The sequence below is a fragment of the Somniosus microcephalus genome, chromosome 7, assembly GCF_052327205.1.
Source record: "Somniosus microcephalus isolate GS21.2 chromosome 7, FLI_Smic_1.0, whole genome shotgun sequence".
NCBI lineage: Eukaryota > Metazoa > Chordata > Chondrichthyes > Squaliformes > Somniosidae > Somniosus > Somniosus microcephalus.
This window is the reverse complement of record NC_140993.1, coordinates 136,297,444-136,429,135: the sequence shown is the minus strand read 5'-3', so window position 1 is coordinate 136,429,135 and position 131,692 is coordinate 136,297,444. Positions and strand designations below refer to the sequence as shown.

The window sequence follows — 131,692 nt, the reverse complement described above, 5'->3', positions numbered from 1 at the left end:
GGGGGAGGGAGAGGGGGGAGGGAGAGGGGTATCCCAAAAACCTTCAACATTCCGCTCATTAGCATCTCATTATCCGCTCATTAGCGACAGAGTGACTTCGAGGTCGACCAATCGTACGGCGGCTTGCTGCCGCGTGCGGCCGGGCCCTCCTACGGTCGAGTGACGGGACGATTGACCAATCCTACGCTTTGGTGACCTCAGCGTGTGTGGACGGGCCTTATCGTTCTGAACCGAGGTGAGTAGCCGCCATCTTGCTTCCATTCTTTTTCCTGCTTTCTGCATCTTTCTTTTCAAATATACATTTCCAGCAAAATAAAATTCAATTTATTAAATGCTTTTAAAATAAATCACTCATTTGTAAATATTTTATCTAACCTGAACATTCTTTTTCCTACCTTTGCCCGTTTTTTTTCTTAGGCCTGAAAGCCTGGGCCTTTCTTGCCCAGCCAGGCCCGAGCTAGGTAACTGGGCTGCTGCTAAGCTCCTCACCGCCGCCCCCCCCGTGTGTCACGTTACCCGGGGCAACGGCGTCAGCCACGAGGGTCAGGGTGCGTGCGCAGCAGGAGCAGGTGAGACTCTGTTCCGCGCTCGGCTCGGGGGGGGGGGGCGGGGCTCTCGAGAGTGGGGAATGGGTTACCCCGGCAACGGGATGTGCGGGCCGGCTGGGGGCTTGGAGAGCGCGGCTCTCGGCCGGGGGGGGCGGGGCTTGGAGAGCGCCGCTCTCGGCCGGGGGGGGGCGGGGCTTGGAGAGCGCGGCTCTCGGCCGGGGGGGGCGGGGGCTTGGAGAGCACGGCTCTCGGCCGGGGGGGGGCGGGCCTTGCAGAGCGCGGCTCTCGGCCGCGGGGGCGGGCCTTGCAGAGCGCGGCTCTCGGCCGGGGGGGGCGGGGCTTGGAGAGCGCGGCTCTCGGCCGGGGGGGGCGGGGCTTGGAGAGCGCGGGCTCTCGGCCGGGGGGGGCGGGGGCTTGGAGAGCGCGGCTCTCGGCCGGGGTGGCGGGGCTTGGAGAGCGCGGCTCTCGGGCCGGGGGGGGCGGGCCTTGCAGAGCGCGGCTCTCGGCCGCGGGGGCGGGCCTTGCAGAGCGCGGCTCTCGGCCGGGGGGGGCGGGGCTTGGAGAGCGCGGCTCTCGGCCGGGGGGGGCGGGGCTTGGAGAGCGCGGCTCTCGGACGGGGGGGGCGGGGCTCGGAGAGCGTGGCTCTCGGCCTGGGGGGCGGGGCTCGGAGAGCGTGGCTCTCGGCCGGGGGGGCGGGGCTCGGAGAGCTGGGCTCTCGGCAGTGCGGGGCGGCGCGGCAGGGTTACCCCCGGCAACCGGGCGTGGCCGTGCCTGTCTCTCAGCCTCAAGCCCTCCCTTCCTCCCTCCCCCCCCTCCGCCCTCCCTCCCCCCCTCCCTTCCCTCCCTTCCCCGCCCCCCCCTTCTCTCCCCCCGCCCCCCCTGCCCCCCCCTTCCCCGCCCCCCCCTTCCCCGCCCCCCCTTCTCCCCCCCGCCCCTTCCCCTTCTTCCCTCCCTTCCCCCCCCGCCCTCCCTTCCCCCCACCCGCGCTCTCTCTACCCCCAGTCACTCTCTCTCTGCCCCCCAGTCGCTCTCTCTCTTCCCCCCCCCAGTCGCGCTCTCTCTCTCTCCCCCCCCAGTCGCTCTCTCTCTTCCCCCCCAGTCGCGCTCTCTCTCTCTCTCCCCCTCCCCCAGTCGCTCTCTCTCTCTCTCTTCCAACAACAACATGCCCTCGAAAAAGCCTCGGCACCGCCGGGCGCTTCAGCTAGTCTATATCTATATCTATATATAATTCACAATTCACAATTCAAATCGCTTTATTGGCATGATAAGTTACATCTTATGTTGCCAAAGCATCAAAATACATTTATGGTTTAGCACATAAACGCAGTTCTATTCATACAGTGTATAAACAGGTATATCCCTGAGTGTATAAATATACATTCGCATTTTTTATATATATTCTTTTCTTAGTTTACTGGTTGTCCCTCTGTTCATGGCAAGCTGTAACATAGTGTGCCGCCAGTGTTATACAGCTTCTCTCCTCTCCCAGTAGGAATGGGAGTTTTTGGTTGTCATTCAGATTTCTGAAATCAGGGCATATTTGTGAGAACTTTTGGTAGAAATTCTCCCTGATGCCCTGATATTTCCACAAGCTGTGAGGAAGTGCATCTCTGTCTCCACCACTCCCTGACTGCAGTGAGAGCATATCCTGTCCTCTCTTGGCAGCCTGGTCTGCCTGTGTCTGCCTTTTTCGATCGCTAGGCTATGTTCGCTAAGTCTGTACCTTGTCAAGGTTCTTCTCAGTTTGTTATCCTTTACCATGGTCAGGTAATCAGCTATGTTGTATTGTCTGTTTAGGGCCAAGTAGCAATTGAGTTTGCTTTGGGTTTTTGTTGTTTCTGCCCAATATGTCAGATATTTTTCTTTTGCTTAGCGACGATTGTGTTGGGTCGAATTCTTTGTGTTACCCTGTATATATATATATATATATATATAAATCGGTACATCTGTCTCTCATTCTGTCATTCTGTCTGTCATCGCCTGTGCTTCTGTCGGGCTATGCGCTCGAACGTTACAGGGCGTACCTACGCGCGCGTTACCTCCAAAGAAATCTTACGCTTCCAAGACGGTTTTAAGCGTATTTACGTTTCGGCCGGGCTAAAATCGCGCCCGCGGTATCCCAAAAACCTTCAACGTTCCGCTCATTAGCATCTCATTATCCGCTCATTAGCTACAGAGTGAACTCGAGCTCGACCAATCATACGCCGGGTTGCTGGCGTGTGCCGCCGGGCCAATCGGTGCTTGTGTGGCCGGGCCTTATCGTTCTGAACCGAGGTGAGTCGCCGCCATCTTGATTCCAAACTTTTCCTTTCTTTTTCCCGCTTTCTGCATCTTTAAAAAAAAACATTGCTTTTAAAAACACATATTGTTTTTAAAAAAAATGATTTAGAAAGTAATCAACTTATCTAATCTCATTAATTTTCCTACCTTTCCCCGTTTTTCCAGGTAGGCCTAGAAGCCTCGGCATCTCCTCCGCCACCCACGCCCGAGCTAGGCACCTCCCAGCCCCACTCGAAGGCTGGAGGGCCGAGCCTCAGCCCAGCGCCGCTAGGGTGCGCGCGCAGCAGGAGCTGAGACGCGGCGTCTCTCTCTCTGGCTCAGTCGGGGGGCGGGGCTTGCTGAGCGTCGACGGTTACCCTGGCAACCGGCCCCCGCCGGCCGTCTCGCACAGCCGCAATCGGCGGTTCTTCACCTCGGGGGGGGGGCCGCGACCCTCGGGGGGGGGGGGGGGCGCGCGCGCAGCAGGAGCAGCTGAGACGCGGCGTCTCTCTCTCTGGCTCGGCCGGGGGGGGCGGGGCTTGGTCAGCGTCACGGTTACCCTGGCAACCGGGCCCCGCCGTCCGAGCCAGAGACGCCGCGTCTCAGCTCCTGCTGCAGGCGCAATCGGCGGTCTTCACCTCGGGGGGGGGGGCGCGACCCTGGGGGGGGGGCGCGACCCTCGGGGGGGGGGGGGCGCGTCCCGGGGGGGGGGGGCGCGACCCTCGGGGGGGGCGCGACCCTCGGGGGGGGCGCGACCCTCGCGGGGGGGGGCGCGACCCTCGGGGGGGGCGCGACCCTGGGGGGGGCGCGACCCCTCGGGGGGCCGCGACCCTCGGGGGGGGGCCCCCTCGCCCCCATGCTTTTCCCCCCCTCTTTTCCCCCCCCAACGCCCCTCCCTTCACCCCCCTTTTTTGCCCCCCCCGCCCCTCCCTTCCCCCCCGCCCTACCACCTCCCCCCCCCGCCCTCCCCCCTCCCCCTCCCCTCCCTTGCCCGCCTCCCCCTCCCACCTCCCTCCCCCCCCCACCTCCCCCCCCTCCCCTCCCCCTCTTCCCCCCAGTTGCCCTCTCTCTTCCCCCCAGTCGCTCTCTCTCTCTCTTCCAACAACATTCCCTCGAAAAAGCCTCGGCACCGCCGGGCACTTCAGCTAGTCTATCTATATATATAAACGGATACTTCTTTCTGTCTGTCTGTGCTTCTGTCTGTCTGTCCTTCTGTCTGTCTGTCCTCACGTGTGCGTCTGTCCGGCTATGCGCTCGAAAGTTATAGAGCGTACCTACGCGTACGTTACGTCGAAAGAAAGCTTACCATTCCAAAACGCTGGTAAGCGTATTTACGTTTCGGCCGGACAGAAATTGCGCCCGCGGGAGCCGAAAAACCTTCAACATTCCGCTCATTAGCTTCTCATTATCCGCTCATTAGCGACAGAGTGACCTCAAGGTCGACCAATCGTACGCCGGGTTGCTGGCGCGTGCGGCCGGGCCCTCCTACGGTCGAGTGACGGGACGATTGACCAATCCTACGCTTCGGTCACCTGACAGTCGACCAATCAGTGCGTGTGTGGGCGCGCCTTATCTTTCTGAACCGAGGTGAGTCGCCGCCATCTTGATTCCAAACTTTTCCTTTCTTTTTCCCACTTTCTGCATCTTTAAAAAAAACGTTGCTTTTAAAACACATATTGTTTTTAATAAAAGTTAATTACTTTCTAAATCTTTTATCTAATCTCATTAATTTTCCTACCTTTCCCCATTTTTTCCAGGTAGGCCTCGAAGCCTCGGCCTCTCCTCCGCACCCACGCCCGAGCTAGGCACCTCCCGGCCCCAGTCAACAAGCGGCCCCCGATCGCCGCCATCTTAGTAAAGGCTGGAGGGGCGGTGGTGGCACGGAGCTCTGCGGAGCAGGAGCGCGGCGGCGTCTAACTCTTTCCCCCCCCCCCCAGTCTGTCTCTCTCTCTCTCTTCCCCGCGCCTCCTGAATGCGCGGGGGAAGAGGCCCGGGGCACCGTGGCCGCTTTCGGACACTTCAACTCCAACAACTCCATGACAGGTGAGGAGGGTCTTTGTTAACGCAATCGGCCGCTCAGGCCCAGAGATCGGGAGGCGGAGGAGGGTTACCAAGGCAGCCGGGGCTCGGGCGGGGGGCAGAGTCTCTCTGCTCTTGAAGCCGGCTCGGGCGGGGGGCGGGGCTCCAGAGATCAGGCCTCCGGAGATCACGGGGGGGAGGGGGCGGGGGGGGGGTGAGCCTCGGGAGATCACCGGGTGGGGGGGTGGCGAGCCTCGGGAGATCGGGGGGGGGGGCGAGCCTCGGGAGATCGGGGGGGGCGAGCCTCGGGGTGGGTGGGGGGCGAGCCTCGGGAAATCGGGGGGGTGGGGGGGCGAGCCTCGGAGATCGGGGGGTGGGGCGGGGCTTGGGAGATCGGGGCGGGCGGGGCTCGGGCAATCGGGGGGGCGGGGCTCGGGAGATGGAGGGGCGGGGCTCAGGAGATCGGGGCTCGGGAGATCGGGGGGGGGCGTGGCTCGGGAGATGGGGGGGCGTGGCTCGGAGATGGGGGGGCGTGGCTCGGGAGATCGGGGCAGGCGGGGGGAGCCTCGGGAGATCGGGGGGGGGGGGGAAGGAGCCTCGGGAGATCGGGGGGGGGAGCCTCGGGAGATCGGGGGGGGGCGGGGCTCGGGGACTCCCCCCCCCCCTCCCCACACCCCTCCCCTCCCCCTTCCTCCCCTCCCCCCACACCCCCTCCCCCTCCCCCTTCCCCTCCCCTTTCCCCCCTCCCCTCCCCCCCCCCGCTCCCTCTCCCCTCCCCTCCCCCCATCCCCCCTCCCCCATCCCCTCCCCTCCTCTTCCCCTCCCCTCCCCTCCCCTTCCCCTCCCCCCCTTGTCACTCTCTCTCTTCCACCGTCGCTCTCTCTCTTCCCCCCAGTCGCTCTCTCTTCCCCCAGTCGCTCTCTCTCTCTTCCCCCCAGTCGCTCTCTCTCTCTTCCCCCCAGTCGCTCTCTCTCTTCCCCCCAGTCGCTCTCTTTCCCCCCAGTCGCTCTCTCTCTTCCCCCCAGTCGCGTTCTCTCTTCCCCCCAGTCGTTCTCTCTCTTCCCCCCAGTCGCTCTCTCTTCCCCCAGTCGCTCTCTCTTCCCCCAGTCGCTCTCTCTCTTCCCCCCAGTCGCTCTCTCTCTTCCCCCCAGTCGCTCTCTCTCTTCCCCCCAGTCACTCTCTCTTCCCCCCAGTCGCTCTGTCTCTTCCCCCTAGTCGCTCTGTCTCTGTCTTCCAACAACATGCCCTCGAAAAAGCCTCAGCACCGCCGGGCACTCCAGCTAGTCTATCTATCTATATATATAAAGCGGTACTTCTGTCATTCTGTCTGTCATCGCCTGTGCGTCTGTCGGGCTATGCGCTCGAAAGTTACAGGGCGTACCTACGCGCGCGTTAACTCCAAAGAAAGCTTACGCTTCCAGTATGGTTTTAAGCGTATTTACTTTTCGGTTGGACGAAAATTGTTCGCGCCTTATGCAAAAAACCTTCAAAATTAAACTCATTATCTGCTGGCATTGATTGACTGACATCAAGGTTCCACCAATCCTGTTCCGTCACGATTGACCAATCCTACAGTACGGTCCCCTGATGGTTGGCCAATCGGTGTGTGTGTGGGCGGGACTATTCGTTTTCATCTCGGGGATGTGCCAGCCATTGTTTCACTACCAGCTCTGACTTCAGCTTCCAGCTAAAACTACTTTGAAAGTTAGTATATCTTTTAAAAATAACATAAGATTTACCAAAAACGTTTTATAAGTACTTTCACTTTCATTTTTCAAGCTTTTAAAAGGTAGGCAGACAGGGACACAGACAGGGCCCTAAAGCCTGCCACTCGATTTAAAATGTTGCCCAGCGCCAGATTCACAAAGGGACACAGACAGGGCCCCAAAGCCTGGCACTCGATTTAAACCGCCTGCCCCAAAACAGCCCTGGCAACGCCGGGCTCTCCAGCTAGTCTATATATATAAAAAAAGGATACATCTGTCTGTCTGTCCTTCAGTGTGTGTCTGTCCGGCTATACACTCGAAAGTTATAGAGCCTACCTACACGTGCGTTACATCAAAAGAAAGCTTACGATTCCAAAACGGTTGTAAGCGTATTTACGTTTCGGCCGGACAAAAATTGCGCCCGCGGAATCCAAAAAAACTTTCAAATTCCGCTCATTAGCATCTCATTATCCGCTCAGTAGCAATTGAGTGACATCGAGGTCGACCAATCGTACGGCGGGTTCCTGGCGCGTGCGGGCGGGCCCTCCTACAGTCGACTGACGGGACGATTGACCAATCCTATGCTTCGGTGACCTGACGGTCCACCAATCGGTGCGTGTGTGGGCGGGCCTTATCGTTCTGAACCGAGGTGAGTCGCCGCCATCTTGATTCCAAACTTTTCATTTCTTTTTCCCGCTTTCTGCGTCTTTAAAAAAAAAGTTGCTTTTAAAACACATATTGTTTTAAAAAAAAGTTAATTACTTTCTAAATCTTTTATCTAATCTCATTAATTTTCCTACCTTTCCCCGTTTTTGCAGGTAGGCATCGAAGCCTGGGCGTTTGTTGCCAGCCATGCTGGACCCTAGGCAATTGTTTTGTGGCAAGCTCCTCCCACCCCTCACCCCCCACTGGGCCCGATTCCGAACCAGCTGCCAGCCATCTTGGTAAAGGCTGGCTGGGCTCACTGCAAGTTACTCGCGCTTCATTCGGGGGGGGGGGGCTCAGGAGGGGAGGGGGAGCGGAGAGGGTTACCCTGGCAACCGGGCTCGCCAGCCGCAATCGGCCGTCTCAAGCCGCTCAGGCCCAGGCCCGGAGATCGGGAGGCGAAGAGGGGAGGAGGGTTACCAAGGCAACCGGGCCCAGCCAGCCGCAATCGGCCGTCTCAAGCCGCCTCAGGCCTGGCCTCGGGAGGGCAGGGCTCGGGCTGACCAGGGCGCTGCGCTCGGCATGTCAGTGCATGGGGCGGCACGGAGCTCAGCGGAGCCATCGCCGGCAGAGGGGAGAGGGTCTGCTGGCTCCCCCCTCCCTTTCTCCCCCCCTCCTTCCCCCACCCCTCCCCTCCTCTCCCCCTCCCCTCACTCCCACTCCCCCCTCCCACTCCCCCCCTCCCATTTCCCCCCCTCCCCTCCCCTCCTCCCCCCTCCCTTTCCCCCCCTCCCCTTCCTCCCCCCCTCCCCTCCCTTTCCCTCTCCCCTTCCCCCCTCCCCTCCTCCCCCTCCCCTTCCTCCCCCCCTCCCCTCCCTTTCCCTCTCCCCTTCCCCCCTCCCCTCCTCCCCCTCCCTTTCCCCTCCTCCCCCCTCCCTTTCGCCCGTCCCCTCCTCCCCCCTCCCCTCCCTTTCCCCCCTCCTCCCCCCTCCCTTTCCCCCTCCCATTTCCCCCCCTCCTCCCCCCTCCCTTTCCCCCCTCCCATTTCCCCCCCTCCCATTTCCCCCCTCCTCCCCCCTCCCTTTCACCCCTCCCATTTCCCCCCTTTCCCCCCTCCCATTTCCCCCCTCCCCTCCTCCCCCTCTCCTTCCTGCCCCCTCCCCTCCCCTTTCCCCCCCTCCCTTTCCCCCCTCCCATTTCCCCCCCTTCCAATTCAATTCGCTTTATTGGCATGATGACGTTACATCTTATGTTGCCAAAGCATCGAAAAACATTCATGTTTGTACACAAAAATACAGATCTATCCATACAGTGTATAAACAGATATATCCCTGAGTGTATAAATATACTTTCATGTAATTTATATATACTCTTTTCTTATATTTAGTGGTTGTCCCTCTGTTTATGGCAAGCTGTAACATAGTGTGCCGCTAGTGTTACACAATTTCTCTCTTCCCCTAGTAGGTATGGGAGTTTTTGGTCATCATTCAAATTTCTGAATTCCGGGCATATTTTTGTGAATTTTGGGTAGAAATTCTCCCTTATGCCCTGACATTTTCTACAAGCTGTGAGGAAGTGCATCTCTGTCTCCACCACTCCCTGACTGCAGTGAGAGCATATCCTGTCCTCTCTTGGTAGCCGGGTCTACCTGTGTCTACCTTTTTCGATCGCCAGGCTATGTTCACTAAGTCTGTACATTGTCAAGGTTTTTCTCAGTCCTTTACCATGGTCAGGTAATCAGCCATGTTGTATTGTCTGTTTAGGGCCAAGTAGCAATTGAGTTTGCTTTGGGTTTTTGTTGTTTCTGCCCAATATGACAGATATTTTTCCTTTTGCTTAGCGACGATTGTGTTGGGTCGAATTCTTTGTGTTACGCTGTCACTGTCCTGGGGCTGGTTATTGTTTGTAGTTACTTCACTGAGTCCCAAGACTAGTTGACTGAGGGTATTCTTCTTTATGGTCCTCTCTTGGCATTTCAGGGCTTCGTAATGATAGCATTGGGGGTTGCTCATTTCTAGGTGTTTCCAAAACTTGGTGGCTCTTTTTTGGATAGTGATTATTAATGGATATTGGCCTAGTTCTGCCCTGCATGCTTTGTTTATGGTTTTCTTTTGAGTCCGGAGGATACTTTTACAGAATTCTGCATGTAGGATCTCAATTGGGTGTTTGTCCCATTTTGCAAATTCTTGTTGTGTTAGCGGTCCCCACACCTCACTGCCATAGAGTGCAATTGGTTCAATTACTGATTTGAAAATTTTGAGCCAAATGCTAATTGGGATTTCTATTTGGATTGATTTTTTAATGGCATAGAAAGCCCTTCTTGCTTTCTCTTTCAGTTCATTCACAGCCAGGTTGAAATTTCCCGTAGAACTGATTTTTAATCCCAAGTATGTGTAGTTAGTGGTTTGTTCAATTTTGGTTGTTCCTAGTGTGAAATTTGTTTTGGGTCCCTGATGTCTGGATCTTTGCTGGAACACAAGGACTTTGGTTTTTTGGGGATTTATTGTCAGGGCCCAAGTCTGGCAGTACGACTCCAGCAGATCCAGGTTCTGCTGTAGACCCTCCTTAGTTGGTGACAGCAGAACCTTCCCCCCTCCCCTTTCCCCCCCTTCCCCTTTCCCTCCTCCCCCCTTTCCCCCCTCCCTCCCCCCGTTTTCCCCCTCCCTCCCCCCGTTTTCCCCCCTCCCTCCCCCCTTCCCCCCAGTCGCTATCTCTCTTCCCCCGGTCGCTCTCTCTCTTCCCCCGTCGCTCTCTTCCCCCCAGTCGCTCTCTCTTCCCCCAGTCGCTCTCTCTCTTCCCCCGTCGCTCTCTTCCCCCCGTCGCTCTCTCTTCCCCCGTCGCTCTCTCTTCCCCCCAGTCGCTCTCTCTCTTCCCCCCAGTCGCTCTCTCTTCCCCCCCGTCGCTCTCTCTCTTCCCCCCAGTCGCTCTCTCTTCCCCCCAGTCACTCTCTCTTCCCCCCAGTCGCTCTCTCTCTTCCCCCCGTCGCTCTCTCTTCCCCCCGTCGCTCTCTCTCTTCCTCCCAGTCGCTCTCTCTCTTCCCCCCAGTCGCTCTCTCTTCCCCCCAGTCGCTCTCTCTCTTCCCCCCAGTCGCTCTCTCTTCCCCCCAATCGCTCTCTCTCTTCCCCCCGTCGCTCTCTCTTCCCCCCAGTCGCTCTCTCTCTTCTCCCGTCGCTCTCTCTCTTCCCCCCAGTCGCTCTCTCTCTTCCCCCCCAGTCGCTCTCTCTCTTCCCCCCAGTCGCTCTCTCTTCCCCCCAGTCGCTCTCTCTCTTCCCCCCAGTCGCTCTCTCTTCCCCCCAGTCGCTCTCTCTCTTCCCCCCAGTCGCTCTCTCTCTTCCCCCCCAGTCGCTCTCTCTCTTCCCCCCAGTCGCTCTCTCTCTTCCCCCCAGTCGCTCTCTCTCTTCCCCCCAGTCGCTCTCTCTCTTCCCCCCAGTCGCTCTCTCTTCCCCCCAGTCGCTCTCTCTTCCCCCCAGTCGCTCTCTCTCTTCCCCCCAGTCGCGCTCTCTTCCCCCCCGTCGCTCTCTCTCTTCCCCCCCCGTCGCTCTCTCTCTTCCCCCCCCCGTCGCTCTCTCTCTTCCCTCCCAGTCACTCTCTCTCTTCCCTCCCAGTCACTCTCTCTCTTCCCTCCCAGTCACTCTCTCTCTTCCCTCCCAGTCACTCTCTCTCTTTCTTCCAACAACATTCCCTCAAAAATCCCCTCGGCACCGCCGGGCACTTCAGCTGGTCTTATCTATATATATATAAACGGATACTTCTTTCTGTCTGTCCTTCTGTCTGTCTGTGCTTCTGTCTGTCTGTCCTTCTGTGTCTGTCCTCACGTGTGCGTCTGTCCGGCTATGCGCTCGAAAGTTATAGAGCGTACCTACGCGTGCGTTACGTCGAAAGAAAGCTTACCTTTCCGAAATGCTGGTAAGCGTATTTACGTTTCGGCCGGACAAAAATTGCGCCCGCGGTATCCGAAAAACCTTCAACATTCCGCTCATTAGCATCTCATTATCCGCTCATTAGTGACAGTGTGACCTCGAGGTCGACCAATCGTACGCCGGGTTGCTGGCGCGTGCGGCCGGGCCCTCCTACGGTCGAGTGACGGGACGATTGACCAATCCTACGCTTCGGTCACCTGACGGTCGACGAATCGGTGCGTGTGTGGGCGGGCCTTATCGTTTTGAACCGAGGTGAGTCGCCGCCATCTTGATTCCAAACTTTTCCTTTCTTTTTCCCGCTTTCTGCATCTTTAAAAAAAAGTTGCTTTTAAAACACATATTGTTTTGAAAAAAAGTTAATTACTTTCTAAATCTTTTATCTAATCTCGTTAATTTTCCTACCTTTCCCCATTTTTCCAGGTAGGCCTCGAAGCCTCGGCCTCTCCTCCGCACCCACGCCCGAGCTAGGCACCTCCCGGCCCCAGTCAACAAGCGGCCCCCGATCGCCGCCATCTTAGTAAAGGCTGGAGGGGCGGTGGCGGCACGGAGCTCCGCGGAGCAGGAGCGCGGCGGCGTCTAACTCTTTCCCCCCCCAGTCTGTCTCTCTCTCTCTTCCCCGCGCCTCCTGAATGCGCGGGGGAAGAGGCCCGGGGCACCGTGGCCGCTTTCGGACACTTCAACTCCGTGACAGGTGAGGAGGGTCTTTGTTAACGCAATCGGCCGCTCAGGCCCAGAGATCGGGAGGCGGAGGAGGGTTACCAAGGCAACCGGGGCTCGGGCGGGGTCTCTCTGCTCTTGAAGCCGGCTCGGGCGGGGCTCCAGAGATCGGGCCTCCGGAGATCGTGGGGGGGAGGGGGCGGGGGGGCGAGCCTCTGGAGATCGGGGGGGGGGCGAGCCTCGGGAGATCGGGGGGGGGGGGCGAGCCTCGGGGTGGGTGGGGGGCGAGCCTCTGGAGATGGGGGGGGCGGGGCTCGGGACGGGCGGGGCTTGATAGATCGTGGGGCGGGGCTCGGGAGATGGGGGGTCGTGGGGCGGGGGAGAGCCTTGGGAGATCGGGGGGGCGGGGCTCGGGGACTCCCCCCCCCCCTCCATTCCCCCCACCCCCCCTCCCCCCGTTCCCTCTCACCTCCCCCTCCCCTCCCCCCGCCTCCTCTCACCCTCCCCCCCTCCTCTCCCCTCCCCCCTCCCCCTCCCCCTCTTCCCCCCAGTCGCTCTCTCATCCCCCCAGTCGTTCTCTCTTCCCCCGTCGCTCTCTCTTCCCCCCAGTCGCTCTCTCTTCCCCCCAGTCGCTCTCTCTCTCTTCCCCCAGTCGCTCTCTCTCTCTTCCCCCAGTCGCTCTCTCTCTCTTCCCCCAGTCGCTCTCTCTCTTCCCCCAGTCGCTCTCTCTCTCTTCCCCCAGTCGCTCTCTCTCTCTTCCCCCAGTCGCTCTCTCTCTCTTCCCACAGTCGCTCTCTCTCTCTTCCCCCAGTTGCTCTCTCTCTCTTCCCCCAGTCGCGCTCTCTTCCCTGCAGTCGCTCTCTCTTCCCCCCAGTCGCTCTCTCTCTCTTCCCCCCAGTCGCTCTCTCTCTCTCTTCCAACAACAACATGCCCTCGAAAAAGCCTCGGCACCGACGGGCACTCCTGCTAGTATATATAAAAGGATTGATCTGTCTGTCTGTCTTTTGGTGTGTCTGTCCGGCTATACACTCTAAAGTTATAGAGTGTACCTACACGTGCGTTACATCAAAAGAAAGCTTACGATTCCGTAACGGTCATAAGCGTATTTATGTTTCGGCCGGACAAAAATTGCGCCCGCGGTATCCAATAAACGTTCAAAATTCCACTCATTATCTGCTCATTAGCATTGAGTGGCGTCGATGTCGACCAATCGTACGGTCGAGCGACCGGATGGTCGACCAATCGCTGTGTGGCGGGGGCGGGTTCCTGGCGAGTGCGGGCGGGCCCTCCTAGAGTCGAGTGACGGGACGATTGACCAATCCTACGCTTCGGTGACCTAACGGTCGACCAATCGGTGCATGTGTGGGCGGGCCTTATCGTTCTGAACCGAGGTGAGTCGCCGCCATCTTGCTTCCATTCTTTTTCCCGCATTCTGCGTCTTTAAAAAAGAAAGTTGCTTTTAAAACACTTACTGTTTTTAAAAAAAGTTAATTACTTTCTCAATCTTTTATCTAATCTCATTAATTTTCCTACCTTTCCCCGTTTTTGCAGATAGGCCTCGAAGCCTGGGCATCTGTTGCCAGCCATGCTGGACCCTAGGCAATAGTTTTGTGGCAAGCTCCTCCCACCCCTCACCCCCCACCGCTGGGCCCGATTCCGAACCAGCTGCACGGCGCACGCGCACCTCCATACAGAGCGCGGCCAGAGGAAAGCGAGCAGGTTAGCGGGGGGAGGGAGGGGAGGGGAGGGGGAGCAAGAGCGGAGAGGGTTACCCCGGCAACCGTGCTCGCCAGCCGCAATTGGCCGTCTCAAGCTGCTCCGGCCCAGGCCCGGTCCCGGAGATCGGTAGGCGGAGAGGGGAGGAGGGTTACCAAGGCAACCGGGCCGGGCCAGCCGCAATCGGCCGTCTCAAGCCCGGCCTCAGGAGGGCGGGGCTCGGGCTGACCGGGGCGCTGCGCTCGGCATGTCAGTGCGTGGGGCAGCACGGAGCTCAGCGGAGCCATCGCCGGCGGAGGGGAGAGGGTCTGCTGGCTCCCCCCTCCCTTTCTCCCCCCCTCCCGCTCCTTCCCCCACCTCCCCCCTCCCGCTCCTTCCCCCCACCTCCCCCCTCCCTCCCTTCCCCTCTCCCCCCCCTTTCCCTCCCTCCCCTCCTTCCCTCCCCCCCCTTCCCCCTCCTCCCCCCTCCCTTCTCTCCCCCCCCTTCCCCCCTCCCCTCCCCCTTCCCCCCACTCCCCCTCCCCCTTCCCTCCCCTCCCCCTTCCCCTCCTCTTCCCCCTTCCCCCCCACCCTCTTCCCCACCCCCTCCCTCTTCCCCCCTCCACATCCCTCCCTCTTCCCCCTCCCTCCCACACCCCCCCTTCTCCCTCTTCCCCTTCCCCATCCCCTCCTCTTCCCCCCTTCCCCCCATCCCCTCCCTCTTCCCCCTTCCCCATCCCCTCCCTCTTCCCCCTCTTCCCATCCCCTCCCCTTCCCCTCCCTCTTCCCCCCCCTTCCCCATCCCCTCCCTCTTCCCCCCTCCCCATCCCCATCCCCTCCTCTTCCCCCCTTCCCCATCCCCTCCCTCTTCCCCCCTTCCCCATCCCCTCCCTCTTCCCCTTCCCCATCCCCTCCCTCTTCCCCCCTTCCCCATCCCCAACCTCTTCCCCCCTTCCCCCCTCCCCATCCCCTCCCTCTTCCCCCCTTCCCCTCCCCTCCCTCTTCCCCCTCCCCATCCCCTCCCCTTCCCCTCCCCTCCCCCCTTCCCCATCCCCTCCCCTTCCCCCCTTCCCCATCCCTCTTCCCCCCTTCCCCCTCTTCCCCTCCCTCTTCCCCCCCTTCCCCCCTTCCCCTTCCCTCCCTCTTCCCCCCCCTTCCCCATCCCCTCCCTCTTCCCCCCCTCTCCCCCCCTTCCCCATCCCCCTCCCCTTCCCCCCCTTCCCCAACCCCTCCCTCTTCCCCCCCTTCCCCATCCCCTCCCTCTTCCCCCCCTTCCCCATCCCCTCCCTCTTCCCCCCCTTCCCCATCCCTCCCTCTTCCCCCTCCCATCCCCCCCTTCCCCCCTCCCCTCTTCCCCCCCCTTCCCCATCCCCTCCCTCTTCCCCCCCTTCCCCATCCCCTCCCTCTTCCCCCCCTTCCCCATCCCCTCCCTCTTCCCCCCCTTCCCCATCCCCTCCCTCTTCCCCCCCCTTCCCCATCCCCTCCCTCTTCCCCCCCCTTCCCCATCCCCTCCCTCTTCCCCCCCTTCCCCATCCCCTCCCTCTTCCCCCCCTTCCCCATCGCCTCCCTCTTCCCCCCCTTCCCCATCCCCTCCCTCTTCCCCCCCCTTCCCCATCCCCTCCCTCTTCCCCCCCTTCCCCATCCCCTCCCTCTTCCCCTTCCTCTTCCCCCCCCTTCCCCTTCCTCTTCCCCACTCCCCATCCCCTCCCTCTTCCCCCTTCCCCTCCCTCTTCCCCCCCTTCCCCATCCCCTCCCCCTTCCCCATCCCCTCCCTCTTCCCCCCCTTCCCCATCCCCTCCCTCTTCCCCCCCTTCCCCATCCCCTCCCTCTTCCCCCTTCCCCATCCCCTCCCTCTTCCCCCCCTTCCCCATCCCCTCCCTCTTCCCCCCCTTCCCCATCCCCTCCCTCTTCCCCCCCCTTCCCCCTCCCTTCCCCATCCCCTCCCTCTTCCCCCCCTTCCCCATCCCCTCCCTCTTCCCCCCCTTCCCCATCCCCCCTTCCCCATCCCCTCCCTCTTCCCCATCCCCTCCCTCTTCCCCCCCTTCCCCACCCCCCCCCTTCCCCATCCCCTCCCTCTTCCCCCCCCTTCCCCACCCCCCCCCCTTCCCCATCCCCTCCCTCTTCCCCCCCTTCCCCATCCCCTCCCTCTTCCCCCCCTTCCCCATCCCCTCCCTCTTCCCCCCCTTCCCCATCCCCTCCCTCTTCCCCTCCCTCTTCCCCCCCTTCCCTCTTCCCCTCCCTCTTCCCCCCCCTCCCTCTTCCCCCCTTCCCCTCCCTCTGCCCCCCTTCCCCATCCCCATCCCCTCCCTCTGCCCCCCTTCCCCATCCCCTCCCTCTTCCCCCCTTCCCCATCCCCTCCCTCTTCCCCCCCTTCCCCATCCCCTCCCTCTTCCCCCCTTCCCCATCCCCTCCCTCTTCCCCCCTTCCCTCCCTCTTCCCCCCTTCCCTCCCTCTTCCCCCCCCTTCCCCATCCCCTCTTCCCCCCCTTCCCCATCCCCTCCCTCTTCCCCCCTTCCCTCCCTCTTCCCCCCTTCCCTCCCTCTTCCCCCCCCTTCCCCATCCCCTCTTCCCCCCCCTTCCCCATCCCCTCTTCCCCCCCTTCCCCATCCCCTCCCTCTTCCCCCCTTCCCCATCCCCTCCCTCTTCCCCCCTTCCCCATCCCCTCCCCCATCCCTCTTCCCCTCTTCCCCATCCCCTCCCTCTTCCCCTCCCTTCCCCCCCTTCCCCTCCCCATCCCCCTCCCCCCCCTTCCCCCTCCCCTCCCTCTTCCCCCCCTTCCCCATCCCCCCCCTTCCCCATCCCCCATCCCCTCTCTCTTCCCCCCCCTTCCCCATCCCCCCCCCTTCCCCTCCCCCATCCCCTCCCTCTTCCCCCCCCCTTCCCCATCCCCCCCCCTTCCCCTCCCCCATCCCCTCCCTCTTCCCCCCCCCCTTCCCCATCCCCCCCCCTTCCCCATCCCCTTCCCCATCCCCCCCCCCTTCCCCATCCCCCCCCCCTTCCCCATCCCCCCCCCTTCCCCAATGGGCCGTATGTTCCGATGCCTACCCGTGGGTACGGGCTGTGTACACACCCGTAAGGACATCGGAAATGCCGGTTTCAGGCATGCACTGCGCATGTGCTGAAAACCGGTATTTCCGATCTGTCAAGAATGCTCTTGACAGATCGGACGCCTGCCCTGAAGAAGGGCCTCTGCGGGCGGATAGTTCCGCTTTCTGGAGAACCTCTGCCCGCAGAAAACACTTAGAAATCCTACGCCTGGTAAAAGCAGGCCTGCTTTCACCAGCATAAGAGTTGAAATTTTTTTTTTCCCCACTGATTTATAATTTTTAAAAAAAGTTTAAAAAAGGTAAGTTTATTTTTAGCCCCGTAAAAAACTTTAATTCTTTTTTCAAAAAATTAATTTGTTTAAAATATTTAATTTATTGTAATTTCAACTCATTTTAAAAATGTAATTTAAAATAATTATTTAATGTTTTACTATGTTTTTGGGGTGATCTCCATTCATATATTTGACAGGTCTATCTGTCAAGTGTATGAAGGGAGATTCCCTTCTCCTATTGGCTCCCCATGGCCCACGTGATCCCAGGGATGCTTGCGAACTCATGCGTCTCTGGGATACGTGGGCCCTGCGCACTTCGAGTCTGGAGAGGCCCAGGAACGGAAGTGTCCGGACCTCGGGAGTCCTCAGTTAAGTCCGTAGATTTTTTCCAGATCAGAGGCCTCCGCACGCAGGAAGCCTCCGATTGGAAAATACGGCCCTATGAGTTGAACTTGGATTGCGCAGTCTGAGGATGTGCACTGTGATTTCCTAGGATGCATCAGTACCATTCAGTCAGCTCTAAAGATTACATATTTTTCTTTAGCTTCTAGCAGTTTCAGCTCAAAAGTTATTTTTAAATTATTTGAATGAAAAGCTGGAGGACACATTTTAGAAGTGTTAGAGGTAAAAGTCAGTGTTTTTATTAAAGGGCAGGGGTGTGCAAGAGAGAGCGAGAGAGGAGAGGAGAGGAATGGTTGTTCGGATTGCACTATAGACACAAATATATTAAAAGAAATGTTTTTGTCTGCTCTAGCCTAAGCCCTGCCTGCAGCTTCCCTGGTCTCAGATGCCTCACCTCCTGCGTACCTGTCACTTTGTTGATAACAATCTTATCTTCCAACACACTGTAAGCGACGCCATGGGAGATTAAATAGTTTAAGTAAACTTTGCTGTTACCAACTAGAAGAAGGCTTCAATATATGGGCCCAGATTTTGCAGTAAAAATAATGACGAGGCTATCAACGCTCACCATTATTAAAGAGCAAATCAGACAGTAACTTCTGACAACCACACATGTGCAGTTAAACATGGAAATCAGGAAGTTACTGTCCAGGTTGCCCTGCTGCTCCAGAAGCTTCGCTATAACAGTATCTCACTGGGAGACTCAGTATTCAAATACACGGAACGGCCTGAAGTTGGGGTACTTATGTGATAGATACCCACTAAACATGCAAGAAAATGGTAGGGCTTGTCCATTCAAGAGTAAGAGAATTTTTACTGGCGTGATAAGTCTTAATTACTGCCACTGAAAATTAACTTTTACAAGTGTGGAGTCTCATTCCTTCAGATTTTCATTATTGTCAAGAGATTTTTAAAAATGTAAATAATTTTTAACTTTTTCTGTCTTTTTTATCTATCTCTTAATCCCATCTTTCTTTCCCTCTCTTTATTTTGCTTTCTGTACATGATTTAGCATTGAATTAACTATTCTAACTTATACTTCCTGTTTCAGAATCTGCAAAGGATTCTTCAATCTGATTGGTTAAGGAAATACAGTTGCTTGACACAGATATTCTGTAGAGGAAGCTGCACAGAAATGGATTTCTAATCACAAGTTCCAGTGCAAAAGCCCATAGAAAGTCCTTTATTTATTCATGGGATGTTATTGCCCAATCCTAATTGTGTTTGAGAAGATGGTGTGAGCCACCTTCTTGAACCGCTGACATCTGTGTGGGTAAGGTATTCCCACAGTGCTGTTAGGTAGGGAGTTCCAAGATTTTGACCCAGCAACAATGAAGGAACGGCGATATATCTCCTAGTCAGGATGGTCTGAGCCTCGGAGGGAAACTTGGAGGTGGTAGTGTTCCCATGCGCCTATGTGTTGTCTTTCCAGGTAGTAGAGATCGCGGGTTTGGGAGGTGTTGTTGATGAAGCATTGGTGAGTTGCTGCAGTGCATCATGTAGATGGTACATACTGTAGCCATATTGTGCCGGTGGTGGAGGGAGTGAATGCTTAAGGTGGTGGATAGGGTGCCGAACATGCGGGCTGCTTTGTCCTGAATGTTATCGAGCTTCTTGAGTGTTATTGGAGCTGCACTCATCCAGGCAAGTGGAGAGTATTCCATCACACTCCTTACTTGTGCCTTGTAGGTGGTGGAAAGGCTTCAGGGAGTCAGGAGGTGAGACACTCGCCGCAGAATACTCAGTCTCTGACCTGCCCCTTGTAGCCACACTATTTATGTGGCTGGTCCAGTTATGTTTCTGGTCAATGGTGAGCCCAGGATGTTGATGGTGGGAAATTCAATGATGGCAATGACATTCAAGGGACGGTGGTTACTTGGAGATGGTCATTGCCTGGCGCAAATGTTATTTGCCATTTATTAGCCCAAGCCTGGATGTGGTCCCGGTCTTGTTACATTGGGTCACGGACTGCTTCATTATCTGTTCAATCATTAGCAAACATCCCCACTTCTGACCTTATGGTGGAGGGAAGGTCATTGATGAAGCAGCTGAAGGAGGTTGGGCATAGGACACTGTCCTGAGGAACTCCTGCAGCAGTGTCCTGAGGCGGAGATGATTGGCCTCCAACAACCACAACCATCTTCTTTCGTTCTAGGTATGACTCCAGCCAGTGGAGAGTTTTACCTGATTCCCATTGACTTCAATTTTACTAGGGCTCCTTGATACCACAGAGTCAAATACTGCCTTGATGGCAAGGGCAGTCACTCTCACCTCACCTCTGGAATTCAGTTCTTTTGTCCATGTTTGGACCAAGGCTGTAATAAAATCAGGAAGACTGGTGAGGAATGATTAAAAACTGCTACCTAGTCATTGTGAAAATTAAAACGTATAAAAAACATCTTAAAAACTATGTACATCAGCTCAAATGTAGTTATTTCATTCAAGTGAGGGAGATGCCAGGCCATGAGGTTACAGATTGTGGTGGAATACAGCACCTCATGGATAACCAGTTTTGAGCTGCTAGATCTGTTCTGAATCTATTCCATATAGCACGAGCAAGTGTAAGTGTAATGAATGACTCGTGCCGTTTGTTCGCCGCTGACCGTAAAATCTGGGCCAATCAGATTTGACATTTTCAATTTTCCACATACACAAACCACTGCATTTATCTTTTGTCAATTTTAATTCCTTTTTAGTTTGAATATTTTTTTACATTTAATCTGACATGTTTGATTTTAAATAAATGCTGATGATTTAAATAAAAGTGAGTTTCTGATTTACAGGATGAATGGAGATATGAAAGTGATTGAACAGTACATCACTGTGGCACGTGTGTTTTTAATGGGAATATGGCTGGTACCACATCTGGCACTTGTTGGTTTGTCTGTTTAGTGTGTTTCTGCTGAGATTATATGTTGCAAAACAAAAACATTAACATGAGTTGCTGTAATAAAAGTTATACATTTTATTTTCATACTGTTTACTCGCTGTCGTAACAAATGGAACTTTAATTCTCTGTTGATTTAAAGAAAAACGCCTTTATTTTAAACAGTGTATATATAGACGAGAGGCTTTAAACGAGTGCAGTTCTCGCTTTCCCCATACAAGATCCAGTAGTAAAAAAATTATATCTCGGATAAATACTTCCAAACCCCAGCTGAAATAATGCGGGCAAAAGTATGTATGTAAATCCAAACGCCTTTCATTACCGTAAAAAATAATTTATACTTTAGCACAAAAATGCCTTACTTACAAATAAATTCGCTCCATTTATTTATTGCAAAAAATACCACCTACCCGCATTGCCCGTAAGTAACCAGCTCCGTGCACAACAAACATAGGCCTAACTAACTACAAACTAAAAATTCAGACCAAAATCCCATTTAAACACCTTAGCGGGCGGATTACTTTCCACAGTTGTGAATTACATCTTACATTCCCAAGTAAAGCGAGTTTTCGACTAACCCAGAAACAGTTAGGTTACCTTTACCCTGTGACCTACCGAGGACGTGGACGCGAACCGCGGCTGCAATGTGCCGCAGCAGCAGAGTTGATGATTGACAGCTGGGATGTAACCACTCTGGGAACGTGTGAACAATCGGAGCCGGAATCCGCAGGGCCTCGCGCTCCAGGACCAGAATCGGTCCCAGTCGCTGCAGCGAGCCACGTCACTCAGCAGCAGCCACTAGCGCGCGGGCCGCTCGGTTTGCACGGCAGCAGCTGCGAGGCGACCATGGCTCCAATGGGCATACGACTGTCCCCGCTCGGCGTAGCCGTGTTTGTCTTGCTTGCTGTTGGAGTCCTCTACCATTTCTATTCGGGCTTTCTGGCCGGCAGGATCGCCATCTTCAGAAAACTGCCCGGGTCGGACAGGATCGACCTCCGAGAACTGCTGGCGTTATCGGTCGAAGCCGCCGTACGGGGAGGGGAGGAGGTGAAGCGAGTGATGGAAGGGGGAGAGCTCAACGGGAAAAGCAAGGGGAAAACTAAGGAAGGAGCAGATGAGATGCTCACCACTGGAGACTTGCTGTCACATCAGAAGATGTATCATTTAATTAAAAATACATTCCCAACCATACAGGTGAGCTCAGTAGCATAAAAAACAATGCAGCAGAAACAACGAAATCCGGGGGAAGGGGGTCGAATCAGCGTTTCATTTGGATGTATGGGCTTTTTGAGATCTTGCGGTGCATTGAGGCTTTCCTCTGTTTTGATGTTAGCAGTGAGAGCATCCTACTTCCTTGAGATGAGTAATTATAGTGGGAGCAACTTAAAACATTTAAGGTGCTGCCACTAGTAATGGTAACAACTAATCACTGATGTGTTTTGAAAAGTTTTTTTAAAACGTTTTATAACCCAGTGATTTTAAACAACGTAGCTTTCTGGTTTCAAATGGGCGTCACCCTGAACAAGTTAAATAGTTCTGAAGAGGTGGTTTGTTCTCTCGAGTGCTCTAAAATTAACAGTGAAGATATTTGCTGTTGGCCATTTTTATTTGGTGCTCCATAGTTTGATTTTTGGCTTGTGTACAGTACATCCCAGATTACATACATCATTGGTTATGTCCCTGTATCTCCCACTTCATTGTCAGAGGTGCAGTGTTTTGGATAAGATGCTAAACCAAAATAATGCCTGTTCAAATGAATGTAATTGGTGCCATGGCACAATTCGAAGAGAAAGAAGTTTTCTTGGTATCCTGGTCAACATTCATTTCTCACTCAATGCCACTTAAAAACAGAGTAACTGATCATTCATCTCATTGACTAAATTTGAGACTTTTCTGTGTGCACATTGCTTATATCACAGTGACTACAATCAATGAATTACTTTTGAAGTATAAAGTGTTTAGAGAGATCCAGAAGACATAAGGTGCTATTAGGAGGCAAGTTCTCCTTTTCATTAAAGGTGTAAATAGTTCTCTTCACACAGGTGGTAAAGCTTGCTACTGTAAATCAAAGTTGGGGTCCAAACTGATTACAGAGCGAAGAGGTGTAGATTTCCCCCCCCCCTAGTAATTGCTCCTGCCAATGTTGAGCATGAATGTATCCTTACATTACCAGGTTAGTGCAAAATAAATCTTAATTCACATGCACAAAATTCCTTCAGTTTTTATTAACTACTAGACTGAATTCTAATCCTTTACCATTTGGGGATCTTTTATAAATCCAAGGTTTCGAAAGCAGAAATGAAAACTATATTTTATTCAATATTTAGCTTCTAATTTAAAAACAGTAGTTAGAAAGAGCGTGCATTTTATATAGCACCTTTTACAACAGTGTCTCAAAGTGCTTTACAGCCAATTAAATACTTTTGAAGTGTAGTCACTGTTGTAATGTAGGAAAAAGCGGTAGCCAATTTTCACATAGGTACCTTAAACAGCAATGAAATCATGACCAGATTGTCTGTTTTAGGGATGTTGATTGAGGGATAAATATTGGCCAGAACACCAGGACAGCTCACCTGCTCTTCTTTGAATAATGCCATGGGATCTTTTATGTCCACCTGAGAAGGTAGATAGGACCTCGGTTTAACATCTCATCTGAAAGACGGCACCTCTGACAATGCAGCGCTCCCTCAGTGCTGCACTGAAGTGTCAGTCTGGATTATGTGCTTAATATCTGAACCTACAACCTTCTGAGTCGGAGGTGAGAGTGCTACCACTGAGTTCTTTCAGTTTTTTAAAAAACTTTCATTTTTGAAACCACTAATGACATATAGGGGCTGTTTACTATATTTCCAGTTTTAAAAGTTCTCTGTGTTCTGTTAGGGCTTTTCCAATTCTCTTTTGTCATTTAAACAGTTTGACAACAGTTTCTGAACAGAAATGGGGAGGCTATTACTTTCTGCTGCACTGAGTTCCAGTCGTCCAGGTGTAAGAATTAACATTCATCATGATTAATATCAAATTGCAGATTGGTGCTTTTTGTTTTTTACTGTAAATACTTTTCTTGGATTCATCATCTCAGCCTACTCTTCTAAACGTTTCTTCGTTCCATATGGCTCAAAAACCTGCTAAATTGGTAGTCTGTAACAAGCTCAGGCATCAAACAGAAAATCCTTGTTGGTGTATTTCAGTTTATTAGCTATATCATGTGTCCTCAGAGGGCAGTAGCATAAACTCTGCACTAGCCTGTAGCTTAGGCTATAAACTGAAAACAGTAAATGGACAATTGAACAGAAGCAATCACACATGGTAGATTTACAGTAGCTATCCCTCCTCATTGCGCTAAACTGCAATGTGAACTGGACCAGGATCAAGGTTATGAATATTAACTTTTGTCTGGTGGCTCATTGTAATCTGTCCAGTCTTTGTGCCATCTATTAACTTTCTCTGATTGCTTTAGATATAGATGGAGTATCCATTTTGAACAAGGTACATAAGATAAGAATTAGGAGCAGGAGTAGGCCATACGGCCCCTCGAGCCTGCTCCGCCATTCGATAAGATCATGGCTGATCTTCGACCTCAACCCCACTTTCCCACCCGATCTCCATATCCCTTGATTTCCCTAGAGTCCAAAAATCTATCTATCTCGGCCTTGAATATACTCAAAGACTCAGCATCCAACGTTCTCGGGTAGAGAATTCCAAAGATTCACAACCCTCTGAGTGAAGAAATTTCTCCTCATCTGAGACCTAATTGGCCGACCCCTTATCCTGAGACTATGCCCCCTAGTTCTAGATTCTCCAGCCAGGGGAAACAACCTCTCAGCATCTACCCTGTCAATCCCCCTTAGAATCTTGTATGTTTCAATGAGATCACCTCTCATTCTTCTAAACTCCAGAGAGTATAGGAGCAATCTGCTCAATCTCTCCTCATAGGACAACCCTCTCATCCCAGGAATCAATCTAGTGAACCTTTGTTGCACCGTCTCTAAGGCAAGTATATCCTTCCTCCAGTAAGGAGACCAAAACTGTGCACAGTACCCCAGGTGTGGTCTCGCCAAAGCCCTGTAGAATTGTAGGAAGGCCTACTTACTCTTGTATTCCAACCCCCTTGCAATAAAGCCAACATGCCATTTGCCTTCCTAATTGCTTGCTGTACCTGCATGCTAACTCTCTGTGTTTCCTGTACGAGGACACCTAAATCTCTGCGCACCAACATTTAATAGTTTCTCACCATTTAAAAAATATTCTGTTTTTCTATTCTTCCTACCAAAGTGAATAACTTCACATTTCCCCACAATGTATTCCATCTGCCACCTTATTGCCGACTCATTTAACCTGTCTATATTCCTTTGCAGGTTCTTTGTGTCCTCCTCACAGCTTACTTTCTCACCTAGCTTTATATCGTCAGCAAACTTGGATACATTACACTCGATCCCTTTTAAGTCATTAATATAGATTAATAGCTGAGGCCCAAGCACTGATCCTTGTGGCACCCCACTAGTCACGCCTGCCAACCGGAAAATGACCGTTTATCCCTACTCTCTTTTCTGTCCGTTAACCAATCCTCTATCTAATCCTTTTCCATGACTGAAAACAAATGAATGCATCTGAGTTTCTTGGAATGAAACAGTATTTTATATGAATCAGATGAACCTCTTGTTCCTTGGTAGATAGTCTTGAGGTTTATTTTTTGGGGGATGAGTCCCAAACACCCATGGAGTTCTAAGCATCTGTTTGGCCTCTGTGCCAGAACTGCAGACCACTGAATTTTTTTTATGTCTATACTGTTTAAGTCCCTTGAGGGTTGTGTTGTCAATCAGTCATAATCAAAGGAACAATTACTTAGAATCTGCAGCATCAAATCATCTATCTATCTATCTATAAATCGGTCGGTGTGTCTGTCTGTCATTCTGTCTGTCATCGCGTGTGCGTCTTGCGGGTATGCGCTCAAAAGTTACAGGGCGTACCTACGCGCGCGTTACCTCCAAAGAAAGCTTACGCTTCCGAGACGGTTTTAAGCGTATTTACGTTTCGGCCGGGCTAAAATCCCGCCCGCGGTATCCCAAAAACCTTCAACGTTCCGCTCATTAGCATCTCATTATCCGCTCATTAGCGACAGAGTGACCTCGAGCTCGACCAATCGTACGCCGGGCTGCTGGCGTGTGCCGCCGGGCCAATCGGTGCGCGTGTGGCCGGGCCTTATCCTTCTGAACCGAGGTGAGTCGCCGCCATCTTGATTCCAAACTTTTCCTTTTTCCTGCTTTCTGCGTCTTAAAAAAAAACGTTGCTTTTAAAACACATATTGTTTTTTAAAAAAATGATTTAGAAAGTAATTAACTTATCTAATCTCATTAATTTTCCTACCTTTCCCCGTTTTTCCAGGTAGGCCTAGAAGCCTCGGCGTCTCCTCCGCACCCACGCCCGAGCTAGGCACCTCCCGGCCCCACTCGAAGGCTGGAGGGCCGAGCCTTAGCCCAGCGCCGCTAGGGTGTGTGCGCAGCAGGAGCTGAGACGCTGCATCTCTCTCTGGCTCGGCCGGGGGGCGGGGTTTGCTGAGCGTCAAGCGTTACCCTGGCAACCCCGGCCGGCCGTCTCGCACAGCCGCAATCGGCGGTCTTCACCTCGGGGGGGGGGGGGGCCGCGACCCTCCCTCCCCCCCGCCCTCCCTTTTCCCCCCCCCCTCCCCTCCCCTCCCCTCCCCGCCCTCGCCCTCGCCCTCGCCCTCGCCCCTCCCCGCCCTCCCTTCCCCCCAGTCGCGCCCTCCCTTCCCCCCAGTCGCGCCCTCCCTTCCCCCCAGTCGCGCCCTCCCTTCCCCCCAGTCGCGCCCTCCCTTCCCCCCAGTCGCGCCCTCCCTTCCCCCCAGTCGCGCCCTCCCTTCCCCCCAGTCGCGCCCTCTCTTCCCCCCAGTCGCGCCCTCTCTTCCCCCCAGTCGCGCCCTCTCTTCCCCCCAGTCGCGCCCTCTCTTCCCCCCAGTCGCGCCCTCTCTTCCCCCCAGTCGCGCCCTCTCTCTCTTCCAACAACAACATGCCCTCGAAAAAGCCTCGGCCCCGCCGGGCACTTCAGCTAGTAGTAACATGTATAGACTCCCACAGAAAGCTAATGAGAAGTTAATAAAATACTGTCTAGGATCTAAATACCCAACGCCTCCCATAACTTCTATTGTATAAATTCAATTCATGCTTAGATCCAAGCACCTTTACGTGAATTAATTCCAGGTCAAAAGGAATCAGCCCTTATACCCTGACTTTTGAAACCAAGTTAGTTTTGGATTTTATATTAATTGAGAATACAAGCAAAAACCGGGCTGAATATAGAAAGTTCAGAGGGGAAGTGAAAAAGGAAATAAGAGGGGCAAAGAGAGAGTATGAAAGTAGACTGGTAGCTAACTTAAAAGGGAATCCAAATGTCTTCTATAGGCATATACATAATAAACAGGTAGTAAGAGGAGGGGTGGGGCCAATTAGGGACTAAAAAGGAGACCTACGCACAGAGGCAGAGGGCATGGCTGGGGTACTAAATGAGTGCTTTGCATCTGTCTTTACCGAGGAAGAAGATGCTGCCAAAGTCATAGTGAAAGAGCAGTTAGTTGAGATACTAGATGGGTGAAAAAATTGATAGAGAAGATACTAGAAAGGCTGGCTGTATTTAAAGTAGATTAGTCACCAGGACCGGATGGGAAGCATCCTAGGATGCTGAGTGAAATAAAGGTGGAAATTGCGGAGGTACTGGCCATAATCTTCCAATCCTCCTTGGATACAGGGGTGGTGCCAGAGGACTGGAGAATTGCAAATGTTACACCCTTGTTCAAAAATGGGCCAAAGGATAAACCCAGCAACTACAGGCCAGTCAGCTTAACCTCGGTGGTGGGGAAACTTTTAGAAATGATAATCTGGGACAAAATTAAAAGTCATTTGGACAAGTGTGGATTAATCAAGGGAAGCCAGTATGGATTTGTTAAAGGCAAATCATGTTTAACTAACTTGATTGTATCTTTTGATGAGGGCAATGTGGTGTACATAGACTTCCAAAAGGCGTTTGAGGAAAGTGCCACATAATAGGTTTGCCAGCAAAGTTGAAGCCCGTAGAATAAAAGGGACAGTGGCAGCATGGATACGAAATTGGCTAAGTGACAGGAAACAGAGAGGAGTGGTGAATGGTTGGTTGTTTTTTGGACTGGAGTGGTGTTCCCCAGGGGTCAGTTCTAGGACCACTGCTTTTCTTGAGATATATATTAATGACTTGGCCTTGGGTGTACAGGGCACTATTTCAAAACTTGCAGATGACACAAAACTTGGAAGTATAGTGAACAGTGAGGAGGATCATTTTTCAATACTCTCTGGCTTCAGGTGTGGTGCCGGAGGACTGCTAATATGGTACCCTTGTTTAAAAAGGGAGAAAAGGATAGACCGAGTCATTACAGGCCAGTCAGCCTAACCTCGGTGGTGGGAAAATTATTGGAAAGAATTCTGAAGGACAGGATAAACCTTCATTTAGAAAGACACGGATTAATCAAGGGTAGTCAGCACGGATTTGTTAAGGGAAGGTCGTGTCTGACAAACTTGATTGAATTTTTTGAGGCGGTAATGAGGGTAGATGAGGGTAGTGCGTTTGATGTAGTGTATATGGACTTTAGCAAGGCATTTGATAAGGTTCCATATGGCAGATTGGTCACGAAGTTAAAAGCCCATGGGATCCAGGGCAAAGTGTCAAGTTGGATTCAAAACTGGCTCAGAGGCAGGAAGCAGAGGGTAATGGTTGATGGGTGTTTTTGTGACTGGAAGGCTGTTTCCAGTGGGGTTCCGCAGGGCTCAGTACTAGGTCCCTTGCTTTTTGTGGTATATATCAACGATCTTGACTTGAATATAGGGGGTATGATTAAGAAGTTTGCAGATGACACTAAAATCGGCTGTGTGGTTGATACTGAAGAAGGAAGCTGTAGACTGCAGGAAGATATCAATAAATTGGTCGGGTGGGCAGAACAGTGGCAAATGGAATTCAATCCAGAGAAGTGTGAGGTAATGCATTTGGGGAGGGCTAACAAGGAAAGGGAATACACATTAAATGGTAGGACACTAAGTAGTGTAGAGGAACAAAGGGACCTTGGAGTGCATGTCCACAGATCCCTGAAGGTAGCAGGCCAAGTAGATAAGGTGGTTAAGAAGGCATACGGAATGCTTGCCTTTATTAGCCGTGGCATAGAATACAAGAGCAGGGGGGTTATGCTTGAACTGTATAAAACACTAGTTAGGCCTCAGCTAGAGTACTGCGTGCAGTTCTGGTCACCACATTACAGGAAAGATGTGATTGCACTAGAGAAGGTACAGAGGAGATTTACAAGGATGTTGCCGGGAGTAGAGAATCTTAGCTATGAGGAAAGACTGGATAGGCTGGGTCTGTTTTCCTTGGAACAGAGGAGGCTGAGGGGAGATCTTATTGAGGTGTATAAAATTATGAGGGGCATAGAGAAAGTGGATAGAAAGGACCTGCTTTCCTTTAGAGGGGTCAAAAACCAGGGGGCACAGATTTAAAGTAATTGGTGGAAGGACTTGAGGGGAAATTTCTTCACCCAGAGGGTTGTGGGGGTCTGGAACTCGCTGCCTAAAAGAGTGGTAGAGGCAGGAACCCTAACCACATTTAAAAAGTACTTGGACGTGCACTTGGGATGCTCTAACCTGCAGGGCTACGGACCAAGAGCTGGGAAGTGGGGTTAGGCTGGATAGCTCTTTGTTGGCCGGCGCAGACACGATAGGCAGAAATGGCCTCCTTCCGTGCTGTAACTTTCTATGATAGGGATAGACTTCAAGAGCACATACAGGCTGGTGGAATGGGTGGGCACATGGCAGATGAAATTTAATGCAGAAAAGTGTGAAGTGATACATTTTGGTAGGAAGAACGTGGAGGCAATATAACCTAAAGGGTACAATTCTAAAGGGGTGCAGGAACAGGGAGACCCCGAGGCTATATGTGCACAAACCGTTGAAGGTGGCAGGGCAGGTGGAGAAAGCAGTTAAAAAAGCATACGGGATCCTGGACATTATAAATAGAGACATAGGGCTCGAATTTCGTCGGGTCGTTGAGGCGGGATTGGAGGTGTGTGGGGAGGTTAAAATCGCGAAATCGGGGGGCACGAATCCATCCCGCCTCCATGCCCGTTTCCCAGGAGGCTGGTACCCGAACTATGCTGGGAGCTGCCTCCCCGAGGCGGGTAGGGGATCAGTTCCAATTAACTGCCTGTTAACAGGTAGTTAACAGGCAGTTTTTAGCTGAATCCCTATTTTTATCCCTGAAGTGTGGGCTGCCCGACGGCTCCAAACCACGCCAAGTTAGCGAGACAAACCATCGGGCTGAAGGGTTCCAGATGTCCAGTGTTCAGGTGAGTGATGGGTGCATGAGTGCAGAGGTAAGTGTGTTTGGTGTGTGTAACGTGTTTAAATAAGTTTTACTTACCTTTACTCACTAATGCAGGCTTCCTTCCTTCAGGTCTTGGGAGTCCCTCATCTCACCGGCACAGAAAGCAGAATGGCCGCGAGCTGTCAAAAGCTGCAGCCTCTGCTTTCTGTTCGGGAGAGATCTCTAAATCAGCCTGAGAGGAAGGAATTAACTTAGAGTACTGATTGTCAGTGTTTGACAGCTTCAAAGAGATGACAAACGCTGATATTTCATCTGTCAAAAGCTCTTGACAGATGAAATGTCTGTCTGTGACGTCACCTGTTGCCGGGTGGCCCTTAATTGGCCTGCTGAGCACGCTGGGCGGGCTCAACAAGGTCAATCAAGGGAAAATCGAGTGGGTTGGCCACAACGCGATGGAGGCGGGACTACAACCCCAAAAGTGGGAGTCTCGACTCCTACTCGCCTCCATTGATAAAATCCAGCCCATAGAGTACAAAAGCAAGGAAGTTATGATGAACCTTTTATAAAACACTGGTTCGGCCACAACTAGAATATTGTGTCCATGATTTGGATGAGGGGACCAAATGTAATATATCCAAGTTTGCTGATGATACAAAGCTGGGTGGGAATGTAAGTTGTGAGGAGGAAGCAAAGAGGCTTCAAGGGGATATGGACAGGCTAAGTGAGTGGGCAAGAACATGGCAAATGGAATATAATGTGGAGAAATGTGAAGTTATCCACTTTGGTAGGAAAAATAGAAAAGCAGAATATTTTTTAAATGGTGAGAGATTGGGAAATGGGTGGCCTTGTACATGAATCACTGAAAGTTAACATGCAGGTACAGCAAGCAATTAGGAAAGCAAATGGTATTTGTGTATAAGAGTAAAGAAGCCTTACTGCAATTATATAGGGCCCTGGTGAGACCACACCTGGAGTATTGTGTACAGTTTTGGTCTCCTTACCTAAGGAAGGATATACTTGCCATAGAGGGAGTGCAATGAAGGTTCACCAGACTGGTTCCTGGGATGGGGGGATTGTCCTATGAGGACAGATTGAGTAGACTAGGCCTATATTCTCTAGCGTTTAGAAGAATGAAAGGTGATCTAATTGAAACGTACAAAATTCTTACAGGGCTTGACAGGGTAGATGCAGGGAGGATGTTCCCCCTGGCTGGGGAGTCTAGAACCAGGAGTCACAGTCTCAGAATAAGGGGCCGGCCATTTAGGACTGAGATGAGGAAAAATTTCTTCACTCAGAGGGTGGTGAGTCTTTGGAATTCTGTACCCCAGAGGACTGTGGAGACTCAGTAGTTGAGTATATTCAAGACAGAGATCGATAGATTTTTGAATATTAAAAGAATCAAGGGATATGGGGATAGTTCAGGAAAGTGGAGTTGAGGTAGAAGATCAGCCATTATCTTACTGAATGGTGGAGCAGGTTCAAATGGCCTAATCCTGCTCCTATTTCTTACGTTTATATGTAATTCTGGGCACCGCACTTTAGGAAGGATGTGAAGGCTTTAGAAAGGGTACAGAAAAGATTTACAAGAATAGTTCCAGGGATGAGGGACTTAAGTTACGTGGATAGACTGGAGAAGCTGGGGTTGTTCTCTTTAGAGCAGAGAAGATTTAGAGCAAATTTGATAGAGGCATTCAAAATCATGAGGGGTCTAGACATTGTAGATAAAGATAAACTGTTCCCATTGGCGGAAATGTCGCAAACCAGAGGACACAGATTTAAGGTGATTGGCAGAAGATCCAAAGGCAACATGAGGAAAAACATTTTTACACAGTGTGTGGTTATGATCTGGAATGCACTGCCTGAAAGGGTGATGGAGGCAGATTCAATCGTGGCTTTCAAAAGGGAATTGGATAAGTACCTGAAGGAAAAAAAAATGCAAGGCTACGGGGAAAGAGCGGGGGAGTGGGACTACTTGAAGTGCTGTTGCAGAGAGCTGGCATGGGCTTGAAGGGCCGAATGGCCTCCTGCTGTGCTGTAGCGATTCTATGATTCTACTTGTGTCTACTGTATGTTGACAAAAGTGTCCTGTGCCCTTACAGTGCTGATTGCAAGGTACTGTAGTTACCAAACATAAATTGACTCATTAATTAATTTATATTTGAAATGAATATTCTGTTATGTGAAACAATAGTTCTAAGTTTAATCTGCCCCCAGAACTACCTTCGGAATGTGAAAAATAGCATTTGCATGAAGGCAAAAACATTTGGAAGACGTGTATAATTTTAAGTTTGGTACTACTTGCAGCAAGATGAATGCTCCAACTATGGTGCAATCCAAATTGCCTTCCACTACAAGCATAGGCTAAAAACCTGTTCGATCTATATGGGCTAGAGCGGGAAAAGCACAGAATGTGTGAGCCCCTTCCAGCAGGTTCACTCCATCCTACTGTCCTGCCCTTCCTCTACCCTTCCATCCCAGGAAGGTTAAAAGTCAGAGGAAAATACTTTTAAGGTAAGGTGTTATATGGGAAAAATATTTACTAGTATAGAAACTAATATTGAATCAGGGACAGGGGTTCAACAAAATTATCGTAAGCAAAATAACAGTAATAAAGAAAATAATGGCACTAAAATTCCCAGGACCAGATGGTTTCTATCCCAGGGTCTTAAAGGATGTAGGTGAGCACATTGCAGATGCCCTAACTATAATCTTCCAAAGTTCCCTCGAGTCAGGAACTGTTCCTTTAGATTGGAAAATTGCGTATGTCATTCCACTATTTAAGAATGATGAGAGAGGGAAACCAGGGAATTATAGACTAGGTAGCCTAACATCTGTTGTCAGAAAATTACTGGAGTCTATAATTAAGGACAGGGTGACTGAACACCTTGAAAATGTTCAGCTGATCAGAGAGAGCCAGCGTGGATTTGTAAAAGGTAGGTCATGCCTGATGAACCTGATTGAATTTTTTGAAGAGATTACTAAAGTAGTAGACGGGAATGTCTATGGATGTTATTTATACGGACTTCCCGAAGGCATTTGAAAAAGTCCCCCATAAGAGACTGTTAACTAAGGTTGAAGCCCATGGAATCGAAGGCAAAATATTGACCTGGTTAGGAAATTGGCTGAACGGCAAGAGACAGAGTAGGGATAATGGGCAGATACTCAAATTGGCAGGATGTGTCTAGTGGTGTCCTGCAGGGATCAGTGTTGGGGCCTCAACTATTCACAGTATTTATTAATGACTTTGACGATGGCATAGAAAGCCACGTTTCCAAATTTGCTGATGACACAAAGATAGGTGGCATTGCAGGTAGTGTAGATGAAAGCATAAAATTACAGAGATATTGATAGGGTTGGGGTTGGGGGGTTGGAGTTCAGGGGGAGGGGGGTGGGGATTGGAGTTGTGGGGGGTTGGGGTGTAATTTTTATCTATAGGTTCTGAAGCCTGGGAAACCCAGCCGGTTTGGGCTAAACCTACAAAGCAGGTTAACTCTGAGGCTGCCAACCTCATTAAAATATTTAAATTGCCAACCAGCCTCCTGGGAGTGGGTTGGCTGTTGACGCTAGGCCTGCCTCCGTTATACCTGGAAGTAAGCGGGTTGGGGTCACGTTTGAGACTTTTAAAGTTTTAACATCTCACCTGATCCAAACCCACCCATTTTTGGGGGTTAAGATTCAGCCCATTGTGTCTGCTGGCTCTTTCCTAAAGCCTTCCAATACTAATTGTATTGCCAAGCTTTCTCACCATTGCCCTGTATTTTTCTCTGCTGAAATATTTATCTAATTTCTCTTTAAATATATGCAGTGGTTTCTGCCTCAACCATTCCCTGTGGCAAAACATTACATGCTCCAGCAACCCTCTGTAAATTAATAGCTCCTAACTCCTCTCCTCACTCTTAGTGAGCCAGGAAGGGAGCGGGCCTTCGGGACTGTAGGAAAAAAAAGCCGGGAAGAGGTGCGCTCTTGGTGGGGTGGGGGGGGGGGTGGTGTGGGGGGGGGGGGTGGGTGGGGGGTGGTGGTTGGGGGGGGTGGGGGGGGGTTGGGGGGTGGGGGGGGGTGTGGTGGTGGGGGGGGTGGTGGGTGGGGGGGTGGGGGGGGGTGGGGGTGGTTGGTGTGGGTGGGTGGGGGGGGTGTGGGTGGGTGGGGGGGGTGAAAACACTACACAAAAAACAACACGACGATTTGGCCATTCAAAATGGGGACACATGGGTAGACCACTTTGAAAAATTATACCAGAAAAACACACTAAGACCAGAGCAACACCAAATATGCAAAAAACTGGAAAAGCTAGAAATGGCCATAAAAGATAACCAAAACCCGCTGGACGCCATAATAACAGAAAAAGAACTTCTTGAAAAACTCAAGGACCTGCGACCAGGAAAAGCCTGCGGGACAGACGGCATACTAAACGAGATGATTAAACACACAGACGATAAAATGAAACTGGCTATCCTAAAACTCTTCAACTTGGTTCTGAGTGTCGGTTATTTCCCTGATATCTGGAACAAAGGACTCATAACGCCCATATACAAAAGTGGGGACAAAATCGACCCAAACAACTATCGAGGCATCTGTGTAAACAGTAACCTGGGGAAGGTATTCTGTAGCATCATAAACAAAAGACTTATAAACTTCCTTGAGGAGCACAATGTCTTGAGTAAAAGCCAAATTGGATTCCTGCCAAACTATAGAACATCCGATCATATCTTCACCCTACAGACCCTAATTGACAAACACGTTCACCATAACAAAAGCAAAATCTACGCATGCTTTGTAGATTTCCAGAAGGCTTTCGACTCCATCTGGCATGACGGTTTATTCCTGAAACTTATCGAAAGTGGGGTAGGAGGGAAAACATATGATGTAATTAAATCAATGTATACAAACAACAAATGTGCAGTTAAAATTGGAGACAAACAAACAAAATACTTCCCACAGGGGCGGGGGGTGACGCAGGGCTCGCCAATCTCACCGACACTCTTTAATATTTACATAAATGGATTGGCAAAACTACTTGAACAATCTACAGCACCCGGCCTCACCCTATATGAATCCAAGGTTAAATTCCTCCTCTATGCAGACGACCTGGTTCTGCTGTCACCTACTAAAGAGGGGCTACAGCAAAACCTGGACCTGCTGGAGTCGTACTGCCAGACTTGGGCCCTGACAATAAATCCCCAAAAAACCAAAGTCCTTGTGTTCCAGCAAAGATCCAAACATCAGGGACCCAAAATAAATTTCACAGTAGGAACAACCAAAATTGAACAAACCACTAACTACACATACTTGGGCTTAAAAATCAGTTCTACAGGAAACTTCAAACTGGCTGTGAATGAACTGAAAGAGAAAGCAAGAAGGGCTTTCTATGCCATCAAAAAATCAATCCAAATAGAAATCCCAATTAGCATTTGGCTCAAAATTTTCAAATCAGTAATTGAACCAATTGCACTCTATGGCAGTGAGGTATGGGGGCCGCTAACTCAACAAGAATTTGCAAAATGGGACAAACACCCAATTGAGATCCTACATGCAGAATTCTGTAAAAGTATCCTCCGGACTCAAAGGAAAACAGTAAACAATGCATGCAGGGCGGAACTAGGCCAATATCCATTAATAATCACTATCCAAAAAAGAGCCACCAAATTTTGGAATCACCTACAAATGAGCAATCCCCAATGCTATCACTACGACGCCCTGAAATGCCAAGAGCTGACCATAAAGAAGAATACCCTCAGTCAACTAGTCCTGGGACTCAGTGAAGTAACTACTAACAATACTAACAATAACCAGCCCCAGGACAGTGACAGGGCAACACAAAGAATTCGACCCAACACAATCGTCGCTAAGCAAAAGGAAAAATATCTGACATATTGGGCAGAAACAACAAAAACCCAAAGCAAACTCAATTGCTACTTGGCCCTAAACAGACAATACAACATAGCTGATTACCTGACCATGGTAAAGGATAACAAACTGAGAAAAACCTTGACAAGGTACAGACTTAGCGAACATAGCCTAGCGATCGAAAAAGGCAGACACAGGCAGACCAGGCTGCCAAGAGAGGACAGGATATGCTCTCACTGCAGTCGGGGAGTGGTGGAGACAGAGATGCACTTCCTCACAGCTTGTGGAAAATATCAGGGCATCAGGGAGAATTTCTACCAAAAATTTTCACAAATATGCCCTGATTTCAGAAATCTGAATGACAACCAAAAACTCCCATTCCTACTGGGAGAGGAGAGAAGCTGTATAACACTGGCGGCACACTATGTTACAGCTTGCCATGAACAGAGGGACAACCAGTAAACTAAGAAAAGAATATATATAAACAATGCGAATGTATATTTATACACTCAGGGATATACCTGTTTATACACTGTATGAATAGAACTGCGTTTATGTGCTAAACCATAAATGTATTTTGATGCTTTGGCAACATAAGATGTAACTTATCATGCCAATAAAGCGATGTGAATTGTGAATTGGGTGGGTGGGGGGGTGGGGGGTGTGGGGTGGGGGGGGTGTGGGGAATTCGGGAAGAGAGCGAGCTCTGTGGGGGGGGAAATCACCAGGAAGGGAGTGGGCTCTGTGGGGGGGATTAAAAAAACCCGGGAAGGGAGCAGGCTCTGTTGGGGGGGGGGGGTGGAGAAGAAGCAGAAACATTGGCCCAGTAATTCCGTTCCAAACGCGTGAGTACGGTCGGGGTACTCTCGCGTCTGGCCGGAGGAAATGCCGGTTTTCAGCATGCACAGCGCATGCGGAGAAAACCGGCATTTCCTGTCCTCTGAACGAAGGGGTTCAGAGGCACAGCACGTGCGCAGTGAACTTCGTCGATTTCATTCATGGATTCAGTGAGGTTAAGTCCTTACAACTTACACATGAAAAAAGCATGTGTAAAGTTACTCCAGAGGCTGCGGAGGAAGATATATTTTATCGTGGAGCTTCTGAAAGGCAATATTTTTGTTTGGGAAAGGGAGGAAAGTTATTTTAAGAAATGATGAGGTAAGTTTTAAAGTTTAATTTTTTTCTTAAAAACGGGTTTTCAGTACTGTAGGTAGAAGGAGCAATTGTGGCTGTGTGAATTGAATTTGCTGTGTTTATTAAATGTGAAAATGACTGTTCTAAAATGAGTAATGTAACATTTCCAACATTTTTAAGAAAGAAACTTTTCATCAGTAATATATTCTTTTAAGTAATTATGTATGTATGTCCGTATATATTCCTTTACGTATATGTATATATTCCTTTACTTATGTGTATGAATGTATGTATTTAATTATGATTTTCCAATAATTTACTTTCTCAAAGTCATAATTAAATACATACATTCATACACATAAGTAAAGGAATATATACATACATATATGCAAAGGAATATATACAGACATACATACATAATTACTTAAAAGAATATATTACTGATGAAAAGTTTCTTTCTTAAAAATGTTGGAGTCATTTTCACATTTAATAAACACAGCAAATTCAATTCACATAGCCACAATTGCTCCTTCTACCTACAGTACTGAAAACCCGTTTTAAAAAAACAAAAATAAACTTTAAAACTTACCTCAGCATTTCTTAAAATAACTCTCCTCCCTTTCCCAAACAAAAATATTGCCTTTCAGAAGCTCCACGATAAGAAATATCTTCCTCCGCAGCCTCTGGAGCAACTGTACTCATGCTTTTTTCATGTGTAAGTTGTAAGGACTTAACCTCACTGAAAGCATGAATGAAACCGGCGAATTTTACTGCGCACGCACTGCCTGTGCAGTCGCACGCGTTCTGCCTCTGAACCCCTTCGTTCAGAGGACAGGAAATGCTGGTTTTCCCCGCATGCGCTGTGCATGCTGAAAACCGGCATTTCCTCTGGCCAGACGCGTGAGTACCCCGACCGTACTCATGCGTTTGGAACGGAATTACTGGGCCAACATTTTACATGTCAATAAAATGAAAAATTTAACAATTGCACGATTTGCCCCTTCGCATCTGCGGCTGAGGGTCCAAGGAGGTGCATTGCGCAAGAGGTCATCGTCGTACGTATCCTCACACTGTTCCCTTTCGGGAACTGTATGAAGTGGTGGAAGGATTTCTGGCCACGTTAACGCTCCTTCCGTGACCATAACCATCTTCATACCGGCCATTAGGGTGGTTAGTCCTATGGCGTGAGGGTTTTACGGGCTCCCACAACCCATCTGAGTGGGGGGGGGCCACCCACACCCGCGGACGCAAGTATCCCGCTGGATGTCCACCCAGAATTTATAGTTGGAGCTCCGACTCCACTTGCCGGGACTGTCTGGAGCGGGGTTCGAAACCCTACTCCTTCTGGCCCAGCGGCGGGGATGCGTACCGCTACGCAAAAGGCCCACTCCGCGCAAAAGGTGGCACCCATACGTTTCCTGCGCCTTTTCCCTCCCCGTGACTGGAGCCCTATGCTGCCACTTGAAAGACCAAGCTATCATCTGTCCTTTTTGCGGCGCCTTTGACTTCTCATTACCAATGATGAGCAGGCGCTGCGCCTCCACCTCGTTGAGGAGATTGCTGAGGTCATCATCAGTTCAATTGTGAGTTCTTTTAATGCCGTGAATTGTGCTCATTCCAGCCATTTCACGTTGCTAATCGGAGTGGGCCTTGGCGTAGCGGTAGGATCCCCGCCGCTGGGCCAGACGGGGTAGGGTTTCGAACCCCGCTCCAGACAGTCCCGGCAAGTGAAGTCGGAGCTCCGGCTCTAAATTCTGGGTTGACATCCAGTGGGATATTTGCGTCCGTGGGTGTGGGTGGCCCCCCCCTCCCCCTCCCCCCCCTCATATAGCTTGTGGGAGCCCGTAAAACCCTCCCGCCATAGGACTAACCACCCTAATGGCTGGTTCAAAGATGGTTATGGTCACGGAATGAGCGTTAATCACGGCCATAAATCCTTCCACCACTTCATACAGTTCCCCAAAGGGAACAGTGTGAAGACACGTATGACGACAACATTGCTGAATAAATAAATGGAAAGAAAAAAATTCTTTCAGGGCTTTTAAAAGTCTTTAAATTGCTTTAATTCTGTTTAAAACTACTTCAGATTCTTCAAAATAATGTAAACGTTTTTAAAAGTTTATAAAAGTTACCAAAAGCTTCATAAAAATACCAAAAACCTATTTGAAATGCTGCTCTGCATGTAAAAATGCTTTTCAGCTTGTGAGAAACATTGGGGGCGTGTCCTATTAAACTGAGACCTCAAGGGGCGTGTCTCAGTTGCACAGCGCGCTACAGGCTTCGCGCTGGCTGCACTCCTGGGCGGTGTGACGTCAGACGCTGCCCGGGATACTTCTGTTTCAAAAAGGAATTCCAGGCGTCCCTGGAGGTGAACGGCAGGCGCGTCAGGTAAGTGCAGATCGGGGGCTTGCACGCGCGGCAAGCCCCCAACCCGAATTTCTGCCCCATTATCAATATCCGCTTCCAGCTTCTGCACAGCTTCCGGTCGTAGGCAGCAGTCAGTCCGTTAACTTTATTCCAGTCTATTTTGGGATAATCAAAATCACCCAGTATTATTGCCCAGTTGTTCTTGCATATCTCCTTGAATTGTCTGCAGATCTCCTTCACTATCTTCTTTCCACCGTTTGATGACTTATAATGAGAAATCCTATTTCTTAGCTTTTTTAAAATGTATTCTCAGGGTGAGAAAGCTGTCATTTATTGGCCATCCTTAGTTACCTTGAGAAGGTGGTGGTGAGCTGCCTTCAATTGCTGGTAGCAGTTTGATACAATTGAGTGGCTTGCAAGGGCACTTCAGAGGGCACTCTGCAACAAGACCTGGACAATGTTCAAGCTTGGGCTGATAAGTGGCAGGTAACATTCATGCCACAGAAGTGCCAGGCAATGACTATCTTCAAAGAGCGAGGGTCTAACCACTGCCACTTGACATTCAATGGCAATACCATCGCCGAATCCCTCACCATCAACATCCTGGGGGTTAACCATTGACCAGAAACTTAACTGGACCAGCTACATAAATACTGTGGCAACAAGACATTAACACTGTGGCAGCAAGAGCAGGCCAGAGGCTAGGTATTCTGTGGTGAGTGTCTCACCTCCGGACTCCCCAAAGCCTTTCCACCATCTACAATACACAATTAAGGAGTGTGATGGAATACTCTCCACTTGCCTGGATGAGTACAGCTCCAACAACACTCAAGAAGCTCGACACCATAAGGACAAAGCAGCCCGCTTGATTGGCACTCCATTCACTCCCTCCACCATCGGTGTACCGTGGCTGCAGTGTGTACCATCTACAAGATGCACTGCAGCAACCCGCCAAAGCTTCTTCAGCAGCACCTCCCAAACCCGCGACCTCTTCCACGTAGAGGGACAAGGGCAGTAGGTGCATGGGAACACCACCGCCTCCAAGTCACACACCATCCTGACTTGGAAGTATATCGTCGATCCTTCGTCGTCGCTGGGTCAAAATCCTGGAACTCCCTACCCAACAGCACTGTGGGAGTACCTTCACCACACGGAGTGCAGCAGATCAAGAAGGCAGCTCGCCACCACCTTCTTGAGGGCAATTAGGGATGGGCAATAAATGCCGGCCTTGCCAGCGACGGCCACATCCCATAAACGAATAAAAAAAACTTAAGTCAACCACATTGGTGTGGGACTGGAGTCGCATATGACCAGGTAAGGAAGGAAGGTTTTCTTGCCTAAAGGGCGCTAGTTGGGTTTTTACAGAAATCAAACAGCTTTATGATAACTTTTACTGATACCAGCTATTTATTTCCAGATTTTTAAAACTGAATTCAAATTCTCTAACTGCCATGGTGGAATCTCTGGATTACTAGTCCAGTAACATAACCACTACACTACTGTGCCTCCTCTACAACTAACACAACCCTTTAGGACATCCTTATGTTCTGGTGTTGTGATAGAATATTTACTAACACTGCCACCACCGCCGCGTCTCCACCCCCCCCCCCCCCCCCCCAACCTCTTCTTTCCCCCTTGCTATGTTTCCTGGAAGTGTTATAACCAGGAATATTAAATTCCCAATCCTGTCCAAACTTAATCCACATCTTCGTTATAACTACTACAGTATATCACATTGCTCTATAATTATCAGTACTTCTAACTTTCCAATTTTGTTTTGGTACTTTGGGCATACCCACTCAATCCTGACTCAAAACTTTTGAAACATTAACCCATTCTTTGTCTTGGTTTTCTCATTTATATTTTAGATATCTCTTACTTATTCTACAGCAGTGTTATTATCTCTCGCTATTTCATAGCCTCTTTCCCTGTCATATCTCATAGTATTTTCTCACTACTTCAGCTAAGCCTTCTACTTCTATTCCAATAGCTTTATTAATCCTGAGCTTATCTCACTCAGTGTAGTAATGAAGAGCACTACAATTAGTCTCAGTACTTCTGGGCTGGTTGAGGTGGGCTAGAGAAATCAGCCAGACTTTCCTCTCCTGATCACTATCCAGTGATCCCTGCTGGAAGTATGCAATCTTGAACTAGGAGATGCTCCTGGAGTGAGGGGCCAAAAGAATTTAGACTTTAGCCTCAGCAGGAGTTTAGCATTAAGGTGATGGAGGGAGTGAATGTTTAAGGTGGTGGATGGGGTGCCAATCAAACGGGCTGCTTTGTCCTTGATGGTGTCGAGCTTCTTGAGTGTTGTAGCAGCTGCACTCATCCAGGCAAGTGCAGAGTATTCCATCACACTCCTTACTTGTGCCTTGTAGATGGTGGAAAGGCTTTGGGGAGTCAGGAGGTGAGACACTTACTGCAGAATACCCAGCCTCTGACCTGCTCTTGTTGCCACAGTATTTATGTGGCTGGTCCAGTTAAGTTTCTGGTCAATGGTGACCCCCAGGATGATGATGGTGGGGGATTCGGCAATGGTAATGCCGTTGAATGTCAAGGGGAGGTGGTTAGACTCTTGCTTGTTGGAGATAGTCATTGCCTGGCACTTGTGTGGCGCGAATGTTACCTGCCACTTATCAGCCCAAGCCTGAACGTCGTCCAGGCCTTGTTGCATGCGGGCATGGACTGCTTCATTATCTGAGGGGTTGTGAATGGCGCTGAACACTGTGCAGTCATCAGCGAACATCCCCATTTCTGACTTTTTATATTGGAGGGAAGGTCATTGATGAAGCAGCTGAAGATGTTTGGGCCTAGGACACTGCCCTGAGGAACTCCTGCAGCGATGTCCTGGGGCTGTGATGATTGACCTTCAATCACCACAACCATCTGGATGTCCTCGTGCAAGAAACACAGAAAGCTAGCATGCAGGTACAGCAAGCGATAAGGAAAGCAAATGGCATGTTGGCCTTTATTGCAAGGGGGTTGGAGTATAAGAGTAAGGAAGTCTTGCTACAATTGTACAGGGCCTTGGTGAGACCACACCTGGAGTACTGTGCACAGTTTTGGTCTCCTTATCTAAGGAAGGATATACTTGCCTTGGAGGCGGTGCAACGAAGGTTCACTAGATTGATTCCTGGGATGAGAGGGCTGTCCTATGATGAGAGATTGTGTAGAATGGGCCTATACTCTCTGGAGTTTAGAAGAATGAGAGGTGATCTCATTGAAACATACAAGATTCTGAAGAGGATTGACAGGGTAGATGCTGAGTGGTTGTTTCCCCTGGCTGGAGTGCCTAGAACTAGGGGGCATAGTCTCAGGATAAGGGGCAGGCCATTTAAGACTGAGATGAGGAGGAATTTCTTCACTCAGAGGGTTGTGAATCTGTGGAAATCACTGCCCCAGAGGGCTGTGGATGCTGAGTCTTTGAGTATATTCAAGGCTGAGATGATAGATTTTTGGACTCTAGGGGAATCAAGGAATATGGAGATCGGGCGGGAAAATGGAGTTGAGGTCGAGGATCAGCCATGATCTTATTGAATGGCGGAGCAGGCTCGAGGGCCCTATGGCCTACTCCTGCTCTTATTTCTTATCTTTTAATAACATCCCCTGCATTTGAATAATGTGACTTGAACTGAAGTACCATAGATATGAAATGTGATAATATTAGGTTCTACTTTGTTACATGCTGTAACGGAATAGCACACCTTGCAAGGCATTGGAAATTGATAGCCAAATCAATCTGATGGAAATTGCTGTGACTTTTGCATTAGGTGTTCTCTGAAGAACGGGATATTGGTACCACACCAGAGATTGCTTCATGGGATCATGCAATTCCAAAGGAAATCCTGGACAAGGCGACCCCGACTGAAGAAGTCTCTTCTGACAGCATTACAATCTGGATTGATCCGCTTGATGCCACCCAGGAATATACAGGTATGATATCTATTATTGCATTTGGTGTGCCTGGTAATATTTTGCCTGGAAATTAAATACAATGATATACACTAATAAAGTAGTAATTGTTGATCAGAATTATTTAAGGCCACTGTAGTATTCTGAACTGCATGTATGAAAATCAGACCCTTATAGTGTGTGATTTAGGTTCTACATTGATTTTTTTAAACTGGTGGATTATCTGTAGCATTGCTCATGGTAAGCCAGAGAATACTTTCTGTCTTTTCCCTCTCGTGTCTACTTCTGTGTGTGTGTCTCTCCCTCGTCCCCTCCCCCTCATCTCTCTCCACCTGTCTGTTTATTTCATGTCATCTTTTGGTTGTATTTCTTTCTTTTAAGGTGGGAGATATTGGGTTTGTGTCAAGAAAGGAAGTATTTTGAGTTGTAGGGCATTAGGTGGGCTATGATAGTGCCGAGAGCTGGTAGGTTATTTTTGGGCTTCAGGTTGCTACTGTCAGGAGGGAGTGGGCATAGGATTAATTTTCTGGTGGAATATGTGGCATGCTGGTTGGAAATGGATCCTGCTAGAGGTGGGAAGAAATGGGCAGTCATCTTGGGAATTGGTAAGTATTGTGTGGTATGAGGGATAGGGAAATGGTTCAGGGTGGGTGTGTGGGGTGGGAGTTGGTGAGCTTAGTGTTGGGTAGTAAGAGGAGTAGGGCTGGGTCTGAGCCAAGATGACAGCAGAGGCTGAGGGCGATGATGGGCTAGAACCTGAGCTGTAGAAAGTTGTGGGATGGGATTGAGGTTGGAGCAGAGACTTGTTGCTCCATTCCACTCATAGCATATTTTTAAAGTTGATTCCTAGTACTAAGCTAGGAAGCAGCAATTTGTTGTTAAAGTGGTTATAACATTTTAGAGAAATGATAGTGCTATGGATCCTTTGAAAATAGATTGCTGCGTGTTGGCAGAGTGCTGGGAAGGAGGAAAGAGGAGGTGAGGTCTCGGATAAGGGGAAATGTATGGCATTGGGCTCGAAAATCAAGTGAAGAATGCAGTTCGCACAGCTGCAGGTTTAGTGGCAAGGCTGCAAAGGGAGAAATGGGAGTGATACTGTGCAGCGACCAGGAGAGAGATAAGACGACTCGGGGCAGAGGCATATGCTGAACAGCAAGACAGTGAAGAAAAGAGGAGGCCAGGTACTGGGAATGTTAGAGACCTTGATTGTGGCAAGGGGGAGACCAATGGGGTAAAGAGAAACTAGAAGAGTGAAGATGGCTGCACACTCCAGGAGGGGGACAAAAAGGATGAGAGCAGGAATAAATCAAAATAAATTTATGGAAGAAAAATAGAAAGAGATAAAATTTAAAGCAATAAATTCCCTGTGAAAAGGAAAGTGGCATTCAGAGCAACTTGGAAATACAGGGGTAGAATTTCCAAAGGTGTTCTCACGATCATCTGTCAAACTTCACTGGAAAACCCCCCAGTGGAACAATGGCCATTTCTCTGGGTTCCTGCTGATCTTCCAACGTAGTTACAGTAGTTGATCAGGAGAACCCCCATGGAAATTCTAGGTGACTGTTGGGAGACTTAAAGCCTTCATGCCATCTAGTGGCCAGAGCCTGCAACTACATTGTGACAGAGAACGGTTCGCATAGAAAAATTGCCATTATAAATGTTGACATACAATTTTTACATTGTAATCTTTTGCCAAAAATTGTGACGGCAGGAAGTAAGGTTTGTGGATAGGAAGTGGCTGTTATATACAAGATTTTTAATTGTAGATCTCCCATGTTGCTATTCATGGGAATTAGAGGACACACTGTTATAAAGCAATATGGATTTTGAGAACTGTTCTTTTAAAAATTCATTTCTGCTTGGTAAAAGTCTTATGAAGCAGAATGGGAAAGTAGGGAAAGAGAAAAAGCACAGAATGGGCTAAAAATGAGCTGACAGAAAAATCATTGGAAAATGGAGTTACAGGAAACTTTGGTTTATCCGGAGGTTAACTGTCCGGAATGCTCGAGCCACCGGCAAAATTCAGGAGGTAAGTTTTTTTTCTTTTTGTTGCTTTTTTTTCACCAGTCAGGCTCTGCAAGGTCTAGCTAAAGCTGTTGCTTAGCTACAGAGATGCTTGCAAGCTACGGTGTTTAGAAGCTGTTGCTAAGCAACAGGGTTTGTTGCTAGATACAGAGCTCAAAAGCTTCCGTATGTTTTAACATTAGCGCTGGTTTGTCCGGCAGTTTTGATGGGACGGCAACAGCTCGGTCCCGTTGGTGCCGGATATCACAAAGTTTCCTGTACTAAAAATGAAAGAAGCTTAGGGAAAAAAGAAAAAGCAGAACCAGGACTTTTTTTAAAAAAAAGAGGGAGAGGTTGCTCTCTGCCACTTACTACCTGCGCAGAATGTAAAATAAAATGTATTTTGCCTATTTACTTGGCAGCTTGCTAAACTAGTCCAGTATTGGACAGAGTCCTGCTGTATGTCATTTGCCAGCCCCAACTTGTCTGTCATGTTTGTGGTCCCTGCCGTGATCATGTTCTTCCACGACACACCATCTGCCATCTTCACTGGTGAACAAACACTTAAGTTCTGCGGGGTATGAGGGAGAAAAGTGAGGCTAGGCATCAGGAAAAGATTATATTTTATTAAATTGGGAGAATGAGACTGAAAGCAGGGTTGAAGACAGGAGAAGATTATGAGGAGAGATTGAGTTGAATGGGCCTATACTCTCTGGAATTTGGGAGAATGAGAGTTGATCTCATTGAAACAATAAAGATTCTGAGAGGGCTTGACAGGGTAAATGCAGCGAGGCTGTTTCCCTGGCTGGAATGAGGGGGCATAGTCTTAGGGTAAGGGATTGGCCATTTAGGACTGAGATGAGGAGACATTTCTTCACTCAGGGTTGTGAATCTTTGGAATTCTCAACCCCAGAGGGCTACGGAGGCTCAGTCGTTGTGTATATTCAAGGCTGAGATAGATAGATTTTTGGACTCTAGCAGAATCAAGGGATATGGAGATCGGGTGGGAAAGTGGAGTTAAGGTCAAAGATCAGCCATGATCTTATTGAATGGCTGAGCAGGTTTGAGGGGCCATATGGCGTACTAATGCACCTGTTTCTTATGTTAAAGCCAAGAGAATGGGAGATGAAAAACATCTGCGTCTATACTCTGGTGGAAGGAGAGTGTTGGAGACCTGGGGGCATTGGTGCATACAGCAGATGTGGGGCTCGAGTATAGAATTTAATTCACAAGAATTCCCACCCCACCCAGTTAAATGCCTTCTCTGACTAGTGAGAGCACTAGGGCAAGGGTGTTGGTTCAGTTGCAGTGGTTCAATACATGGCTTGGGTGTCTGATGTTGTCTCCTGAGTGGTAGCATCATATGAATCCTATTTGCGTGGCATGAGCTATGCCTGGGGCGACACTTCCAGTCCAGTCCTTTATCGTCCATCTGAACAGGGATATGAATCCAAGATAAGCAGATGTGTATTAAAGAAGCAGCTTGTTACTTCAATGTGATCAAATAATTTCAGCAAGAGGAGTGTCAGCTCAGAGAGTAAAATTCCCCGACAGTTGGGTAACCATCAAGGGGGCTGTGCCAGATTGAGGGCTTGAGATTGCTGCTTGGCTGAGACTGGAGTCCTTATGAGAAGCAAAGCTTGGCAAGCTGGTATGATATTTCCTGTGTAGTGAGGTGTAGTTAGGCAAAAAAAGTCTGTTGATCTCGATGAGTTCAGAGATTAGTTTGCCCTCTGCTTTTCCCTTGCTGTACCGTTGTCTGCTTGTTTTTGCAGAATGTAAACTTAGAGTTTTTGCAATCTACCCCTACTCCTACAGGCCGACCCTGATCTTACTGTGATTCCCCCCAATCTTTTCGCGATGCCCCACCTACTGACCCCGATCTTTTTGCATCTCCCCTACCCCAACCCCCTGCTCCTCCAGGCTTTTTTTAACTTCGTTCATGGGATGTGGGCGTCGCTGGCAAGACCATTTATTGCCCATCCCTAATTGCCCTTGAGAAGGTGGTGATGATCATACTTGAACCGTTGCAGTCTGTGTGGTGAAGGTACTCCCACAGTGCTGTTGGGTAGGGAGTTCCAGGATTTTGACCCAGCGACGATGAAGGAACGGCGATATATTTCCAAGTCAGGATGGTGTGTGACTTGGAGGGGAACTTGGAGGTGGTGGTGTTCCCATGTGCCTGCTGCCCTTGTCCTTCTAGGTGGAAGAGGTCACGGGTTTGGGAGGTGCTGCAGAAGAAGCCTTGGCGAGTTGCTGCAGTGCATCTTGTAGATGGTACACACTGCAGCCACGGTACGCCGGTGGTGGAGGGAGTGAGCTGTCCCCCGATTTTTTTTCGTGATCTCGCGATCCCTCCCCCACCGTGCTCCACCAGACCGACCCCAATCTACTTGCAATTTCCCACCCCCGGCTCTTCCAGGCTGACCACCGATCTTTTTTGCACCCCTCGCCCCCCTCCTCCAGGTCGACCTTGATCTTTTCGCGATCCCTCCCCTGCTCTTCCAGGCTGACCTTGATCTTGTTGTAATTTCCCTCCAACCTTGCTCCACCAGGCTGACCCCGATCTTTTCAGAACCTTCCTCCGCCCGACCCTGGCCCCCCATGCGATCCCTCCCTCCCTACTCTGTGCGGCCTAGTGCCGCAGGCCTACCCACTTGGATCCAGCCAGCCTCTCGATCTGGCTGGGTGCGGGTCGGAAACCGAGGCTTCCTATTCAAATCATGCCCTGCTGTTAAATTTGACAGGGCCTACGGGATCCCATTCTCCCTGGTTAGCATTTAAAGAATTAATACATAATTTATAACATGGGGAAAGTGGTCCAACCGTGGCTAACAAGAGAAGTTAAAGATCGTATTAGATCAAAGGAAGAGGCTTATAATGTTGCCAAAAAGAGTAGTAAGCTAAGGATTGGGAGGATTTTAGAATTCAGCAAAGGAGGACCAAGAAATTGATAAAGAAAAGGAAAATAGAATGAGAGTAAACTAGTGAGAGACATAAAAACACACTGAAAGCTTCTACAGGTATGTAAAAAGGAAAAGATTAGGGAAAGTAAATGTGGGTCCCTTTCAGGCTGAGACAGGAGAAATTATAATGGGGAATAAGGAAATGGCAGAGAAATTAAACAAATACTTTGTGTCTGTCTTCACGGAAGAAGACGCAAAAAACTTCCCAGAAATAGTGGAGGGTCTAGCGAGAATGAGGAACTGAAAGAAATTAGTATTAGTAAAAAAATAATACTGGAGAAATTAATGGAACTGAAAGCTGATAAATCCCCTGGACCTGATGGCCTACATCCTAGGGTTTTGAAAGAGGTGGCTATAGAGATAGTGAATGCATTGGTTGTCATTTTCCAAAATTCCATAGATTCTAGAACGGTTCCCGCGGATTGGAAGGTAGCAAATGTAACCCCACTATTTAAGAAAGGAGGGAGAAAGAAAACGGGGAACTTCAGACCAGTTAGTCTGACATCAGTAGTAGGGAAAATGCTAGAATCTATTATTAAGGACATGGTAACAGGGCACTTAGAAAATAATAATAGGATTGGGCAAAGTCAACACGGATTTATGAAAGGGAAATCGCGTTTGACAAATCTGTTAGAGTTTCTTGAGGTTTTAACTAGCAGAATAGATAAGGGGGAACCAGTGGATGTGGTGTATTTGGATTTTCAGAAGGCATTTGATAAGGTGCCACACAAGAGGTTATTAAACAAAATTAGGGCTCATGGGATTGGGGGTAATATACTAGCATGGATTGAGGATTGGTTAACGGACAGAAAATAGAGAGTAGGAATAAACGGGCCATTTTCGGGTTGGCAGGCCCTAACTAGTGGGGTACCGTAAGGATCAGTGCTTGGGCCTCAGCTATTCACAATCTATATCAATGATTTGGATGAGGGGACCAAATGTAATATATCCAAGTTTGCTGATGATACAAAGCTGGGTGGGAATGTAAGTTGTGAGGAGGATGTACAGGGCCTTGGTAAGACCACACCTTGAGTATTGTGTGCAGTTTTGGTCGCCTTCCCTGAAGAAGGATGTTCTTGCCATGGAGGGAGTGCAGCGAAGATTTACCAGACTGATACCTGGGATGGCAGGAATGACGTATGAGGAGAGATTGGGTCGATTGGGCTTATACTCGCTGGAGTTTAGAAGAATGAGAGGGGATCTCATTGAAACTTATAAAATTCTAACAGGACTAGACAGACTAGATGCAGGAAAGATGTTCCCGATGGCGGGGGAGTCCAGAACCAGGGGTCACAGTCTTAAGGATAAGGGGTAAGCCATTTAGGCCAGAGATGAGGAGGAATTTCTTCACCCAGAGAGTGGCGAACCTGTGGAATTCTCTACCACAGAAGGCTGTTGAGGCCAATTCATTAAATATATTCAAGAAGGAGTTAGATATATTTCTTAAGGCTAAAGGGATCCAGGGATATGGGGAGAAGGCAGGGACAGGGTACTGAGTTTGGATGATCAGCCATGATCTCATTGGCCTACTCCTGCTCCTATCTTCTATGTTTCTATGATGCAAGGAGGCTTCAAGGGGATATAGACAGGCTAAGTGAGTGGGCAAGAACATGACAAATGGAGGAGAAATGTGAAGTTATCCACTTTAATAGGAAAAATAGAAAAGCAGAATATTTTTTAAATGGTGAGAGATTGGGAAATGTTGGTGTTCAGAGGGACCTGGGTGTCCTTGTACCCGAATCACTGAAAGTTAACATGCAGATACAGCAAGCAATTAGGAAAGCAAATGGTATGTTGGCCATTATCACAAGAGGATTTGAGTACAGTAAACTCTTTTGTATCCGGCACCTACGGGACCGGGATGGTGCCGGTTGATTAAAAATTCCGGATAACTGCGAGGTATAGCTACCAAGATATGAGAGCCCCATTACACAGCCACAGGTACAGGAGCCCCGGTTACACGGCCACAGATCTAGGAGTCCCTGTTACACGGCCACAGGTACTGGAGCCGCGGTTACATGGCCACAGATCTAGGAGTCCCTGTTACACGGCCACAGGTACTGGAGCCGCGGTTACACAGCCACAGATCTAGGAGTCCCTGTTACACGGCCACAGGTACTGGAGCCCCGGTTACAAGGCCACAGATCTAGGAGTCCCTGTTACACGGCCACAGGCACTGGAGCCCTGGTTACACGGCCACAGATCTAGGAGTCCCTGTTACACGGCCACAGGTACTGGAGTCCCTGTTACATGGCCACAGGTACAGGAGCCGCGGTTACATGGCCACTTGTGCAGGAGCCTTGGTTACACGGCCACATGTGCAGGAGTCCTGGTTACACGGCCACAAGTTCTGGAGCCCCAGTTACACGGCCACAGGTACAGGGGACCCGGTTACACAACCAGAGGTGCAGGAGCTGCGGTTACACGGCAAAAGGTACGAGAACCCCGGTTACACAGCCACAAATACCCTGTATACAGTAAAACTTATCTTTGGGTTCGTGAACCTACTCCTGAATTTTGACAGTTATTAGAGAATTCTGGATAATTATGTGCCGTTTAAACGAGAGTTTACTGTATAAGAGTAAAGACGTCTTACTGCAATTATATAGGGCCCTGCTGAAACCACACCTGGAGTATTGTGTACAGTTTTTGTCTCCTTACCTAAAGGAAGGATATACTTGCCATAGAGGGAGTGCAACGAAGGTTCAGCAGACTGGTTCCTGGGATGGGCGGATTGTCCAATGAGGACAGATTGAGTAGACTAGGCCTAGATTCTCTAGAGTTTAGAAGAATGAGAGGTGATCTAATTGAAACGTACAAAATTCTTACAGGGCTTGACAGGGTAGATGCAGGGAGGATGTTTCCCCCGACTGGGAAGTCTAGAACCAGGGGTCACAGAATAAGGGGTCGGCCATTTAGGACTGAGATGAGAAATTTCTTCACTGAGGGTGGTGAATATTTGGAATTCTCTACTTCAGAGGGCTGTGGAGGCTCAGTCGTTGAGTATATTCAAGACAGAGATCGATAGATTTTTGGATAGTAAAGGAACCGAGGGATATAGGGATAGTGCAGGAAAGTGGAGATGAGGTAGAAGATCAGACATGATCTTATTGAATAACAACAACAAGAACAAGAACTTGTATTTATATAGCGCTTTTAACATAGTAAAACATTCCAAGGCGCTGCACAGGAGTATTTTAAGACAGAAAATTTGACACCGATCCACATAGGGATAAATGAGGGCAGCTGACCAAAAGCTTGGTCAAAGAGGTAGGTTTTAAGAAGCGTCTTAAAGGAGGAAAGCGAGGCAGACAGGTTTAGGCAGGGAATTCCAAGAGCTTAGGGCCTAGGCAACAGAAGGCACGGCTACCAAAAGTTGAGCGATTATAATCAGGGATGCTCAAGAGGGCAGAATTAGATGAGCGCAGATATCTCGGGGGCGTTGTGGGGCTGAAGGAGATTAGAGATATGGAGGGATTTGACAACAAGGATGAGAATTTTGAAATTGAGCCAATGTATGTCAGCGAGCACAGGGGTGATGGGCAAACGGGACTTGGTGCAAGTTAGGACATGGGCAGCCGAGTTTTAGATGACCTCAAGTTTACGTAGGGTGGAATGTGGGAGGCCAGCCAGGAGTGCGTTGGAATAGTCAAGTCTAGAGGTAACAAAGGCATGGATGAGGGTTTCAGCAGCAGATGAGCTGAGGCAAGGGCGGAGACGGGCGATGTTACGGAGGTGAAAGTAGGCGGTCTTTGTTATGCTGCAGATATGTGTTCGGAAGCTCATTTCGGGGTCAAATATGACACCAAGGTTGCGAACAGTGTGGTTCAGCCTCAGACAGATGTTAGGGAGAGGGATGGAGTCAGTGGCTAGGGAACAGAGTTTGTGGCGGGGACCGAAAACAATGGCTTCGGTCTTCCCAATATTTAATTGGAGAAATTTTTGCTCACCCAGAACTGTATGTCGGACAAGCAGTCTGACAATTTAGACACCATGGAGAGATCGAGGAGGTAGTGAGATAGAGCTGGGTGTCATCAGCATACATGTGGAAACTGACGAATGATGAGAGATTGGGAAATGTTGGCTCGAAGGGCCAGATGGCCTACTCCTGCTCCTATTTCTTATGTTCGGATCATGATTGGTCACACTATTCTTCTGTACCACCTGTTCTCTGTTGCTCTGCAATGGTTCCACTTCGACCTGTCCCAATACAGCAAGCACATCTCCTGCAATGGTTTCTTCTCCCATACTTGCACAATCACCTCCACCGTGCATCAAGGCTCCATCCTTGATTACTTTCTATGTAGATGCCACACCTTAGTGATGTCATTGTAAACATGGGACCAGCTGTAAGATGCTGAAAGCTATAATAAAGATACACCTTTGAACTAATTATTTGCACAGTGATATGCAGAAGTTATATCAGGCATTGAAATAATTCCCCATGCAACCTCGCATCTAATCACCTCTGGCTTAATCATGTGGGAACTAATTATCTATCCAGTCTGCAATGCAATGCACACCACTCGCAAAATGAAAGCCAAAACAGTATGTCAAATGTGGAAAGAAGGTAGGAACCACTAATTTCTACATATTACAGTATACGGAATAACACATTGCATCCAGTATATGTTACAAGTATAATTTCTGAAATTGGACTTATTTTTATAATGTCACAGTAGCTTTTGTTCTGCAGAACACCAGAGAATCCGTTGCCTGACTGAAACAGTACATCTATCATGGGCTTTACACCAGTTCATATTCACATGGAACCCTGCTTCAGACATCCACCTAATCAAATTCATTAATTATATAAGATTTTCAATCTACTGCTACTTGAATAAGTCAAATATTTCTAGTACTGATTTCTATGTTGCAACAGTCCGAGTAAAGTTTTTATAGGACTGAGAAAGTTTTTATGAATTTGTGATGAATACGTGGCTAGAGGAATGGTGCAAGGGGGAGGGATTCAAATTCCTGGGACATTGGAACCGGTTCTGGGGGAGGTGGGACCAGTACAAACTGGACAGTTTGCACCTGGGCAGGACTGGGACCGATGTCCTAGGGGGAGTGTTTGCTAGTGCTATTGGGGAGGGTTTAAACTAAAATGGCAGGGGGTTGGGAACCTGTGCAGGGAGACAGAGGAAAGGGAAGCAAGGATAGAAGCAAAAGACAGGAAGGAGAAAAGCAAAAGTGGCAGTCAGAGAAATCAAGGGTTTAAATCAAACATGGCCACAGTAAATAATAATTCTATAAGGTCTAAGAGTGTTAAAAAAAACAAGCCTGACTGCTTTGTGTCTTAATGCGAGGAGCATTCGTAATAAGTGGATGAATTAGCTGGGCAAATAGAAGTAAACGGATATAATATAATTAGGATTACGGAGACATGGCTCCAGGGTGACCAAGGCTGGGAATTCAACATCCAGGGGTATTCAATATTCAGGAAAGACAGGCAAAAAGGAAAAGGAGGTGGGGTAGCATTGCTAGTTAAAGAGGAGATTAACACAATGGTAAGGAAGGATATTGGCTCTGATGATGTGGAATCTGTATGGGTAGAACTGAGAAATATCATGGGGCAGAAAACGTTAGTGGGAGTTGTATACAGACCCCCAAACAGTAATGCTGAGTTTGGGGATGGCATTAAACGGGAAATTAGAGACGCGTGCAATAAGGGCACAGCAGTTATCATGGGTGACTTTAATCTACATATAGATTGGGCTAACCAAATTAGTAACAATATTGTGGAGGAGGAATTCCTAGAGTGTATACGGGATGGTTTCCTGGACCAATATGTCGAGGAACCAACTAGAGATCAGGCCATCTTAGACTGGGTATTATGTAATGAGAAAGGATTAATTCGCAATCTTGTTGTGCGGGGCCCCTTCGGGCGGAGCGATCATAATATGATAGAATTCTTCATTAAGATGGAAAGTGAAGTATTTCACTCGGAGACTAGGGTCCTGAATTTAAATGAAGGAAACTACGATGGTATGAGGCGCGAGTTGGCTAGGATGGATTGGGGAATATTACTCAAAGGGTTGACGGTAGATAGGCAATGGCAAACATTTAAAGATCGCATGGATGAACTACAGAATTTGTTCATCCCTGTTTGGCATAAAAATAAAACAAAGAAGGTGACTCAACCATGGCTAACAAGGGAAATTAGGGATAGCATAAGATCCAAGGAGAGGACATATAAATTGGCCAGAAAAAGCAGCAAACCTGAGGATTGGGAGCAGTTTAGGATTCAGCAAAGGAGGACAAAGGGATTAATTAAGAGGGGGAAAATAGAGTATGAGAGTAAGCTTGCAGGGAACATAAAAACTGACTGTAAAAGCTTCTATAGATATGTGAAGAGAAAAAGATTGGTGTAGTCAAGCGTAGGTCCCTTGCAGTCAGAATCAGGGGAATTTATAATGGGGAACAAAGAAATGGCAGACCAATTAAATACATACTTGGTTCTGTCTTCACAAAGGAGGACACAAATAACCTCCCAGAGATGTCGGGGAACATAGGGTCTAATGAGAGGGAGGAACTGAATGAAATCAGTATTTGCAGGGAAATGCTGTTAGGGAAATTAATGGGATTGAAGGCCAATAAATCCCCAGGGCCTGATAATCTACATCCTAGGGTACTTAAGGAAGTGGCCCTAGAAATAGTAGATGCATTGCTGGTCATCTTCCAAAATTCTATACACTCTGGAACAGTTCCCATGGATTGGAGGGTAGCTAATGTAACCCCACTATTCAAAAAAGGTGGTAGAGAGAAAACGGGGAATTATAGACCGGTAAGCCTGACATCGGTAGTGGGGAAAATGCTAGAGTCCATTATAAAAGATGTAATAGCAGAGCACTTGGAAAACAGTGACAGGATTGGACAAGGTCAACATGGATTTACAAAAGGTAAATCGTGCTTGACTAATCTACTGGAATTTTTTGAGGATGTAACTGGTAGAATAGATAAGGGAGAACCAGTGGATGTGGTGTATTTGGACTTTCAGAAGGCTTTCGATAAGGTCCCGCATAAGAGATTAGCGTGTAAAGTTAAAGCACATGGGATTGGGCGTAAGGTAGTGACTTGGATAGAGAACTGGTTGGCAGACAGGAAGAAAAGAGTTGGAATAAACGGGTCTTTTTCCAAGTGGCAGGCAGTGACTAGTGGGGTACCGCAGGGATTGGCCCTTGGACCCCAGCTATTCACAATATATATTAATGATCTGGATGAGGGAACTAGATGTAATATCTCCAAATTTGCAGATGACACAAAGCTGGGTGGATGTGTGTGCTGTGAGGAGGATGCCAAGAAACTCCAGTATGATTTGGACAGGTTGGGTGATTGGGCAGATGCATGGCAGATGCAGTATAATGTGGATTAATGTGAGGTTATCCACTTTGGTGGCAAAAACAGGAAGGCAGATTATTATCTGAACAGCAATAGATTGGGAGAAGGGGAAGTGCAACAAGATCTGGGTGTCCTTGTGCATCAGTTGCTGAAGGTAAGCATGCAGATGCAGCAGGCGGTTAAGAAGGCAGATGGCATGTTGACCTTCATAGCGAGAGGATTCGAGTACAGGAGCAAGGATATCTTGCTGCAGTTGTACAGGGCCTTGGTGAGACTACACCTTGAGTATTGTGTGCAGTTTTGGTCACCTTATCTGAGGAAGGATGTTCTTGCCATGGAGGGAATGCAGCGAAGATTCACCAGACTGATACCTGGGATGGCAGGAATGACGTATGAGGACCGATTGAGTCGATTGGGCTTATATTCGCTGGAGTTTAGAAGAATGAGAGGGGATCTCATTGAAACTTATAAAATTCTAACAGGACTAGACAGACTAGATGCAGGAAGGATGTTCCCGATGGCGGTGGAGTCCAGAACCAGGGGTCACAGTCTAATGATAAGGGGTAAGCCATTTAGGACAGAGATGAGGAGGAAATTCTTCACCCAGAGAGTGGTGAACCTGTGGAATTCTTGACCACAAAAGGCAGTTGAGGCCAATTCATAAAATTATTCAAGAAGGAGTTAGATATATTTCTTAAGGCTAAAGGGATCAAGGGATATGAGGAGAAAGCAGGGACAGGGTACTGAATTTGGATGATCAGCCATGATCTCATTAAATGCCGGACCAGGCTCGAGAGGCCGAATGGCCTACTGCTGCTCCTATCTTCTATGTTTCTATGTGTGAGGTTCAGAAAGGAGTTTGATTGCTTTACTTAGAAAATATTTAGGCTGATGTGAGCTCCAGTTCTCCTGAAACTCAGGTAAGCTTTATCCGATTGTTCTGGAATCCTATGCTGCATTTGTAAACCTTGAGACCTAATTTGAATATCTCCAGCATTGCCTTTTAAAGAAAAGGGAAAATTAACAGGCAGTAGAACAAAATTGGAATTCAAAATTGAAATGCATTGCAGCACCAAAGAAAAATATGGATAACTTACTTACTGTGTTTTGTTTTGTCTCTTGTGCAGAAAAACTTTTACATTATGTCACCACTATGGTGTGCGTGGCTGTGAATGGAAAACCAGTGATTGGAGTAATACATAAGCCATTTGCTGATTTTACAGGTAAGGAAAGCAATTATATCTCAAAAATCAGTCTAGAAGAGTTCATTGCTTGCTTGTTATTTTAACATCCTTTTTCGCTGTCATCCTGTTATTCATTTTTTTCTTATTTTTCTTGCTTTTGCTGTCATAATTTCTTCAAAATAGTCTTGTTTATATATTCTTTGTTCACTTATTTATTGACTCCTCTCGCAGCTCCCTTCTCTTACATTATAAAAACAAAATGTTTGAAATCACAGAAGGTTGATCAGCATCTGGGAGAATAAGTTGGGTTAAGGTTTCAGGTGTGACCTTAACCAATCAGTCCTCAGCTCTGATGTGGAGTCACACTTGAAACTTTTCCTCTCTCGCCCTCTCATATTTTCCATTTTTCTTTTTATCCCTCCCTATCATATTTGTAGAATTGTAGGTACCATTCCCAGATTACAAACCTACTCAGAACTCTGCTCTCAGTGGGTAAATTAAATATTTTAAGCATGCCAGCAAATTAATAAAATGTTGAGATGGGCATATATGTGCAATTAAGTCAACAATATATTTTTAATTTCTAAATATTTAAAAAGCCATTATGCAACAAAATAGAAAGTAGAATTGTATGGCTGTCTTAATGGTAATTCTTTTTCTGTCTGACAGCATGGGCAATGGTACACGGAGGATCAAATGTGAGCATGCGTAAATCATACAACGAGAAGGACCCCAAAATTATAATTTCCCGGTCACATACAGGCACAGGGAAAGCATTTGCTCGAAAGGCATTTGGAAATGACAGTGACATTAGAGAAGCCGGAGGGGCAGGTAAGAATAGGTGGAAAATACAGATTATTTTTTAAGTCTTTATTTTGCACAGTTTATTGTAATTCATTATAATAGTCTGGGACTTAAATCAACATTTCTCTCGTATTCACTCCATAGATATCAAGTGATAATTCATTTAATGAAAAGTTAGTGATGTAAACAACAGGAGATGAGTGGTTTTGTTCTTGTAGTTTCATTGTTCAAAGAGGATAAAAGTGATCAGACCCTTTGTTGGCACCACAAATCTGAACAAACTTCACAGGCATGTTCCACATGGGTTCAACGTGATCACACTGCACGCTGTTAGTTGACAGTGGTCTCCAGAAACTCTGACAGCCAAGTGTGAATGCTACATTTGAAGTTATTGCTTCATCGCTCAACATCCTATTAATTTTTACCTTTTTTGGGAGGGTTTCTGGTGGCTTTTGAATACTGTTTTGTATGATACTTAAGAATTGTAACATGAAAGCTGTGAAAATGCTGATCTAGTTAAGATGTAATATTGATGTATATCTTCCAGAACTTGGAGATATGGACATCATACTGGGCAAATGTTCAAAACTACTGGCCTGAGAAAAATGAAGCAAAATCCAAACCATTGAGAACTGGGGCCTTTTTATTACATCTTGAATTTCTTGAGTTCATTTACATTTTTTGCCAAAGAAAATTTACCAACATCTTGTATTTTTTGTAGGTTATAAAGTGCTGTCCCTGCTGAATATACCTGATGATAAACAGCCTGACCATGCTGATGTGTACCTTCATGTAACTAATATCAAGAAGTGGGACATCTGTGCTGGCAATGCCCTTTTGGAAGCACTTGGTGGTCAAATGACAACTCTCCAAGGAAAGGCTATTGATTATACTGATACTGAGTTGAATGAGGGTGGAATTGTTGCTAGTATTGGTGTTGCCCACAAAATGTTGCTCGAGAAGCTGCCAGATTTGAAATCCATTAAAACCGAGTAGAGATTCCCAACTCATCGTTTCAATGTAAAAGCAAAAAAAGTGTCCATAATTGGTACAAATTAACTTTTATCCTCGTTCGGTTGGAATCATGCTGATTTATGTGTGTGAAGACGAGTTTAGGTGTGGATGGCATTGTAGAGCAAGAAACTAGGTTTCAGTAGAACTAATCCTGATTTCAAAATTGCAGGTTTGGGCTGATAAAACAGTATTATTTGTTTTGTATGAACTTTAGCCAAATTTAATGTATTAATGTGAATGTCTATAAAATGGTTAAGTTAATAACTTATGGCCGCAGAATTATGGAACCTATAATTCCAAGTTCCGTTACATTCAGCTGATAGTCTAAGCTACTGTTTAAGAACTAGATTTTTTTTTCTCCTTCTAACTCAGATAGGATGAGGTATACTGTTAAAATAAAAACTGGAATATTCTCTTTATTAATGACCTCTTTACAAAAACAGGAATTGAAAGTAATGATAGAGAAATCAGTTCCTTTCTTATGGCACTACAACACATAACCCATAGCTTTGTGTAAATGAGAACCCATAGCTTTGTGTAAATGAGTAAATGCTCATTCAGGCGCCCGTTACTGAACTGTTAACCAATGTATTTTTTTCTTTCAATTTCTAAATTCTAGCATAAAATTGTGAATAGTTATATTTGAATTGAACCTGCCATATATATTACAGCACTACTGCTTTATTTAAAATATTATTGAACATTTAGCATGTTCTAGCTAGGCAATAATGAATGATTAGACATGTGAGCAGATCGGGTAGGATGGTGTTAGGATACTGGGGATTTTTCTGTGTTTGTTCTCCCCCCCCCCCCCCCCCCCCCCCCCCCCCCCCCCCCAAAACTACTTCTGAAGGCATTGACTTGTGGTGTTTTATGATTGATTCCACAAGCGTTGACAACCCTCGGGTAATTTGCCCAAATGGCCAGTCTTTGTGGGTGAGCCTTGATAGTGAGTGACAGACTATTCAACACTTTCAGCAGGGGCCACTGGGTAGTGAATAGGTGCAGGAATCCTACTTGAACTTTGAAACCAGCTGTAGAACCCCTACTACTGCCCAAATGAAAATCAGCCAACTCTGCAGACTGGGGATTGAACCTTATACCTCATGCTACATACATATGGCTCAGTACTATTTTAGGTGGTGCATTACCCACTAAGCCATCAAGGGCATTCACCAGGGATCGTTTTAAATCAAGATTAAAAACTGAGACCTGCGGTAATTGTTTTTTATTTTTAAAAAACTCTAAAATGGATGCACCTTGCAGTTCAAGCACAATTTTTTATCTTTGAATAGATGTTGAAAGTAAACATTGAAGGAACAACTGCAAAAGCAGGTGCAAAGATGGAAGAATTGGAATTTGAATCAAAAGGTTCTGAGTGCATGTACTGGGAATTTTTGCAGATCTAAATTAACTGATCTGAACATTGCTATTGCTCTACTAGTAGTAATGTAAACTTCTAGCTTAATGCAGCAAATCTTGTTTTTTGACTTTGTTACTGCTTTGGTTATATTCTTACTCTGTGTTCCTGTCTGTATACTATTTGTGCTTTCAGACAAAGCTACATAATCATTCACTGATACAAAAGCAAAATACTATGAATGCTGGAAGTTATTCACTGGTCTAGTTCTTCTATGTAGATGGGCGTATTGATGTCATTAGGAGTAATGCTTTCATTTTGTGTGCTATTGCTGTAAAATATAACTCTTAATTCAGCTCAAGCTATTTTTAAGGCTTCTTACATAAAATATTTGTTTTCATTTGTTCTTATTCTTAAAGCTCTAACTTGAGTTCTTAAGCTGTGTAAGAACACAAAGTAGAAAGTGCTTCAATTTGCAGCTCTCCTATTTGCAAGGGTTGCATTATCATACTGATTTTTATTAATAACTTAACAAGTTCTCTACAGTTTGAAAAAAGCACTTCTTGTCCAGATTATATAACAGACTTAAATATTTTTATTTTTGAGTATGTCATTGATAAAAGTTGTTCACATCTAAGCCTTCTGGATGACTCAAAACTCATTGAGAGATATCCAGACCAGAGGGTCCCAGGTTTGTTCCCCCTGCTATACTGAGTTACCTGATTTCAGCTAGACCAGAGTTGGGGGCATTGTAATTGGCCTTCGTGGCTCGGTGTTAGGGAGGGGACATAGTTTGGTTTCACACTATCTATCACCATCCAGTGCCCCCCTTCTGGAAGTGTGCATGTGTGGCACTCGTGGGAACATCATCAGAATCTGCTGTTATGCACCAGTGGTAGAAAATCATGTGGACACTTTATCAAGGCTCACATGAATAAGTCATTTTAGTAAGGTATTGTGGAACTGTATCCCAGGAAGAACTCAACGCCAGGGTGATAAGTGGGGGAGAAAAAAAGGGAGGGGAAATTGTTCTCCATGTCTAAAAGGCAATTTCCTGACTTAAGTGGAAAAAGCGAAATGATTCGTGACTCTGGAACTATTAATGACTATTGGCTTAAATAGGAATATTTCACCAATACAGACTTATTTTCTTTCTCAGCTCTGCTGAGTACATAACTAAAATTGTTTGGCTGAGTTTGCTGAACCCTAATATCTCTATTGTAAATATAGATGTGGTTTCCTTTTAGGTATTGAGAGCTACAGGAAACACCTTACAATTTCATCAACATAGATGTCAATTTTTGAAAGGGCATCACTTGCATTTCTTCAACTAAGCTGCTATATGTGTATATGTGTACATATATGCAGACAAAGGATTTTGAGCAAACATGTTAAGTGTTTGTACACATGGGTTTGGGTAGCTACATAGGAGATAATATGTGGACATAGATGCACAGGAGCTATCCTATCATTTCTGGGGCATTATTGGGTTTGGTCACTTGTGCAGCTCCCATTTGCAAGAAAGGAGGAAAATTTGGGAACAAACCCAACTACCACTTGCAGTAAAATGTGTGAGGACCAACTCAAACTTGTACACCATCATCCTGTGCATTAGCTTCACTAATTTTACCTGTTGCTGTCTGAATGCTGGAAAGGATGCAGCCAAACTGGCGCACTCCTTCACATCATTTGGTCAGGCCTGAGATACAACAACTCTGACCAGCAATCCAGAATACCACAAAGACAATAACCAACATTGAGGTCCCTTCGGATGCATTGTTCTATCCACAGGTCCTGTCCCTCAGGAACATGGAGACTGCCTAAGATACTCAGACTAGAACAGTTCTTACCACTAGCAGTGACTAGATGCATCAATTTACTATCGCAAAATCCTTTCCTAATTCTCACATCCTCAACCATGGATTAAACACATGTTAACTATAAGACAGTCAAAGCACTAGAAGTATAGCTTCCATCTAAAATAGAAGTACCAAGCAGTCTGGATCCCCTTGCTGAAGGTGCACAGGTTTTCTTTTTTTTTAAATGAACATATTAGTTGTGTTTACATAAAGATAACAAATATCTGTCGCTGTTAATGCTAGCTTTCAATCTTTAAAAGGAATCTTAATTCAGTATTAGTGAAATAAAAAGGTTTCTTTAAATAATCAAAAAAAATAAACATTGCTTTGTTGAAGAAAATACTTGAAACATGTTGAGAGGACATTGGAAATGCATGAGAGGTTGACCACACTGATATATGAACAAGGCCATCCTTCCATAGAAACCTATGATTCCGCTTTCCAATCACAGCCAGAATCTTTCCTCCACAATCTACCCATAGAACCATTCCAGGTTTTAATCACTCTTTACATGAAGAAGTGCTTCCTCACATCATTCCTGCACTTGCCTTTACTCGTTTGTACCCTGTACTTATTCACCAATGTCCTGCAGTCATGATTTACCTTTTCTATTCTGCTTAGTGTCTTGTATACCTCCTATAAGGTCCCCTCCCTTGTCACCTTTCAAGAGTTTTGAGTTTTATAATTCAGTTCCAAGTAGGGATCAGCATCTGACATTCAAAATAGACCACAATGAAAATGGCTGAATTTTCTAGATTTTGTTTCAGGAAAGTGATTTGAAATAAGGACCCTTTTTTTAGATCAGAAACATTGCATATTGCACTTTAGAGTACTGTATTATTGTGCACTCTGCAGTAGCTAGTCAACTTTTCAGATCTATATGAATTATCATTCAGTGGTATTCTTAGATATTACCCTAATTATTATTAGAATCCTTGCATTATTTTATAATCAGGATAAGGAAGCTAGTACTAAAATGTTGTCCTATATGTAATTATACAAATGCTGTAATCTATCCTGTGTTAAGTCTCTGCTCATGGAAATATACAGGAGCATAAGCAGTCTTAGTACTGTGCAATGAAGGTTTTTTAATGAATGTTTAAAAGAGACATCGATAGAAGTTGGCTTTCACCATGTTATGGATTACGTCTGTATTTCACTGTGATGCTTTTCATACTTGGAGATTGATTTTGCAACCTAGCCTTTGTGAAATGTGTATCAACATAAACCCCTCTCCTGATATTTATAACTTGTGTATAATTACACTTATTACAATCAAACAAAAATCCTTATAACTGCTGTAATAACTAAATCTGATTAGCATTTATTCAACAGTTTTCAATTCTTCCTTGCCATAGAAAAAAGGTAATTAATTAGATCTATTAATTGTTGCATTAATATAACAACCCATAGGTTGCACACACAACGTACTATAGGTGCTAAACAAACTTAATGAAGAATAAAATCAATACTTATTCAATACCCATCTAAGTGTAGAGAGTACAACCCTTTCAACTGGATATGGGTCAGTTAACAGCCGGGTATTAGTAATTATATATATAGAATCTAAGCATAATGACAAAAAAGCATCTTGAGAAATAATGGAGAATTTAAGCTCCCAACAAGCAGGATGTGAACTGTACAAAGAGGACAGGAGGTTTAGTGGGTTTAATTTTCTCTGGCATTTTAATAACTACATTAAACTGTGTTTTGAAATCGCTGTGTCGTGTTGCTGTTAAGTAGACTGTGGGGAGAAGTCTTGTATCCTAACTGACTGTTGTGATGATTATGAACATGACTTTACGCATTAGAATAAGGTTTTATTTGTGAAGGAAATGTGTTTAGAAGCATTTACTGAAACATGGAAAAATACTTTCCTCAGAAGTTATATAGAAAATGTTCTTACTGCAGTCAGGATGGCATAGTTAGGTGCTGTTATCATAGATATTGCCCAAATCACTATTAGAATGTATCATTTTACAATAAATCATTGTGAGTTTTGCCTCACCAAATTTTCATCAATTAAACTCTTTAAAAATTACAAATTATTTACCCAAATGCGTGAAGTCAGAGTTGCTATAAATTCCATATAGGCTGGATGTTGCATTTTTAAACTGTAGCTGTATTTTTATCTCTCTAAGACATTTGCAAGCAGGCTTGATACTCCATAATTAAAGATTTAGAACTCACTGTGAATGGATATGCTGCTTGCATCTGTACAGAATCAACAAAATCTAATTTTAGGTGCAGTTTGTTGGCATAAATGACACATGCAACCTATGGAAATAGTATATTCAATGTTTTTGTAACACGTTTTTAATAAAAGAGCCTATATAGATTATTTAAACAGCAATTTAAAGTTTTACATTTGTGCTGCACTTTTTGAAAGGAAGTGGTCTGAAGAAGATTACATTTTAACTGGATTTTGATATTTTCTGCATTACATGTGGTGTCCAAAAACATTGCAAAAAAAGTCCTGCAACATTGACATTGCTGTATGATGTAATGCATTATGATCACAAAAACAACTTGTATTTATATGATGCTTTTAATGCCTCATACCAAGCCTTAGAAGGGATGACCAAAAGTTTGGTCAACTAGGTTGGGTTTAAGGTGAATCTTAAAAAAAGGTGGATGGGTTCAGGGAGGAATTCTGGAGAATTGTGCCTAGGCAGCTGAAGGCATAGACTCCATTGATGGGTGAAGGGAGAGTGAGATGCTCAAGAGAAATAGAAAGTATGGGGGAGTAGAATTGTAGGGTTAGAGTGAAAGGATTTTTACTTGTCCTAGCCTCTTTGGGGCTATCCCGGATCGGGCGTATTTCTCAGATGTTCACCTTCAGCTAAAGTTTGAGGTAGCCGAATCCTAAAGATGCTTAACTGGGTCTAAAAGTCCGGGCTGTCTCTCCCTAAAGGAAAGAAACAACCCAAGAATGTTACCGTCCTCCAGATAGCACTTTTTAATAAGTTTAGCCAGACAAAGTCCCGGATATTATGAGGGTCCAGAGATTTCCTTCAGAAATTGTAACTCTTCACCAAAGAGTGTACAAAGATTGGGTTCGCAAGTTATTGATGCAGAAGACATATGAGACAATTCTAAAAATATATAGAGATTTATTTAAAAAAACAACATGCAATTTACAGTTGGTGAATGAGTCAATCGCAACGTTAGCGGTTTTAAAAAGAAAAAATACAATCTTATTCTTAACAGAGAATCCTACTTATAAATCTTAACTTTGCCACAGTATTACCGTTCTTAAACTTGTCTATTACAGGATATCCATCAATTATCAAGGTAGCAGTTACCTTCAATCCCCGAGGTACAAAAGAGTGAAGAACTACAGAGCCGCCCCTGTAGTTGAGAATCGCTTTGCCCGATTAAAGTGAGTGATTACCTCATTCGAGACTCCCAATATTTATACCCCTTTTTCAGTTTTTCATAAGGTTTCTGTTAATCCAAGTTAATTATCACTAATCATCTTTTAGCTGACCTACTGAAATTCTTACTGCCACATCATCAATAGCTATTGGGAGTTTACCATATGTGGGCAAAGGGCAGATGTACCTTACATTGTCATTCTCAAGGGCCTAGAAATTAGGTATGGCCCCGCCAGCTCAGTTGCGCCCAAAAGTTTGTGCAGCGCCCGGAGCCCGTTGCGCCCGCCAGAAATTCACTTTTAGCACCCCAAGTCGGAACCGGGCGCTGTTCCAGGGTGTGCCTGCCTCCGCTTGGGGCGCTGAAAGTGAATTTCAGCGCTCCAGCTGCCGCTGCGCCACCCGATGCGGTGCGGCAGGCTGGGGTACTGCAGGCCTCCTCCTTCTCTTGAGGAGCTGCCTGCAGCCGTGAGATCGCCGCTGGATTCTGCCGGCAAATGAGCCCGGCACCACGGAGAAGTGCCGGGCTCGCGGGAATCAGCCACCAATGCCGCGGGGGGGGGGTGGTGTAGGAGGCCGGGGAGGGAGGTGCGGGCAGGCGGCCGCCGAAAAAGCGGCCGGCCGCACCTCTACCTTTATGCACCCCACTAACGCTGCATGAAGGCCGTGTTTCACGAACGTTGTTTGCGGCCGCTGCGGAAGAGGCGGCCGCAACTGAATATGGGCGTCGGGGCGGAACCGGGGCGCTGTGCACACCGATGACGTCATCGGCGCAGCGCTACCGGCTACCGCCGCCATTAACGCTGCACTCCATTTCCGCGCTACCAACCCCGCCGGCGCAGAAGACCTCTTTAGGCGCTAAGTGGGCGCAAGGCCCACTGAATTTCTAGGCCAAGAGGTTTTAATCAAGATCATCCAGGGCTGACCATTGTCTTATTTTAATAAGGTTACCCATTCGGGGTCACCCATTCTTCTGTTTCAATAAGGTTACTTATTCAGGGTCAACAACTTGTCCTATTTCAATAGCCAGAATTCTTTCATAACTATTTCATAGTTAAGTTTCTAAATTTCCAAACCCAGTTTGTCATGTTCCAAAAAATTTATAAGGTAGAGTTCCTTATAAGATAGTCTTCTGGGTTAACCACTGTCTTATCTCAATGAGGCCAGAATTCTTTCAGAAGGTAGGATTTCCAAATCCAGCTTGCCATGCCTTTTTATAAAAAAAAAAAAAAAAGTTATATTGGCCCAGAAATTCAGGTCTCCACAGGTGAGTACGCACGGGGTACTCACGCGTAGGCCCAATGGAAGTGCCGGTTTACTGCATGCACAGGAAACCGGCACTTCCGATCCCCTGAAAGAAGGGGTTCAGAGTTCGAACGCGTGCGCATCGAACTTTGTTTTTTTTTGCAGGTTTTCCCCGGAGAGTAAGTCTCCAGGAGTTACACATTTAAAAAGCAGGCGTAAGGCCTGCTTTTTACAAGGTAAGTGGTGAATTAATTAAAATTAACATTTTTTACACAGGTTTATTATTTTTAAATACTTTAAAGCAAGGTAAGTTTATTTTTAGCCCCGTTAGAAATTTAAAAAAAATTTTCAACAATTTAAATTATTGTTTAAAATAGTTATTTCATGTAATTTATAGTTTAAAAAAGTGATTTAAAAAAAAAAAAAATTATTTGAAGATTTAGTGCTGTTTTGGGGCCATAGTATTTATAAGTTTTGACAGCTCTTCCTGTCAATTTTATGAATGGAGCATTCCCTGCTCCGATTGGCTCCCCATGGCCCTCGTGATCCCAGGGGACACATCGAATTAACTGCGCCCCTGGGATACGCAAGCACTGCGCGCCGGCAGCTGGAGCAGGCCCAGGATTGGAATTCCACGGGGGCCCACAGCTCAACGGCCGGCGCGCTAGGTAAGTGCAGGTCGGGTGCTTGCACCCGCAGGAAGCCACCGACCCAAATTTCTGGGCCATAGTGTATTTTTCTAAAAAGGCTATAGGGTATTTACCTTGTATAGTATATTTTTCTAAAAAGGTGATATAGTAAGGTTCCTTCACAAGAGGAGGTTACAGAAAAATGGAGAATGAGCTGATGGAGGGATTTAAACACCAAGATGAGAATTTAAATTTGAGGCACGGGGCCAAAGTAGGTCAGTGAGGACAGATGCAATTAGTGATTGTGACAATGTGGGATAGGATATGGGATGCAGAGTATTGGACGAGCTGATGTTTATGAATTTCATCCAGGAAAGCACTGAAGTAATCAAGTTTGGAGGTGCCAAATGCACAAAGTTTCAGCAGCAGGTGGGATGAAGTAGGAGTGATTTTAAGTAGGTGGGCATAGATGGGCTTTGTGGTAGAGAGTGTATGAGATTAGAAGCTCCGCTCGGTTGAACAGGCGCAAAGGTTGCAAACAGTCTAGTTCAGCCTGAGACTGGCTAGGGAGGGGGAGGTAGTATCAGTTGCAAGGATACAAAATTTTTGGTGGGGCAGTACACTCTGGCCCCGATATTTACCGGGGTGGGGAGGGGGTTGTCGTAGCGGCTGGGAAATGTGGGTAAACCAGAGGTCCTGCTGAATTTAATGGCAGGACATCATTTAAAAAAAAATCTCCATTTCCTGGCTGACAGACAGCCACATTGAGAGGGTAAATTCCTGCAGGGTTCTCCTGCTTTGAAGAGCCCTGAAATCTCAGGAAAACTGCATAAATTACCTTTTTTTAAAAAAAAACTAGAGTAAATACGCTATGCTTTAAAGCACTACACTTAAAACTAATTTTTCCCCAAAAACCTGTGGTTTGGGTGAGGGGAATGGTCAACGTGATACGTGGGTTAATGAAAGATATCCAACGGCCCAGAAATTTGGGTCGGTGGCTTCCTGCGGGTGCAAGCCTCCCACCTGCACTTACCTTACACGCCGGCCGTTGAGCTGTGGGCCCCCGTGGAATTCCGATCCTGGGCCTGCTCCAGCTGCCGGCGCGCAGCGCTTGCGTATCCCAGGGGTGCAGTTAGTTTGACACGTCCCCTGGGATCACGTGGGCCATGGGGAACCAATCGGAGCAGGGAATGCTCCATTCATAAAATTGACAGGAAGAGCTGTCAAAACTTATAAATACTACAGCCCCAAAACAGCACTAAATCTTCAAATAAATTTTTAAAAAACATCACATTTTTAAAATAAACTATAAATTACATGAAACAATTTTTGAAAAAAATAATTTTATTTTCTAACGGGGCTAAAAATAAACTTACCTTGCTTTAAAGTATTTGAAAATAATGGCCCAGAAATTCGGGTTGGGGGCTTCCTGCGGGTGCAAGCCCCCGACCTACACTTACCGCGCCGGCAGTTGAGCTCTGGGCCTGCGTGGAATTCCTCTCCGGGGCCTGGCCCAGAGGCCGGCGCGCTGTGCTTGCGTGTCCCAGGGACGTAGTTAGTGCGATGCATCCCCTGGGATCATGTGAGCCATGAGCAGCCAATCGGAGGAGGGAAAAGCCCATTCATAAGATTGACAGAAAGACCTGTCAAAACGTGTGAATGCTGAGGGCCCAAAACAGTAGTTAACCTTCAAATAATTTTTTTTTTAAATCACACTTTTTAAATAAACTATAATTACATTAAATAACTATTTTAAACAATAATTTAAATTTTTGAAAAAAATAATTTAAAAAAAAAAAGGGGCTAAAAATAAACTTACCTTGCTTTAAAGTATTTAAAAATAATAAACCTGTGGAAAAAATGTTTTAGTTTTAATTAATTGACCACTTGCCTTTTAAAATGCAGTCCTTACGCCTGGTTTTTACATTTCTAAAATCTAAAGACTTACGTTTTTTTTACAGGTTTTTCCCATGAGAATAAGTTCAAAGCGCACGCGTAGACTCCCGCGCGCACGTGTTCGACCTCTGAACCCCTTCGTTCAGAGGATCGGAAGTGCCGGTTTCCCGCGCATGTGTAGTGCATGCAAGAAACCGGCACTTCCATCGGGTCCACGCGTGAGTACCCCGTGCGTACTCACGCGTTGGACCCGAATTTCTGGGCCATTCTGCAAAATTCAGGGGTGTAGCATTGGCCGTTAAAGCCAGGTTTCTTGAAAAGCCTCACTTCGGCCCACTTCCGGTATGGAACACGACAATCACCAGTTGGGAGAGGTTGTTAGCTCTGCCATTGCCTGTGCTCGCCTTTCGCATGTAAATATGCAGATCATGACCTCAATTGGCATGCAATGCCTGAACTAACGCACGACTGCAATTTTGGACGTCGCTGCCCTCCAAAGCACTACAGCAGTACTGCAGATATCCTGCCAGCACTTCTTAAAGGGACACACACATCTTTCAAGTAAGTTTTGGTTTCAGCTTCTGGGTTTTTTTTACATTTTATTGGAGCAGTGGCTTGGTATAACACATTTAAAAAGTTGTTTAATGTGCAAGGAGTGTTGCCAGACGCTAGCAAGGCTTTGGATGTTAAAGGAAAGCCTCTGAGAACCCTACTTGCTCACAGTCCTGGGTGCTGTAGTTGTTGTTCCCCCTTGGGCTGCAACATCACATGGAGATGAAGCAGAGATAGCAAAGGGGACAAGCTGCTCACAGAGGGAAGAGGAGGAAGTGGAAGGAAGGAGGCAGCCCCACCCAGCCCCTTTCTGGCCAGGATATCTGGGATCAAATCATCCGCCTGCAGAACCACTGAACACAACTCCAATTCCCCTTTCAACATTAGTCCCACACCTTACCTTCCTTCTGTTGCTGACTATTACAGCATCCTCTTGACCACAATGCTGAAATAAAAGCCACCACAAAGCAAGCTTTCCAATCTAACTTTATCCATATAGGCATCCAATATTACCCTTGGGCATTTTCTTAGTGACTGTCTTGTGTGTGTTATTGCCTATCCTAGTGATGTTACACAGTGCTTCCCCAATTGCTGGTGGAAGGCTGCAGATGGCCTTGCAGGATGACATTGAAGAGCTGGTGGCCGAGAGTAAAATTGTGTCACGGTGTTTCTTCACTCCCCTCTCCCTCTTCTTGGTCAACCACTGGCTGGGCAGGCTGGATTTCTTAAGTGCCTGAAATGAGGAAGGCACAAGTTTACCGTTTAAGGTTCTGGTGAGGGGAGGTGCATGCTTGCACCATGTGTAGCCTGTACATCAGAAGAGATTGTGGGATGAGTGGGAAGTGAGAAGGAGGATAATGGTATGAGGATACCAGCATCTTGTATTCTTTCAGTCACTGGCCAAGGGCTCAGCCATGCCCCTTCCAAGAATGGCCAGCACTGTCTCCACTAAGGGGGTGAGAGAAAGCTAGGAATGTGAGGTGTGCCACATGTTTGGTAGACATTGTTGGTAGGTGAGTGATGGGGATGGTCATGCATTGTGCATTGTGCAATGTGTGAGGCTTGTGGTGCAGTTGGTAGGAGATGACTTTTGAAGATGCATTCACTGACCTTGACCACTGGTCTGAGGTCATGAAATGTCTTTGGGCACTAGAGCCAGGTCCTGGGGGTGACATTGTTGCCAACGATGGCCTTGACATTGTGGTCCCATATCATTCTTTCTGGAGGACCTCTCTTCCAGTGTTGATCCCATGCATAAAGCTGGAGACCCTGGGTGCCCTTTCCCTGGATTGTTGAGCCATTTGTGTTAGTGCTGAAGCACTTTTACCATTTTTTTTGTGCAGAAGACAATTCAGCTTTAAAGCTGCAGACTGCCTAGTTTTGAATGATTTTAATTTTTTTTTTAAGAGGACAGTTCACCTTTTAAGGGCTAGAGACTGCCTTCAAAACTAATAGCCTTGCTCCAGTGACACGACCTTGCGTCTCCTGCTGAGCGCACAGCCTGTCAGGAGCACGATAGTCACTGGGCTGTGTGCTAAAATCATTTAAATTAGCAGGCAGAACCAAATTAACATGCTGCCTGCGCTTTCTAATCGAGCACGAGCAAATCTTGACCCGCGTTGCCCCCGCTTGTTTTCGGGCCTTATCAAATTTCCCGGCTATGTTTCTATGTCCCTACATAATAGCCAGCCAGCATTGCTGGAGATTAATTAAAAGGTAGAAGTAAATTTAAAGAGCCACAGTAGGTACTGCAAATAGCCTTGTAAAATCCTTACTTTTTAAAAAGTTTATTTATTGCCCCAGTTTATTTTGCCATTGACTTCAAAATGTAACTTTTGTGTCTTCTGGTGTGGGGTTTAATTTTTTCATCCCTTCCCCAAACAAGTTCAGTGGGTTTTCCATTGGGAATAACTCTTTGGGTTTTTTTGAGGAGTAGAGGGAGGACAGGCACTTCAAGCAGCACCATTACTCATCTGACTGGTCTCTATATTTTGGACTGGGGGAACAATGTGGTCCTACCTAACAACAACTTGCATTTATATAGCACCTTTAATGTAGTAAAACATCCCAAGGAAATTCACAGAAGTATTATCAAACAAAATTTAACACCGAGCCATATATGGAGGTATTGGGGCAGATGGGTTTTAAGGAGCGTCTAAAAGGAGGAAAGAGAGGTATAGAGGCAAAGGAGGTTTAGGGAGGGAATTCCAGAACTAAGAACCTAGGCAGCAGACGGTATGGCTGCCAATGGTGGAGCGATTAAAATTGGGGATGCTCAAGAGGCCAGAATTGGCAGAGCGTAGAAATCTAGGGGGATTGTAGAGCTGGAGGAGATTAGAGTGTAAGATTTGGATCACCGGTCACACACAGATTACCCAAAGGGTCTTAGGAGTTGTAAGGCATTTTATTAAAGAGTGGTTGTTTAAGTTAAGTACAACACACAATCAAGATAGATATAGTAGACATATGACCATGACAAGCAGCTGGTATCGGTCCCGACTGGACAGATGGCTGGGCATGCACAAACAGCTCTTCCCTTCCCTTTACCGTCTGTGCTAAAAGCTCTTTAGATATCTCTTTTACTCTCTTTTTAGGGGTGGGTCTAGGGTAGATTATCAAAGATAGAGTCAACAACCTTTCTAGCACCCAAACAGCAGATAGTTAGTCTGGAAACAAGGGCACCACCACGGTGCAGAATGTTATAACATCCGCAGGGAACCAAGAACATAGGCAAATTCTAAGCGTCTATCCAGTTATTCTACCACCAGACCGAAGAGACTTTTTTGTCTCAAGTTATTTCTTCCAATTCACGATTTCTTACAAGAGATAGGGAGGGACAATGTTATGGAGGGATTTGAAAACAAAGATGAAAATTTTTTAATCGAGATATTGCTTAACTCGAAGCTAATGTAGGTCAGCAAGCACAGGGGAGATGGGTGAGTGGGAATTGGTGCGAGCTAGGACATGGGCAGCAGAGTTTTGGATGACCTCAAGTCTATGGAGTATAGAATGAGGGAGGCCAGCTAGGAGTGCATTGGTATAGTCAAGTCTACATGTAACAAAGGCATGGATGAGGGTTTCAGCAGCAGATGAGCTGAGGCAAGGGCGCAGATGGGCGATGTTATGAAGGTGGAAATAGGCGGTCTTAGTGATGACGTGGATATGAGGTAGGAAGCTTAACTTGGGGTCAAATATAACACCAAGGTTGCAAACACTGATTCAGCCTCAGACAGTTGCCAGGGAAAGGGATGGAGTCGGTGGCAAGGGAATGGAGTTTGTGGTGTGGACTGAAAACATTCTGAAGGGGGAGGGAAAACAGTCAAGAGGTCGTGGTTCACATTGGTACCAACGACATAGGTAAAAAGAGGGATGAGGTCCTGCAACAAGAATTTAGGGAGCTAGGTAGCAGATTAAAAAGCAGGACCTCAAAGGTTGTAAGCTCTGGATTACTCCCGGTGCCACGTGCTAGTGAGTATAGGAATAGGAGGATAGAGCAGATGAATGCGTGGCTAAAGAGTTGGTGCAGGAGGGAGGGCTTTCATTTCCTGGATCACTGGGTCTGTTTCTGGGGAAGATGGACATGTACAAGTCGGACAGGTTGCACCTGAACCGGAACGGGACCAACATCCTTGCGGGGAGGTTTGCTGGGGGGGGGGGGTAAACTAACTTGGCAGGGGGATGGGATACAGAGTGGAGCTATAGTAGGGGGTGATGCACAGTCAAATATAGAGGAAAGAACAAGTCAGTCTGGAAGGCAGAGCAAATATGTAACTGCACAAGGGAGTATGGCAAGGCTGGATGGCATTTATTTTAATGCAAAGAGCCTTGTGAGTAAGGTAGATGAATTGAAGGCGTTGATGAACACATGGGAATATGATGTTGATATCACAGAAACATGGTTGAGGGTGGGGCAGGACTGGCAGCTCAATATTCCAGGGTATAGAATCTTCAGGATAGACAGAGGGGGGTGTAAAAGAGGAGGGGGTGTTGCAATATTAATCAAGGAGTCAATTACTGCTGTAAGGAGAGATGATATCTTAGCAGGGGTGGAACTTAAAAACAAAAAGGGGGCAAGCACTTTGCTGGGAGTGTACTTTGGCCCCCAAACAGTCAGGGGGAGATAGAGGAACAGATATGTAGGCAAATCTGAGAAGTGTAGAAATAATAGGGTAATAATAGTAGGGGATTTCAACTTTCCCAATATTAACTGAGATATTCAGAGTGTGAAAGGCTTAGAGGGTGCAGAATTCTTAAAGTGCATCCAGGAGAGCTTTTTGATCCAGCATGTAGAAAGTCCTACAAGAGAGGAGGTGGTACTGGACCTAATTCTAGGGAATGTAACCGGGCAAGTGGTAGAAGTGTCAGTAGGAGAGTATTTTGGTGACAGTGACCATAATTCGGTGAGATTTAAGGTAGTCATGGACCAGAAATAAAGGTTCTAAATTGGGGGAAGGCTGCTTTTAATATGATAAGGCAGGATCTGGCCAAAGTGGACTGGGATTAGCTACTTGTAGGAAAATCCACATCAGAGCAGTGGGAGTCATTCAGAAAGGAAATAGAGAGAGTACAGTGCCAACATGTTCCCGTAAAGGTCAAGGGTGGGACCAACAAGTCCAGGGAACCCTGGATGTCAAGGGATATACAAGAATGGATCAGGAAAAAAGGGAGGCTTTTGGCAGATACAAAGGACTAAAAACAGTGGAAGCCCTAGAGCAGTATAGAAAGTGCAGGGGGGTACTTAAAAAACAAATTAGGAGAGCGAAGAGGGGGCATGAAAAAAAATTGCCGGGCAAAATAAAGGAAAATCCCAAGGTGTTTTATAAGTATATTAAGGGCAAGAGGATAACCAGGGAAAGAGTAGGGTCCATTAGGGACCAAAGTGGCAATCTGAGTGTAAAGCCAGAAGATGTAGGTGAGGTTTTAAATGAATATTTTGCATCTGTGTTCACTATGGAGAAGGATAATGTAGGCATAGAAATCAGGCAGGGGGATTGTGATATACTTGAAAAAATTAGCATTGAGAAGGAGGAGGGACTAGCGGTTTTAGCAGGCTTAAAAGTGGATAAATCCACAGGCCCAGATGAGATGTATCGCAGGCTGCTGTGTGAGGCAAGGCAGGAGATTGCAGGGGATCTGACACACATTTTCAGAACCTCTCTGGCCAAAGGGGAGGTGCCAGAGGACTGGAAGACAGCTAACGTAGTGCCATTATTCAAGAAAGGTAGTGGGGATAAACCAGGGAATTACAGGCCAGTGAGCCTAACATCAGTGGTAGGGAAATTATTGGAAACAATTCTGAGGGACAGAATTAGTCTTCACTTGGAGAGGCAAGGATTAATCAAGGATAGTCTGCATTGCTTTGTCAGGGGGAGATCATGTCTAACCAATTTGATTGAATTTTTCGAGGGGGTGACTAGGTGTGTGGGTAGTGCAGTTGATGTAGTCTACCTGGACTTCAGTAAGGCTTTTGACAAAGTCCCACATGGGAGACTGGTCAAGAAAGTAAGAGCCCATGGGATCCAGGGCAATTTGGCACATTGGATCCAAAACACGATTAAAATCACTAAGGAGATGGTACTCGGTAAAATAATGGGACTGAAGGCGGATAAATCCCCCGGACCTGATGGCCTACATCCTAGGGTCTTGAGAGAAGTGGCGGTAGGGATTGCGGATGCATTGGTGATTATTTTCCAAAACTCCCTGGACTCAGGAAAGGTCCCGGCAGATTGGAAAACTGCTGATGTAACACCCTTATTTAAGAAGGGAAGTAGACAAAAAGCTGGAAACTATAGACCAGTTAGCCTAACATCTGTAGTTGGCAAAATGTTGGAGTCCATTATTAAGGAAACAGTAAGAGAGCATTTGGATAAACAATTTAATGTACATGGTACATACTCATGTGACTCGGCCAACATTGTCTACCTCATACGTTGCAGGAAAGGATGCCCCGGAGCATGGTACATCGGCAAGACCATACAGACACTGCGACAACGGATGAACGGATACCTCGCAACAATCGCCAGGCAGGAGTGTTCCCTCCCAGTCGGGGAACAGTTCAGCAGTCAAGGACATTCAGCCTCCGATCTTCAGGTAAGCATTCTCCAAGGCGGCCTTCGAGACACACGACAATGCAAAATCGTCGAGCAGAAACTGATAGCCAAGTTCTGCACCCATGAGGACGGCCTCAACCGGGATCTTGGGTTCATGTCACGCTACATGTAACCCCACCTGACGTAGGGTCATCCAGACTCGAGTCGTTGTTGGCTTGTTCTCTCTACACCGATGCGGCCGGACCTGCTGTGATTTCCAGCAAAAAAATGTTTTTTGTCTTTTTTTGTTTTTCATACAGACCCCAGCATCTGCAACATTTGAACCCTTGTGACCCCACCTCATTGTTCTTTGATGTAATGTTTTCCTGACTGACCTGCTTGGACACCATTCACACCTTTGATTGCTGTGATTATCTCTCTGCCGAGGTGTGATAAATGGCAGATGGAAAGATTACCTGTAAACATCTGACATCATTCTCTGACTATATAAGCTGTGTCTTTATGCATTTCTCCACTTCACCTGATGAAGGAGCAGCGCTCCGAAAGCTTGTGGTTTCAAATAAAGCTGTTGGACTATAACCTGGTGTTGTGTGACTTCTTACATTTGTCCACCCCAGTCCAACACCGGCATCTCCACACCATAATTTAATAGGACAGAGTCAGCATGGTTTTATGAAGGGGAAGTCATCTTTGACAAATTTGCTCGAATTCTTTGTGGACGTAACATACAGGGTGGATAAAGGGGAACTGGTGGATGTAGTGTATTTGGACTTCCAAAAGGCATTTGACAAGGTTCCACACAAAAGATTACTGATCAAGATAAGAAATCACGGGATTGGGGGTAATATACTGGCATGGGTGGAAGATTGTTTTCTGTTAGATAGCCAAAGAGTTGGGATAAATGGTTCGTTCTCGGGCTGGCAATCAGTAACTAGTGGTGTTCCGCAGGGGTCAGTGCTGGGACCCCAACTCTTTACAATCTATATTAACGGTTTGGAGGAAGGGACCGAGTGCAACATATCCAAGTTTGCCGACGATACAAAGATGGGAGGGAAAGCAGTGAGTGAGGAGGACATAAAAAAAACCTGCAAAAGGACATAGACAGGCTAAGTGAGTGGGCAGAGATTTGGCAGATGGAATATAATATTGGAAAGTGTGAGGTTATGCACTTTGGCAGAAAAAATCAAAGAGCAAGTTATTATCTAAATGGAGAGAAACTGCAAAGTGCTACAGTACAAAGGGATCTGGGGGTCCTGGTGCATGAAACACAAAAAGTTAGTATGCAGGTGCAGCAGGTGTTTAGGAAGGCCAATGGAATCTTGGCTTTTATTGCAAGGGGGATGGAGTATAAAAACAGGGAAGTCTTGCTGCAGTTATACAGGGTATTGGTGAGGCCACACCTGGAATACTGCGTGCAGTTTTGGTTTCCATATTTAAGAAAAGATATACTTGCTCTCGAGGCGGTTCAGAGAAGGTTCACTTGGTTGATTGCGGAGATGAGGCAGCTGACGTATGAGGAAAGGTTGAGTAGGTTGGGCCTCTATTCATTGGAGTTCAGAAGAATGAGAGACGATTTTATCGAAACATATAAGATTGTGAGGGGGCTTGATCGGGTAGATGCGGTGAGGATGTTTCCACTGATGGGTGAGACTAGAACTAGGGGGCATAATCTTAGAATAAGGGGCTGCCCTTTCAAAACTGATGAGGAGAAACTTCTTCACTCAGAGGGTAGTAAATCTATGGAATTTGCTACCCCAGATAGCTGTGGAAGTTGCAACATTAAATAAATTTAAAACGGAGATAGACAGTTTCCTAGCAGATAAGGGAATTAGGGGTTACGGGGAGAGGGCAGGGAAGTGGACGTGAGTCTAGATTCGGATCAGCCATGATCCTATTGAATGGCGGAGCAGGCCCGAGGGGCCATATGACGACCTACTGCTCCTACTTCTTATGTTCTTATGTTTATCAGTGTACATGTGGAAAATGATGCTGTGTCATCGGATGATGTCGCTGAGTGGCAACATGTAGATGAGAAATAGGAGTGGGCCAAGGATAGATCCTTGGGGGACACTAGACGTAACGGTGCAGGAGTGGGAAGAGAAGCCATTGCATGTGATTCGTTGGCTACAACTGGAAAGATAAGAATGGAACCAGGTGAGTGCAGTCCCATCCAGTTGGACGACTGTGGAGAGGTGTTGAAGCAGAATTGTGTAGTCAACTTTGTCAAAGGCTGCAGACTGGTCGAGGAGGGATAGTTTACCTTTGTCACAGTCAACTAGGATGTCATTTTTGACTTTGGTAAGAGCTGTTTGAATACTGTGGAAGGGACAGAAACAAGATTGGAGGGATTCAATGAAGTTCCGGGAAAGATGGGCACAGATTTGAAAGGCGACAACACGTTCAAGGACTTTGGAGAGAAAAGGGAGGTTTGAGATGCGGCGATAGTTTGCAAGGACATCTTGGATGATCTCGATGATCTTAGAATAGTGGGCAATTTTAGCGATGGAGAGCAGGATCCAATAATACTTTGTGATCCAACCATATCTAGTGATGGATGGTTAAGCCAGTTGTCCACCAATGACATTCAAATCTGCATCCCTTGGACTTAAGGCAGCGGAGTTGATGGATATACAGGGAAAATGACTAGAGTGAGAGAATGTAATGGTTTTAATGGGGACAAGACCATCAAAGGTGGTGGAGAGGGTGTGATTTAGCAGATCAGTAGCTGCAGAAATGTCATGAATAATTGTAGACCAAAGGCTAGCTAGTTGGGAATTTGAAAGTGCAATGGTAAGGGATTTGAGGGAAAAACATTTCCAGGGGCGGACACAGCAAGAAGTGGGATTGGGAGGAGAAGGGGAATTTGCGTAGAGAGGGATATAAGGAAATGATCAGAGATTGCCTTATCAGTGATAGTTGTGGTGGGAGTGACGAGGCCACGTGAGCTGACAAGATCGAGAGGGTGGCCGTGTATATGGGTAGGAGCGTTTATATGGGAGGGAAAGATGAAGGGAGGAAAGGAGGGTAGTAAACTCAGAGGAGAGGGAGCAAGATGAGTTGATGTGGATGTTGAAATCACCAAGGATGCGAAGTCACTCAGTGCAGAGACAGAGGGAGGAAAGCAGAGAAGATACCTCAGTGAGAAACTTGGGTGGGCGATACAAAACAAGGATTTTAAAAGAGAGACATGAGGGGTGGAACAAGGTGAGAAGCTCAACGGAGGAGAAGTTGCCAGAGGAATAGGCAGACAGAACAAAAGTAGTGATTTAGAGATAAGGGCTACACCACCACCGTGGTGGTTTGAGCGGGGCAAATGCTGGAAAGTATAGCCAGGCAGGGAAGCTTTATTAAGGGGAAAGGTGTCATCACCCCTCAACCATGTCTCCATCAAGGCCATGTTGTCAATATGATCATCCACAATAAGCTCATGGATGGCAAGGCCCTTATTCATAAGTGAACGTACATTTTGAAGGGAAATGCAGAGGGGCGATGTCAGCCGATCCATTGGCAGGGTCCAAAGGGTTAGAGCTGGGAGGGACCAGAAGGAGGTTGACAAGATTAGCCCCATAAATTTTTCTTACCTAAAGCTGACATAGGAGCACTGTTTGCTGAGGCTGCCTTCACAAGGGAAACCATCAATGAATAATACCACAAGCTAACACCTGAGCTCCATGGTAATTTGAGGTTGCCTCTGGAGACATCAGTAGCCTTAGTCAATCAGCAAATCTGTCCATCACCTTCCTATGGACAGCCAGTGACAGCATGTCAAGCCACTGCAATTTTCCTGAGTGTCAGAATTCTCCACAGTGCAAGGTGTCCTAGATAGGCCCATGAGACCATACGTGGTCCTTTAATCAGTTCTATCATCTACTTGAACAGGAAAAGATTCCACTTGCTCAATATCCAGCTTGTTTATGATCAGTATCATTGCATCATGCAAGTAAATGCTTGCTTTCCCAGGACAGCAGATGAGCACCACATCAGCAGATGTATTCTGCTACTAGAGTATCATAGACCACAACATTGCAATTCTGACGGCATGCTTCAAGAGCTTGTAATGGTCTGGGTAGGCTCTGCAATATAAACTGAGTGGACTTGAACAGAGTGCTTTGGTTGGGAATTTGGAAAGAGTGGGAATTCGGAGGAGAGGGAAGGAGTTGTTGATTTTTGCCTACACTACTTGTAGTGCTTTGTGTTGCAAGTAGATATTTAATGTCAGTACCCTTAACTTAATCTAGATCAAGTAAGTAGTCAGGAAACTACACTGTAAACTAAGTTACCTAATCGCAAATTTAATTAAATAAAACAAGGTCATATAGGGATGGCAGTGCAGGTGGTGTGCCGCAGCTGCGGCATGTGGGAGTTTGTGGAGAGCATTGTGATCCCGGACAACCACGTTTGCAGTAAATGCCTGCATCTTGAGGAGCTTCAGCTCAGAGTTTTTGAGCTGGAGTCTGAGGTGCAGATTTGCGGGGCATCAGGGATGAGGAGAGTTACCTGGACACTTTGACCCAGGAGGCAGTCACACACCTTAGGTTAGGTAGTGGTACAGGTCTGGTTAGTGGTCAGGGACAGGAGGGTGTGACTGCAACTCCGGCAGGTAAGGGGATCCCAGGTGCAGTGCTGGAGGAGCCTCAGCTTTTGCTCTTGTCCAACAGGTATGAGGTTCTTGCTGCCTGTGTGGTTGAGGGAAAAGTCTGTAGGATGGATGAGTAGGCTGACCATGGCACCATGGTGCAGGAGGCCATTCAAATGGGGGGAGTGAAAGGGAATGTAGTTGTGGTAGGGGATTGTATAGTCAGGAGGATAGATACTGTTCTCTGCAGCAGCGACCGAGATTTCTGAAGGTTGTGTTTCCTGCCCGGTGCCAGGGTTAAAGACATCTCCTCGCAGCTGGAGAAGAACTTGGAGTGGGAGGGGGAGGATCCAGTTGTCATGGTCCACTTAGGAACCAACGACATAGCTTGAACTAGGAATGAGGTTCTGCTGAGGGATTTTCAGGAGGAAGGATCCAAATTAAAAAGCAGAATGACAAAGGTAATAATCTCTGGATTGTTACCTGAACCACAAGCAAATTGGCATTGGGACAAACAGATTAGAGGTTTAAATACATGGCTCAAAGAGTGGTGTGGGAGGAAGGGGTTTCGGTTCATGAGGCACTGGCACCAGTACTGGGGAAAGAGGGAGCTGTTCCATTGGGACAGGCTCCATTTAAACCAGGCTGGGGCCAGTGTCCTGGCAAAACAAATAACCAGGGTAGTGGACAGGGCTTTAAACTAATGAAGGGGGGGTGGGAGGACTCTGCGTTGGAGCGGCGGATCAGCTGGCGCTGATGATCTCTTGCAGCACCGGCAATGCAATTAACCCTGTCCCCAGAGTTTGGGATGGGGTCTCTGGCCTTGGGCGAGGGCTCCACTCTGCTGCAGTCAGCGGAGTGGAATCCCAGGAATTTCCATTTGTTCTTTGATTGTTATGCCTGTTTGCCCCAAATAGCTTGTATCCACTGAAAAACCTGATCAATTGAGGATGGAGGATACAGTGAGGTCTCCTTTCATCACTGTGGCCTTCAGTGTGTGAAGGAGAGGAATGCTGCTGTAGGACAGTTCACATTGTGGACATATACATTAAGCATTATAATCAGTTCTCCCACTATTCGACCCTTTATCAGAATAAAGTTGCAGTTTTACCTGATATTTTGAGCCAGGGCGTAGGTGATTAGCTGATGGAGGAAGTGAGAGCTGTTATGGCAGTTCTTGATGCTGAAAATTTTTTGGTAAAATGTGGTCAATTCATCACAAAAATAACTAATCAGAAATGACAGTGCAACATGATTCGGGCATCTAATTGGTTCCTGGTTACATGGCTTTGGTATCTGATTATTGTAAGTTAATCTGATTATCCTGGTGAAAGTCAGTGATGTTCTACATGACTGACCATGGCATGTGTCCTTCCTGGTCTTCCTCCAGCTCTCTGCAGTTTCAACATTAAACTAATGAAGGGGGGTGGGGGGGGAGGATTCAGGAAAGAGTACATTTAAAAGCAGCGAGAGAAGTGTCAAGGCTCTAGAGCAGAGTAGAGTTTGGGGTAAAAATAAGCAGAGTGGGTCAGGAAGGGACAGGGAGAGTAACAAATGTAATAAGGCATCAGTGACTGAGGTGACATCAGGGAAAAATAGAAAAAAGTCAAAGCTTAAGGCACTATATCTAAATGCGCAAAGCATTTGCAACAAAATAGATGAATAGCACAGATAGAAATAACAGGTTTGATCTAATAGCCATAATGGAGACGTGATTGCAAAGTGGCCAAGTTTGGAGCTAAATATTCCAGGATACATAATTTTTAGAAGGGATAGGTGAAATGGAAAAGGAGGAGGGGTAGCTCTGATAATAAAGGATGGGATAAAGACAGTAGAAAAAAAGGATCTTAGCTCACGAAGTAGTATCAATTTGGGTGGAGCTAAGAAACAGCAAGGGGCAGAAAACATTGATGGGAGTTGTTTATAGGCCTCCAAACAATAGTTGTAATGTAGGGCAGAGTATAAATCAGGAAATTAGAGGCGCATGTAACAAGGGTAATACAGTAATGATGGGGGACTTTAATCTACATATAGACTGGGCAAACCAAATTTGCAGTAATAGTGTGCATGGAATGTATGCAAGATAGTTTTCTAGATCAGCATATTGAGGTACCAACTAGGGAACAGGCTATTTTAGATCTAGTATTGTGCAATGAGAAAGGGTTAATTAATAACCTTGCAGTAAAGAGGCCTTTAGGGAAGAGTGACCATAATATGAGGCATTTTATGTTGAGTTTGAAAGTGACTTAGTTAAATCCGAAACTAGGGTCTTAAATCTAAACAAAGCAAACTACATTGGTCTGAGGGGTGAGTTGGCTACGGTCGATTTGGAAACTACGTTAAAAGGTATGACAGTGGACGAGCAATGGCCAGCATTTAAAGAATTAATACATAATTTACAACAAATATACATTCCTTTAAGGCACAAAAACCCCACAGTAAAAGTGGTCCAACCGTAGCTAACAAGAGAAGTTAAAAATAGTATTAGATCAAAGGAAGAGGATAATAATGTTGCCAAAAAGAGTAGTAAGCCTGAGGATTGGGAGGATTTTAGAATTCAGCAAAGGAGTACCAAGAAATTGATAAAGAAAGGAAAATAGAATATGAGAGTAAACTAACAAGGGACATAAAAACAGACTGTAAAAGCTTCTATAGGTATGTAAATAGGAAAAGATTAGCAAAAGTAAATGTGGGTCCCTTACAGGCTGAGACAGGAGAAATTACAATGGGGAATAAGGAAATGGCAGGGAAATTAAACAAATACTTTGTGTCTGTCTTCACAGAAGAAGATGCAAAAGACTTCCCGGAAATAGTGGACAACCAAGGGTCTAGCGAGAATGAGGAACTGAAAGATATTAGTATTAGTAAAATGTAGTACTGGAGAAATTAATGGGACTGAAAGCTGCTAAATCCCCTGAATTTGGAGTATTGTGTACAGTTTTGGTCTCCTTACATAAGGAAGGATATACTTGCCACAGACAGAGTGCAAATAAGGTTCACCAGACTGGTTCCTGGGATGGGGAGATTGTTCTATGAGGAGAGATTGAGTAGACTAGGCCTATATTCTCTAGAGTTTAGAAGAATGAGAGGTGATCTCATTGAAACATACAAAATGCTTACAGGGCTTGACAGGGTAGATGCAGGGAGGATGTTTCCCCTGGCTGGGGAGTCTAGAACCAGGGGTCACAGTCTCAGAATAAGGGGCCATTTAGGACTGAGATGAGGAGAAATTTCTTCACTCAGAGGGTGGTGAATCTTTGGAATTCTCTACCCCAGAGGGCTGTGGGGGCTCAGTCATTGAATATAGATCGATAGATTTTTGAATATTAAGGGATTCAAGGGATATGGGGATAGTGCAGGAAAGTGGAGTTGAGGTAGATGATCAGCCATGATCTTATCTTAAGGTTCGAAGGGCCAAATGGCCTTCTCCTGCTCCTAATTCTTGTTCTTAAGTTCTTATAAAGTTGTGAGGATCATGATGTGCTGCAAGTTCTACCACTTTGCCTTGCAAAGAGGCCTCTGAGGAGAAAGATATCCATGGGCAGTAGAGGCATCAGCCAGTTCACCCCTCATCCCGCCTCCGTTAAAACTGGAAATGGTTGGATTCAAGGCGATTGGGTTCCTGTTTGAAATTTTTAACATTTTTACTTCTCACCTGACTCAAAACCACCTGTTTATGGGGGGTTAAAATTATCCCCTAAATGCAGCTTTAGTTGTTTTTATGTTGGGTTTATTGACATTAGTGCTGCCAGCACTTGACCAGCAGTCTCATGCAGCCAACAACAAGCTGGAAGTAAATGTGTTGCTAAGGCTGACAGCTGAGAAGATCTGGTAAAGGTCCTGGCTGCTTGAGGCCTGGCCTGTGAGTCACCACCATGTCCAATATTAAAGCAACTTCAAATGATTCCATGGCTTTTAACTTGACTGCCCTACCCAGAAATCTGTTCCAGGTGAAAATGAGCACTGCAATGATAAGTGATACAGTAGGTTAATCACTGGCCTTTCACTTCTGGGATCTGTGTTCAAATTCAACCCGTGCCATCCTCTGACATCCTATGTGACTGTGACAGTCGTAAATTATCCCTCCTCATTCTTCTCGACCTGTCTGCAGCCTTTGACACGGTTGACCACACCATCCTCCTCCAACACCTCTCCACCGTCGTACAGCTGGGTGGGATTGCACTCGCCTGGTTCCATTTTCACTTATCCAGTCGTAGCCAGAGAATCACCTGCAATGGCTTTTCTTCCTGCTCTTGCACCATTACCTCTAGTGTCCCTGAAGGGTCTATCCTTAGCCCCCTCCTATTACTCATCAACATGCTGCCCCTCGGCGACATCATCCGAAAACACAGCGTCAGTTTTCACATGTTTTTTGTATTCGCTAATGGGATCTGGCCATCGCTGGCAAGGCAAGCATTTATTGCCCATCTCTAATTGCCCTTTAGAAGGTGGCGGTGAGTTGCCTACTTGAACCACTGCAGTCCGTGTGATGAAGGTACTCCCACAGTGCTGATCAGGAGGGAGTTCTAGGATTTTGATGAAGGAATGGCAATGTATTTCCAAGTCAGGATGGTGTGTGACTTGGAGGGAAACTGGAGGTGGTGGTGTTCCCATGCATCTGCTGCCCTTGTCCATCTAGGTGGTAGAGGTCGTGGGTTTGGGAGGTGCTGTCGAAGAAGCCTAGGCGAGTTGCTGCAGTACATCTTGTAGATGGTACACACTGCAGCCATGGTGCACCAATAGTGGAGGGAGTGAATGTTTAAGGTGGTGGATGGGGTGCCAATCATGTGGGCTGCTTTGTCCTGAATGGTGTTGAGCTTCTTGAGTGTTGTTGGAGCTGTACTCATCCAGGCAAGTGGAAAGTATTCCATCACACTTCTGACTTGTGCCTTGTAAATGGTGGAAAGGCTTTGGGGAGTCAGAAGGCGAGATAATCACTGCAGAATACCTAGCCTCTGACCTGCTGTTGTAGTCACAGTATTTATGTGGCTGGTCCAGTTAAGTTTCTGGTCAATAGTAACCCACAGGATGTTGATGGTGGGAGAATTGGCGATGGTAATGTCATTGAATGTCAAGGGGCAGTGGTCAGACTCTCTCTCTTGTTGGAGATAGTCATTGCCTGGCACTTGTGTGGCACAAATATTACTTGCCACTTATCAGCCCAAGCCTGAATGTCGTCCAGATCTTGCTGCATGCAGGCACGGACTACTTCATTAGCCAAGGAATTGCGAATGAAATTGAACACTGCAATAATCAGCGAACATCCGCACTTCTGACCCTAGAATGGAGGGAAGGTCATTGATGAAGCAGCTGAAGGTGGTTGGGTCAAGGACACTGCCCTGAGGAACTCCTGCAGCGATGTCCTGGTGCTGAGAGGATTGGCCTCCAACAACCACAACCATCTTCCTTTGTGCTAGGTACAATGCCAGCCAGTGGAGAGTTTTCCCTGATTCCCATTGATTTCAATTTTACTAGCGCTCCTTGATGCCGCACTTGGTCAAATGCTGCCTTGATGTCAAGGGCAGTCACTCTCACCTCACCTCTGGAATTCAGTTCTTTTGTCCATATTTGGACCAAGGCTGTAATGAGGTCTGGAGTCAAGTAGTCCAGGTGGAACCCAAACTGAGCATTGGTGAGCAGGTTATTGGTGAGTAAGTTGTAAGAATTTGCAATAATTTACAGCTCCGAACATTAATTTCTTTGATTAAAGAATCCCTGGGTGATACACCTTTAAAAAATTTCAGGGATCAAAAATGGCCGTCAGATCACATGGCCGAAGACAAAGGACTTGGAAAACAGCTTTCTGTGTCTGTGAAGAAAGGTTCAATGGCAGTCAAATCTGTCAATCAAAGGGGAGTTTCCCCCCGCCCTGCAGCAGGACAATCGATGCCTGTTTACAGAACATTATACAATGTTGACTCTAAGATCAAGTGCTTGAAACTGCCAGCATGAACAAAGGAACTTTGTTTGCTAAGCACTCAAGGCTGTCAATCAATTGCGGTTCCAGATGACCACAGGACAATGCTTTGTTTACAAAGAAATTGAATGCTATTAGCATTTGTTTGTATATCAAGTGGACACATCCAAACTGAGGAGAAACCGTTTAAATGAATGGGAGAACACATTCAAACCCATTACTGGACAATGGGGCAGTTGGATCCCTTTTGTTTTAGCCCAGAAACATCCAGATCTGGGCGGGCCCCAAAAGGGGGTATAAAAGATAGCTTCCCAGAAGCATCTCTCTCTCTCTGGCCTTGCCTCTGTGTCCCTCTACAGCGTGGGAGTCTGCCTGTAGAAGTGAAACACCAGCAGTTTACTTTTAAAACACTGGGGTGTTTTTCACTTCAGGGCAGTGAAGATCTAAGTTCACAGGACACGGAGCAGGCATTTCCAGTGGTGAGCATATATTTTTCTGGCCTTCCACAAGGCAACCTAGGATAGGTATAGGGGTGGGAGTAAAGTGGGAATTTCATTAGAATTGTGATTTTAGTTGATTTCCTTCGTTGTGTCCGTTTCTCCTCCCCTATTTAAGCAAGACAGTGTTGCACCTAGCAGAGAAGTGCGATAGTGAACATTGAATTGGGTATTTAAAACTGTATTAAAAATGAGTAGCCGTTTTAAAGTACTATATGTAAAACTGTATTAAAAGGGGTGTTGCATCAAGCTGTAGAGCTGTGGTGAACGCTGTGTAGCTATTTTTTTTAAAGTCTATATTAAAGTACTGTATTTAAAATAAGGTAGTGTTGCACTGAGCAGGGAGCACTCTAGTGGACACTGAGTGTACTGCGTGTATTAAATAAGGTAGTGTTGCACTGGGCAGGGAGCCCTCTAGTGGACACTAAGTGTACTGCATTTAAGCAAAAGTGTTGTACCAGGCATAAGAGCCATTTCGATTTTTCTTTCTTTTGTTTTCAATAAATACTGGTCTGTTTTGCACCCAAATCACGAGTCACGTTGTTTTCTGTTTACATCGCTACCGAATAAGTCCGGCGGTCAGAACTCAGGAATAGGGGAGCGCTTCGAAACCGCAAGGGGGTCCCTGGAGCAGCTCAGAGGCTTATGACTGGCCAGAGACAAATAACCCCAACCCCGCTAGCGTGTGCTAATTCCGTACAAAGTGCGATTTGATAGCACTGTTGGCAACACGTTCCATCACTTTGCTAATGATTAAGAGTAGACTGATGGGGCAGTAATTGGCCAGATTGGATTTGTCCTGCTTTTTGTGGACAGGATATACCTGGGCAGTTTTCCGCATTGTCGGGTAGATTAAAAAGAAAGACTTGCATTTATATAGCATCTTTCACGACCACCTGATGTCCCAAAGCACTTTACAGCCAATCAAGTATTTTTCTTTTGAAGTGTAGTCACTGTTGTAATGTAGAAAATGCGGCAGCCAATTTGCGCACAGCAATGTCCCACAAACAGTAATGTGATAATGACCAGATAATCTGTTTTTTTTGTTATATTGATTGCGGGATAAATATTGGCCAGGACCCACGGGGATAACTCAAAAGCAAAATACTGCGGATGCTGGAAATCTGAAATAAAAACAGAAAATGCTGGAAATACTCAGCAGGTCAGGCAGCATCTGTGGAGAGAGAAACAGAGTTAACGTTTCAGGTTGATGACCCTTCGTCAGAACAGTGCTGCCTGACCTGCTGAGTATTTCCAGCATTTTCTGTTTTTATACCGGGGATAACTCCCCTGCTCTTCTTCAAAATAGTGCCATGAGATCTTTTACATCTACCTAAGAGAGCAGACAGGGCCTCGGTTTAACATTTCATCCAAAAGACGGCACCTCCAACAGTGCAGCACTCCCTCAGTACTGCACTGGAGTGTCAGCCTAGATTTTTGTGCTCAAGTCTCTGGAGTGGGACTTGAACCCACAGCCTTCTGACTCAGAGGCGAGTGTGCTACCAACTTTTTTTAAAATTAATATACTTTATTGAACATTAAGAACATTTACAACATCGTGATCATTTCATTGTATCATACAATTCCATTCCGCCGCCCTGCACAGCCATTCCGCCACCACATTTTAACATCAAAACCTGAAGTTTAATTTGTCTCCTGTAACATATATTAATCGATTGTACTTTAAAAATTGATTGTAAAATACCATCTTTAAATTCATTTCTGAATAAAACATCCACAGAGCCTTATAATGACCTTTTAGCTTATATTTAAAATACTCTTTTAAAAGAGTACTCCCCTTAAAAAACAGAGCATTCCTTCTTTGCACAATCACGAATCTAGCCAAACTGAACATTAAATTAATTGCCACTCCGTTAGACTCGGGCAGACTCTCCTGCAATCCCCATCTCAAAATTGAGTCCCACGGGATTCCCATTCTCGCTCTTCGGTCCCCACCCAGCAAAAAAAACTTCACACAACTGTCGAACATAGTACTTAAAATCATTTAACTGCGGACATAACACCAGTAAATGGAACAGAGTCTCATCCTGTGTCCCACACACTGGGCAAGTTGCCCCCTCCACTCGCCCAATCTTGCACAAGACCGTCATGGTAAAAATCCGGTTATGAGCCAATTTGAAATCCAGTTCAATCCACTCTGGACATTTAAAATTCGCCCACACTCCCTTCCAAATCCTGTTGAAGTCCAGCTGTGGGTATATACTCTGCCAAAACTCCTGACCAGCAGGTGTCTTGAATCTCCATTCTCTAAATACCTCATGGAAATCTCAAGTATTACAATTGTCAAATTGGACCAACTCTCCCCCTTTCTCCAGCAGAAAGCTTGGAAAAGCGGGACGCATTTTACTTCCTTTGGAGATTTCCGCATTTATTTCTTCCATCCAATCCTGTGGCATTGCCCCCACAATCTTCTCATACATGATCCCTATTGCTTTTTCCTCCACCTCCTGATTCTCCTCCCACACCATGTCCCTCACTATCGCTTCCAGCAACCAACTTGGAATTACCTCGTATAATACATCTTTCACACATATAATACCAGCTTTTATAAAAGCTTGATTAAATAAAACCTCTCCTTCGATGTTGACCCACCTGTTCAAAAATAAGGGCTGTTCTAAAAATTTCTCGGCCCCCTTGGGTATAAACTGCACACTTTTAAAAAATTGGGCCCAAGTCTCTACAACCCCCTTATAAAACCTAGGGAGAAGTTTAATCGATTTCAAAAACATATTACTGTATTCCACATACAATATCCCCTGCCCTCCTATCCCACTTTGTTTTAAAAAATGCTCAAAACAACTCTTCCAAAAACTTGTATTTGACTTCTGAAGAAATCTCTTCACCCATTTGATTCTAAAGGATTTTTTCTTCAAATCAATATCTGGGAAATTGAGTCCTCCCTGATTTCTCCGTCCAATGATGGTATTGTAACCCACCAACCCTTCCCTTAAAAACCTTACACAAGCCTCTCGGATGGACTTTTCCACCCACTCAGGAATATCCTCCACCGTCAATAAGTACCATAGCTTAGATAGCAGGAGAGCAGACACCACTGTCGCTCTTCCTTGCACTTTCAACCACCTTCTTTCCCATCTTCCCAAAATCTTTTTAATTTTCATAACCTTCGGTTCCCAATTTAATCGATCCACTTCATCCCTGTCTTTCTTGCACCCCATATGCACCCCCAGAACTTCCAAAACCTCCACCACCTTAAAGGGACTTTCCCCCAACCATTCCCCCCTACCCCTTCATGCAACCAGGCATTGGGACTTACTATAATTCACTCTGGCTCCTGAAGCTCTACAATATTCCTACACTACATCCATAGCTTTCCTCACTGACTCCCCATTTCTCAATGTTAAGGTTGTGTCATCTGCATATTGGTGTATCACCGACACCAGCCCAGAACTGGGAACCACAATCCCAACTACACCTTGTTTCTTTCACATCATGTAACCTAATGGTTCTGCTACCAATGTGTACAACAATGGGGACAGGGGACAACCCTGTCTCACTGATCTCTGTATTAGAAAATACTTGGATAAAAAACCATTACATTTAACACAGCTAAATATGTTTGAATAAAAAATCCATATCCACTCAATGAAATTTTCCCCGAAGCCAAATGCTTCCAAAATCTTCAATAAAAACTCATGAGAGACCCTATCAAAGGCTTTCTCTTGATCTATATTTAATACATAAGCCTCCCTCCCACTCTATTCCATGAGCTCTATCGCATCTCGGATTGAGACCACAGAGTCTGCGATGTCCCGGCCTATGACTCCATAGGACTGAGAGGGCAAAACTATCTGCGGCAACACCTCCTTCATACGATTTGCCATAACCCTCGCCAAGATCTTATAATCCACATTTAATAATGTGATGGGCCTCCAATTTTTCAGATCCCTTCTATCACCTTTATTTTTATAAGCTAAGCTTATGACACCTCTCCTCATAGATGGGGCCAGGCTTCCCTCAATTTTAATTTCCTTAAAAACTTCTAAGAGCAATGGACTTAAAATCTCGAAAAATTCTTTATAAAATTCTGCACTTAGTCCATTGGACCCTGGGCATTTCCCCCCTTTCATTCCACTTATTGCTACTTTTATTTCTGCTAATCCTACTTCTTATGTCACACGTGCTTCTCTCATCCTCCTTTAAACCCTCTTCAATAAAAGCACTAACCTTCTCCATCGCCAAATTGGAAATGTCTTCTTTGGTATATAACTCTTGATAAAAGCTGCTAGCCGCTTCTAAAATCTCCCCACTTTCATGAATGATCTTCTCCCCAACCTTCAACTCTCCAATTAATGATAATCTCTGTCGCAGCTTCTCTTGCTCTAGAAAATATCTAGTGCATCTTTCGCCCTCCAATGCATCTCTAGCCTTTGCACGGAGAATGGCCCCCTGGCATTTTTCAGCTTGCAATAATTCCCACTCTTCCTTTAGCACCTGGAACTAAGCCTCAGCTCCCTTATCCCCTCTGTCAACTGCTTTACAGGCATCCGTAAACCTTTTGTTTATATTCTCTTCTCAACACCGGTTAGCTGCCACTCTCTTTTTCCCATAACGTACCGAAAAAACTTTTACCTCATATTTGAAATTGTCCCACCAAACTCTTCTTTCGTTCAAGAACAAAGGTTCCTTCCGAGCATTCTTTATTATATTTAAAATCCCTTCTTTATAAGCAATTTCTTTCAGGTGTTGATTGTTTAATATCCACAGCCCTAAACCGATCTTAACTCTGCTGTTCCTAATTCTAAGAACCAAAGCCGAGTGGTCACTAAAAAATACTTTTTTATAATAAATCTCCATCACCTCAGAACTTAACCCTTCCCGCATTAACACAAAATCTATTAGGCTCTGTTTTAAAACATCACCCGCCCAACCTGTTCTGAAGAATTCCCTTTTTATGGGGTTCTGGTCCCTCCATAAGTCTCTCAAATTTAAATTTGCCATCATTTTTACAATCATCCCTCTGGAGTTATCATCCTTAAAGATCATCTGGGCTGAAATGTCCATCCAAGATAAAAATACATTAAAATCCCCCACTATAAAAGAATTTTCCACCTCTGCCACTTCAGTGAATAACCCCCGAAAAAACTCGTGACGCTTGCAATGGTCGTTCAGTGCATAGATATTAAAGAGATCGCAATTAAATTCCTCCATTTTTACCCTTAGCCATAAAAATCTCCCCTCAGTGTCCTTGTCCACCAAGGCAATGTTCTCTTTTATGGATGGACTCACCAAAACAGCCACCCCTCTACGGTTATTGTTTGCACAACTTGCAAACACCTCTCCCTTCCAAACCTTCTGAACTCTTTCTAGGATATCCTCATCCCAAAAGGTTTCTTGCAGACACAACAAGTCCGTGCCTTTAAAACCCTGCAACAACTGTTGCAATTTCTTCTCACCCCTCAGACCATTCACATTAATCGAGACCAATGTAATCATGGCTCCAAAGAAGGGAAGTATGCCTGATAATCTCCCCATCATTTAATCTCTGGTTGTTCCCTCCTCTCATGCTCCTTCCCAACTTTTCGGCCAGCTGTTGCTTTTTCCTGCAGCCTCCGACTCTTTTTCACCTCCTGTTTGAACCTTCCCTGTTGTTTCAGTCTCTTCCTTGCATTAAGTTTGGGCCAAGGAGCTGCCCTTTCTCCCTCCTTCTGCCCCTCACTAACCTTTCCCTTTCCACATGATGCCACCCCACCCCCCACTTCCATGTCGCTGTCCCCCTCTAATTTCTCACTCTCAAGCTCTTCTGTAACCCTCTGTGCCTGCTCCCTGTCAGATACATAATCCTGCTCCCCATCAGATACATCATCTCCCATAGAGAGTCTTCCTGCTATCGCAGTTTCTCCAACAGTGCTGCTCCCTTCGACCTCATCTCCACCTCCAACCCTTGCTCCCTGATCCTTCTCTCTCTGGGAAAATGGCGCACTTATATTGCTCCCTTCTGGCGTCTTTGTCTCGCCGCTCCTGTCCTGCTCCCCCTTTAAGGTTCCTGCCTCTTGCCCCCTCTCCTTGTCTTGCCCCCTCCTGCTCACCGAGATGTCCGACTCCCCGTCTTTCTTTGGAGTACTTACATTTACCACGCATCCCATTCCTGCCTTCTCTCCCTCCACGGACACCAGATTCTTTAGGGAGAGCTGAACCGTATTAAGGCTCGAGTCTGCACTCGACCCTTGCTGCCCTCTGCTGTCTTTGTTCTTTTCCACCGTACTTGGTGTGTTTTCCACCATCGCTATCATGTTCTCTGCTCTGCAATTTTCTGCCTCTTCCTGTGCTCTTTTCTCCTTCAATTTACCAGCGGTGTCCTCCGGCTGCTCCACTCCTCCGGCCGTTCCTCTCACACCTCCTGCTTCTTCTCCCATCTCCTCGTCACTCATAGAGCTTCCTTCTGCCTCACACTCCCAGTGGGTGGGACCTTTGTGAAACACCCCACAGCTCTCCGCCTTGCAGCTCCGAGCGATGTGTCCAGATTCGCCGCAATTATAACAGTACAAGTCTGGACAGTTTCTTACAAGCTGGTCGTGTCCAAGACAATAATAACAAACCTTCACTTGGTTATCATGCAGTACTCAGAAATACTGCACTCCTTCCATTGTCGCGAATTTCATGCTGTACGGTAATGACTTCACCCCCTCTGGGAACCGCACCTTTACGTAACGGGTTCCATCTGCTACCCGTGTTCCTGGATAGTATCTCCTCTTTATTGCTGAGCAAATTTTAATGTCCCACGACTCCAACCTTTTGGTTAGCACATCGTCCTCAACATAAACTGGCAAGTTTAAGAATGAGACCACCACCTCTTCCGAATATAGCAGAGATACCTCCAAGAACTTATTGCCAACTTTCAAACTGAGTAACAGTCTTTCCACCTCCTCTCGGCCACTGACTATCACCTCGAACCCAACATTCGGCTTTGGTCGGCAGGCAAAGCAGCTTCCCTCGCCACAGTCCTCATGTACCACTTGGATAATATCCCAAGCTCGTATCTCCTTATCCTCGCACTGAACCACCACCGTGTTTTCTTTTCCAAACCTCCTGGGGTCCCGGCCAAAATCTTTGGGCCTTTTTCTTTCCCTTCCAACCACAGTTTCTCCCCTAATTAAATTCATCTTGGGAACACTGTCCTCTGAGGGGCCCGGCACTCCGAACCCCTCAGCAGCCATCTGGCTGTTGTTTATGGGCCAAAAAGGCCCTAAAACCTGAAAACAAAAACCCACCACCAACTTTTTACAAACTCACTCCAACTCCCTCTCTTTTCATTGGACCCAAATAAAAAAGAAACAATTTCACAAATAAGGTGACAACAACCCAATTACCCTTTTAAATAACCCTCCACCAATCAAATTAAAATTTGGTTGTCCCGATTAACAATGCACTCCAGTCCCCGCGGCGCCCACCGGTCACTCACTCCAACTCCCTCTCTTTTCATTGGACCAAACAAAAGAAACAATTTCACAAATAAGGTGACAAAACCCAATTACCCTTTTAAATAACCCTCCACCAATCAAATTAAAATTTGGTTGTCCCGATTAACAATGCACTCCAGTCCCCGCGGCGCCCACCGGTCACTCACTCCAACTCCCTCTCTTTTCATTGGACCCAAATAAAAAAGAAACAATTTCACAAATAAGGTGACAACAACCCAATTACCCTTTTAAATAACCCTCCACCAATCAAATTAAAATTTGGTTGTCCCGATTAACAATGCACTCCAGTCCCCGCGGCGCCCACCGGTCACTCACTCCAACTCCCTGTTGCAATCAGGCAACTAGTAACACCTGCTCACTCCTAGCCCCTCCCACCTAGAGAGTGCTACCAACTGAGCCACAGCTGACATGCATGTCAGTGTTGTAGCTGTACTGGAACAGCTTGGCTAGAGGCGCGGCTAGGTCTGGAGCTCACGTCTTCAGCGCGACAGCTGTTGGGGCCCATAGCCTTTGCTTTATCCAGTGTGCTCAACCATTTGTTGATATCACGTGGTGTGAATCGAATTGTCTGATGACTGGCTTCTGTGATGGTGGGGACCTCCGGATGAGGCCAAGATGAATGATCCACTCGGCACTTCTGGCTGAAGATGGTTGCAAATGCTTCAGCCTTGGCTTTTGCACTCATGTGCTGTGCTCCACCATCATTGAGGATGGGGATATTCATGGAGCCTCCTCCTCCCATCAGTTGTTTAATGGTCCACCGCCATTCACAACTGTATGTGGCAGGACTGCAGAGCTTTGATCTGATCCATTGTTTGTAGGATCACTTAGCTCTGTTTGAACATGCTGCTTCGACTTTTTAGCATGCATGTATGCTGACGACACCCAGCTCTACCTCACCACCACTTCTCTCGACACCTCCACTGTCTCTAAATTGTCTGACTGCTTGTCCGACATCCAGTACTGGATGAGCAGAAATTTCCTCCAGCTAAATATTGGGAAGAGCAAAGCCATTGTCTTCAGTCCCCGGCACAAACTCCGTTCCCTAGCCAGTGACTCCATCTCTCTCTCCCTGACAACTGTCTGAGGCTGAAACAGACTGTTCACAACCTTATGACGTATTGAACTCCGAGATGAGCTTCCAACCACATATCCGTGCCATCACTAAGACTGCCTATTTCCACCTCCGTAACATCGTCTGACTCCGCCATGCCCCAGCTCAACTGCTGCTGAAACTCTCATCCATGCCTTTGTTACCTCTAGACTATTTCAATGCACTCCTGGCCGGCTTCCCATTTGCCACCCTCCATAAATTTAAGGTCATCCAAAACTCTGCTGCCCATATCATAACTCGCACCAAGTTCCATTCACCGATTACCCCTGTGCTTGCTGACCTACATTGGCTCCCGGTTAAGCAATGCCTCAAATTTAAAATTCTCATCTTTGTTTTCAAATCCTTCCATGGCCTCGCCCATTCCTATCCCTGTATCCTCCTCCAGCCGTACAACCCTCCAAGATATCTGCACTTCTCCAATTCTGGCCACTTGCACATCCCTGATTTTAATCACTCCACCATTGGCGGCCGTGCCTTCAGCTGCCTGGACTCTAAGCTCTGGAATTCCCTCCCTAAACCTCTCTGCCTCTCTACCATTCCTCCTTTAAGATGCTTCTTAAAACCTACCTTTTTGACCAAGTTTTTGGTCACCTGCCCTAATTTATCCTTATGTGGCTCGGTCAAATTTTGTTTGATAACGCTCTTGTGAAGTGCCTTAGGACGTTTTACTACATTGAAGGTGCTATATAAATGCAAGTTGTTGTTGTCGCTGTACCGATTGGATGAAAGTCTTGTCTTCTGGGTGTAAGAGTTGTCCCCTTTCTATCAGGATGTGATGCAACAAAAAGCTGGCAATCTTCTTTAGAGAGATCACTGGAGAGTGATGTGGGAAATGGAAAGATGTCACAGTCGACCAGTAGAGGTTGCTATTCTGAGGTTGATGTTGAAACATTGTTGAAGCGGAATACAGGGAGCTTTACTCTACATCTAACACAACCATAACTAACCCGAGAGTGCTTGATGCTAACACTGGGTGTCCAAGATGCAAAATGTTCTATTCCCCGACATTAACAAGCCAGGGATTTTTGGAAAGGCATTTCTGAATTTTTGAATTTGAATTTTGATCATAATTCAGTGTAAGCAAATTTTATGTGATGATATAACATCAAATTAAAATGTGTATGGTTCCCTGATTTAAATTGAAACAAGTATATATTTTTCTTAAATTCAGGAATGTATGAAAGGAATACATACTCTCAGATAGATGGACACTAACTTTGTTAAAATGTGTTTCTGGAAAGAAAAGGGCTTGAGGGACATGCAAGAAAGCGAGGTTAATCTATGAAAAAGGCATGAGCTTGCTGGGTTTAGTGACGTTTTCTTATTCCTATAAATGTTTTAAGCTGCATGACTCCCTGCTGCAGTTCCAAATAAAATCACAGAGAGGCAGCAAGCTTTCATAAAGCAATGCCCTAGAGGAAGTTTGTAAAGTAGCCCTGGTTTTACACAATTCTACACTATTTAGTCATCAATTTTATTTTTAAGGAATGGGAAAAAAGAAGGATCTTATTTCTAGGATAGTAAATCTAAATGCATTAACTCCATAACATTATTTTTAATAAACAGATTTCTGTTGATTACATGTATTTTTGAGATGGTTAATTTAGTTTAATTTTGAAAAATTATGCTGCTTAACTGACAACGATAATCAGCATCATAAAAGAATTCAAAACAATTTTTTTGAAGTCTGTGGTCATTTACTGAGTGGAAGATACAGCATGGGTGTAATTGCATTGACAACCGTAACAAGCCACTCACACAAGCATAAAGTAGCCGCTGTCTATCCTTGAACGATAAAATCAAATGTTCTCTCACATGTCAACTGAAGTGAAAGACAAAGCTGGTCTATTGTCACAGTAATAGTTAAAAAAATTCAAAGAATATCATGCTGAAGAATGTTGCTTAATTCCTTTATTAGTGCTAATTTGCATGTGTGCTGATAACACCCAGCTCTACCTCTTCACCACCTTTTTCGAGCTTTCCACTGCATCTGTACTGTTAAAGTGGTTGTTGCACATCCAGTCTTGGATAAGCTGTACTGTTCTCCAGCTAAATATTGAGAAGACCAAAACCATCATCTCTGGCTGAACCAGATTGTTTGCAACCTCAGCATCCTATTTGACCCTGAGTTGAGCTTCTGACCCTATATCATTTCCAGGACAAAGACTGTCTATTTCCACCTCTAATATTTCCCTCCTCTGCTTCTATTACATCTCATCTTCTGCCGATACTCTTTGTCACCTCCAGATTCAATTATTCCAATGCTCGCCTGGCCAGCCTCTCTCCTCCACCCTCCTGAAGCTTCAGATCATTCAAAACTCTGTTGCTTATATCCTACACACAACAGGTCCTGCTCAGCCATCATCCCTTTTCTCACTGATCTACATTGGTTTCAGGTCCCCTATGTTTCAAATTTAAAACTCTCATCCTTGTGTTTAAATCTTTCTATGACTTTGCCCCTCCCTAGGTCTGTAACCTCCTCCAGTGCTACAATCCCACCTCCAAACTGTCCATTTAACCAGTTCTGATCCAGTTCTGACGAAGGGTCATCAAACCGAAACGTTAACTCTGTTTCTCTCTCCACAATGCTGCCTGACCTGCTGAGTGTTTCCAGCATTTTCTGTTGTTATTTCAGATTTCCAGCATCCGCAGTATTTTGCTATTGTCCATTTAACTAACTGACGTATTGTGCATACCTGTCCCTTCACCCCACCATTGGTGCCCATGCCATTAGCCACCTTGAATCCATGCTCCAGAATTCCCTCCCTAAACCTCGCTGCCTTTCTACCTCCCTCTCTTCCTTTAAGATCCTCTTTGTAAAGCCACATCTTTGACCAAGCCAATTAACGAAAGGCTATCGACCTGAACTTTTGAAGAGTCCTGACGAAAGGTCATCGACCTGAAACGTTAACTCTGTTTCTCGTTCCACAGATGCTGCCTGACCTGCTGAGTATTTCCAACATTTTCTGTTTTTATTTCAGATTTCCAGCATCCGCAGTATTTTGCTTTTGTCTTTGACCAAGCCTTTGGTCACTCCTTCTAATATCTTCTTCTTTGGCTGGACATCCATTATTTTGATTATGCGTCTGTGAAGTGCATTGGGACATTTCTCTCTCTTCACTGTTTCTCTCACTCTGCTCCGTTCTTTTGGTTTATCTTCCATCCCTTCTTCATTCCTATTCATGAATATGAACTTTTAACATTAAATGATTACCATGAAACATAGAAAAATACTCCTTGAGGTTATAATAAAGGAACAGTCAAAATACACTGTTGCCAACTGTCTATTTTTCATGCAGTTGACCAGCTTCTCCTGCCCCTGTTCATGGTGTTGGCACAAGGGCTGGGAAACCAGCTGATTGGGAGTCAGCTGAAATGACCCCATAATGCATTCTGATGTACTGCTTCTGCGCATGCACTTAAACATCATACACGTGCATTATGAAGTGACTTGAAAAAGTAAGCATGTGCTCCAGGGCAGGTTTAAATTGACCCATTGTCCTCAGTGCCTGGTACAGTAGAATCATAGCACATTGCTACAGTTTGGGTCTTTACCTTATATATTCCTTGTCCTTTGCAGATTTTAATGGTGATTATCCATGTTTTTAAACTCCTGCTATACTGAATCATATGATTGTTCTGCACACCATCAAGTTGCAGCACCTCAACAACATATCTTCAGTGGGACCTTGGTTGAGTTTGAATGGCCTAGAAATTCGAGAGTGCAGGAAACCTGCCGGTGGCACCGTGGGTCCCAGTATATTGGTGCTGCTTGCTAATTAATATTAGAGCAGCGCTAAACTCACTGTGTACTCTTAAATGCCCTCTGAAATGGCCTAACAAGCCATTCAGTTGTAACAAACTGCTACGAAACAAAATAATAAGAATGAAACTGGACAGACAACCTGGCATCAACCTTGGCACCAGCTACGGACACGGCAATGGTACACCCAGCCCAGTCGACCCTGTAAAGTCCTCATCAACATCTGGGGACTTGTGCCAAAATTGGGAGAGCTGTCCCTACAGACTAGTCAAGCAACAGCCTGACATAGTCACACTCACAGAATTATACCTTTCAGCCAATGTCCCAAACTCCTCCATCACCATCCCTGGGTAGGTCCCGTTCCACCGGCAGGGCAGACCCACCAGGCGTGGCGGCACAATGGTATACAGCCGGGAAGGAGTGGCCCTGGGAGTCCTCAACATTGATTCCGGACCCCATGAAGTCTCATGGCTTCAAGGCCAAGCATGGGCAAGGAAACCTCCTGATTACCACCTACCACCCTCCCTCAGCTGATGAATCACTACTCCTCCATGTTGAACACCACTTGGAAGAAGCACTAGAGTAGCAAGGGCACAGAATGTACTCTGGGTGGGGGACTTCATTGTTCATCACCAAGAGTGGCTCAGTAGCACCACTACTGACTGAGCTGGCTGAGTCCTGATGGACATAGCTGCCAGTCTGGGCCTGCGACAGGTGGTGAGAGAACCAACACGAGGGAAAAGCCTACTTGACCTCATCCTCACCAACCTACTTGTCGCAGATGCATCTGTCCATGACGGTATTGATAGCAGTGACTACTGTGCAGTCCTTGTGGAGATAAAGTCCCATCTTCACACTGAGGACACCCTCCATCGTGTTGTGTGGCACTACCACTATGCTAATAGGGATAGATTCAGAACAGATCTAGCAGCTCAAATCTGGGCATCCATGAGGCGCTGTGGGCTATCAGAAGCAGCCGAATTGTATTCCACCACAATCTGTAACCTCACAGCCCAGCATGTCTCTTACTCTACCATCACCATCAAGCCAGGGACCAACCCTGGTTCAATAAGGGGTGTAGAAGAGCATGCCAGGAGCAACACCAGGCATACCTAAAAATGAGGTGCCAACCTGGGGAAGCTACAACACAGGACTACATGCATGCTAAAAAATGGAAGCAGCATGCTATAGACAGGGCTAAGCGATCCCACAATCAATGGATCAGATCAAAGCTCTGCAGTCCTGCCACATCCAGTCGTGAATGGTGGTGGACCATTAAACAACTAACAGGAGGAGGAATATCCCCATCCTCAATGATGGTGGAGCCCAGCACCTGAGTGCAAAAGACAAGGTTGAAGCATTTGCAACCATCTTCAGCCAGAAGTGCCGAGTGGATGATCCATATTGGCCTGCTCCTGAGGAACCCACCAACACAGAAGCCAGTCTTCAGCCAATTCGATTCACTCCACATGATAGCAAGAAATGGCTGAGCGCACTGGACACAGCAAAGGCTATGAGTCCTGACAACATCCCGACTGTCATGCTGAAGACAAATCCAATCAGTCTACTCTCAATCATCAGCAAAGTGAGGGAAGGTGTCATCGACAGTGCTATCAAGTGGCACTTACTCACCAATAACCTGCTCACTGATGCCCAGTTTGGGTTCCGCCAAAACCACTCCGCTCCCGACCTCATTACAGCCTTGGTCCAAACATGGACAAAGGAGCTGAATTCCAGAGGTGAGATGAGAGTGCCTGCCCTAGGCATCAAGGCAGCATTTGATCAAGTGTGGCATGAAGGAACCCTAGAAAAACTGAAGTCAATTGGAATCGGGGGGAAAACTCTCCACTGGCTGGAGTCATAGCAAGCACAAAGGAAAATAGTTTTGGTGATTGAAGGACAATCATCTCAGCCCCAGGACATTGCTGTAGGAGTTCCTCAGGGCAGTGTCCTAGGCCCAACCATCTTCAGCTGCTTCATCAATGACCTTCCCTCCGACATAAGGTCAGAAATGGGGATGTTCGCTGATGATTGCACAGTGTTCAGTGCCATTCACAACTCCTCAGATAATGAAGCAGTCCGTGCCCGCATGCAAGAAGACCTGATCGACATTCAGGCTTGGGCTGATAAGTGGCAGGGAACATTCGCGCCACAGGAGTGCTGGCAATGACTATCTCCAACAAGCGAGAGTCTAACCACTGCCCCTTGACACTCAGTGGCATTAACATCACGAATCCCCCACCATCAACATCCTGGAGGTCACCACTGAAAAGAAACTTAACTGGACAAGCCACATAAATACTGTGCCAACAAGAGCAGGTCAGAGGCTGGGTATTCATAGAAACATAGAAACATAGAAGATAGGAGCAGGAGTAGCCAATCGGCCCCTCGAGCCTGCTCTGCCATTCAATGAGATCATGGCTGATCATCCAAATTCAGTAACCTGTCCCTGCCTTCTCCCCATACCTCTTGATCCCTTTAGCCTTAATAAATATATCTAACTCCTTCTTGAATATATTTAATGAATTGGCTTCAACTGCCTTCTGTGGTAGAGAATTCCACAGGTTCACCACTCTCTGGGTGAAGAAATTCCTCCTCATCTTTATCCACGGTGGCATAGTGGTTAGCACTGTTGCCTCACAGCGCCAGGGACCCGGGTTCAAATCCGGCCTCGGGTGACTGTGTGGAGTTTGCACATTCTCCCCGTGTTTGCGTGGGTTTTCTCCGGGTGCTCCGGTTTCCTCCCACAGTCCAAAGATGTGCGGGTTAGGTTGATTGGCCATGATAAAAAAAAATTGGCCCTTAGTGTTAGGGGGGATTAAATACATGGGGTTACGGGGATAGAGCTTGGGTGGGATGGCTGTCGGTGTAGGGACCGGGTGCTAGGGTTTGGATGATCAGCCATGATCTCGTTGAATGGCGGAGCAGGCTCGAAGGGCCGAATGGCCTACTCCTGCTCCTATCTTCTATGTTTCTATGTTTCTAAATGGCTTACCCCTTATCCTTAGACTGTGACCCCTGGATCTGGACTCCCCCGCGATCGGGAACATCCTTCCTGCATCTGTCTGTTTAGTCCTTTTAGAATTTTATAAGTTTCAATGAGATCCCCTCTCATTCTTCTAAACTCCAGCGAGTATAAGCCCAATCGACCCAATTTCTCCTCATATGTCATTCTGCCATCCCAGGTGTCAGTCTGGTGAATCTTCGCTGCACTCCCTCCATGGCAAGAACATCCTTCCTCAGATAAGGTGACCAAAACTGCATACAATACTCAAGGTGTGGTTTCACCAAGGCCCTGTACAACTGCAGCAAGACACCTTGTTCCTGTACTCGAACCCTCTCACTATGAAGGCCAACATACCATTTGCCTTCTTAACTGCCTGCTGCACCTGCATGCTTACCTTCAGCGTCTGGTGCACAAGGACACCCAGGTCTCATTGCAGTTCCCCTTCTTCCAATCTATTGCCGTTCAGATAATAATCTGCCTTCCTGTTTTTGCCACCAAAGTGGATAACCTCGCATTTATCCACATTATACTGCATCTGCCATGCATCTGCCCAATCACCCAACCTGTCCAAATCATACTGGAGTTTCTCGGCATCCTCCTCACAGCACACACGGCCACCCAGCTTTGTGTCATCTGCAAACTTGGAGATATTACATCTAGTTCCCTCGTCTAGATCATTTATATATATTGTGAATAGCTGGGGTCCTAGCACCGATCCCTGCGGTACCCCACTATTCACTGCCAGCCAATCGGAAAAAGATTCGTTTATTCCAACTCTTTGCTTCCTGTCTGCCAACCAGTTCTCTATCCAAGTCAGTACCTTAACTTTACATGCTAATCTCTTATGCGGGACCTTATCGAAAGCCTTCTGAAAGTCCAGATACACCACATCCACTGGTTCTCCCTTATCTATTTTACCAGTTACATCCTCAAAAAATTCCAGTGGATTAGTCAAGCACGATTTACCTTTTGTAAATCCATGTTGACTTTGTCCAATCCTGTCACTGTTTTCCAAGTGCTCTGCTATTACATCTTTCATAATGGACTCTAGCATTTTCCCCACTACCGATGTCAGGCTTACCGGTCTATAATTCCCCATTTTCTCTCTACCACCTTTTTTCAATAGTGGGGTAACATTAGCTACCCTCCAATCCATGGGAACTGCTCCAGAGTCTATAGAATTTTGGAAGATGACCAGCAATGCATTTACTGTTTCTAGGGCCACTTCCTTGAGTAACCTAGAATGTAGATTATCAGGCCCTGGGGATTTATCGGCCTTCAATCCCGTCAATTTCCCTAACACCATTTCCCTACCAATACTGATTTCTTTCAGTTCCTCCCTCTCATTAGACCCTATGTTCCCCGACATCTCTGGAAGGTTATTTGTGTCCTCCTTTGCAAAGACAGAACCAAAGTATGTATTTAATTGGTCAGCCATTTCTTTGTTCCCCATTATAAATTACTCTGGTTCTGACTGCAAGGGACCTACGCTTGACTTCACCAATCTTTTTCTCTTCACATATCTATAGAAGCTTTTACAGTCAGTTTTTATGTTCCCTGCAAGCTTACTCCATTACTCTATTTTCCCCCTCTTAATTAATCCCTTTGTCCTCCTTTGCTGAATCCTAAACTGCTCCCAATCCTCAGGTTTGCTGCATTTTCTGGCCAATTTATATGTCCTCTCCTTGGCTCTTATGCTATCCCTAATTTCCCTTGTTAGCCATGGTTGATTCACCTTTTTTGTTTTATTTTTATGCCAAACAGGGATGAACAAATTCTGTAGTTCATCCATGCGATCTTTAAATGTTTGCCATTGCCTATCCATCGTCAACCCTTTGAGTAACATTCCCCAATTAATCCTACCCAACTCGCGCCTCATACCATCGTAGTGTAGGAGTTGCTGGAAATCAACAAACTGCAAGACTTTCGTAGCAGCAAAGCAAAACGCGTGTTAGCTTTATTAACTCTCCGCATGGACTGAGGGACTCGGCCTCGTCGCAAGGCTATGACGTCATCACACAATCGACGACTCTTAAAGGGACCCTGCCCCGATAACGCAACCAAGTTCCGTACATAGCTTGGAGCGATAACAACATTGGCTATACATAGTGAATTGTGTTACTGTCCCTTTGTGGACTCCGCCACATACGTCCCCCCAGAGTTCACTAAAACTGGCAATGTCAGTCGTTGAGGGGCCCGGATCACATGGCTGAAACGGCTCCTTAAGTCCGGGGCGGGGACCGGGGGGGTCGCAGGAGGGTCCCCAGGTGCTCGGTGGTGGACTGAGGGTGCAGAAGCCGGAGGTTGGCTCCGCCGCGGGGGCTGAGCCAACCCAACGGGTCGGTCCAGATCCAGGTGGGCCGGCTTAAGACGGTCCACGGAAATGTAGTCCGGCTTACCGCCGATATCTACCACGAAGACCTTGTCCCCGGCTTCCAGGACGCGGAATGGTCCGTCGTAGGGTGGGTGAAGAGGTCCCCGGTGGGCGTCATGGCGGATGAAAACGTACTCCGCCGCACGAATGTTGGGCGGAACGTGGGACTGAGGGAGACCGTGCTGCGACGTGGGCACCGGCGTGAAAACCTTGACGTTGTCCGGGAGGGCGGACCGCTGATGGGTTGCGGACCAAGGGTCCGTGGCGTTGGGGACGAAATCCCCGGGAACCTGCAGCGGCTGCCCGTAGACGAGCTCGGTGGACGAGGACTGGAGATCCAACTGTCGTCCCGGAGGCTGGCCCGGAGCATGGCCTTCATGTAGCGATGAAACCGTTCACACAGCCCGTTAGCCTGAGGGTGATATGCGGTGGTGCTGCGGAGTCTCAACCTGAGGCCTTGGGCGACAGCGTTCCAGGGCTCCGACGTGAACTGGGGCCCCTGGTCGGAGGAGATGTCAGATGGGGCGCCAAACCGGGTGGCCCAAGTGTTGATGAACGCCCAAGCCACATCGGCGGACGTTGTTGACGACAGCGGGATGGCTTCCGGCCATCGGGTGGTTCTGTCGACCATTGTGAGGAGGTGGGTGAACCCGCGGGAGGGCGGCAGGGGCCCACCAGGTCCACGTTAACATGGTCGAACCACCTCTCGGGCCCCGCGAAAGGCGCCAACGGGGCCTTAGTATGGCGATGCACTTTCGAGCGCTGGCATACCACGCAGGTATTGGTCCAGTCGCGAACGTCCTTCTTGAGCCCATGCCAGATGGACTTAGCCGCCACCAGCTTCTGTGATGGCTTCCTGCCTGGGTGGGAAAGGCTATGGACGGCGTCGAAAACCTGCCATCTCCACCCGTCAGGCACAACGGGGCGTGGCTGTCCAGCGGAGACGTTGCACAGGAGCGTGGTGCCGGCATCGTCAAATGTGACGTCCGCTAACTGAAGGCCCGTGACAGCCGTCCTCTAGGCCTGGACTTCCGGGTCGGAGGCCTGGTCGGCCGCCATGCGGGTGTAGTCGATGCCGAGGTGTACGGCGCTGGTGACGGCCCGGGAGAGACAGTCGGCGACGGGGTTGTCTTTCCCGGCCACATGCTGGATGTCCTTCGTGAACTCGGAGACGAAGGAAAGCTGGTGCTGCTGACGGGCCGACCACGGCTTGGAAACTTTGGGCATGGCGAAGGTCAACGGCTTGTGGTCCACAAATGCCGTGAATGGGCGGGCCTCCAGCAGGAAATGGAAGTGTCGGACGGCGAGGTAGAGGCCGAGAAGCTCACGATCGAAGGTGCTGTACTTCCGCTCGTTGGGGCGGAGCTGCCGGCTGAAGAAGGTGAGCGGCTGCCAGGTGCCATTGACCCACTGTTTGTGGACGGCGCCGACAGCATAGTCCAAAGTGTCAGTGGTGAGAGCGATCGGCTCATTGGGCAACGGATGCGCCAGCATGGTCGCGTTAGCCATGGCCCTTTTCGTGTCCGTGAAAGAATTGGCCATCTCCTCAGACCAGTCGACAGCGAGCTTGGCGGGCTTGCCTTTGAGGGCCTCATAAAGGGGCCGCATAAGCTGGGCTGCCCGGGGAATGAAGCGATGATAAAAGTTCACCATGCCCAAAAACTCCTGCAGGGCCTTCACGGTGAGGGGTCGTGGAAAATCCTTCACGGCCTCCACTTTCGACAGCAGTGGCACCGCCCCGTCCTTTGTGATGCGGTGCCCAAGAAAGTCGATCGAGGACAGCCCGAACTGGCACTTGGCCGGATTGACGATTAGGCTGTGCTGGCTGAGGCGTTCGAAGAGAGTCCGGAGGTGGGACACATGCTCCGTCCTGGATGCGCTGGCGATGAGCAGGTCGTCCAGGTAGACGAACAGGAATGGCAGGTCCAGTAACACGGTGTCCATTAGGCGTTGAAAAGCCTGAGTGGCGTTTTTGAGACCGAATGGCATGCGGAGGAATTCGAACAGCCCGAACGGGGTGATCACCGCGGTTTTCGGGACGTCCTGCGGCCGGACGTGGACCTGGTGGTAACCCCAAATGAGGTCCACTTTAGAGAAAACAACTTTCCCGGCCAGGCGGGCGGAAAAGTCCTGGATGTGTGGAATCGGGTAGCGGTCGGGGATCGTAGCATCGTTGAGGCGCCGGTAATCACCGCACGGGCACCAACCGCCGCCTGGTTTTGGTGCGATGTGGAGGGGCGAGGCCGACGGACTGTTCGACCGGCGAATGATGCCGAGGCGCTCCATCATGTCAAACTCGGCTTTAGCGATGGCGGGTTTCCCCGGGTCGAGGCGCCGAGCGCGGGCGTAGACAGGCGGACCGGTGGTCGGGATGTGGTGTTCTACCCCATGCTTGGTGGCGGTGGATGAGAAAGTGGGCTTCATGAGGTCCGGGAACCCGGCGAGGAGGCGTGAAAACTCATCGGAGGCCGAGAGTGCACTGGACAACTTTGTCGTGCCGGAACCACTGAGCGAACACGGGAGCGAACTGAAAGTCTCAGCATTGACGAGACGTCGGTTCTTGACGTCCACCAAAAGGCCATTGGCGCAGAGGAAGTCAGCACCGAGAAGGGGGGTGGACACTTTCGCTGTAACAAAATCCCAAGTGAAACGCTGCCCGCCAAAACACAGCGCCACGCTCCATTTCCCGAAGGTATGGATGGAACTGCTGTTGGCGGCTTCGAGGGCGGGGCCATGGTTCCCCCCGCTGTATGTCTACAGTTGATGCGGGCAGGATGCTCACCTGGGCACCCGTGTCGCAGAGGAAACGACGTCCAGAGTCAGTGTCCGTAATGAATAACAGACTACCTGAACGGCCGACAGCCATGGTAGCTAATGAGTGGGCCTTTGCGTTTCCCGACGTGGTAAAGCTGCACAGGGGCCGGCACTTCTGAGCTTTGGGGCCGAACTGCGCGTGGTAGAAGCACATGCTTGGGGGGTGCCGCCGTTGGGCTGTGGCGGTGGGGGCAGGGCCCCGCGTGGCCGTGCAGTGCTGTTGCCCGGCGGAGAAAAATTTGTCGGCCTCCTTGGCAGGTCGCGGAAATCACTAATATGAGAGTTGGCTAAAGCCGACCGTACCTGCCCTGGCAGCTGTTGTAGGAACAGTTCTCTGAAGAGGAAGCACAGCTTGTGCTTGCCCAGGAGGGTTAACATGTGGTCCATCAGTTCTGAGGGCTTGGAGTCGCCAAGTCCGGGTAGAGAGAGAAGCTGGCATGCGCGCTCGGGTTCAGTTAGTCCAAAAGTCTCTAGGAGGTGCGTTCTCAGTGTCACAAATTTGTGGTGCTCCAGGGGGTCCTCGAGCAGGCTCACGACTCTGGCCGCGGTGGAGCTGCCGAGAGCAGAGACGACGTAATAATACTTCGTGTCGTCCGTGGTGATGTCCCGGAGTGCAAACTGAGCCTCGGCCTGGGCGAACCAAGCGGCAGCCTGTCGTTCCCAAAACTCCGGTAATTTGAGAGAAACGGCATTCGTCGCCATCTCGGATAAAGTCTTTGGAAACGTCTAAAAGAGAAACGGGGTCACCAATGTAGGAGTCGCTGGAAATCAACAGACTGCGAGACTTTCGTAGCAGCAAAGAAAAACATGTGTTAGTTTTATTAACTCTCCGCATGGACTGAGGGACTCAGCCTCGTTGCAGGGCTATGACGTCATCACACAATCGATGACTCTTAAAGGGACCCTGCCCCGATAACCCAACCAAGTCCCGTACAGAGTGTGGAGCGATAACAACATTGGCTATACATAGTGAATTGTGTTACTGTCCCTATGTGGACTCCGCCACGGTAGTTTCCTTTATTTAAATTCAGGACACTAGTCTCTGAGTCAAATACTTCACTCTCCATCTTAATGAAGAATTCTATCATATTTTGATCGCTATGCCCCAAGGGGCCTCGCAAAACAAGATTGTTAATTATTCCTTTCTCATTACATAATACCCAGTCTAACATGAACTGATCTCTAGTTGGTTCCTCAACATATTGGTCCAGGAAACCATCCCGTATACACTCCAGGAATTCCTCTTACACATTATTGTTACTAATTTGGTTAGCCCAATCTATATGTAGATTAAAGTCACCCATGATAACTGCTGTGCCCTTATTGCATGCATCACTAATTTCCCATTTAATGCCATCCCCAACCTCTACATTACTGTTTGGGGGTCTGTATACAACTCCCACTAACGTTTTCTGTCCCTTGGTATTTCTCAGCTCTACCCATACAGATTCTACATCATCAGAGCTAATATCCTTCCTTACAATTGTGTTAATCCCCTCTTTAACCAGCAATGCTACCCCACCTCCTTTTCCATTTTGCCTGTCTTTCCTGAATATTGAATACCCCTGGATGTTGAGTTCCCAGCCCTGGTCACCCTAGAGCCATGTTTCCGTAATTCCAATCATATCATATCCGTTTACATCTATTTGTGCAGCTAATTCATCCACTTTATTATGAATGCCCCTTGCATTCAAGCTTGTTTTTTAACACTCTTAAACCTTTTAGAATTATTATTTACTGTGGCCATGTTTGATTTAAACCCTTGATTACTCTGACTGCCACTTTTGCTTTTCTCCTTCCTGTCTTTTGCTTCTATCCTTGTTTCCCTTTCCGCTGTCTCCCTGCACAGGTTCCCAAACCCCTGCCATTTTAGTTTAAACCCTCCCCCACAGCACAACAAACACTCCCCCTTAGGACATCGGTCCCAGTCCTGCCCCGGTGCAAACTCTCCATTTTGTACTGGTCCCATCTCCCCCAGAACCGGTTCCAATGTCCCAGGAATTTGAATCCCTCCCCCTTGCACCATTCCTCTAGCCACGTTTTCATCTGAAATATCCTTCTATTTCTACTCTGACTAGCACGTGGCACTGGTAGCAATCCTGAGATTACTACCTTTGAGTTCCTATTTTTCATTTACCTCCTAACTCCCTATATGCAGCTTTTAGGACCTCATCCCGGTTTTTACCTATATCGTTGGTACCTATATGCACCATGACAACTGGCTGTTCGCCCTCCCCTTCCAAAATGCTCTGTAGCTGCTCCAAGACATCCTTGACCCTTGCACTAGGGATGCAATATACCATCCTAGAGTCTCGTTTGCGACCGCAGAAACGCCTATCTATTCCCCTTACAATAGAATCCCCTATCACTATAGCTCTCCCATTCTTTTTCCTCCCGCCCTGTACAGCAGAACCACCCATGGTGCCAGGAAGTTGGCTGCTGCTGCCTTCCTCTGATAAGCCATCTCCCTCACCAATATCCAAAGTAGTATATCTGTTTGAGAGGTGGATGGTCACAGGGGACCCCTGCACTACCTGCCTGCACTCACTACTCTGTCTGCTGGTCACCCATTCTCTTCCTGCCTGTGCAGCCTTTACCTGTGGTGTGACCAACTCCCTAAACATGATATCCATGACGTCCTCAGCATCGTGAATGCTCCAGTATGTATCCATTCGCAGCTCCAGCGCTGCAATGCGGTCTGTCAGTAGCTGCAGCTGGATACACTTCCTGCACACATGGTCATCAGGGACACAGGAAGTGTCCCTGATTTCCCACATAGTGCAGGAGGAGCATATCACAGCGCTGAGCTGTGCAGCCTTGACTTACCCTTTAATTAATTCAAATTAAATTAAATCAAATCAATCCCACCAATTACACTACAATTAAATGATATGCTCAAGGGCAGTGAGTGTCTCGCCTCCTGGCTCCCCAAGGCCTTTTTACCATCTACAAGGCACAAGTAAGGAGTGTGATGGAATACTCCCCACTTGCCTGGATGAATGCAGTTCCAACAACACTCAAGAAGCTCGACACCATCCAGGACAAATCAGCCTGCTTGATTGGCACCCCATCCACCACCTTAAACATTCACTCCCTCCAACACCGGCATACCGTGGCTGCAATGTGTACCATCTACAAGATGCACTGCAGCAACTCACCAAGGCTTCTTCGGCAGCACCTCCTAAGCCTGCGACCTCTTCCACCTAGAAGGACAAGGGCAGCAGGCGAATGGGAACACCACCACCTCCATGTTCCCCTCCAAGCCACACACTATCCTGACTTAAAAGTATATCACCGATCCTTCATCGTTGCTGGTACAAAATCCTGGAACTCCCTACCTCACAGCACTGTACCTTCATCACACGGACTGCAGCGGTTCAAGAAGGCGGCTCACCACCACCTTCTCAAGGGCAATTAGGGATGGGCAATAAATGCTGGCCTTGCCAGTGATGCCCACATCTCATAAATGAATTTTAAAAAATTGTGCATGGCAGTAATCTCAGCAGAAGGCCCAATGTAGTGTGACTATAGCGTCACTGCAGCAAGAACAGCCTTCTCTTAAAGCAAAGCTGTCATTTTACAAAGCAGTGCGGTCCCTTAAAGGGGAACCGCCTTCTAAAAAACAGTGCAATCGGGTAGTGTAACAGACGGAATTGTTTATATTTTTCCCCTTGTATTAAAAAAAATTCATTGGTGTATTTAAGAGTGGTAACTTGGTGCAGTTTTATTAATACAGCTGAAAATGGTTTATCACAAAAAATAAGCATTTTTAATATGAGTGTCCAGTTCACCACCTGTGAGTAACCTGATTTTAAGTCACTGAAAATGACTTAAAAAAACTATACTGAACCATTTACTAGTTTCATTGGCATACACTAGCCAGTTTCTTAGTAATTCTAAGGCTTAGAAATTCAGTGGGCTGCGCCACCCGTTAGCGCCTTAAGAGGGCGCTAAGTGGGTCGGAAGCCACTGGCCACGCCTCCCGCTAAATTCAGCGGGACGCTAATGGCGGCGCAAGCCGTTAGCGCTGCGCCGCTACCGATGATGTCATCGGTGTGTGTAGTGCCCCGTTAATGCCCCAATCGCGATATTTAGATGCGCCCCCTGCTTTAACGCCGGACGCTATTTGCGACCGGTTCAGAGGGGCCTACCTGCGGCGGTAGAGGCGCTAATTAAAGGAGAGGTGCGGGGCGGCCATTTTTTTTGCTGGCCGCCTGCCAGCACCTCTCCGCGCTGCTGTCCCCGGCCTCCTGAGCACCCCCACCCCCCCCGCAGAGTGCCGACTGTGTTCCAAGAGCCAGGCACTTCTCCTCGGTGCCAGGCTCTTTTGCCGGCACTCGTGATCCTCGATCGCGCTGCGCAAGGCCCCTCCCCTTTAAGAAGGGGAGGAAGGCCTGCAGTACCGCAGCGCGCCATGCCACAGTGTGTGGCGCTGCGGCACGTTGCGCAGCGATATTCAGCTGCAGCGCCCCAAGAGGGATGCGGGGTGTCTCCAGTAGCGCCACGCTTCCCTCTGGGGTGCGCAAACTGAATTTCCGGCAGGCGGCCGCGACTGCTTCCGGGGCGCTACTTTTAGCGCCCTGGCAAGGCTGGCGCCCCAAACGGGGCTATTGTGAATTTTTAGGCCTTATTGAAGACTTCCGGAGTGGCTTTGAGTCCTCAGGGCTGGTATAGAAACATAGAAGATAGGAGCAGGAGTAGGCCAAACGGACCTCGAGCCTGCTCCGCCATTTAATGAGATTGTGGCTGATCATCCAAATTCAGTACCCTGTCCCTGTTTTCTCCCCATATCCCTTGATCCCTTTAGCCTCAAGAAAAGTATCCAATTCCTTCTTGAATATATTTAATGAAGGGTCCTCAACTGCCCTGTGTGGCAGAGAATTCCACAGGTTCACCAATCTCTGGGTGAAGAAATTCCTCCTCATCTCAGTCCTAAATGGCTTACCCCTTATCTTCAGATTGTAACCCCTGGTTCTGGACTCCCCCGCCATCGGGAACATCCTTCCTGCATCTAGTCTGTCTAGTCCTGTTAGAATTTTATAAGTTTCAATGAGATCCCCTCTCATTCTTCTAAACTCTAGCGAATACAAGCCCAATCGACCCAATCTTTCTTCATACGTCATTCTGCCATCCCAGGTATCAGTCTGGTGAATCTTCCCTGCACTCCCTCCATGGCAAGAACATCCTTCCTCAGATAAGGTGACCAAAACTGCACACAATACTCAAGGTGTGGTCTCACCAAGGCCCTGTGCAACTGCAGCAAGACATCCTTGCTCCTGTACTCGAATCCTCTCGCTATGAAGGCCAACATACCATTTGCCTTCTTAACCGACTGCTGCACCTGCATGCTTACCTTCAGCGACTGGTGCACAAGGACACCCAGGTCTCGTTGCACTTCCCCTTTTCCCAATCTATTGCCATTCAGATAATAATTTGCCTTCCTGTTTTTGCCACCAAATTGGATAACCTCGCATTTATCCACATTACACTGCATCTGCCATGCACCTGCCCATTGGTAGATTGTTGCATGATGAAAGTGTAATGGCAGCTTCCTGGGTATTGGGCATTCATGTGCAGAATAAGATGATTAGCATCGCATACTATTTCCACATTAATGAAATGAAAGGCTTTTCTGTTCATGAAATTGAGGAGATTGTCATATGGGGCTTTGCCACATGCATTCTGTCAATTACCCCTTGCACTTGTGGAAACCCTGTCAGTCTGCACAAATTAGCTTTGCTGCTGGTGTTCGAAACCTCAAGAATACTATTATCATTTGAATGCAAGATCTGAAACTGTATCAGCTTCTTTGTAGTAGCGATGGTTGTAGAAAGGAAACTTCTTGCTCAGGACCTTTCTATGAGCAGACATTTCTTACTGTAAAGAATCCTTTCTCAGGTTCTCTATTTATGCTTTTTCCACTTTTCTATAATTTCTCCTCTCCTCTCATAACAACGTGACTAATACCATACAATTCGATGTGTGCCAGCAGTCTTCTAGGGTATTGCTTTGAATGGCTAATTTTCATGCATGAACTTAGACAGTGAATGTTGGGGCAAGCCCAATCCTATCTTTGCATAATATCAGCATGTGTGCACATCCCAGTAGGAATCATTGGATAGCCAGCAGGTACCGGACCTTTGGTTGATTTGTTTCCCTTCCCTAATGCGCTGATAGTGCCAATTGCAGCACTTCCACTATTGCCTCAGTTGATACCAGGTAATTCAGCACTGGCCAGGGGGTCAAACTTGGGATCTTCCTAGTCTGCATGGGTCAGTGTTGATCCGCTTTGGTCATTGAACAGCCTTCTTTCTCAGGTTTTCTTGGAAGAAGAAAGATTTTCAGAGCTGTTGTTTTCCACTGAGACCATTGCATTTGAAAACAAAAGTGCAGACTTGCTTTAGTCATCACAAAATTAGTCTGTTTACAATTTCTAGCAGCATTAACCTTACACAGCTGAGCAGAACATATGTCTATAACAGTAAGTGTTCTTTCAGCTCACTTGTGATATTAATTATTGTTCAGTTCCCTTTTAATGAAAAAGTATATACACTCTGGGTGTACATTATGGGAAAGTGCACTTGAATAGTAAAATAAATCTTTAGGCAGTCTGCTCCCAAAACATACATCTGTTGTATCATCTATTGTGGTGTAGAACCAATACCATAGTAACGCCTTAGATTTTTCCTAATTGCCACAGATAATTAGTTTGAATTGCAAATTGCTCAATTTGTTGATGTACCATTTCACTCAGTGCTATTCATATCAGCTAATTTGAGACATGTTGACTGGATTTAAGCAGTAAAAGCTTTGTTTAACAGCAGCCATTTCCTTTCATGTGCTTCTTTCCATGGAATGTAAGTCAGTGAGCATAATTAACACTGCGGGGCAACATTAGGGGCGAATATTCGCAGGGCTCCTCTCACTCATTACTTCTGTGGAAGAACCGCAGAAAACCTACAGGAATTCATCCCCGTTATCTTTTGCAAATTGCATTATTAGAAAATGTTTTAATTATATATTAATATTGTATTCAGAGCTCCCTGATGGTGCTGAGCCACAGTGATAAGGAAAGCATTAGGTGGGATCCCTAATCTGTGTTAAGTTAGCTGGATCAGCAATGGAACACTAAAAATGATCTCAGTGACCTTCAGCTACGGATTTGCTATCCTGCTGGATAGCACATGTGTGATGACAAGACAGCCTGCGAATAGCTCATGTCTGAGGAATGGCCTAGGCTGGGTACTGGAAGGCTGTTAGTAGAGTGGAAACAATATGAGAGTCAAGAGAAATGGGGAGAAAGGTTTGGAAAAGAAAATATGATTTTCTATGAAATGTAACTCCAAAGCTAAAGAAAATGTAAAACTAAATGCTTAACACTTAGGAGAGTAGTTTAAAAAGTGTTTCAGAAAGTGAAAACATTTTGGCCCCAATATTGGTCCGGATTTTGTGGTCAGCGGCGAAGGAACAGTGCTTGGCGTTCACCTCGCTGACATGCCTACAGAGTTTTTGCGGGCTTTTGAGTGGAGACCGGTTCTAATTGGCGTCTGATCCAGCACAGCGCCCTCTACAGGGGATCTGTGGCATCTATGAGCTGGGCAAAAAACAGCAAGGCTCATCAACCTATCAGATTGAAGAATCCTCACTGAGACATGCAGGGGGTCAAATTGGATAACCGATTAACCAGCGATCTTTGAATGCGATGCAGACAGGATGTCAAATTCGTGCTGTTTTAAATGATTACTGCGTGCAGCCAGCGCTCCCCGCACTGTTCATTGGTTGCATGCATCAGCAGGGGGCCCAATATCACGAGTGTCTAGTGCTAGCCTGCACCTCTTAAAGGGGAGGTACATTGTGGCTGCTGGAGGTGCTTTGAGTATTTTCAAGTATGCTGTGGAAGATTCAACAATGGCTGAAAATAAGAGTGTGCACCAAGGTTTTCAGACACTGCACTGGAGGTCTTGGTGGAAGAGGTGGAACAGAAGAAAAATGTCCTGTATCCTCAAGGAGGCATGAGACCCTCCAGACACATGCTCAGAAAGCAGTGGGAAGAGATAGCGGCAGAGGTCAATGCCAGGTGTATAGCTTCAAGAACCTGGATGCAGTGTAGGAAGAAGTTTAATGATCTCACACGAGTTGTCAAGGTGAGTGAGTTTATCTTCAAATGCAATATCCTACCAACTGTACCCCTAGCCTCATCCACTGCTCAATTCACTAACCCCATCACCCATCCATCAACAATCTCTATCAATCAGGACACAACCCTATAATTCATATGCTTTACCTCACCCTCACACACTTAGCACTGTTGCAAGCCTCACACCCACATCTCACAGCTCACAAACACTAGCAGCTAGTCAACATATTGCATGACACTCACTGACACACTTCCCTCTATCTTGCAGGAGAAGGTGGCACATAACAGCAGGCAGCAGGAATTAACTGGAGGGGGGGAGGCGCGCTTGCATGTTTTAACCCCTGTGGAGGAGGCAGTGCTGGCTATCATCGGAAGGGGCATTGCTGAGGCCGTGGCCATCAGCAGGGCTGAAGCGATTGATGATGAGGGTATCCACATACCTAGTCCTTCTTCTCTCATCCCACTTATCCTCATTCAGCAATCTCTTCTGACTGAGAAGCTGCAGAGGGTGTAAGCATGGACTTCTTAATTTCTCCTCTCCTCTCACCACAACCCAAACTCTTGTCCATTTTTCATAGAATCCTAGAATGGTTACAGCACAGAAGGAGGCCATTTGGCCTGTCAAGCCCGTGCCGGCTCTCTGCAAGAGCACTTCAGCTAGTCCCACTCCCCTGCCCTTTCCCCATAGCCCTGCAATTGTTTTTGGTCATGTACTTACCTAATTCCCTTTTGAAAGCCATGATTGAATCTACCTCCACCACCCTCTCAACCAGTGCATTCCAGATCCTAACCACTCACTGAGTAAAAAGGTTTTTCCTCATGTCACCTTTGGTTCTTCTGCCAATCACTTTAAATCTGTGTCCTCTGGTTCTCGACCCTTCCGCCAATGGGAACAGTTTCTCTCTATCTACTCTGTCTAGACCCCTCATGATTTTGAACACTTATATCAAATCTCCTCTCAATCTTCTCTGCTCTAAGGAGAACAACCCCAGCTTCCCCAGTCTACTCATATAACTGAAGTCCCTCATCCCTGGAACAATTCTTGTAAGTCTTTTCTGCATCCTCTCTAAGGCCATCACATCTTTACTAAAGTGCGGTGCCCAGAATTGGACACAATACTCCAGTTGAGGCCAAAACAATATTTTATAAAGGCCCATCATAACTTCCTTGCTTTTGTACTCTATGCCTCTACTTATGAAGCCCAGGATCCCGTATGCTTTTTTAACCACTTTCTCAACCTGCCCTATCACCTTCAATGATTTGTGTACATATACCCCCAGGTTTCTGTTCATGCACCCCCTTTAGAATTGTACCCTTTCGTTTATATTGCCTCTCCTCATTCTTACTACCAAAATGTATCACTTCACACTTTGCTACGTTAAATTTCATCTGCCACGTGTCTGCCCATTTCACCAGCCTGTCTATGACCTCTTGAAGTCTATCCTCCTCACTGTTCAATATACTTCCAAGTTTTGTGTCATCTGCAAATTTTGGAATTGTGCCCTGTACACCCAAGTCCAAGTCATTAATATATATCAAGAAAAACAGTGGTCCTAGTACTGACCCCTGGGGAACACCACCGTATACCTTCCTCCAGTCCGAAAAACTACCGTTCACCACTACTCTCTGTTTCTTGTCACTTAGCCAATTTCGTATCCATTCTGCCATTGTCCCTTTTATTCCATGGGCTTCAACTTTGCTGGCAAGCCTATTATGTAGCACTTTATCAAATGCATTTTGGAAGTCCATGTACACTACATTACCCTCATCAACCTTCTCTGTTACCTCATCAAAAAACTCAATCAAGTTAATTAAACACAATTTGCCTTTGACAAATCCATGCTGACTTTTCTTAATTAATCCAAGTGACTGTTAATGTTTTCCCGGATTATCATTTCTATAAGCTTCCCCACTACCGAAGTTAAACAGATTGGCCTGTAGTTGCTGGGCTTATCCTTACACCATTTTTTGAACAAGGGTTTAACATTTGCAATTCTCCAGTCCTCTGGCACCACCCCTGTATCTAAGGAGGATCGGAATATTATGGCCAGTACCTCTGCAATTTCCATCCTTACCTCCCCCAGCATCCTAGGCTGCATCCCATCCGGTCCTGGTGACTTATCTACTTTAAGCACAGCCAGTCTTTCTAGTACCTCCTCTTTATCAATTTTTAGCCCATCCAGTATCTCAACAACCTCCTCTTTCATGATGACTTTGGCAGCATCTTCTTCCTTGGTAAAGACAGATGCAAAGTATTCATTTAGTACCCCAGCCATGCCCTCTGCCTCCGTGTGTAGGTCTCCTTTTTGGTCCCTAATTGGCCCCACTCCGCCTCTTACTACCTGTTTACTATTTATACGCCTATATATAAGACTTTTGGATTCCCTTTTACGTTAGCTGCCAGTCTATTCTCATACTCCCTCTTTACCCTTCTTATTTCCTTTTACACTTCCCCTCTGAACTTTCTATTTTCAGCCTGGTTCTTACTTGTATTCTCAACTTGACTTCGGTCATACACACCCTTTTTCTGCTTCATCTTACTCTCTATCTCTTTTGTCATCCAGGAAGCTCTGGCTTTGGTTGCCCTACCTTTCTCCTTCGTGGAAATGTACCTCAACTGTACCCGAATCACCCCTCTTTAAAGGCAGCCCATTGTTTGATTACATTTTTGCCTGCCAATCTTTGACTCCAATTTACCCGGGCCAGATCTGTTCTCAACCCACTGAAATTGGTCCTCCTACAATTAAGTATTTTTACTCTAGATTGCTCCTTTTCCTTTTCCATAACTAATCTAAACTTTATGATACTATGATCACTGTTCCCTAAATTTTCCCCGACTGACACTTGCTCCACTTGACCAATCTCATTCCCCAGAACCAGATCCAGCAATGCCTCCTTCTTCATTGGGCTGGAAACGTACTGATCAAGAAAATTCTCCTGAACACACTTAGGAAATTCTTCCCCCTCTCTGCCCTTTACACTATTACTATCCCAGTCTATATTAGGATACTTGAAGTCCCCCATTATCTCTACTCTATAATTCTTGCACCTCTCTGTAATTTCCCTGCAAATTTGCTCCTCTATATCCTTCCCACTAGTTGGTGGCCTATAGAATACACCTAGTAGTATAATTGCACCTCTATTGTTTCTCAACTCTAACCAAATAGATTCTGCCCTTGACCCCTCCAGGACATCCTCTCTCTCCAGCACTGAAATAGTCACATCCTCTCTCTCCAGCACTGTAATATTAATTTCAGATACTCAAGAACTGGAACTTGCCCAGGCAATAGAGGAACATGAAGAAGAAAGTGAAGATAAAGAGACACCATCACTCAATTTCACAGTGGCAGCCATCAGCTTAGATACTAAGACTCCACGTATTTTAGATAGGATAGAGGAGGGATCTGCACATGGTGAGCCACCAGGAACAAGTGTGTAGGAGCCAGGGCTGGGGGAAGGATAGCGCAGATGCCAGTTCGCTGGTGGGTGTAGCCATACTCTAGTTCTGCTGCAGAGGACACAGATGAAGACTTCAATGAGCCAGGCTACAAAAGAAGGCTGATGGGTGTACACACCTAAATGCTTGTTGCACTGGGAACCCTGCCGGAAAGCCTGTGCTCAATGCAGTCCGAGTTACCCTACTCCTCCACAGACTGCGCTTTAACAGAACCTCCAACAGACTTGGCATTGAAAGACATGCAACACATGAAGTTCGGGTACTTACCCACTAGTTACCCACTAAACACACCAGAAAATGTTAGGGCTTGTGCATTCAGGAGTAAATGAACTTTTAACGACATGATACATGATAATTACTGCCAAACAACTACTCTGGCCCTGAAAATTTAATTTTACAAATGTAGAGTTTCACTCCTTCAGTAGTTAATTAGCATTGGGGATTTAAAAAAAAGAAAATATTTTTTACTTCTCTCTCTTAATCCCATTTGTCTTTCCCAATCTTTATTTCACTTTCTGTACATAATTTAAATCAAATTTATAATTACTGGTTTATACTTCATGGTTTAGACTCTGTAGGGGCTAAATTGGGCTCTGTAGCACCTGTTTTTTGGGTGCCATGAAGCCTCCTAAAGGTCAAAAATGGCATCCACGATGCGCCCGCACACTTCTGATGGGAAGTGCACCAGTCGCAATATTTGTAAAGGGGTTTGTGCACGTGCACCTAACGACCGCTGGAACCATGCAGAACAGGCAGATCATGACATCAATCCGTGTGCAACATTGATTTGACACTAGCGCTGCCATTTTTGAGCTCCACGCTGCAGCCTGCAACCTTTCTTAACTTTGCACAGCTGAACATGACATTAAACGGCATAACGCCACCACCCACCAGCGCTATTAAAAGGGATCATGAACTACTTACAGGTTAGTTGCTGGATTATTTCTCGTGGCTGTTGGTGCAACTTTACACGTTTTGGGAGCTTTTCCATACTTGTTTAAAGTTTCAATAGTCTACAGGGAGTCATCTGGCTGATGCTGAAGTTCTTTTTTGGTGACTTAAAGGCTGGTGTTGAAATCAGTTGCTCCCAGACATGAGTGGCCAATAGGCCTTCCTCTTGGTATTGAGCATGACTGGGAGATTGAAGAGAGGCCACGCAAAGCAGGACAAGCTGCTAGAAGAGGAAGAAAGAGGAGGGGGCAAAAGGCTCTCAGCAGGAGGAGGAACAGGAACAGGAAGGGAGGCTGCAATGTAGACAGCCTCTTTCTGCCTGGAATCTACATGATCAAATAATTCCTTATGCAATGTGATGCATCTGTTTCATAGTCACCCTCACAGAATACACTGCATCCATCGGATGAATAGGTGACCTTCACTCACTCACAGGTCTGTTCTTTCAGCCCTTGTGGGAGAAGGGAGCATAAACACAAGGGAGAATGAGACGGCTGGAGGTGACCCACCAACTAATTGCGCAGCTCACAGATGCAGAGGAGGATGCCATGGAGATAAGTGGCACATCTGCATCCCTGTCAATTGGAAATGGAGAGAGTGGGATCTCGCAGATGCCGGGTGGCAAAACTAAAAATATTTCTAACACACATGCTGACTTTATTTCAGCGTAACTGAACTATGAGAAGCATGAGTATGATGATTGTCAAGATTGTTACTTTGCCAGGACTAATTCCCCAACCCACATTCTCGGCCACCCCCTTGGCCTTGCCATCTCACGTGGCCCCGCTACTCCCATCATGTCTGTAATGTATGCACCTTTAAGGGAGAGAACTACTTTTTACAGCTCCTGTATACTGTAGTACTGGCAGTGACCACACCTGTATATAAACCCTGAGTAGTGATCTGTACAGTTAGTTCTAGAGTAACCCTCATTCAGTAAACACCTGTTGTACTGTTTCTCCTGCAGTCTGTATCTTATTATACACAGACACAACATTGGCGACGAACAGATTCGAACCTACCTGCAACTCTGCATCACCTCCCAGGGATTCGCTCCTGGAGAACAGTGGAAGGAGGTCGAGTCCAGAAGCACGGGCATCGACCATGGGCAACCACCCAGTCATCCAGCGGAGATTTGAGCATCGCAGGGGAGGCTGTCGAGAGCCAGGCTTGGCTTTCCAGTCACAGTGGTCCAGCAAAACAGGCTGGCAACAGGTACTGCGCTGACCCTTCCCGGACAGCGGCGGCTAGAGCTGACCGAGCGGCACAGAAAAAGGCCGAGCAGCGTCGACGGGGGAGAGAGAGAGGGCAGAGCGCATAGGGTGCAGCCGGTGTTCAGGACCGAGCAGCGTCAACGGGGAGAGAGACGAGAAAGAGCAGAGCGCAGCCGGTGTTCAAGGGCCGAGCAGCGTCAACGGGGGAGAGAGGCGAGAGAGAGCAGAGCGCAGCCGATGTTCAAGGGCCGAGCAGCGTCAACGGGGGAGAGAGGCGCGCAGGAAAACAAGAGGCGCTGCCATTGCCACGAGGACTGCAGAGAGTGGCATTGGCAGCAGCGCAGGAGCAGTGCACGAAACCCACAGGGCGTCACCATTTGCCACGAGGACCGCCGAGAGCGGCGTTGGCAGCAACGCGGGAGACGCCATTTTAAGTCGCAGCGGGGAAGAAAGGAAAGCGCGGGGGACGCCATTTTAAGCCGCAGCGGGGAAGAAAGGAAAGCGCGGGAGACGCCATTTTAAGCCAGTCTAACCACACCCAAAAATGCCGAAGAGTGGCAGTATCACAGCGTTCGACAATTAATTCAAAGATTTGACGACATATGTCGAATGCATAGAAGTATACTGCAAGGCGAATGAAGTGCCAGATGACAAGAAAGCGCTGGTATTGTCGAATTCAATGGGTGCAAAAACATATGGCTTACTACGAAACCTAGTAACCCCAGAGAAGCCAGTAGAAAAGGATTTTGAAAACATAGTGTCAATCCTACAGGACCACTTAAACCCCACACCGCTGCTGATAGCAGAAAGATTTAAGTTTCACAAAAGGAACCAGCATAAAGATGAGAGGTTGAGTAGATTGGGACTCTACTCATTGGAGTTCAGAAGAATGAGAGGCGATCTTATTGAAACATATAAGATTGTGAAGGGGTTGGATCGGGTGGATGCGGGGAGCATGTTCCCGATGATGGGTGAAACTAGAACTAGGGGGCATAGTCTTAGAATAAGGGGCTGCTCTTTCAAAACTGAGATGAGGAGGAACTACTTCACTCAAAGGGTGGTAGGTCCATGGAATATGCTGCCCCAAAAAGCTGTAGAAGCTACATCATTACATAAATTTAAAACAGAAATAGACAGTTTCCTAGAAGTAAAGGGAATTAAGGGTTACGGGGAGCGGGCAGGAATTTGGACATGAGTCTAGGTTCGGATCGGTCATGGCCCTGTGGGTAGCGGAGCGGGCCCAGGGGCCGTGTAGCCTGATCCTGCTCCTATTTCATGTGTCTAATTCTGTTAGATTCAGGAGATAGTTCTGTGATAGTAGATTGGCGGTTAGGATCAGATCAGCCATGATCTTATTGAATGGTGGAGCAGGCTCGAGGGGCCGATTGGCCTACTCCTGCTCCTATTTCTTATGTTCTTATGAAAGTAATGCTGAGTATTTAACAGAACTGCGCAAGCTATCGAAACACTGCCAGTTTGGAACGGGACTAGCAGATACTTTAAGGGACAAGTTTGTGTGTGGGCTTCAAAGTGAAGGAACCCAGAAACGGCTTCTATCAGAAAAGAACCTTACGCTGGACAAGGCTTTCAGCATTGCAGTATCACACGAAGCAGCAGCACGGGGCACTGCAGAGATACAATGGAGACCGCAAGAATATGGCACAAATGAAATGTCATACGGAACAGTGAAGTGCTATCGCTGCGGCAGAACAACACACGACCATAATGATTGCTGGTTCAAGGACAAAGTGTGCAGACAGTGTGGAAAAGTAGGACACCTAGCAAGAGTCTGCAGGTTGGGAAAGAAAACCAGCAGCAAGAAATCTCCACAGGAGAAGTACAAGAAGGTACATAAGGTGACGGAGAGTAGTTCAGACGAACAGAAGAGTGATACAGACTCCGGAAGCAAGGAGCTGGGTTGTCTGAAACTACATAATGTGATCAAAACGGAGGATCACCAAACTATCTGGGTCACGCTCAAGATAGCAGGAGTCCAAGTGAAAATGGAATTGGACACAGGATCAGCCCTAACAGTTATAAACCGAAGGGACTACAAGCGGCTATTCTCACATATACCCTTGAGAGATACAAAGGTTGTCTTGAAGACGTACACGGGGCAAAAAGTCTACCGCAAAGGAAAAATAAGGGTGAACGTTATATATAACGGCAAGGAAACACCAAAAATGGACCTATATGTATTGCCAGATGGAGGACCACCACTACTAGGGCGTGAATGGATCCGGAAGATACAGCTAGATTGGCATTCCATACAAGCACTGACTGTAGATGCCAAAAAGGAAAGGATGACGACGTCACACCTGGACGGCTGTCAAAAATGCTAACTGATGCACAAGAAGTGTTCTAGCAGGGACTCGGAACACTAAAAGGCATAACAGCGATGATCAAAATAGAGGAAAATGCAAGCCCAAAGTTTTTTAAGGCCAGACCGGTACCTTATGCGATCCGCCCAGCCGTCAAAGCAGAGCTGGAAGGTTTGGAAAATTCAGGAGTACTGTCCAAAGTGGACTGGAGCGAGTGGGCTACACCCATCATTCCTGTAATGAAGAGGTCATTGAGTAATATGCCTGGGGAACCAAAGAAGGTTCGCATCTGTGGGGATTTAAGGTGACAGTGAACCCAGTCCTTCACACTGTACAATATCCGCTTCTGCGGATTGAAGATATTTTTGCCTCGCTATCTGGAGGGAAATGCTTCACTAAGATTGATCTGGCCCAGGCGTACCTGCAAATGGAGGTAGAAGAAGCCTCGAAACAGTACCTCACGATCAACACTCATAAAGGTCTCTACCAATACAACCGGCTGGTGTTCGGGGTAGCATCAGCTCCGGCTATTTGGCAAAGGGCAATGGAACAAGTCCTGCAAGGGATTCCAGGGACCCAGTGTTATTTGGACGACATCCTGGTCATGGGCGAAAATGACAGTGATCACCTCGCCAACCTGGAGCAGGTGCTCACTAGATTGAAGGAATATGGGCTCCGAGCTAATCGCCACAAATGCGAGTTTTTCCAGAAGCAGATCTCGTATTGTGGCCACGTTAATGATAAAGAGGGGTTACATAAGTCCCCTGAAAAGATTGAGGCAGTAGTCAAGGCTCCAGCACCGGAAAATGTGTCACAACTGAGGTCGTTCCTCAGGCTGGTGAACTACTACCATAAGTTCTTGCCGAATTTGTCTACAGTACTACACCCACTGAACACCCTACTGCAAACGGGGGTACCATGGAAGTGGAGTGACGAATGTAACCGAGCTTTCCAGAAGAGCAAAGCATTGATCACATCAAAAGAGGTGTTGGCTCATTTCAACCCAGCACTACCAATTCGGTTGGCGTGTGATGCATCACCCTATGGTATTGGAGCGGTGCTGTCGCACAAATTCCCGGATGTCTCGGAGAGGCCAGTAGCCTTTGCGTCTCGGTCACTAACCTCAGCCGAGCGTAACCACGCCCAGATTGACAGGGAGGCCCTCAGCCTAGTGTGGGGAGTGAAAAAGTTCAATCACTATCTGCACGGGCAGAAGTTCACCTTGCTGACTGACCACCAACCACTTGTCTCCATCTTTAATCCAAAGAAGGGCGTTCCGGTGATGACTGCGCAACGGCTACTAAGTTGGTCCCTTTTTCTAGGGGCGCACCAATATGAAATCGAGTATAAGGGCACGAAACAGCATGGAAACGCTGATGGGCTATCACGCCTGCCACTGCCTACTGCGGAGGAAGCACCAGCAGTGGATCCTGTCGAAATATTTCATTCGACTATAATTGAATGCTTGCCAATAACTAACGCTGGTATAGCGAAGGAGACCCGAAATGACCCGACACTGTCTCGTGTATATGATTTTACAGTGAAGGGATGGCCAGCACATGGCGACTCACTGTTGCCAGCATTCTCATCCAGAAGAGAACAGCTGTCAGTATGCCAGGGGACCTTAATGTGCGGATCCCGAGTGGTAATTCCACCCAACTTAAGGGAGAGAGTGCTCAATGAGCTTCACGAAGGTCATCTGGGAGGGGTGAAAATGAAAAGCCTTGCTAGCGCTTATGTGTGGTGGCCGGGAATCGATCAGCAAATCGAGGACCTGACAAAGAGCTGCTCAGGATGCCAGAAGGTCCAAAATGCACCACCACATGCCCCTCTACACCCATGGGAGTGGCCCTCATCTCCATGGCAACGGGTGCATATTGATTTTGCTGGTCCATTCATGGACTCAATGTTTTTAATAGCCGTGGATGCGCACTCGAAATGGCCTGAGGTGATCAAAATGTCCTCCACCACCACGGAGAAAACTACTGCAGTCCTACGGACCATTTTTGCCAGGAACGGCTTGCCAGAGCAGATTTGCTCTGATAACGGACCACAGTTTGTGTCCGAAGAGTTTTGAAGATTTATGAAAAGGAATGGGGTAAGCCATTACACATCCGCCCCGTATCATCCAGCCACAAATGGATTGGCTGAGAGGTTTGTACAAACCTTTAAAAAAGCAGTAAAGGCCATGTGCGATGACGACATTCCACTGCAGCATAAGGTGGACAATTTCCTGTTAGCCTACAGAAATGCGACACATGCAGTCACCAACCAGGCCCCGGCCATGATGTTCTTTAACCGAAGGTTGAGATCTCGTCTGGATTTGCTCAGACCAAATGTACGAAGAGATGTTGAGAGTAAGCAATTCCAGGACATCAATGAGAAGCTGACAAGGAGCTTCAATGTAGGACAACCAGTCTTGGCCCGCGACTACCGAACAGAGAAATGGCAACCAGGAACGATATGCACATGGCAGGGGCCATTAATGTACACAGTGGATGTTGGGGAGAACATTGTGAGACGCCATGCTGACCAGATCCTAGAGTCACAGGAATGAGTCAACCCCATGTCTCGGCCATACGTACCTGGTGAGGAACCCGACGTACAGGTCGCATCTACCTCAGAAACAATAGCATTGGAAGCTGATGAATCAACTGACGACAGGGTGCTAGAATCGCCTCCGCACCAAAAGCGAGTCATTCGGGAAAGGCGTTATCCAGAAAGAATCAGGAAGCCTCCCCAAAGACTGAATTTATAAATAGACTATTTTCAGCTAATGTTGCATGTTAAAAGTGTTAATTGTAATTAGTTTGATATTTAATTGTTAAATGAGTGTTATGGTACTGTTAATCTAAAAGGGGAGGAATTGTAATGTATGTACCTTTAAGGGAGAGAACTACTTTTTACAGCTCCTGTATACTCTAGTACTGGCAGTGACCACACCTGTATATAAACCCTGAGTAGTGATCTGTACAGTTAGTTCTAGAGTAACCCTCATTCAGTAAACACCTGTTGTACCGTTTCGCCTGCAGTCTGTGTCTTATTATACACAAACACAACAATGTCAATCACAGATAAGGCCATCTCTGATCACTTCCTTGTATCACTCTCCACCCACAACCCATTTCCCCTCCAAACCCTACTTCCTTCTGTGGTCCACCCTGTAAGGTTCGCAAAATTCTGCAGATTCCCCAAACCAAGAAGATTACCCCAAAGAAGAGATTTTTGGACTGTTTAAAAAATATATTGGGCCAAAAAGGGGCTCAAAGTCAAAACCCCAGGATTTTGGCTATTTTAAAATGACATGAAAGGCTGCGACAAACGGGTTGGGGTGGGCCTCTGTAAAACAAGCAGTTTGGGTATTGGCATAAGCCAAACTGTCTGGGAATGTTCTGGGCTGTTTCAGTCATTTTACATAATGATAGTAGGCCTACAGAAGAGCAGTTCCCACCAAAAATACAGAGCCATCAAGAGTATGCATAATGCAGTACATGCCACTGACCAACAAAAGGGACCCTGACCCCGGCAGGAGAAGACAAAACTTACTTGATGTAACAAAACTCACTACGCACTTGGTTTGAGCATAAAGCAAGCTTTAATCAACTTGTTTCAGAACATGGAGGTCTAGTTGTACTTCACTAGTTCCTTGTCTTACAAAATGTCCCTGGAAAGCTGGGGCCGACGTCCGAGTATTAATACTCCTTGGACGGCGCCACCAGCTGGCCATCCAGCATTATTTCATGAGTAGTTTCTTGATGAATGATGAGATTTATAACACTCTTCCTGCCTAAAAGATTTGGAAGTCCGACGACTTCCTCTTAGTGGATCAGGCAGACCACGAATAGCCGCAGTCTCTTAGATTTTTGTTTATGGCTAGAAGGCACGTCTCCCCAGACTGTGTCTTGGTCCCTGGGCTGCTTGATCCATACCGGTGGATCAACAGGGCCCGTGTTGCTCTGATCGACCTGAGGGAGGCTGTGGAGATCGTGACTCCGGGTGCTGGTCCCCACAGGCGCAGAACTGGCTTCAACCTGTTGGATAGCCGGGGATTTACTGATGTCCTGGCCTCGGATGGCCATCCCACGGGGAGCGCTTGGCTCCCCAAGTGGATCTGGTGGGGCAGCTGGCAGATCTCTCGATGCCCCAGGTAGGGCGTCATCTTTGGGGGAGTGCAGAGTGTCGGCATCATCCCCATGGGTCCCTCTATCGGTTGGGTCCGTGGAACCGGCCGGACAGGGAGCCAGGTCCTGGAGCGAAACGGTGGACTCCCGGCCATCCGGGTACCGCACGTGCGCGTACGTGGGGTTGGCGTCCATGAGTTCTACCTCGTCGACGAGAGGATCGGTTTTAGATTATTGGACGAATCTTCGGAGCAGCATGGGGCCAGGAGCTGCCAACCATGATGGTAGAGACGTCCCATGGATGGAGCGACGCTGGAAGCTGAAGAATCGCTCGTGAGGTGTGACATTGGTAGACGTGGAAAGGAGAGACCTGACGGAATGCAACACATCAGGGAGCATAGTTTCCCACTGCTGGTCTGGTAGGTTGCGTGACCTCAGCGCAAGACGAACAGCATTCCAAATGATAGCGTTGTATCTCTCAACCTGTCCGTTACCGATGGGATGGTATGGTATCATTTTACTTGTGGCGATTCCCCGTTGGGAGAGATAACTTTTGAGTTCGCTTGACATGAAGGAGGGACCCCGATCAGAGTGGATGAAATTGGCCGTACTGCAAAGGGAAAATACTTGATCAAGGCATTTGATCACCGTGGAAGTAAGCATATTGGGACAGGGGAAAGGAAAGGGAAAGCGTGAATATTCGTCCACCATAGTCAGTAAGTAGGTGTTTCGCGTTGAGGAGGGCAATGGCCCTTTAAAGTCAATGCTGAGTTGCTGCATAGGCTGCATAGCGTGTATGAGCAAGCCATCCGATAGATGGAAGAATTGCGAATTTAACTCCGCACAAATTCTACAGGAGGAGCACGTTCTTTTCACATCTTCCATAGAAAATGGGAGATTTTTAGATCACACAAAGTGCAACATACGGGTAACGCCAGGATGGCATAAGTCAGTATGAAGATCCGCAAGAGTCAAAGTTGACATAGAAGAGCAGAATGCCTGCGTGAGGGTATCAGGGGCCACATTCTCTTTGCCGGGTCGATAATGTATGGTGTATCCAAAGGTGGCCAATTCCATCCTCCAGAGTTGTATTTTGTTATTCTTGGTCTTAGTGCATTTCTGGTTATCCAGCATAAAGGCCACGGAGCGCTGATCGGTTATAAGTGTGAAATGGCGACGAGCGAGAAAATGACTCCATTTACGTACAGCTTCGATGATGGCCGTAGCCTCCTTCTCGACAGGAGGATAACGGAGCTCGCTACCCTGCAAAGTTCTTGACAGAAATGCAACGGGTCGACCACCTTGATTCAAGGTAGCAGAGATCGCCACATCCGATGCGTCGCACTCGACCATGAAAGGAAGATTTTCTTCAATGGAACGAAGCGTGGCTTTTTCCAGTTGTCGCTTGAGGAGGTTGAAAGCTGAAATAGCCGTTGCCTCTAATGGAAATGACTTTGCGTGAAGCAGGGGCTGGATCTTGTCGGAGAAGTGGGGTATCCATTTCGCATAATAGGCGAACATGCCGAGTGCCTGACGAAGAGAGCCGAGATTCGTAGGGGGAGGGAGCTCCTGAAGTGGACGAAGTCGCTCTGGATCCACTTTGATGACACCGTTGCCCACCCAGTAGCCAAGGATGTTGACTGATGGTACTGATTTCACAGATTTTGACTCATTTAAGGTTAAGTTGCGACAACAGAGAACGTCAAAAATTTCTGGAGTTTGGCATCATGCTCCTTCTGGTCATGACCAGCAATGGTGATATTATCCAGCTATGGAAAAGTGTCCGTTAAGTTCTCCTGTTTGACTAGGCTATCCATTGCCCGTTGAAAGATGGCCACCCCATTGGTGACCCTAAATAGAAGGCGACAAAACTGGTAAAGCCGACCATTGGCCTCAAAGGCCGTATACTTCTTGTCAGAGTCCTTTAATGGCACTTGATGATATGCGCTCTTTAAATCAAAAGTTGAAAATACCTTGTAGTTGGCAAGGTTACTGACCATGTCATCGATGCGTGGAAGTGGGTAGGCATCCAGGTCGGTATACTGGTTAATAGTTTGCGAGTAATCGATGCAAAGACGTTTCTTGTGTTGCTTCAGAGGATTTTTAACAACGATGACTTGAGCCCGCCAGGAAGATGAACATGGCTCAATGATACCGTCAGCTAGAAGGTGAGTGATTTCTGTCTCGATAAAGGATCGATCATCTTGGTTGAAACATCGTGATTTAGTGACTATGGGCTTACATCGGGGGGAAAGATTGGCAAACAAGGAGGGCTCGTCGAGTGAAGCCGCCGAAAGCGCACACAACGGTGCTTTGGAAATAGTAAGCTCCGGCTTTGGCCCTCCAAACTCGAAAGTGAGTCTTTTGTGTTGTTTCTGGAAATCCTGCCCCAGGAGCACATCACTGCATAGGCTCTTGAGCACCCCAAGCCGGGTGGAGAAATAAATGCGGACATTGAGAATAAGGTCGACAAGACAAAAGCCGGAAGAATTGGTGGTCAGTGTCGTCAGAGCCATTGCAATTTCCCTGTCCGAGGGGTAAATATGCAGTTTTAACTAACTGACAGCCCGCTCACTAATGAAGCTGTCAGAGCTGCATGAGTCGATTAGTGCGCTCAAAATGTGTCCATTTACCGAAACCTTTGTGGCTGCATGGGACAGACTTTGGGGAGAAACAGCTGTGATTGGAGGAGGGGCAGTTTTACCCTTGACAGCTGTACCCTTAGTAGTGGTTCTTGGGGGAGGAGCAGTTTTATAGATTGCAGCTCTAACCTTAGTAGTGGCTCTTGGGGGAGGAGCAGTTTTATAGATAGTAGCTGCAAAACTAACAGGAGCTCTCGACTGGTATACCTTAGAAAAGCGGCCTTCTTACTAACAGTGGCTCTTGACTGGCATACCTTAGAAAAGTGACCTTTCTTGCTGCAATAATTGCAGGTCGTGTTACAAGCAGGACAAAATTCCCTATAATGGAACGCACCTCCACAGAAGAAACACTTCCTTCCAGATTGCCAAGATGCCGCTAGGGCGGGGTTGTCATCAGTGTAGGTTTCTAGGGTAGGTTTGTCATCAGCCGGGTTGGAGTCGTCATCCGTGAGGGCTTCTGCCTGAGGCCTATCGAAAGAGTCACTAAAGGTGATAGCAGCAGCCCATGCACGTGGTGGAAGATAGGTGTCTGCATTCCTCTTTGCTAAGACCAGAGAATATGCCTGGTCATAGGCAGCCTGTAACTTGAGGGTTTTATTCTACAATGGACGCTGACGTATGAAGGGAGATGCAATCCCATTAATAAAGGAATCACGAATTAACTCCTCCTGGTACTGCTCAGCTGTAACAGCTTTAAGATTACAATCCTTGTTGAGCCTGCGAAGTTTCTGAAGGAATTCGTCAAGTGATCCCCCGGGTTGTTGTCGAGTTGTGGCCAATAGATGCCGAGCAAAAATTTCATTTGGGGACTTGACATATAGCTGCTGTAGTATTTGGATAGCAGCGTCATAGTCTACACAGTATTCGATATAATCAAACACATGAGGGGATACATAATTAGCAAGTATCTCTAATTTATCAGGAACAATTTCACCACACACCCTGAGGAAGTTGCTGAAAGTACGATACCAGTGTTTCCATACCTTAGCAGCTGTAAGTGAATTCGGGTCCAGGTCGAGACGGGCAGGCCTGAGTAGTTTCTCCATGATGGATCGATTACTTGTCTGAGTTCCCTTCTACGGTTCGAGTCATAGCTGGCTGTTCCCGAAATCACCCAAAGCGTGGAGTCGATATCAAGTTGATTAAATTGACGCAACAAAACTCACTACGCACTTGGTTTGAGTGTAAAGCAAGGCTTTAATCAACTTGTTTCAGAACATGGAGGTCTAGTTGTACTTCACTAGTTCCTTGTCTTACAAAATGTCCCTGGAAAGCTGGGGCCGATGCCAGAGTATTTATACTCCTTGGACGGCGCCACCAGCTGGCTGTCCAGCATTATTTCACGAGTAGTTTCTTGATGAATGATGAGATTTATAACATTACTAATTGGACCAAAGATTTAAACAGTCATTTAAAGCCAATTTAGGTTTCGATCGACTATCCCGAAACTAGTTCACACCAATTTAAATCATTTAAAAATAGATGGGACCAGCTCGAAACCCATTAAAGAATTCAAAACTATTAATGTTAACGAGCCTGCCAAAAATGACAATGGGCCAGAGAAGATTTGGTGGGCAGATAGGCAAGGCCTCAAATGGTATAATTGAGGCCTGCTTTTTCAGTTGAAACAATCAATCGACGGAAGGACAACAGAAGGAGAATGAAAGGAAAGGAAAGAGGAATCACGGCAACCAAGGGCCCCAAGAAACAAACAACCAAAAATATTACCAGCAACTAGGTAATATTGGGCCACCGCGACCAACAAGAAACCAACCTGGAAGAAACTGAAGATCCGCAAGTTTGTTTCCACTCTACAAACTATTCTGACTTACCCATGGGTAAGATTTGATGAAAAAAACTCTAGACACTATTTCTGACCAAAAGAAATTGGGCACTTACCCGATAGATCCAATACGCACCCAACCGCATCAGCGGACACGCGAAGACTGAAACAGCAACGCTGGTGAAGTCTTCTACTGCATCCGGGGTACGGCAGGCCCCAACCGCCACACCTAGAGAACCCCGAAATCGCGAACCTCTACAACTGTCAAGGAAGTCACTTGGTGAGCATTATTCCTGGTCCTCTGGAGTCCAACTTAGTCAGTGTAGTGGGATTGGGAGGGGTGAAGTATTTCTGTCTATTGTTATTCTCCCTCGTATATTCCGAAGTGTTCTCCCTTTTAGAGTGATAAGATTTATTGTGTTGTGTATATTTTCTTGTCTCAAATAAAATCCAAGTTCTTTTCACCAACTCAGTTGTCTGTTGCAATTTCATTACAACCCCCAAATAAGTCCAGGTCTAGAACCAAGGGAGTGGAAGCGATTTGAACGGCTCAGGAGTCAGAGGCAAAGCTGACCACACACGCCACCCCCTACAACCTCTG

General features: G+C 47.1%; 1 protein-coding gene across 2 annotated transcripts; it reads left to right on the top strand.

Annotated features, from left to right (window-relative positions):
* Positions 1-20,668: 20,668 nt before the first annotated feature.
* LOC147114905 (inositol monophosphatase 3-like) lies at positions 20,669-75,522 on the top strand. 2 transcript variants are annotated; one of them, XM_085992980.1, is made up of 6 exons: positions 20,669-21,251; positions 42,524-42,686; positions 56,104-56,199; positions 56,830-56,991; positions 64,472-64,579; positions 74,830-75,522. In XM_085992980.1, exons 1-5 carry the CDS (start codon positions 20,724-20,726, stop codon positions 64,528-64,530), a joined length of 1,008 nt encoding a protein of 335 aa, XP_085849106.1. In that variant the 5' UTR covers positions 20,669-20,723; the 3' UTR covers positions 64,531-64,579; positions 74,830-75,522. The 2 variants fall into 2 exon arrangements, with proteins under 2 accessions (XP_085849106.1, XP_085849105.1); XM_085992979.1 differs by lacking the exons at positions 64,472-64,579; positions 74,830-75,522 and adding an exon at positions 57,686-58,792 and having other exon boundaries at positions 20,671-21,251.
* Positions 75,523-131,692: the final 56,170 nt, after the last annotated feature.

Bases quoted from the DNA above. Each gene is read 5' to 3' on its own strand.
- LOC147114905 (XM_085992979.1), top strand. From the start codon at position 20,724: ATGATTGACAGCTGGGATGTAACCACTCTGGGAACGTGTGAACAATCG. The intron at 21,252-42,523 runs GTGAGCTCAGTA...CTTTTGCATTAG, and splicing joins ATACATTCCCAACCATACAG to GTGTTCTCTGAAGAACGGGA. The intron at 56,200-56,829 runs GTAAGGAAAGCA...TCTGTCTGACAG, and splicing joins GCCATTTGCTGATTTTACAG to CATGGGCAATGGTACACGGA.